Raw genomic sequence first — 144179 nt, forward strand, 5'->3', positions numbered from 1 at the left:
ATAGTCCAATCTAGGTTGGTGAATTATGTGGGATTAACAATTGGGAATGTCAAATGCAGGCGAAACGCACCTTTCTATGCAAGCCCACAATAGGAAATAGTTGGCTAAACGGGGCTAGTGGTCAAGACACATCGAGAAAATGGTAGGTGATGCCCAACCCAAAGGAAAATTATTTGGTTGTAGTAATGGAAAAAGAATGTGGGCCAATAAGAAACAACATGCAAAGGATGGCAAAATGTTTAAAATAAATGCATCGAAAATGTATATTGCATTGGCGATTGGACTGATATTTTTAACCAATCATGTGATAACTAATGGGTGACTAACAGGGGCATTGAACCAAAATCTGATAAATATTCAGTGATGCAATTGACCTACATTGCATGCACTATCTGCCAAATGACAATCGACCCATGAGATGGGAACACCAAATGGTGATGATTCACCGCTAAAGTAATCTCTACAAGAGATTTAACAATCAAAAATGGAGCAAAAAGTTTAAGGTGGAAGTATATTTCTTGAGTGTCCATATTCAATGAACATGAACCAAATGAAGATCTAACAATTGTGATTAAGTGGCCAAACTTGGAAGATACTAGAGGAATGACAAAAGTTTTCTATTTAAAGGATGAACACAATGTTTATTATTATTAGAGTAAAGGATTAATTTCATTTCATTTTATTAAATTACCTTTACTCCCTTCTTAACATTTCCCTTTAGCACATGCATTCTCATTTAATAATTAAATATTAATTATTAAATGTCATTTACCTCCTAGGGTTTCCCTTTTAGGTTTTACGATCTCCTTCTATAAGGATTGATTAATTGTAAATTTCAATTCATAATTTCAGTATGATAATATATTCTTCCATATATTTAGAGTCAAACCCTTTCCTTCTCTTGTCTTTTTCTTCTCTATGGCAAGTTCTTGCATGCAGGTGTTCTACTAGATCTGTGGATTTGTTCTCATCAAATCTTTCATGGTATCAGAGTCAAATTTTTTGTAGGTTGTTCTTATTGGAGAAAAAGAGGAAGAGGGTTTGACAGAATAGATCTAGCAATTTTTAGGTATTTTTTGTGAAAATAGGGGGGTCTCTAAAATTTGGAGCACTTTGAGGCCTAGCAGACCTCATGGTTGGATTTAAAGGATGTCAAAACCCCTATTTCCTTATAAAGCATGCCTATTTTGGCCAACACTTCATTCTAAGGAAAAAAAATATTTTCCTACCAGAGTTGTATAGTCCTTAGCATGCAAATTGAGATGCAAATTTGCAAAAAATAAAAGAAATTATAAAATAATTTTTTTAATTTGTTTTACACCTCCTATGTAAAAAAAATTGTCACACCACTGTGTGGCACTGCCAATGATAGTGCTCCTAGGTCGCACTCTACCAGCCATCCTCTCGCGCATCACCATAGCTCTTTCATTGCCCATTGCACCATCCAAGTGTTGCTCCCACTACTCTATCAACCCCCTTTTGGTCATGTGGGGGGATTGGGGTCTTATGTTTAACTCCCAAATTATTATTTTTACATATTTTTTGCAAATTCAAGGTACCTGGTGGTTGTTTGGCTCCAACATGAGCATTTGGAGGCATTTTTGGGCAAACAAGATATCGTCAAAAATTTGATTCTAAGACAAACGTGATGGTGAAGGTATTTTTTGGTTTTTTTTAAGTTTAGTACCTATTTATTCAATCAAAGTCTGATGATTTTTTCTGCATTCTAGGGGGCATAACTTGCTCGATTTAGCTCTATTTTTTTATTTAAAAGAAGCATCGAAAAGGTCTTCTCAAACACTTTCTAGATTCTTTATTATTTTCATCACTATTTTTCAAAGGTACACGTGATTCTCAAACTAAATCTTTTTTCTCTTTTCTTGTATATGCATTCTTTCTAGCATGTGGGGTTCAATTTTTTGCATTGTGGGGGGTGTTTTATATTATATTTATGTCATTCATATTAGTAAACTAGAACTATTAAAAACAAAAACAATTTCTAAAACAATGGTTGAGACATCTTCTTGTCAAAAACTTCTGACTCCTCATAACTATCACACATGGAAGTCCCTAATGACTCGAATTCTCTAGTCAAAAGGGTTGTGGTCTTGTTTAGATGCAGAATAACTAGTATTACAAAGGATTTTTGAGGTCATGCAACATAAGAGCAAGATGGATGAGGAAATGGGGTTGATTTATTTTTAGGTATTTGATAGTCTACATTTTTATCTTGATGGGTGCAATAGCCCTCTAGTTATGTGGACAAGCTTAATGGCTTGTTTGGTACATTGAATGAGTTCAAGGCACTTCAGATTGAGGTAGAGCTTACCTCTCTTGTACTAGATTATTTTCCTTCCATTGGGGACTTCTTGATGAAGTTCAAATAAAAGATATCATTATTGCAGGGTTGTGAGAAGATCAAGACTGGCACTGAGTACATTTACCTGCTTCTTTCTAAGCTTCATGGAAACTTTTAGTTTTTTTCTTCTATCTTCCATTCCACCATGGATGCTTTGGGTACTAGATTTATCATGCCATCCTTTGAGATTTTTTGTGATCATCTGACTCGAGAGCAAAATAAGCTCTCTCGGTTGGATTCTCTCACAAGCTCACAAACTTACACATTGGTAGCTCATACATCTTCTAGAAAGAAGGAGAAGAAACAAACGTCACATCCTACATAATCTTAGATTTATCCTAGCCCTCACATCTCATCAAGACCACCTCCTCCTAAAAGGAATAAATCAAATCTAGATAGGCCAAAGTGTTCTTATTTTAATAAGCCCAATCATGATGAGTCACATTTCTATGAGAAGAAGTTAGATGGCTATGCCAAGCAAGTTTCAAATTTGGTAGCTCTCCTTCAAAAGAGAAACATTTTTATTCCTTCTACTTCTCACAAATCTTCTTCTTCTTCATTTTAGTTAGATGGTAAAGACATAGGAAAGGATCATGCATTATGTGCAACTACTAATGTACATCCTTCTATATGGTTACTAGATTCAAGAGATTCACACCATATGGAATCGTCTCAAGATTTGTTCTCTTCTTTTGAGGCTTCTTCTACTCCACACATTTTGATGGGGAACAACACTTTTATGACTGTATGTTGGAAAGGTTCTATTGGCATTGATGATGGTACATTTCATGATGTACTACGTATTCCATCTTTTTCCTCTAAGCTTCTCTCTATTTTATCATATTACACTTAGTGGGATAGGGAAGATAGTTGAGTTTGCACAAGATTCAATGTACATTAGAGATAGTGCAATAGGAAATATTGTTGCTATAGGGACTGTTGATCATTCTTCCCACTTATACTCTTTCTCTCATTTTGGTCCACCATCTCCACTATCAGTGACTCACTCTCCTTGTTCATGAGAGACTACTAAGGTGAAGTTAGGTCACTTGAACTTATGTATTGTTACTGAGACCCTTGTTGCAACTTCTCACCTCCACCTCCTGCTCAAATTTCATCTATTACATAGGATTAGTCTTCAACATTGCCTAACATTGCAGCTCCAATCATCGAGGCACCTAGTGCATTATTTGAGATATATTAGAGGACATACATCTCCTCTAAGATGACAGATTCATCACACTTGTTATCCCACCTCCATTGGAGATTCCATTTCAAGATTCTCATGCATTCTTGTTTGAGCATTAGTTAGGACTTCCAGCTTCACCTTACATTCATGGGTTTCATCCTCCTTGTCTAGTGCCTTTGTTCCAATCATTGTATTTATGGTTTTGAGAGAGTCTCTTGAGACATGTCATTTGTACTTTCCTTCATATCTCTTTTTGGAGTAGGGTTTTTCCCACTTGGTTTTCTCTATTTCTATGTTTCATAGATATTTGGTTGTGATAGGGTACCTCATCAAGCCTTGTTGTTGGGACCCAAGTTTTCTTTCAGCATTGTAGTTTCCTCTCTTTTTCATGCATTATTTGTAGTTGCATTGTTGCTCATCTTAAGGGGGGTGTTAAAGTAAAGGATTAATTTCATTTCATTTTATTAAATTACCTTTACTGCCTCTTAAGATTTCTCTTTGTGCACATTCATTCCCATTTAATTATTAAATGTCATTTACCTCTTAGGGTTTCCCTTTTAGATTTTACAATCTCCTTCTATAAGGATTGATCAATTGTAAATTTCAATTCATTCTTTCAATCTAATAATATATTCTTTCTATATTTTTAGAGCCAAACCCTTGCCTTCTCTTGTCTTTTTCTTCTATATGATAGGTTCTTGCATGTAGATATGCTACTGTATCTATGGATTTGTTCTCATCAAATCCTTTAATTATTGTTGATTGTTGTTGATTAAGTTGATGCTAAACAAGTTGAAGAAACAAGGAGAACTACGTAGAACTGAATTAGAAGATCAAGCAAGGAAGGTGTTAAGTTGATGTGTGAAGTGTGTGAATCAGCCAGAAAGGGATCATAAAGAGATTGAGTGACACATAGATCTGGACAAGTAAGCTAGTGTTAAACCTGACAAATCTATTCATTGTTACTCTCTAATTATTGTAGCAGAAAAATATCTTAACCGAGTGGACCTAATAGTCTTTTGAAATCCCATATGGTAACATTTTGTTGAGTGCTTTATAAGTCCTTTAGAGAAGGTCATTCTTTATAAGTTTCAAAGAATGAACAAGGTCCAGATGATCTTTAGTAAAAATCCTCTAACAAGGTCACATTAACAATGTGTATGAAACCTTTAATGAGTTTGGCTCCTAACAGAGCTCACTTCAAAGAGTGAAAATTTTCTCATCGGTTCCCAAGTAGTTTTTTTGTTTACAGGATTTCCACATTAAATATTTGTGTCAAATTGTATGGATTCTTATGATGTTGTAGTTTATTTCATGTTCATTGTTTATTGTTGCAACTTGGCATAAGTTGGAACATAACTTTGATATTCAGTATATATTAAGTTGACATTTTAATGTGAATTTTATATGACTTTATTTTGTGATGCTACATCTAGTTACCGAGTTAAAGGTCTAAAAGATTAAAGTGTTTAAGTTGGTGAAAATTTCTTTGTAAGGCTTGTATGATAAATGGTTATATCTAGTTCACCCAAACCCCCCCCCACCATCATTTATCTAACATTGGAACTATCAAGCCTACCACGTTGATCTTTTAGGAATAGTAATAGGACCACAAACACATGGTCATCACACATGTCAAGAAGGCTACACCAATCAAATGCATGACTCAAGGACAATACATGGTTCAAGTATAAACATAGTGTAGGTACATAAAGAAAGTAGGTACGCATCACTACTCAGACTAAATAGAGTATGATGCAAAAACTCTGGAATGGAGTGTCCTCGCATGGCTTCCTTAGGCTTGTGTAACTTTGACTAGCCCTTGTCTCATCAAGGATACTCTATTGAGCCATATGAACATTCATAGATGGCAAGGCTATATTGTACCATTATTAATCTCCTCAAAATATGACAAAGTATTGTGTCATATTAACATTGTAGACAAAAAAGGATAGTACATACCATATCAGCATCCTCAATGATGGGCACAAGGTAGACATATTAATCTTAATTTATGTTTTATCTCTATTATTTGTACAATGTTATAATTTTTATTAGATAATTAAAAAATGTTACTTGGATCCCCTTTGTGATTTGGTCTATCTTGAACAACCACTCTATCCTATAGGAAATAATCAATAAGAAACTAAGAGGGTATGTGAATTAGTTGTTCCCTAACACTTTTAAGTCCTTATATCCTTAAATCTTAAACAATTAATCACGTTAACCATTATTACTAATTTTCAGTATTTAAATCATGTAAACACAAATTAGAAAACATCAACACCACATAACACAAAGATTTTAATAATGAAAAACTAGATTAGGGTGAAACCTATGGTGGAGCTAGAACCCATAATTAAACTAATACCTTGTTATAAAATGTAACTTTATTACAATTGTAAATGAACATGCATTCGGGAACACTGCCTATAGTTCACTACTTAAAAATCCTTATACAAACACCCTAAGGAAGTCTTGTTGACATACAATCACAATTTAGACACCAACATGAGAAATCATATTTTTTTTATAGCATCTACTTATGTGTTGATTAATTCCATTAAAGTACAATTAGCTCCCTTTCTACAATTCTCTCTACCATGGTCAAATGAGAAATTCATCCCTCAAAGATCTATAAAAATATGTTACAAGAAATCCCTAGTGTTTGTAACCAAATCTTCACCTATAAAACCACATATTTACCCTATCTCGATCTCCCTTTATCAAGAATATGTCTACAAACATTCAACTTTTTATGCCAAAATTGAAACATTCAACTCTTTGTGCCAAAATTGACTATCATGATCACTGTGTATTTTTACAAACACTTATTTGATCCATCAAGAATGCCTCGATGTCATTACTAGAACCATAAAAAATCATCAATATCCCATAAACTATTTTATCAAACTTTTCTTGGCATGTCAACATAGCACATAAAAATATCAACTATAAATGGGAAAACACATTTAACTTGATCACCTCAATCAGTGTGAGCTACCAAGTCATTGATAACATAATTCCAAATCATCTTAAGGCATTATGAATCTCAAAAAAAAATCAAATCCAACTCATCCACTTGATCTACTAATTATGCTCTCCAAACCTCAAAAATGTTGTTACTTTCAACTAAGATATGTGTAAATGTCTCATGGATCATCAAAATCACAAACCCTTTGAATTTAAGATACATTACCATGTTCTTATCACATTCCTGGCTATGAAACCATATATATCATCTTGAGCTCATTCATGAAACTAATCTTTACAACTTTGTTTCGCTAGAAACTAATAAAATAACTACACTTCATTTGTGACACCATAACTTGATCAAATCATCGTGTTAGCAACTAAAACTTGGAATAAACCATGTAGACAATCTCTAAATCATCCCATGATGTGTGTAATTCCTCATCTCCAATAACATCCCTTTGTTAAATTCTTATAAATATCTTTTGTTACTAGTAAAATTGCATATCAAAAACCTAAACTATATGAGTAGACATGTTGACATCAATGACAAGATATTCAACTTGTCAGCACATCCCATTTTTCAACACAAATCATCAAAGGCACAAATGCATAAAAGACTCACAACTCCAAAATCCCCAATGTACATCAAATGACTTGATAGGCCTCAATCAGGAGTACACTTCCCATGGGATCCTATCATGACACACTCAATGTGCTCATCATGCAATCTCAAATACCAACATTACTCATTCCAAATGTGATCATAAATCAAGCATGGAGGGAAAATTTTCAAGGTATACAATAAAAAGTGTTTATGACACACTCAACTAGGAAATTTTTGAGGCGTACAAATCATCCATGACTATAAAAATCACAAAGTATAGAGTGCTCACAAACGTGGAAAAAAATTGACTCCAATGATTGAATAATGTCAAACAAGCTAAAAGACAAATCTAGCTGACACACAAAATGTTCAAAATTTGAACATAACATAATTTAACAAAATCAAAACCCATTTTCCCTTAGGCACCCAAAATCACATTTATCAAATTAAATTACACTTCTAGGAACATCACAAAAATCAAATGCTAAAACCTCAAAAACAACATTAGAAAATAATGAAATGCTCACACCCACCCAACAAGGTGATGAATCAAACAAAAATGTGTTTGTATATTATATCTCAACCCACTAATCTAAAGTAACCAATTTTACTCAAAATAATGAAGTGAAATGAGAGATCTGAAAATCCCTACCTCTCACAAAGTGGAGAAACTTGAAATGAAGAGAGATTTGGAAATTTGATGAAATTAATTGAGATTTTTTGGAAAAGAAAATAAGTTTTGATATCAATCCAACAAGACACTCCATGCAAGAATCCAACAATCAGATTTCACCAACAAGAAAAAGTATAATTTCTCCAATGTAAATTTGGAGCTAATCCAAATTTCTCAGAGTCAAATGTGAGAAGTGGGTAAAAATAACTAACCTTTAAAATATAAAGCACTTTTTCCAAAAGTGACTTTTAAATAGAGCATTTAAATAATTAAATAAACTATATGAACTTGACCAAATTGAATTAATTAATTTTATATAATTAGAATCCAACTATGAAGAATTATAGCCTAAATAAAAATATATATATTAAAATCCCTAAAAATATTAAAATTTACATTTAATTAAATCCTTCCATGATAAATATGGGAAATTTAAATGCACAAACACACTCATGGATCTAATTCAATGGCAATGCGTACCAAAGTGAATAACACAATATTTATGAATACGTCATCCATATAGGGGTGACATTTTCTCAGTGTGCAAGGCTAAAGTTATTATCTCTTATGCCACCATCATGGAAATAGAAACACTCAAATAGTACAACTTGGGTAAAATATGTCTAGTACCTATTCACTAAAATAAGAAAACATCAAGTGTAGCTTCTCAAAATATAAAATATGCATGATACCAAACAATGAAAGAGTGTGATATATCCTATAGACCTCATGAATGAGTAACGATGACTTTGTCTCACTTTGTACAAGCATAAAGGGCATAATGAATTGTGATTGTGTGGACATAGAAGCGAACATTATATCAATTAAATTAACATTGCATTTTAATCTAAACATCTCATCTAAATAAAGAGAATTTGAATTAATCACTTTACAATAATATACACATAAATAGTAAAATTAAGAAACTAAAATATCCAACAACATATAAGGAAAAATATATCAATGAGCCCAATAAAATCATCATGGTCATATAATCAATAGTCTTGAATGTAGAATACACAAGATAATGTCATAAGGCATCTTGTCACATCACTAGAACCATCATGCAAATATGATCAAACTATAAGTAGTAACTCAATCTAACCATTTTATCACAACTAAGATGCTACCAACCAAAATAATGAGTTGTCATCAATGCTTCTCGTCATGTAAATAACCACAATAATAAAACAAGAATATTATGGTAAAAATCACCATGAACAAAATGAAAACATGGGAGATACTACACCCTCTCCTTCTAAAGCATAGGCTTACTCCTAGAATCCTACAAAAAGATAAGGGCATAAAAATCTGAATTGCAAATCATCCTCCACGTAGAAAAAGTTTGATCGCATGGATCCCATTGGACCCTTACCTACTCTATTTATATAGCCTTGAGGGTAAACCTTTGGTGTTGAACAATGTGGATGGGATCCAATAAATTTTTCCTTCCCCTATGTGTAAAGTACCCAATCAAGAACATGGTTCACATTGGCAATGTACTATCTCAACATAGAAACACAAAAAACATCATGAATAAGTGATACAATAAATAGAAATGCAAAGCGATAGGGAACATGGCCAATCCTCTCAAGGATCTTAAAAGTTACAACAAAACTTTTTACTATCTTAGAGAATTTCTCATAATGGATGGGGCTCTTCTATGACTAAACTCTAAAAAACATGGTCACCAACTGAAAAGTGACAGTTAAGCCTATCAGCATCAACATATTTCTTTTGTAAATCTGGAGAAGTAACCAAATTTTCTCCAATGTGTACAACCTATGACTCCATATCTAGGATCATCTAAGGACCCAAAAGCACTCAATCCTCTAACCAATCCCAACTCAAAGATATAATTGTTTGATCATGCCTGAAAAGAAGACTTGTGGAGAGAACTATGATACCCATTATTATATACAAACTCAACCAAGTACAAATAGTCCTCCCACATATCTATTGATTCATCACATTCATTAAAATTGTGTCCTTAAGAACCTAATTCACTAGTGCCATCTAATCATTAGTCTCAAGGTGATAAGATGAACTTAAATTGAGTTGTACACCCAAAGAATGTGATGCAGGAACATCAAGCTTGGATTTTGTGGAGCTTATTATTTGTGTGATTGGGGATTTGATTGAGGAATATTTTCAGACCTTGTCCTATGTTCACATAATGATTGGAGTGATCATGTTGGAGTTAGATTCTTTTTGGTGGTAGCTGGTAATGTGTTCCTAATTTACTGGTAGACCTTGGAGATCATTTTTGCAAGCTTCGATCCAAGGGAGTTAGCATGTGCACTCTTGGATTTGGATCATTGGATGAAACATATACCTATGACTAAAGGTGTGTACTCTTATGTTGTCTTATGAGTTAGTCATGCATTGTAAACTTGGGGCTTATCCTAAATATCTAGTTATTTAATGTATGAGAGTGTTTTTTAATGTTATTTTCTAGGCCAATCTATGGATTGGTTTAGTATAATTAGAGGGTCTTTCGATGTCTTGAGTAATTCAATTCAGCATGGAGAAGATGGAGCAATTAAGAGGGGTGAAGTAGTAGAGCTAGTAGCTAAGTATGAGCTTGGAAAACAAGGAGGTTGCTTGGTGGTTTATGAGCACAAGTTTATATTCTTCTTGGGGTTCTAACTAGATTGTGGATATGGGCTAGCTAGAGTTCGGATCTTGTAAGGTCTTGTAGAACTATTATTGTAATTGCTAATGTATTTGACCATAACCAAGAAGGCCTTACAGTCAGTTATGTTGGATATAACTATTATGATTCTATTATAAGGATTGGCATTATTTTGGATCTAAATCTCTATGTTATTTTTTATCTTTCATTGTGTGGTTATTTTTTGTGGGCTAGGACATATATGTTGGGGGTTATCCTACCTTGCACTGCATCAAGTGGTATCAGGGCTAGTTGATCTTGTGGAGTTGGTTGATCTTGTGGATTTGGAACAAAATTTGATATTGTGCTAGTTGTGTGGAGGATTAATTATCTGTAGAGCCCTAGATCTCTTTGTTGTGAGGTGGAAGATCTTGGTTCTGACTTGAAATTAAAGAGGATTTGCAGATGGATCTTTTGGTTGTGAGGAAACCTTGATGTGAGAAGATGGATTTTTCCTTTACTAAATAGTGTTAGAATTGCTTTAGAATAACTGAGAGGGGTGGGGGGGTGTGAATCATTTATTCAAGGTCAAGATGTCCCTTTCAAACTTTTCACTAAGTGTGGTGAATCCATTCAATCATTCATTCATCCAAACTTTAACTTATCTAATTAGCAAGTTACTATAAATCAACATGCAAGTATAAAACACAAGAAATCAACACATGACACAATGATTTACGTGGAAACTCAATTTGGAAAAAACCACTAGTAACATGCTACTCAATTCTCACCCTTCTGAAGTGATTCCCTGTGAAAGGCCTACCCTATTAAAGGCTTACAACACGCACTCTTAAATGTGACCTTGTTAGAGGATTTAACCACCCTATTAGAAGTGGGCTTGGTTAAAGGACTTTAGAGCATTCACTTGGAATGCCACCTTGTTAAAGGATTTACAAATGGTTGTTAGGCCAACATAAGTCCATAGGATTTTCAGATCTAATACAATTGCTAGAGAGTATTAGAAAATCTTGACTTGAGTACAACATACAACTTATCTTGCAGATCTCATATCACTTCTCTGCTCATACCCTTGCCTGATCTTCTATCTCTACAACTCTTAATTGCTTGCCTTATCTTTCAAGCTTTTTCTCCTTGAGTCTCCATACTCAATGTACCAATGCAATCATCTCTTCATGATCACTTGTAGAAGCAGAGCCTCTGTGCTCTTCCTTCTCCTAGATGTCTCCTTCTTGACACCCTTTCAATCACTTTGCAAATTTGACACTTCTGTGGCAATAGTATCAGCAACTCTTTTCTTCTTGGTTTATGACTTCTTAAATAGAAGTCTTGGAGTTCCTTTGCCCGCTCAATTCATTTTTTCTTCAATTTCAATTCGCATGGATTAGGTAGGATTCATTGCATCTAACCCATATTTTGTTTCCTCTAGAAACTTCTTGAATAATCTATTAGAATTTGCCCAAAAAAATGGTTTACATAGGATTTTGTGCCAAAAACTCATCATCCTTATCCTCCAACTTGTTCACAAAATTAAATGTAACCACTAAGTTAGCTTGGATTTGGTAAGTCTTTGTTATTTGAAATAATGTAGCAACTCAGCACTAGTGAAATACTAGTGCTTAGCACATACTATGTTACTCGGCATCAACTATGTTTTTCTTGATGCTCGGCACATGAAGATCACTTGGCACCAATTGAAAATTTTTTTGATGCTCGGCACTTGAAGATCACTCAGCACCAACTGAAAATTTTTGTTACTCAGCTTCTACTAAGAATTTGCTTGACTTCAACTAATTTTCTCGGTTGCTTCTTATTTTGTTGGCACCTTCTGATGATCAAGGTTAAAGCTTTGCAATCAATTTTGTTACAAATTCTTCCTCCAATATGTCTAAGTGTGACCATCCTCTATATCTTTGAGTATGTTATCAATACACTACTTAACCATTGTCTTAGCTGATCCTTACACTTCATTACAACATCATAACTCAACCTTTCCCTTAGGTGCTCTTGTTACATCTTGTTGATCAAATCCTCTTCATCAATCAACTAAGTGATAGTGCTTGAATCTTATAAGAAAATATCATTCCTACAAATAGCAATTTTGACATCAATGGAAAAAACAATGATTGAAAACATTCTTTTACAACAATCTCCCTCTTTGATCTTCAACGACAATGAGCTTTTCAATCAGATTTTCAATAATCTCCCTCTTTGGCATTAATGGAAAACCAAATTGATCAACCATCAAACTAAACTATTCAACCACAAACTAACTAGGTTAGAATAGTAAGTCAAATGCCAAAAGTAAATTTTAACATTACATCTCCTTCTACTATTATGATTGCTTCATTTCAGCTTCTCCCTCTTTGTTGTTATAGCCTTGTTCTTTGTCTTTCTCCCTCTGTATTGTTCATCTTCTATTGTTTTGATCAACCTCTGAAATCTCCATCTATCTTTATTTGTTCAGTTGTCTAGTTCTCCCTTTGTTTGAATCTTTTATCTTCAACAGTTGTTGATTAGTTGTTCACTTCTCCCTCTACTTCTTTGATCCTTTATCTTTAATAGTTGTTGATTAGTTGTTCACTTCTCCCCCTTTGAAAACAATGCCAAAGACATATTAACATCTTAATATATAGATGTTTAGTCAATTTCTCCTTCTATCACCTTGCTTGTGACTGATTTGAATTTTTCAGCACTTCTATTACTTTAGGCATGGATCCCAAAGTAAACATCCTCTGCATCAATATGTAAAATCTTCAACATTTAGCTTATTTGATGTAGGGCATTCTTGATTTTTCTTTAAGTAGCCTTATCTAGGGGTATCACCCCTAACTTACCTCTAAGATAGTCAAAAGCATCTTTAGGTAATGCTTTTGTGAAGATATCAGCAATATGTTCCTTTGAGCTAACATATTCCATCTTCACTTGTTTATCTTCCACTAGCTCTCTTACATAGTGATACTTAATTGCAATATGCTTGGTTTTAGCATGCATTACTGGATTCTTTGATCTATTGATAGCACTTGTATTATCACAATAAAGTGTCATAAACTCAATTACCTCTTCCTTCATACCTTGCAGCAAATGTTTGATCCACACAATATTAGTGCAGTTTATAGCAGCTGCCACATATTCAGCTTCAGCAATAGACTGTGAGGTGCAGTTTTGTTTTTTTCTTGTCCATGTAATCAACCTCTTTCCTAAGAAAAGTGCTCCTCCACTGGTGCTTTTTCTACAATCAATGTTATCTCCCCAATATACATCAGTGTAAGCTCTCAATTCAAATTTTTTATTGCTTTTGTAGTACAAACCAAAGTCATCAATTCCTTTCAGGTATCTCAATATTCTCTTTACTGTCATTAAGTGATTTTCTCTTGGATTGGCAGAAAATCTAGCCACTTTTCCAAAAGCTAATGCAATGTCTGGTCTACTATGTACGACATATTGTAGCTTTCCAATCATTGACCTATAAAATGTCTAATTTATTTCAACAAATTCATCATTCTTGGATAGCTTATGTCCAATTGCCATTGGTGTGCTGACTGGTTTTGAGTCTTCTAGCCCAAATGTTTTGAGTACTTCCTTGATGTATCTGGATTGAGTCACAAATATGTCATGCTTCAACTAATGTACTTGTAATCCAACAAAGAATTTGATTTCTCAAAACATTGACATCTCAAATTCATGCTTCATTTGATTTACAAAATCTTTGCATAAAACATCTTTTCCTCCAAATATTATGTCATCAACAAAGATTTCTAAAATCAAAATGTCTTTACTTTCCTTAGATTTGATATACAAATTATTGTTGTCATTTGTTCTTTCAAATCTTATCTTTACAAGATATTTGTGCAACCTTTCATACCATGCTCTTGGCACTTGCTTCAGTCCATAAAGTTCTTTGTGTAGTTTGCAGACCATGTCCTTGTTCTTCTCATCAAAAAACCCCTCTGGTTGTTCTATGTATACTTCCTCTTCCAGTATACCATTCAAAAAAGCTAACTTCACGTCCATCTGGTAGACTTTGAAACTTTTATATGCATCATATGCAAGTAATGTTCTTACTCCTTCCATTCTTGCAACAGGGGAAAATGTCTCTCCATAATCCAGTCCTTCTTCTTGTGCATAGCCTTTGCAAACTAATCTAGCTTTGTTTCTTGTTATTTCATCATTCTCATCAAGTTTGTTTTTGAAAACCCACTTGGTACCAATCACATTCTTATCAGCTGGTCTGGGAACTAGAGACCAAGTTTTATTCTTCTCAATCTGATCTATCTCTTCTTTCATGGCCTTATACCAATCATCATCTTGCAGTGCATCTTTGACTATTTTGGGTTCAACCTTGCTCAGTAGAAATGATTCATTTTTGAGTCTATTCCTTGTCATTGGTCTAGCATCCTTATCACCAATGATTTGATCTGCAAGGTGATGTCTTGTTACATACTTAGCTAATCTAGGTTCAGTCCTTCTTTCCACATTTGATCCTTCAACTTCAGAGTCATTTCATTCTTCTTCATCTGGTAATTCATCATTACTTTCATGTATACTATTTTTAGAACTAGTATGTTCATTTTCTACATTCTGCAGCTCAGCTTCTAAATGGAACTCGGCATTCATAGGTTAAGACTCGACAGATACTGAAGTTTGTTGTCAATTCCCAACTTGATTTGTAGCATTTTCTTTAGTTGTCATTTCTTCATAGAAGTATATAAAAGATCTATAATCCTCTATTTGTTTTGACTCATCATCCTAAACTTTTGCATGCTCATCAAAATTTACATTTGCACTCTCCATAACTTTGTTAGTGCTAGTATTCAAACAGTTATATGCCTTGCTTTTAGTGGAGTACCCAAGAAATATTCCTTCATCACTTTTTGCATCAAACTTGCCATTTCTAGTGTCTTTTAGAGTATAGCATTTACAACCAAACACTTTGAAATGTTTAACATCAAGTGAATGACCATACCATAATTCAAAGGGTGTTGCATTTGTACCTTTCTTGACCTAAACTCTATTTAGTGTGTAGATTGCAGTACTTACAGCTTCTCTCCAATACTTAAGTGCAACATTTTTCTCCATCATCAAGGTTCTAGCACAGTCAATCACTGACCTATTTCTCCTTTCAAAAATACCATTCTATGGTGGAGTTCTTGGTGCTAACATTTAGCTTTTGATACCTCTATCATTGCAAAATACTTCAAAGTCTCTTGATGTGAACTCACCTCCTCTATTTGACCTTAGGCATTTCAGGTTCTTTCCTATTTCCTTCTCAAATCTAGCCAAATACCACTTGAATATTTGAAATGCATCAGATTTTTTATTTAAGAACATAGTAGTCATCATCTTGGAATAATCATCTACGCATAGCATTATGTATATGTCTCCTACGTAGATTTGCACTTCTATTGAGCCACATAAATCTGTATGAACTAACTCTAGAACTTCATTAGAAATGTATGCTTTTCTTTTGAAACTACATTTAGTCATCTTCCCTAGTTGACATTGTTTACACATTGTGTTTTCAAGTTTCTTCAACTTGGGCAACCCTCTGACTTTTTTCTTCCTACTAATGCTAATCAAATTATCAAAATTAACATGACAACCTTTTATGCCACAACCACACATCATCAAATCTAACAATAAGACATGTTGCTTCTTCCATATCTAGGTAAAATAGATTACACCTAGTTTGTTCACCTTTTCCTATCAGATTTCCATCAATATCATAGATCTTGGCAGTTTTGTTTCTAAATTCCATTTTGCAACCTACATTGCCTAACTGAGATACACTGAACAAGTTGTAGTTCAATCCTTCAACATAGTATGCATGATCACATGAAATTTTCTCTGTAAGTTTGATAGAGCCTTTTCCTTTGATTTGACATGGGGCATCATTACCAAATCTAACACTATTTCCATCATATTGAGTAAAGGTAATGGACTTAATTTTATCTCCTGTCATGTGATGTGAGCATCCATTGTCTATGATCCACTTGTCATTCTTGTTCACACAGGTAACCAATGTTGTTGCTTCATCTTCATCTTTGTCTGATTCATCCTTCATGGCTACATAGACTACTTCATCATCATTTTCATCAGAGTCTTCTTCAACAATGTAGCATCTCTTGTCTTTCTCCTTGTAATCTTTGCTATCATCTTCTCCTTTTTTCCTGAACTTGTTTCCTTCTTTAGAGTTTTTCTTCTGTGGGCATCTTGTAGCTATATGACCTACTTCATTACAATTGAAACATATGATAAGAAGCTTACCTTTGAATTTGACTTTACCTCTATGGAATCTCATGTCCAATAGTGCTTCTAACTATTCCACATCTTCCTCATCTGTGTTGCTATCACTGGATGCATGTTTTCCTTTTCTTCTTCTCTTGCTTGATGTGTCCTCCTTAGTATCTTTTATTTTCATCTTGGCCTTGAAAGTAGATTCAAGGTTCTCAGGTCTATAATTGTCAAAATTGGATAGCTCAAATGCAATCAGTCTTCCAACTATTCCTTCAAAAGTTAGTGTGTTCCCTTGTACACACCTCAGTTCTTGAATGGTTGAAACTCTTATAGCATAGATAGGGAGCAGAGTTCTCAATTATTTGTTAATAGATGTTTCTTCTTCTAGTTGACCACCTAGACTTCTTATTGCACTCACCACTTCTTTTATTCTTACAGCATATTGAGTAGCATTTTCACCTTCCTCCATCTTCATGTTATCAAACTTCCCTCTTAGGCTTTCTCTCTTTTCTCTTTGGACATTCTGATCTCCTCCATAGATTTCTGACAGGGTTTTTCACATCTTGAATGCAGTGTCATATTCTTTGACATCATCATATTTGGCATAGCTAAGTGCAGAGGCAATCTCCAACATTGCTTGATTGTGCTCCTTCTTTTTGTTCAAATCATCTGCAGTAAGAAGTCCTGCTGGAGTTACATGTTATATTCCAATTGAATTTTTTGCATAGTCACCTATTGATCCAAGATGCAATTTCATCAAACGCTGGCATGCAACAAAGTTGTCTTTGTTAAGCTTGGAAACTTCTCTCTTGGACATCTTGATCTTCCTACTTCTAGTACCTTGAAACTAAATCAGCAGAAGGCTCTGATACCAATTGTTAGAATTGCTTTAGAATAACTGAGAGGGGGGGGGTGTGGGGGGTGAATCATTTATTCAAGGTCAAGATGTCCCTTTCAAAATTTTCACATAGTGTGATGAATCCATTCAATCATTCATTCATCCAAACTTTAACTTATCTAATTAGCAAGTTACTATAAATCAACATGCAAGTATAACACACAAGAAATCAACACATGACATAGTGATTTATGTGGAAACCCAATTTGGGAAAAACCACCAGTAACATGCTACTCAATTCTCACCCTTCTAAAGTGATGCCCTGTTAAAGGCTTACAACACACACTATTAAATGTGACCTTGTTAGAGGATTTAACCACCCTGTTAGAAGTGGGCATGGTTAAAAGACTTTAGAGCATTCACTTGGAATGCCACCCTATTAAAGGATTTACAAATGGCTATTAGGCCAAACTAAGTCCATAGAATTTTCAGATCTAATACAATTGCTAGAGAGTATTAGAAAATCTTGACTTGACTACAACATACAACTTATCTTGCAGATCTCAGATCACTTCTCTGCTCATACCCTTGCCTGGCCTTCTATCGCTGTAACTCTTAACTGCTTGCCTTATCTTTCAAGATTTGTCTCCTTAAGTCTCCATACTTAATGTACCAGTGCAATCATCTCTTCATGACCACTTGTAGAAGCAGAGCCTTTGTGCTCTTCCTTCTCCTAGATGTCTCCTTCTTGACACCCTTTCAATCACTTCGTAGATTTGACACTTCTGCAGCAATAGTATCAGCAGCTCTTTTCTTCTTGGTTTATGACTTCTTAAATAGAAGTCTTGGAGTTTCTTTTCTCACTCAATTCATCTTTTCTTCAATTTCAATTCGCATGGATTAGGTAGGATTCATTGCATCTAACCCATATTATGTTTCCTCTAGAAACTTCTTGAATAATCCATTAGAATTTGCCCAAAAAAAAAAGTCTACATATGATTCTATGTCAACAACTCATCATCCTTATCCTCCAAATTGTTCACAAAATTTAATGTAACCACTAAGTTAGCTTGGATTTGGCGAATCTTTTTTATTTGAAATAATGCAGCAGCTCGGCACTATTGAAATACTGGTGCTTGGCACATACTGTGTTACTCGGCATCAACTATGTTTTTCCTGATGCTCGGCACCTAAAGATCACTCAGCACCAAGTGAAAAATTTTCTAATGCTCGGCACCTGATCTTTACTCGGCACTTGAAGATCACTCAGCACCAACTGAAAATGTTTGTTACTCGGCTTCTACTAAGAATTTTCTCGGCTTCAACTAATTTTGTTGGCTTCTTCTAATTTTCTTGGCACCTTTTGATGATCAAGGTTAAAGCTCTATAGTCAACTTTGTCACAACTTCTTCCTCCAATATGTCTAAGTGTGACCATCCTCTATATCTTTGAGTATGTTATTAATACACTACTTAACCATTGTCTTAGTTGATCCTTGCACTTCATTACAACATCATAACTCAACCTTTCCTTTAGGTGCTCTTGTTACATCTTGTTGATCAAATCCTCAACATTCTTTTACAACAATATCCTTATTTGATCTTCAACAACAATGAGCTTTTCAATCAAATTTTCAACAAATAGATCACCAAGTTGATGCAGGTTGTGAAGATGGAAAGTAGAACGTCGAGTGGGAGGCAACTAGAGCCTTGCAATCAGATCATCGATGTGAGGTAGTTGCACTTTGAGAGGAATCCATCTTGGAATGAAATTCTTGAGAGGATATTGAACCTTGGTTTAAGTTGGATTCTACTGATCAAGAAGAAAGTTGCATGGATTGTTAGAAGGATTGTTAAACAAAGACGACACTTTTCTATTGAGGAAGAGGTAAAGTATGACTTTGCTAAAGCTGAAGAGGTATGTGTGGTTGGTTTTATTGATTAGTTTGTATAGTCTAGTATGAAGCCTGCAGAGAAACTTGTGGTTATTGTTGAGATACCTGAGCTATAACGCCTTGCTCAGGAACCCAAGAGAAATAAACCTAACATGTTACAATGTTTATTGAACTAAAAAAATTTAAGTTTAAACAATATCAAAGTAACAATGTGGAAGTAATATACACATACACATCAAACTCACATATGAAAAATCAATACATATTTCATTATTCAAGGGTTCCTTCACATTGGGTCTCCTTTAAGAATTTTATTAATTGGTTTAAGTCTCAAGTACAATTTTCCAAAATCAAAACAAATTAGCAGATACATCATCTCATCTTTGTTATAAAGTTTGAAATTGTTGTCCACTTTTGGAGAGAAAAAAACTATTGTTATGATCAAATTATTTTTGAGAAATTATTAACCTTATTAATCACTTGAAAATTTATTGCATACAAATATTTTAAGTATACTTGTAATACCTTTTATAATCAAAGTGGACTTCAGAACATAACTTGATTTTGGTTGCGGAACTAAACTTATTTTATTATTGTAATTCCTTATGTGTGTCTATCATATTTTCTTTAAGATGGTTTTTTGGGAGTGAAGTTGACCCTTAGGATTTAGGATCTAGAGGCTTTAGGGATTAATCTTATATGTCAAAATTATATACATTCTTATGTCACAATCAATCCATATGTTATTTTTTGATGAAACTAAGTATTGTTAAATGTTTTCGATTATTATATATTTTAACCAAAAGGGTGACAACCATTGTCTATTAAACCTGATTTACCTAGTCACCTTATGTTAACATTTACGTTGTCATATATTCTAGATGGTTGTATTTGTGAATTATGTTTCTTTATGATCGTACTATGATCTGGATGGTTATCTTTATGGATTATGCACTCCATGTTGGAGATGGATGATATTGATGTTGGTTTATCATTTTTCTCATGTTATGAGACTCTATGGATTCTATATGATTGTGAGATATCCATTATGGAATGGATGATCTTTTGAGATGGACAATGGATCCTCGTACAAATGTTCTTTCCTATGCTCCATTATTATACTTTGGTGAATTTCAAGATTATGGTTTTATGAGAATATTTTGTGGAACTAGTTTATCCTTCTATTATGGATTCATTTGATTGGAGCATTAAGATAGGTTATCTAGGTGTATAGGGGGAAGTGGCTTCCAATGGGGTCAGAGCCCTAAGTAGTTGCCAAGTTAACTCATTGTAAGTAACTTAATTAAGTGATAATACTACAAATTAAATTATAGGTTTTAAAATAAATTAACAAGATAATGATGTTCCTCACCCATGCCTTGAACTCTTATAGAGGTTAGGATGAGAGTGGGAGAACATGAGAGATTGTGATCTTGCATAGTTAGTTTTCTTATCTATACTAAAGGATTACTGGTGTCGAATAGAGTCACTAGGAGCTTAGGGTTCACAAAGAATGTCAAGGTAACCTTAGAGTTGACTCATGTCATGACGCTTCCTCATATGAATCTTAGGTTTCCTATATTTTTTTTATTTTTATTTTTTTGTATGGATTGTCTCTAAAATCATATTGTCATATGAGTAGTACCAATTAAGATAGAAAGCTATCAGGATTCATTGCCTAGGAATTATTTTTTTGGTTTTGTGATTGATATCCATGTGTGATCATAAATTATCTCCTCTACAAAGTGGGAGTGGTGCTTTACTAGGTTGTCACAAGGTCGGGAGGCAGTGACTTCTTACCATTTGGTTTCCCCCACAGATTGGCACTGATGTTGGTTGATTCTTTGATGTGGTGGTACCATTCTTATTCTTATCTTGGAGATTTTATATTCTATTGATGTACCTTTGTATTCATGTATCATGTACTTATATCTTGAGATCCTACAAAATGATGTATTGTATTCTATTGTAATTGTATTATTATTACATACCATGTGGCATATATAGTAGATGTATTTTGTTATATGTACTTCATTACATCATATGTACTTATGTATTTATTTCAAGATCATATGTCTTATTTCCTCATGGTTATGGACATTGTACTTAAGATTAAATCTAATTAATTAATAAAACTTTCATACATTTGATTCAACATGAAGGAACCCTTGAGAAATAGAAATTGTGGTTGTATTACTTACTATGTATTTGATGTGTATGATTTATATTGTGTTTACATTGTTATCTTGATGTTGTATGCACTTTTAAATATAAAAAATGGTTCGGTAAGCATTGCAACTTAATAGGTTAGTTTCTCTTGGGGTCTGTAGTGGGGCGTTACAAAAGGAGACATGGATTCTACAAGATATATGAGGAGTCTTGAGGAACAACTTGTAGAGGAAAATCATACAATCAATAGCTTGAAAGAACATGGGATACACTCTAGAGGAAAGAGAAAATATTTTTGTGAAAAATTGGAAGCCTATAGCAATAGTGAATCCAAAGATGTTGAGATGAAGCTAAGAAAATGGAAAAGGGAGCCCTACAAGAAAAGGTGGATGGAATCTTCAAATCTAAACAAGAGGTTGGCACCCTAAATAAGAATATTTATGAAACCAATGGGAAATACACAAACTAAGAGGAGAAATCAACATTGTGAAGAGGAGCAATAAAATCTTGAGAAAATAGAATAAAAGATTGCAAAATGAACTTGATGCTACAAACAAATTGCTAAAGAAATTCAATGAAAGTTCTAAAAATTTGGATGAGCAACTTAGGAACCAAAGGATGCATGGTGAGACTTAAGATCTTGGGTATATCGGTTATGAAGTTGGAGCATCATCTTGGGTCTAAAAAGCCTAAACAAAATGAAAAGTCTCCACCCAAGCTAATCAAGAAAAGACTTAGTAAGAAAACCTACAAACTTGTTTGTTTCAATTGTCATAAGATATGTTGTCCATCAAGGGAGGAGATATACATCTATCTTTATTATGTTTCCTCTCCATTCAATCATATCAAGCATTTGTACATCCATGATCTATGATTTGGCAATTATAGATCGAATACATTTGTAAAGGGATGCTACATTTTACATACACATGCAAGCATTCATACAATCTTTGTGGATATAGAAGACCTAAATCCATCGATGAAACTTTAACAAAAAAGGCGAATACTAATCATTATCTTTGCATGCTTTTCTCATTTCATTTTAAGGTTAACTCCTAAACAGAGCTTTTTTCCAAAAAAAATCCCTTTTCTTGTGTGTAGGTATAGATTCACAGACTTTTAGATTTAAATTTTATATTTTATATCACATATCAGAGATTTCCAATTTTAATCCTCTCATTTTTCGATTGAGGTTGACCTATACCCCATGTAGGCCTATACCCAAGAAGTCAACCTATTCTTGATACCTTCAAATTTTCACAATTCCCAGCTTTGTTTCAAATTTCATAAAGTCTAATAGTCCTTTTTCAAATTTGAACTTGCGTCCTCTACTATACCCCAAGGTGAGTACATTTTTCTCTTTGTCATTTCATAGAATTCACTATGTTATATATATTTCTATCTATTATTGTATTTATATTTACCTTTGTTTTCGTATCATTCTTCACATTTACAACATCACATTCCAAATGGGAAAAAGGAACCATTAAATTAACATCCCTAAAAGTACTTGGATCTTGCATTGGCACCCTTACATCAATTTAACTTGTGTTATTCCAGTTTAGGTCCTCCAAGGGGTCACATTTTAGAGCCTATCCTCTTTTCCTCATTGTACCTATAATTTGTTTGTCTACTACTTTGATCACCATTCTATATATGACAATAACAAAGGTGGCATCTAAGGGTTTATTACCAAGTTCTACTAGTACCATGGGTAACATAAGTGAAATCATTGAAGGTTTTGATCGTTACATTAGATTTGTCATAGGAGTCTTGTTGTAGGTGCCTAGTAAAGAGTTTCTCTACAGCTATAACATTCCCTATACTAAGGACTCTACAAGAGGGAAGACTTAATCTTTGCAATAATGTAAAGAAGACCACCAAGTACCCTAATACTCTCCTTAGTATCAAATGTAATGCAAAGATTAGGTTTAGGTTTAGGTTTAGGTTCATATTGATCAATGTGATTGACAACATTGTTGGGTTCAACACATTAAATGTCATAGTTTACAATAGTAGGAGAGTCGACAACATTGGTGGAAGAAAGTAAATAATGGGTAGACTCAATGGTATTGGTAGAATGGGATGGTAAGGGACTATTATAAATTTGAAAGTTTTGATTGTAAGGGGAAATGATTTAGAATCAATGATTGTAGCGAGGATGATGATAATATTGGAAAAAAGCTTTGGGATCAAAGTTCTTCAAGTTGGTTTTTAAGGATCAATTGGCTTAATAGGAGGAAGTGTAAAGACATTAGACTTAATCAACTTTAACATTGCATTATGGAAAGAATTAGAGAGGTTTAAAATTACAAGGTCTAAAATAAGATGACCTAGGAGTTACTACTTTGGATGCAGTTGCCACTTATACATCAAAATTATTTTATGAATTGTAGATATTGATGATGTCTTTATTTTTTTGAAACTTTTGGAAATATAGGGATGCAGCATCACTCTTAGCAATTCAAGTTATTGGAGTTGTGCTCTCAAATTAACTTACCTAAATAAGTCAAGATTGCACACGCTGAGTAAAAGAGAAGAATTTAGAAAGCTATATCTTATCTCTAATGTATTTTTGTGAATTAGCATTATAAATATGTTGCACGTCAATATTAGGTGAAAGATAAGAAATTTAATCATGCAAATCCTTACATTTACCAATAAAATCAATTGCTCTTTCTTTAACACCTTGTTTAAAATATATTAAACTAGTCAAAGGAATCTAAGGAAAAATATTCTTTTAAATTTTTTGAACGAAAGTGCTAGCAAGTTTTTGGAAAAATTCAATAGAATAAGGGGACTAAGAATAATACCATTGCAAGGTTTTATTTTGATAGATTCCATTAAACATCTTAGCTATGAATCTATGATCATGAGATAAATCACTACTATACAATCTTTGAAAGGTCTATCATTGTTACTATTGTAACCTTCCAATTTAGATACTTCTATGTTTGATGGATGACAACACGGATAGTATCCAATGGAAAAGGACTAGCCATGTCACATGTGAGAACAATGAATTTGGATTGAGTTATGGAGGCAATTTTTTGTTGTAAATTTGAAACAATTTGAGAAAGACTATTGGTGGCAAATTAGATAGAAATGTTGGTATAGTAAATATGTGAAAGGTTTGGACCATTATGAGAAATGGAAGGAATGATAGAATATGAAAATGGAGCATTATTGTAAGTAGGCATAGATGAAGGTTGGGCAATGGATGGAACTTTTAAGAAGGACCAATAGGATTACGAATGCTTCCAATATTAACATGTGTAAGATTGCTAGTTGAAACGGATGTAGTCATGAGAAGTGAAGCATAAGTAGAAACACGAGACAATGAACTAGGAATCGGAATGAAAGTCTAAACACTAGTGGGAGGTGAAGTGAAAGCAAGTTCCTGAGCCGACTCTACAATAGGTTTAATATTACTATCAAGGAAAATAATGTGTATTGAATTAACACCATGTTCATCATTGTAAATCAACTTCCTCAAAACCTCTACTAGAGAAATAACTTCAATATTAGAGGTTTCTTGACCTAACCATTGCTGAAATATTTAAAAATCATGGGAAAAAAATTTCACTTACATAGGATAGACTCTTTATAGTGCCTCCCGTATTTGCATTTTGTACTTTGTTATATTGTGATTCAAGAGATACTTTGATACTCATTGACATTCGAGATGACCTAATGGTCAGACGCTATATTTTGATTGTCAGTTTCATAGATGATAGATGCTATGTTGTTCAATTTGATCGTATATGCATGATGATGCTTATTGATGTGACATGATGCCTTATGATGATATCTAGTTATTTTGTATTCGGACATATACTATGTTTATGATTATATGGTGGACTTATGGATTCTTGATACTATGATTCGATGCTACATATATTTACTTCATTCTTCCTTTGACATGTTATATGATGTAGTGAGTGATGTAAATAGATTATTTTAGTGTAATTAAATAAATGGTTAATTACGTGATTTAATGCATTTATCACTTCGACTATATTATTAAATGCAATTGCACTTGATCGTGTTGTTTAGTGTGCATGATTTATATCCCCAATAGTGGCACATGGAGTTAGTAGTCCAATTGTTTATACCTAGCAAATGTCATCCCTGTATGGACAACGTATCTTGTTTAATTGTTAATTAAACCCTCTAGTGATTTAATAAATCTAGATTCATTTGCATTTGTAATAAGACCAGTATTGTGTATGTGCATTTAGATATCCTCATTTGTCGCAAAAATTATTAAGGAATATTGTGATTTAATGTTTTTAGGGTATTTTGGGTTTTGATCTTGTTATTTTAATTATCGGCAGCTTTGTCGTAGTTGAATTCCATTTAATTGGAATTACCCAATTTGGTTTGGGTTAAAGAGGGATTTATTTCATTAAGCCAATTATTTCCCTATTTTAATATTTCACTTTTAAAGTGAATATATATCCCAAAAAGAGAATTATTCCTCATATCTCACTTTCGAATTAGTAATTTGAGAGCAAAATCATAAATCCTGTTCAAGAGGTATTGTTGTGTTACTCGTTGCGAGAACTATAGGAGTGGGATCGTCATGAGATTGATCTTATTAGATCCGGCTCGGGGAGACTTCAGTTTGTTGAGATTTTTGGTGGCTTTCAAAGAGTGGTTATTTTATCACGGGCATTCTTGTTTTTCCCCTTTTGGCTGCAAGGTAAGGCTCTTCCTTTTTTGTGTTTTTACTATGTTTCTGAGTTTGTTTCTAGTACGTACCAATAAGTTAGGAGGCAGAGAATTAGTGTTCCCCTTCGTTTCTGTATGTTGGCTCTACCCGATTGGGCAAGTATGAGCATTTGTTGTTTTTAGGTGTGAGGTTTTGGACCGTTATGCTAGTCATTTTTCTATATTGACTCTGAACCCCAATTTTATTGGATATTTGGAGTTTTTATACCCAATTGGAACTATGGTTTCAGTTTCATTGATTTTCATCAACGTTGGTTTTTGGGCATTTTTTACTTTGCCTCGATTTGTGTGCCACCCAATTTTCTTGGGTGTTTCTTGGCACTGATGTTAGTCATGGACTCAGGCTATCTGTGAGGAATCCAATCTAACCATTAATGTTCTTTTGCATTGGGATTCCTATTGAATACGTACTCCCGACTATGTGCTCGATTGAGTGATTTGATACTCGGTGTTTTTTATTGTTTCTCATCCAGCCCTTGTTATTTATGATCTTTGTGTAGTTGGTGTGCCCATACATGAGCACTTGTCAGTTTCTTGCAAGACCCGAACTCCTGGTTGTTTTCAGTTCAGTTATGTTTATTGAGGTGTTGGGAAACTGCATTGCATACTCATCATGTGATGAGCATGGGTATGTAGGGTAGACAAGTGGAGGGGCTTCTCTCATTACATAGGTCATGTTCCCAACAAGGTTGACGTGAAGAAGTTTCAAAAAAAGTGATAACTAAATGAATTCATGAGAAATTAAACAAAGATAAGAAAATTTGGCATAGCTATAAGGTTTATCTGAGAACACAATGTGATGGCCTCTCGAGGGAGAGTTTTTGTATGATGCTTAGCCCAAGAGTCCCAATTGATCTACTCTCCACTAGAGTCCCTACATAGTAGACCCATAAAGTGTCTGACTAGGACTTGTTGTATTGCATTGTCTCGTGATCTTGGTTTTTGTCCTCTGTACAGTTTGGTGTGAGTGTTAGCCATAGATGATTGTATTGTGTGTTTGTGGTTGAATCATTATCTCCATCAACACGGTGGGAGTGGGCCTATGGGTTCCATGCGGCTGGGAGGTGTAGCTATCTATACCACTGTTGGGGACCAACGTACAAAGTTGGCCTTCCTCCATGTTCAGTTCTAAAGCTGAATGTTTACATGGTTCTATGTACCATCCAGAGTATGTTCACTTGTGATTATGTTATTTTTGTTTATTGAGATAGTTGATTTATGCTCATGTATGGTTACATTAGATGCTATGGATTATATGCAATGGATTAGATCTTAGAATTATTCGATCTTCTTTATGCTTTTGAGTGTTTACTCATCTACTATAGTGGTTCAGGCACTCCCCGATGTGGAGGCTCTAACTCTATTTCCCTCCTAAATTGTTCATTGGGTTTTTTCTTGAAAACCTGGGTGACATTGGTTCAGCACTGGGTGATACTGGAAAAGTATCGCACTGCTATGGAAAGAAATATTGTTTGATACTAGAAAGCATCACACGACAGTAGTAAAGTGTATCGTGTGATACTGGTAAAGTATTGCACGCAAATAGGAAAGTATATCAGGCAATACTAGAAAGTATCTCACAGTAGTTGTAAGAAGTATCGTGTGATACTGGAAAAGTATCTCGTGACAGTAGTGAACAGTTTCGTACAATACTAGAAAAGTATCGCACAGGTTTGTGCAAAAAATTGCTTAGGCAAATAGAAAGTATTTTTAGACATGTCAAACGTGTTTCGAAGGGTGTTTTGGATACCCTATGGGGTTGTGCCCCTACCCAGTTCTTGTCAGTTCGAAGATTATGTGTTTCTTGTCTATTAAACTTTCATAGTTGGTTATTGAACACGTTGGTAAGTAGTGACACTTGGAGATCATTGGTTGCTTGGGTTGTTTGGTTAAGTCTTTTGTTGCAATATTTTGATCAATTGCATGTTGATTTTGTCCGGATCCATGTAAAAAAAATCTATTGGCTTTTATTTATCTTTGCTCCAAGGATCTCCAGGTGGGGCATTAGACTCTTAAGGAATCATCTTCATCATGAGAAGAGTGGGAAGAGGGATTCTCAATTATAGTAGGAACTTCATTACTAAGCATGTGCGCCTTATCAAGAATTCTAAGAAATAAAGGACTCGCGGCCAAAGGAGGCCTAGAAGTTTGTGGCTTCTCCTATTCTAAATGTTTTAGGTAGGACTTAGCGTTCTAACACTCAATCATAAGAAAAGAAAGAAAAGATAGACCTCACAAACGCAAGTATGAAATTTGAGATAGATGTGCAAACACTTATTCTATTTATGCTACATAAATGGAATTGTACATTAATAAAGAAATAGAGATAATGTGATGTAGTGAGTTGTCATTTTTTTGACAATTTTTATTTGAAAGGAAGATGACCCAATAGGCTCAAATTGGAGTTAAGTATTTATGGGTCAAGCAATATTCCTTTGCAGATAATGAAATTTTGTGGAGAGAAGGTAGATTAAAGGGAAAATAATATGATGATGCAAGATGGAGAGCTAAATGAGCAAAATTGACAAGAATCAAGAAATACAAATTGATTAAGAATAGATAGATAGAAGCAATGACTTGAGACAAAAACTTGACAACTATACTAACCCATAATCCCAAATCTAGACTAAATTTCAAGGGAATGACATTTGGTTCCCAAGAACAATTCAAGAAATTATGTTGTCTTCCCTTGGATTCTACCTAAGATTTTCACAAGGATCCAATATGTCTTGCACTTTTTGGATGAAGTCTTGATAACTTCACTACCTAGTTTTACACACCAAAATGGGGGAAAGTTGATGGAAAAGGGGTTTCCTTGGTCAAACCCATGTTTAGGAATCAACCTTGTAATGAATTGCATAAAGGAAAGTACGTAAATAAAAAGGCAAATGTTAAATGTACCTTGTGAATGAGTATATCTCCATGAACAAATGTTGAAATCACAAATATCCATGAAGAAACTAGTATGTTTGTTGAGTTATAGTAGAATATGAACTTTGAATCAAGGATGTATTTACAAATGCATGGATCTATTTAGGAAGAATTGAGGATGTATTTACAAATAACACTTATGATGAAGGAAGAATGAATGTAGATGGACAAAAGATCTCCTTGCTTGATTGAGAACTCCTCTAGTTGGGTATCATGGGAGAGAAGCTTTTTGCAACAAATAATATTATGTTTGAAACACCTTGGATGCTTGAAAAAATGCTAGATCTTGGATGTTTTCTTTTAAAGATTCAATTCGATTGATCGCTTGAATGTCTTCTTGCTTCGAAATACTTGAAATGAGGAGAGATAGGCCACTTATATACTTCCCACAATATTTTGGGAATCCAATTTCATTTGGGTCAACCATGAGATCTAGTCTCCCACTAGAACACTATAACAAGGCCCCAAGTTGAATTTGGGCCTAATTGCAGGTGCTCAGAAAGCCTAGGATGTTGTGTTCCTGGGAATGTAATACCTTGTGCATTATGTTCCTAGGAGAATTCATGATGGGAAGTTGGGGAGACATAATAAATGTCAAATTAAAATGAGATAGGTAGTTGGATCAACATAACAAACATGAAATCTCAAAATCGCCAAAATTAGGGGCTAACTAAGCATCTAATTAGAAAAGCTAACTTATTAGGATGATATAGGAATTAAAGCACATAATTGCACATAAAATCTAATAAATAGCACATTTAACTATCAACTAAAATATGATGATCCACTACACATAAAGAGGATCTAACACCAAAATCAAAATGGAAATGTCATGCATCGAATTCACCAAAATCCACATTGGAAAAAAGGAAGAAGCAATCTATTGTAGGGAATTGTTATCATTTTCTCAAAATACACAATTGCAAGGAAGGTGGTGCAATAGGTCCAACTTGGACACACACATTGAATAAGTCACATGTTATCTTTCACAAATAATGAATTTGGAAAGTTGGATTTGAGAGAATAGTATTTGATCGTGCAAGATAGGAGGCTAAATAAGCAAAATCTACTTTACTAGGTAATAAATTCTTGAAAATCCTCAATCTCTAAACATTGAACTTTTCCCTTGTACAATGGACTTTTTATTGGTGTATTTTCGTCCTTTGGAGGTCGTGATTTGGTGTTGATCAAGTTGTGGGTTTGGAGGAGTTACTCTCTTTTGACCAAATCCTAACATTCTCTTTCAAACCCCTTATTGATCTACTTAATGGGTGCCTTGCATGGATTCATCTCCCTAATCTTCCACTCTATTTAGGAGATTTATTGCTTTGAGGCCATTGGAAACTCTATTGATCATTTCTTAAAAGTGTAAGAGGCCACAACTTCACTTGGTCACTCTATTTTCACTCACATTTAGAATCACATGGACATCTCCACACCACCATTAAGGGATGTAATGCTTATAGCTGGGGACAAGTCTTGGACTCAATGGATTATGAGACCTTCCATTTCAATGTTTTAGTGATGCTTTTCTATTGGTTATCTGGCTATTGATTATTCTCTTTTGTGTCGTAAAGGTGTTGCCACTCAGTGGAAGGACGCAAATGATGATCATTTGACCATCTGAGCTTCTGATTCTACCTCTTAGTTCTCTCAAGCCAGCAATGGGGATAAAGATCTTGGTGTATATCTAATGGCACTCCTACTTCAAATCTTGGTGAACCCATGTGAGTACTACTCTTAATCCTACTAGAAGCCCCATACCCCCCTCCCCCGGGTCACGAGGCTCGTTCTCTATCTTTTTCTCTTGCTCTCCTCCAAACTTTGGCTAACAATGTACAACTTCCTGAACAAATTGGCCGTAGTACAAGCTATTGCCCAAATAAAGTTTCATTTGTTGTTCCCCCTTTTGGTGAAGATCTTAAGGATCATTTAGATCTTCTACAAAAGTAACGAGTGAGTCATCCCCCTGCTCTTGAGGAGGGCTACTAGCATTTATGCTAGTGTGATGTTTATTTTCTATATTTTTCTTTTAATAACACCTCTCTTGTTCATGTGTTGTTAATAAGTTGTTGATGGCCGCTAGTTGTAAAAGTCAGCACCCCTATTTGTGTGTTATTGTTATCTTGGATACCTTCATCTTGTGGATGTATAAGGGTCGACCCCTTGTTGATTATAGTCAAAAATTGTATCATCCACTTACATAAGATGAGAAGATTAGAAGTTTACTTGCATATTATTAAGTGAATTGTTTTACTATTAGGTTATCAATAACTTTATCAACTTCATAGAAAACTTACTAAATGATAATTAAATAAATTGTTTCATTGTTAAGTTATCCATAACTTTATCAACTTCATAGAGAACTTACCAACTTCATAGAGAATTTACCAAAGTATCATTTAGTGAGAAAGCTTACATGTGCTAAATGCGTTTTGCTATTTTAGACAAACTTTCATTTGGACAGTTCATGGGCTAAACTATATTTTGTTTGTTGTGTACCGCTATACTATGTAAAGGCTTTTAAAGTTATAAAACTAGAATTGTTTTTTTTTCCAACATTCTTTTATGTTTATAAAATCTTTTTTTTTCCCCTATTTTTTTCATAGAAGTCTTATACTTTCAATTTGCTGATTTTTCCCCAAAAGGGTTTTACTGCTATGGTCTATATCCATCCATGGACTGCCTAAGACAACTTAAAGACTGTAGATGCTAGCAATTTAAATTGGAGGTCCAAGGAGAACTACCCATGCTTTATTCACCATTAGTCTATGTGAAAAACAGGGGTGGAATACAAGGAAACACCTTTGAAATTCAAATGAAGTAGTCCACAACACAAATCTGACAGTGCCTATTCTTTTAATCAGGTAGTAATTCAAACTTCTTAATATTAAGATCATTTACATATCGGGTGCTCCTTAAGAGCAACAATTACAACTTATTCAAGCTCCTTTCAAGCAATCACACTAGAAACAACAATTGGAAGACCAAGAGTCGCAACTTAGAATCCACTTCTTACAAATGAGACGAATTCAACCAATTGAAGACTAAGAGTCACAACTTAGAATTCCACAAAGATGTCCCTCTTGGGATTTGAACCAGGGTGTCCGCAATGAGAACTCATTGCTTCAAGAAACTAAGCTAAACCCCTTGGGACATTAATTCAAACTTTTTGAAGAAAAGAGATTTTAAAATTGAATTTCAAGAAAATAGATGACCAGTTTATTTTCACTTGAAAACAAATCAACGATTTGTCTCCACAACATTAAAAATGGTTCTATTTAAAGTTTCTCCCAATACCTCTCTTGAGAATGTCTTCTTAACATGGATCCTTGCTTCCATGCCCATCTTTTTGGCCATGTCTGGGTCATTCAGAAGCATTAACATTGCAGAAGAAAAGTTCTGAGGTGTTGGCTCGCACAGAAAACCAGTAATATTATGTTTAATGCTCTCCAACGGACCACCACTGTTGCAAGCAATAACTGGCTTTTGAGCGGCCATTGCTTCAAGAGGAACAATGCCAAAATGCTCCTCCTGCCAAAAGGTTTATTGTACTAATTAACAGAGCAATTCAAGTTTAAAGCAGGAGAAAAGTGCAAATTATAACAATCAGGGTTCATGAAGGATGGGGTGAGCATAAGACATCAATATCTCAAGAAGGGGAAATTTTTTATTTGGGGCCTGCAGATGAGGGTTAAACACATACAAACCAAATTAAAGTAACTTAAAAAATACAAACTGTATGCAAGCTAGTCAACTTATAGGATATTTGGTCAAAAATTTCACCGTAGGAGTATAAAGAACACAGCAGCATTCTGACAGCAAAGCATCCCTCTGTTCAGTTGAACAAGATGGGATAAAAACTACTTTGTCAGAAACCCCTTCCTTTGCTGCTAAGTCTTCCAACTCTTTTAAATACTCGGCGTTCTCCTTCAGGCGCTTGTCAAAACCTCCTGATTTTGTACAGAGAGAAAATAAAAACTTTTCAGCTTAAAACAATTTAAGCAATGAATAGTAGTCGAGTCTTTGCTCTCCTTTCTCAAGCACTTTGTTTCCTTAGAAAGCAATAAAAATATCAACTAATCTGTGTTTAAATATAAAGAATCCTCTTATAATGCTCAAACTAAAACAATATGTAAAGAGTCTAAGCAAGAACAAAAGCTAAGCACACAAAAACCCATAATCATGAATGGAACATTACATAAAAGAGTCTAAACATAGATAAAACTAAGATACAGTAGTTAAATCTACAAAGCAAGTTCCATCATATGGTTAAGACTGCTACTGCAGCAAGAAGAGAAAAGGTTCTTGTTAATACTTGTAAGTTATGGTTAAGACTGCTACTGCAGCAAGTAAAAAAGGTTCTTGTTATTAATACTTCTAAGTTCTAACCAAAGATGACAGTGTAGGATAACTAACTTCTACATCTTAGTCCTAAAATTGAACTTGGTGAATGGAATGTAATGTGAAGAAAGTGCTTCTTTATTCAGGAACCCATTGAGACTAGAAAGTATTGGTATATAAGCTAGAATATGAATCACCCTTAATTACCACCAAAATATGTTAGGCAGGCCATGGGTTATCCTTGGCTGCAGCAAAGTAAGACATGTTGGTTGTTGGTTGTCACCTAGAATGTCTGCTCAAAGCAATGAGAATGTGAACTGTAATTATGTTGAAGTTCCTAGTTGAGTTAAGAGCAAATACATTATGAGACACCAAAAGACACAAAAAGTCAAAAAAAGTACAAAAGATGACTTAGGTGTGAAAAATGTATAGAAAAATATTCTTGATATATAACATAGAGAAGCAAAAATCTCCAAAAAAAATCCCAATTATATCCAGTTTTTTGCAAATCTTTCCTACAAAAGGTTTTTTCCCCAAAAAAAATGCTTTTTTGTAGAAAACATTGACTGCAGTTTTCAACAATTTTTTTCATTTAAATTGCATCTAAAATCTAGATCAATCTCCCACCAACTTTTGAACCCCAAAATATCTTATGAATAGCACAGTTTTAAGATATTTTTAGAGTACAACTACAAACAGGAGCTCATCCAACATGCATAGAAAGCACAACTACTTGAAATTATGAAGGGAGTCAGGAACGGGTGCATTTGGGTGAAAGGCAGGCACTTTTTATACCTTCTATACCCCTCCACAAATACATTCTATACCTTCAAATTCACATCGCATAAATATTAGTTCCAAAAAATCCAACCACCATAAACAAATAGTTGAATAAATTGTTTAGTTAAATTTCCAATGTGCACATAACAAGGATCATTCACTTTAAAATAACAAGATAAAAATAACATTAAGTCTATCTTTTTTTTTAAACAAGAAATTTTTTATGCTATTAGTATTTTTACCAAGTTACCAGATTCTCTCCAGCAACCCTCAAAATCTGGTTCAATTCTGTACAAAGTCTGGTCCTCGTCAAATTCTCTCCAAATTCTCTTGCAGAGCTGCGAATTTGATGCAAATTCTGTCAGAGGAACCCAGGCAGAATTTGCAATGAATTTTGAAGAATTTATTGTCTAGACCTGGGCTGAATTTGGCCTCGGAACATTTTTTAAGACTTTTTAAAGTGTTTTTTTGACCCCTCAACCCTATTGTGACCACTAAATAGACCAACAAAGATGTTTTTATGTCATTTATGCATTTGTGTATGAAAATGAAAACTTGCTTATAAAGGAAATCCAAATTGTCAATAGGTGACATCAAAATAAAGGATTATTCAGGAATGTCTTTAAAAAGATATGTTTGAATCCGGGACTTCAAACTTGTATCACCTTTTGACATAGCCTGGTTATAAATGCTCTAACCAATACAAAATAAAAATTCAGATAACTGCACTTATCTTTTGACAATTCCTTTCATTCTCAAACTGTCCCCATGATATGGAAATATGTTCCATGCATGTGACCAAGCAATTGTATCAAGTTGTATGTAGTGCTAAATGATGCAATTAATGTCGTATTGAACTGAAACATAGATTTGGTGGTGTATTTTGCTATGTTCCTTTACTATTAGCAGATTCAAGTATGGATTTATTTTTTGTTGCGCACACACACACACACACACACACATTTTAAAAAACATATGTTTTTGTACAGATGAACCCAAAACAAATCCGAACCCAAGCCCAAAAATATTTAAACTAATTTTGAACCCGAATCTCAAACCCGCATCCGTACCGAAATCTAAACCGGCAACTTAGTATTTTTATTCAAAAGCACTTTAATAACATAGAGATATAAAACAAAAATGAGAGTTTAGCACATAAAAAAATAGAATATAGGTAGTTAATGACCCCAACCGATTAGGAGACGTACAATAATTAAAACATCCCAAAACTTGTTCCTTATTTTTTGGTGCAGGTACACATCTAGAACCCGAGTAAACGAATCATGATTTTTTCACATGAGCAAACCACATAGAGACATGCAAATTTTATAGTTACATAATCACTGGTTTTGTGATACAATATTGTTAAGATTAGTTGTTTTCTATTTCTTCAAAGTTTGGACCTGTTAATTCAGCTGTTATAGCTCTCCACACATTAAGTAGAGAACTATAATATAATGGAATCGGATCAAATTATGTATGTCAACTTTAATGGCTTTTACTACCTTGATTTAGATCAGAAAGAACATGCTAAAACATACAAAATATCTGCTGTCTTTACAATGACACAACTCTAAGCTGCGAGTAAATAGCAATAACCTTTTGAAAGTGAGATCATAAACATGAGAGCTTGCATATTGGAAAGTAAAACTCTACTGAAATTGATTAAAGGAATTTCCCCGTCTCTAAATATATAGATTTTTTTCAGCCTGCTTTTATAGAGGTAAAAGGCAAACTCTGGATTCTGTTTCTGCCATGTTACCAATCCACCAGATGAGAAACCGAAATATAAGCCACCCTTGAAAGAAGTAAACACTAGTAAAGAACGAAGCCAAAGGATTAGAGGTAGAAATTCCTCCACAGGAAAAATCAAGGTGGCACCAAAATGATTTGAGTTATACAACAGCCATGAAGTCACTGAATGTATGGGCAAGAGACAACTGAAGTTGCTGCAGTTGCAAGAGCCAAAGAAACGAGAAAATATGGAAAAATAAGGTGTTCAAAAAAGAAAACAAACACATCAAAAACCCTAAGTAGCCAGTTTGCATATGGGTGCAGGCTTGAAGTTCAGGTTTGCAATATAGAAGTATATTCTTTTCCCCCAGTTCAATGTTGTAGGATAGGCTGCGTTGAAAAATATAAAACTGTTCATAATTTGTTTAAAAAATAATATAAATTTAGAATAGAATTTTTTAGATTAATACTGCATATAATTTTTACACTGACATTTCAGATCCCACACAGTGATCCATCATATGGAAGAACAATTTTTGATTGCAGAGACAGCCTTGAATAGGAAAGGATAAAGGCAAATTAAAAAATGAATCCTTATCAATAGAATATAGAAGTCATATGTTATATTATTATAAAGTGAATAAATAAATAAAATTGTGATTTTAATTGCCTGTAAAAATTCAACTTCTATAATTTTATATAATTTTTAAACTAATTATAAAGAAACTATATACAATTTATTTCTTTAAAATTATAACTTAACTTGATCTTTCAAAGTTCCTCTAGGATTCCGTTCTCCTTTTTGAAAGTCAGCTTATGAGAATGTAAAAAACATTGTAGAGAACCAAAAATATTATTTGCACGGTCAAAAATTTGAAGGCAACAGCAATATTATTTGTGCCATCATGTTCAAAACTCTGGTTACAAGAATGGCAGATCCAATGATAAAGGTGACAATAATGGCATACCAGGCCACAAATATGGAGAATTAAGCCAAAACTAGTAACTAAGTTAAAACCCTATCCGAATCAAAACAAAATTGCTCAAGTCCAAACACATCATGCAGTAAAATGTGCAATTATATGCTATTTGTTCAAGATTAATTTAGAGAAAACCATTAAAAAACCATTGTAGGCGATTTTTTAAGAAACCCACGGCTTTTTTAGGGGAAGCGAAAAACCTGGTGATTCACAAGTATTCTTATTAATCACAATTTTTTGCCAGTTTCTGCTTCTATCCAGATAACTTCTAACTTTATCCAACTAAGCACTCAAAAAGAAAATCAAAAATCTATCCCTTGCAAGTGCAATTCATAACAAGATCAAAAAGGTCTTTTGTAAGAAAGATCATAATGAAACTAGTAATAAATCAAAACCCCAAGAATGGAAATTAAACTAATTTTTTTGATGTAACATTTAATTTAAGACAATTCACACTGCATCACACAATGATATGCATAGTCGGAATATTAAAATATTTATCATACCTGAAAACCATCAGTAGTGAGGCAGTTAATTCCCAACAATTAGAAGTTATTCACATATCCACCTTTAAAAGTTTATCTTCGACACTGATGGCAGTCCACATTGCCACAAGGTAATTCTATAAAGATGAGCTTATTGAAAATATTTAGTACAATTGAGATGACGTGGAAAAGAAATAACTTTGCAAAAAAGCACAAATGGTAAATGGGTGTTTCTACTGGCAGCAATTACATAAACCTAAAAAGGTTCCCAAGTCTTGCAATCAATCCAACTCAGGAACTGAGCCTGCTAAAAACTTATCATGTTGAAACAATTTCTTGTACTTTTGGTAAAACAGCCATTTACTACAGCTATCTTTCTTTTGTTTATTCCAAAATCATGTATTCAGTCACATCAACAGCAGAATTGTAATGACTCGGGAATGCATGGCTGACAAGTCACTTCTCATAGTAAGGTACTCTCAGTGATACCTGAACCCACAATTAACAGAGAACTAGTCTGATCATTTTCTGGTAGAAAAGATGACAGATGCAGATTCTTTACATTAGAACCTGCGGAAAATGGAACAGGTAGAATTAGGTCAGGATTATTTGATTTGATATTAGAGGGTTTATGCTTCCATCTCTGGAGTATATTTCCACGGAATTGAAAGTGAGAGTTATGTGGGTAGGCCAAAATCTACTTGTTAAAGTTTTTTCAGCTATGTTCCATGGTAATTGTGGACATCTCATCCATTTGTGAGTTTCTCACTTCACAAAAATTGCTAGTAGCACATCAGAATATCCAATGATTGTTAAAAAAGAAGACTAGGATGCATACAAATCTCTTAAGACGTGACTCCTAGAGATGATCATAAGAAGAGCAATAATTTACTGTTCAGAAGTATCCACCAAGGCATTAAAAAATGCACTAAATAATCAATACTTTTAGTACTTGAGATAATACCTGCAATAACTAGTGGAACATCCATTCCTCCATCAGGAAACTGCTCCAAAATGTCTTTGGAGGCTTTCTTTGACATTACCATTGCAAACGCTTTTATTGCTAACTCAATATTTTTCTTCCTTTCAAAACGATTGATTGACAGAAATTTGGGCCTGGAAACAGAATCCAAGAAGAATATGTATTAGACTTCAAGTAGTATACAAAATATCATTATCTTGCATTAACCTAAAGCTCTCTTTTTATTGTAGCAGAAGACCCAGAGATCATTAGGTACAAAAATAAATAGTAGTTTTTAGTAAAGAGCCATTTAAGTTGGCTCCATAAGTTTATTTTGAAACGTTATAAATCAACAGAAGTGTATAAGGTTCCTGTCAAAAATAAATCAGCAATCTAAGAAATATTATATTAAATCAATTTTAATCATTTTACGTTTTATTTTATTAAATCTCCAATATTAAGGGTGCAATCTCATACAAATGCTTGAGTTGATTGCATTGCCATGTGATTGTTGGATTTATTATCTTCTTCTCTCAAAGCTTTGCTTGTCATTCATTCTAATTTCTAATCATGCAGGCTTAACATTTTAATTTTCCAAAATAAAAGGCCAAATTTTCAAAAATTACAAATCCTGGTGTCAATCAGGAAGATTAACTTGGAACATAAAAAAGCTCCAAAGCTAAGAATTCAAAAAAAAAAAAAGTGAAGGAAAACATGCCTTGCTACTAGATACTAAAATACCTATTGAAAATCTAATAGAGATCCTCAAAATCTGTGAAAAGGACACAGAAATTACTTTAAGGGGGGAGGGGGTGCAGTGGATCAATATTTTGAACTTTTAATCACGAGGAGCAATGAACCAGTATTTTGACCTTTTAATCACATAAAACCACATAAAAGAAATAGAATAGAGAGACCAAACATCAACAAGGAGAACACCAAATTACATGTGGAAAACCTTTTTTGCATAAAAAAACCAAGGCACATCAATAGCTTTCACTAGTGAAATGGACACCAAACCAAATTACATAAGCAAGCACCAACCTTCCTCGAAGCACCAACTTCAGCTATTGTGTATTAACCCCAACCGGTTACATCTCTGACAAACACCAAATTTGCTAATAATCAACTGTTTGACATTTCATCAAACACTTTACCAGCAGACTCTGAATATACATAAATATAGGATGGTCATGATGCAATGCCTGGAAGTAACCTGCAGACATACAACAGCCTCTTGCTTACGCAATTTAGTTTCTTTCTTCACACTCAGAATTTATCCATCAATTTATTAATTTTGCCCAACATGCTACAACATTGAAAACTAGATGTACCTGAAATATGCTCAGTCCCAAACAAACTGCATGCATACCCAAACCACCAATTGCAGCAGTATGGTAATGATGCCAATGGTGGCTTTCAACGGCAGCTCAAATGAAAGACGCCCCGGCAGAGATAAAGCATGTATATCCAGTGCCCAAATTTCAGCTAATCATATCACCAATCAGACTTCCCCCTGGCACCTAGTCATCATGGATGTAATCGAACATTTGCAGATGTAATTTGCAGCAGTGAACAGAGATCTTACTCACCAATTTACCCTCAGTATACAATGCCTAAATGCCAATCAGTTGAATGCCCAGCAGCAAGGTGAATGGGCATCCCTAACTCGGATACAAATGCCCAATAGACAAAGACACAAGACACCAGACCAGGCAGATATAACTGGTGCTCAAAGCTAAATTTCACAATTAACAAATTCTTCAGAAATCAACTGATTCTCCCAGCCACAGGAAACATCGTAAGGGAGATACAACGATTATTCTGAATAACACAAAATCACTATACCTCAGCAGTGATTTCTCCAACCTCCAGGTCTAAACCTTAAATCTCAGCAAGGGTATTGAAAAATCAATAACTCAAAAACTCTCACAAGCAACAAAGCAAAAGAAAATAGACAATTGGATGCTTCATTTGCTTCATGAAGTCACCTTTTATAATTCACTTGGCTTCACCAACACACCATTATAGAAGCTTCCATTAGATTCTTTAAATAAATAACTTTTCTAGCACATGGCTTCATAAAGATATTTTTTCACTTAAGTGGCTTCAACTTTTAAATATAACAAGTCCTTGCACTTTTATATTTAATACTTGACTTAGGCTTATAACTAATTGAATAAATGGCCCCTTCCAATGATGACTCAACCCTCAAGTGAAATTATAAAATTAAATCATAACTTTATAGTTTATAATAAACCATTTAATGATTTAATAATAATTTGGCCACTATAATAATAATAATTCCCAAAATACTTATCCATTAAGTATGCCGTCTAAAACAAGAGTCACGATTATTATTTCCCCATGTGACCAAATACACTTACCTAAAATAGAAAGGGTCCCTCTCAAGCATCACCCGACTAGCCATAAATAGAAAGTACATGAAACTAAGCCCAAACAAAGTCCAATCTAAGTCAAACAAAGACCAAACTGGAACATATTGAATTGTGAAGAAGACAAGACCCTCCCATAGCCAAGCCTCTGCCTTAGAAGACCCTCTATCCATAATAATTAGCCTACAAGGATCACAATAATAGGCTAATCTCTCAAACTCTGATGCTAGCAAAAAAGGGGACATTACAGTTTGCCCTCCCTAAGATTGTTTGTCCCCAAGCAATCCCAGAAACAAATAACACATCAGTCCACCAAGGTCCCGAGGGTAGAATTGTGTATTGTCCTTGTGATCACCAACTAGCTCCTAAAGCATCATAACCAATTGAACTGAGGGAACCTACCAAACTGAAATGAATCCGACTACAAATGTCACTAGAGTGTATATCTCATAGAGAAGCAACTTAGAAAGACTACAAAGCTTGCTTCCCCGAACTATGCCAAGTGAGCCGCCATACACACTATCCAACACATGCGCAATTGAATAGTGCACCTAACAAAGATCATGCACATGAGAATCAAAAGTAAAACCATAGGTACTCAGTACCATGTACACATCCCAAAAATCCTTTACGAGCCCTGTCTGAAATCTCGATGCACTAGGATCCCAAACACTGAACTCAATTCCACCAACAATCCCTACAAAAAATGTAGCTATAGGAGAACCTGGTGCAACATGGGGTTTTGTGTTGTTGTAAACAAATGCACTCATCCCAATAATACCTGTAACTGCAATCGATGTAGCCACATCCTCATCATAATCTGTGGAGGCAGGAAGATCGCCAACTACTGCTATAGGAAACTAAACAGTGTCTGTAGATGGTGTAAATTGTGCCCTGCTCCACTCAGGTGAGTGATCAACATCAACCTCAAAAAGTGGATTGTCATAAGGCAATGCTACATTCATGTCGAACATAGGATTGTCCACAAAATGAGCCTCACCACAATACTAATTTGTACTATAACATGATATCATCTCTACATTGCTCACCTCAAAATCAACATGTGTGCTATCATCAATGCATACATCAACAACCCCATGCATATTGCTAAACACCTAAACGAATGACTCAACTAGCATAGAAGTAGCTATTGATCTGACAATATCATCACACATTCACTTCCACTATCACTACATCGCTATCAATTACACGAGCCTAGAAACTCGTGCCAACAATTGCATCATCTGACTCAACCTAACATGAATTCCAATCACACTCCACATCCAATGTGTCCAACACCTAAGCACTGACATGTGGTAGCTCAAGAGGAATGTCGTGCACATCTGTAGCTACCACTGTATCACTATGATGCAAAATATCCTCATTGTTGTTATGCAAATCAGAACTAATGTGACTATCAATATCCATGTTATCTTCCTTAATATCATCAATAGCATGTGCACTAACATCCATTGCTCTATCCACAACATTTTCGGACTTTGCTATGTTACCAGGTGCAACTATAATCTCGTGTTCACCACTACTGATATAAAAATCAGACATAGAGTTTTGACTGAAAACATTTTCTTACTCTCTACTGGTGTCCATTACAGCATCACATTTCTTCCTTTAAAACAAAATATATCATGTTGTGCTCAAATTTTGGATTTGAGATCAGTTTTGTCATCTGTTTGTGGTTTTCATTCAACTCATTCACTAACAAATTCAACTATTTCACAATACCATCCCATTGTTTCTAATTAGTGGCCATAATTCTGACATATGCGCAACAATTTTTTTTTTCCTACCCCACAGGATGGCAGGAAATCGCTCTAATGCCCTTGTAATAACCCCAACCAGTTATAACTTTGACAAACACCAAATTTGCTAATAATTAACTATTTGACATTTTGTCAAACACTTTGCTGAAGGACTCTGAATATACATATATATAGGATGATTGTGATGCAATGCCTAAAAGTAACTTGCAGATTTACAACAGCCCCTTGCTTATGCAATTTAGTTTGTTTTTTTTTTCACTCAGAATTTATCCAACAATTAATTAATTTTGCCCAACATGCTACAACATTGACAACTTCAAAATAGATGAACCTCAAATATGCTCAGTCCCAAACGAACTGCATGCAGACCCAATCCACTAATTGCAGCAGTATAGTAATGACGCCAATGTTAGCATTCAACAGGCAGCTCAAATGGAAGACGCCCAGGCAGAGATAAAGCATATATATCCAGTGCCCAAATTGCAGCTAATCATGTTGTCGTAGGTAGAAATTGTGTATTGGCAGATGGCGCCCTTCGGGAAGGTTCTTTTTATGTAGCCGACGGGCCCTTCGGTAATTGTCATGTAGCCGACGGACCCCTTCGGGAAGATTCTTCAGAAAGTAGTTATACACCCTTTTGGGTCATTGTAAATCATCTGTATGTAACGTCTTTGGCATATGCGAATAATACAAGGTGTTCTGCTGTTCTTGTCTATTATTTGTATGCATTGATTCATTCATTTACTTCAGTACAGTAAACACATGTCACCAATCAGACTTCCCCTTGGCATCTAGTCCTCATGGATATAATCGAACATTTGCATGTGTAATCTGCAGCAGTGAACAGAGATCTTACTCACCAATTTCCCCTCAGTATGCAATGCCTAAATGTCAATCAGTTAAACAACCAACAGCAAGGTGAATGGGTTTTCCAAACTAAGATACAAAAGCCCAATAAACAGAAACAAAAGACGCCAGACCAGGCAGATATAACTGGCGCTCAAAGCTAAATTCCACAATTACCAAATTCCTCAGAAATCAACCGATTCTCCCAGCCACAGGAAACATAGTAAGGCAGATATAACAATTATTCCGAATAACACAAAATCACTATACCTTAGTAGTGATTTCTCCAACCTCCAGATCTAACCCTTCTACCTCAGCAAGGGTATTGAAAAATCAAAAACACAAAACTCTCACAAACAACAAAGCAAAAGCAAATAGATAAATGGATGCTTCATGAAGCCACCTTTTATAATTCACTTGGCTTCACCAACACACCATTTATTAGAAGTTTCCATTAGATTCTTTAAATAAATAACTTTTGTAGCACATGGGTTCATGAAGACGCTTTTTCACTTAAGTGGCTTCAACTTTTAAATATAACAACTCCTTGCACTTTTATATTTAATACTTGACTTAAGCTTGTAACTAATAAAATAAATGGCCCCTTCCAATGATGACTCAACCCTCAACTTAAGTGAAATTATAAAGTTAAATCATAACTTTGTAATAAGCCATAACTCCCAAAATACTTATCCTTTAAGTATGTTGTCTGAAACAGAAGTCACACCTATTATTTCCCCATGTGACCAAATGCACTTTCCTAAAATAGAAAGGGTCCCTATCAATCATCACCTGACTTGTCATAAACAGCAAGTGCGTGAAACTAAGCCCAAACGTAGTCCAATCTGAGTCAAATGAAGTCCAATCTGAGTCAAACGAAGACCAAAGTGGAACATGTTGAATTATGAAGAAGACAAGACACTCCCATAGCTAAGCTTCTACCTCAAAAGACCCTCTATCCATAATAATTAGCCTATGAGGATCACAATAATAGGCTAACCTCTCAAACTCTGATGATGGCAAAACTGGGGACATAACATATTGCACAAAGTCAAATGCAAAACTTAATAACACTTTTTCAAAACTCAATCACCATGCAAAAATTACACAACACCACTTTCATTACACCAACCAGTCTGAAATGGTTTTTGCAACATTCATGAATACTCATTGATTTCACGATGCAAACATCACTTTAAAAATCTGGTAATAGTGCTCAGAAATTTTTCCAGGTCCAATAATACATAGCGTCAAAATAAAAAGAGGAAAAAAAATTCAAGACTTCCCCCACAGGTCTGGGCTAACCCCTTCCACCAATTGGAAGATGTTGGCTGAAGGGAAAGACCCAGAAAATATCAAGGTTTGCCTCCAGTATTCTTAATCTCCCTCCCACACATACACTAGTAATCAACCCAACCATGTCAAAATCCTCACCAAAGATTGTGAATAGCGTCAACAAGGGCCACATTCAGATGAATGAAGACAAACGGATGACCAAAGGAGATGTCAACTCAGGAAGCAATGTGTGTGCTTGAAGCAAACATAGAATCACTATAAATCTCTTGCAAACGGCTTCAACTAAGGGCTACGACCAACAAAGCTCAAATGTTTCAAAAAAAATGCACTGAACATCAGCCACAACTCCAATGTCAAAGATAAAAGTAGCACAATCCTAATAATCATGCTTAACTCTAAATCCACTAACCATGGAAGAAACGGCTTAACTAAATATATTTCCATCAAAATACAAAATTGAATCCTCAATGCAGAAAATAAAAATGTTACAAAGCTGCCATCGCAAAGCTTAAGTTGTCACACCAAAAAAGGTTGAAAAAATTAATGAAATCGTTCCAAGAAAAAACCACAAGCATTATATTTTAAAGCCATCAAAAAACATTGCATATATATAGAAAATGCTCATTTAATTTAGCCACTATATTTAAAGTTCAATAGAATTTGTCACATTTAAGATTGCATAGACGTCCCCCCATTTAAATTCCATAGAAGTCGACCTTTCAAAATTCAGTGGCAACATGGCAACCTGATCTGGCTGAATAGCCTAGCAAGCAGGTGAAGTAGACAAGCAACCAACTCAAGCATGCAACCAAGTAGCTCAAACAAACAACCAAGCAACTCAAGCATGCAACCAGGTAGCTCAAGCAACCAAGTGGCTCAAGCAAGTGATCAAGTAGCTCATGAAGATTTTTGACATCAATGACAAAATATTTAACAATTTGTGGTTTGACTATTGCTTGTCTAGTTACCAATTTTTCAGCAGCTCAAGAAGAAACTACCATTCTCCACAACAACTACGATCATTGATTTGTTAAAAAGGTAGATATTCCACTCGATCTTATAAATATAAATTGCTAATATCACAATCAATGCTCAACTAACATTCTTGAAGCAAAATTGCATAAACACAATTCTAAGAGTCCCATTTGTTCTCTCACAAAGTTGCAACCACTGATTCTAAGCAATGAACCACAAACAATCAAGATGTTTCAAGAAAGAAATAGACAAAGAATAGAAAGAATCTATTATATAGGATATATACAATATCTAGAGGTGACTATTACAAAAGAAATATTATAACATAGATTATTTTAATACCATCCCTTAATGGTCATACAAAGAATACAAAGAATCTATTATATAGGATATATGCAATATCTAGAGGTGACTATTAGAAAAGAAATATTATAACCTAGATTATTTTAACACCCTCCCTTAATGGTCAACTTATCAATGACACCAAAGTACCCCTTGAATTTGACAAACTTCTTCGGCAGTAGGGACTTGGTGAGAATATTAGCAGTGTAGTTAGCTATAGGAACAAACTGCAAATCCAAAGATCCATCTTCAACCAGCTAACAAATAAAATGAGAATAAATGTCAATATGCTTAGTGCGCTCAAGACTAGAAGTTTGGCAAGTTTGAGGACCAATTCATTGTCGCAAAAGAGGGGTGAAGGGCCTGCCTTGTGGATGTTGGAATGCATCCTACGAAGCCAAACTACCTCACAACCTGCTTTAACCACTCGCCTATATTCAACTTTTGTTGAGGAAAGAGATATGACTAATTGCTTCTTACTGGTCCAAGTAATAGCACTTGTACCCAAACTAAAGACGTACCCGAAAGTAGATTTTTTGTCATCAGCTGAGCCTACCCAATCTGAGCCTGTGTAACCAAAAAGTTGTGCATCATCGGTTCATATATAGAGGAGACCAAAATCAAGGAGTTCCCTTGACATAAGGATGCACTTTGTTACAGCCCAATGATCTGGAGCAAGAGTCGTCATGGATCAAGATATGCAATTCACCGCAAAGCTAAGACCAAGTCTAGTCACAGTGAGATGTATCAAACTCCCCATAGTAGTCTGAATGTGATCCATTCTCGACAGAACCATATTTGACTAATAACTTGGGACCAAACTCCATAGGTGTAGATGCAAGTTTACAATCCTACATTTAGAATTTGTCCATTAGAGCCAATGCATACTTAGACTAAGTGATAAAGATTGCATCTGACTGCAGCCACATCTCAATACCTAGGCAGTAATGAAGAAGTCTAAGGTCATTTACGTCAAAAGACTAACAGAGATTCTATTTAATTCCCTAACTCAAAAATTTGAGACTACCAGTGATAATCAAATCATCAACATATATAACTAGAATGGTGATATCACCACAAACAATCTTGACATACAAATTTCAGTCAAAAGGACTCCTTTGAAAACGCTGATCTATGAGGTACATATTCAATTTTCATGTACCATGCTCGAGGAGCCTATTTGAGGCCATAGAAAGCTTTCACCAATTTGAATACCTAGTGTTCTTTACCAACAACCTTGAATCTAAGAGGTTTTGTCATGTGCACTTCTTGTAAGTTGTAACTCACCATTGAAGGATGCACTCTTCACGTACATTTGATGGACCTTCTAGTCACATTGAGCTCTCATGGAAAGGATTAATTTTATGGTCCTCATCTTTGTAGTGAGAGCAAAGGTCCCTTCATAGTCAATTCCTTCTTGTTGAGAGAAGCCTTCGGCAACAAGACGAACCTTGTACTTATCTAAAGTACCATTAGCTTGGTATTTGTCTGTGTAGACCCATTTGCAACCAATGGGTTTCTTTCCTAAATGAAGATCTAAAAAAACCCTAGTGTTATTTTTCAATAGGCTATGATGCTCAATCTGCATGGCTTCCTCCCATTCAAGTATCCTTTTGCCTCTGTATATGTTTGAGGTTCATACACATTGTGAATGTTGGCCATGTGAGCGAGATTTACAGAGTAAAAGGTTTGCACTTTTTTCGAGTAGTTCTACCGTTGATGAGCTCATCATCATGACGATCACCAATCGTCTTAGCCCACCACTTAAGCTAGACTGTAGAAGTGCTAACATCTAAAGCAAGAGGTGCAAGGAGAACATCATCATGAAACAGGTCAGGTGAATCTTAAGCAAAATCAAGTGGTGTGGTTGCATGCCTAGGTGAGCCTACTAGAGAAGGAATGGGAGAGGCAGGAATAGGAACATGTTGATGTCAGTTTTGTACCACTACATAACATATAGCAATTGAATACTTGATATGGAATATCAAACACTCAATCCCTCTCTTGAAAAGTAATACTCATGAAGACATGAGAAAAATTCCAATGTTCCTTACACCTGCGGATACTAACTCAGTTCTATTAATGTGATTTGTTGGTTAATCACATAGGCAGCCTTACGTTGTTCATTCAAAGATAACTTGGACTTTTTCTATGATGGTGATGATGTCTGGCTTTGCAGTGTATATGAGCGCCAAATGATGCTGATGGTGATGATGATGGAGGGTATGTCTGCCAATAATGCTCTGATTTTCTAACTTTCTTCTAAGAATGAACTCCAACTACTACACTACTTGCTTCTTTACCTCTACTCCTATGAATGGAAAGATTAGCAAATGGACGGGGATCGAATCCAATGAAAGCTTACCAGCGGCTCTACATCCATAAATGCAATGATTCAAGGAAAAAAGACTAGATTACCACGCAAGGCTTCCTAACAAGCTACTAGGATGCTAGTGGCCTAGTTTATAGATGCCTATCATTGACTTCCTTCATGGGAGGGAAAAGCGTGTGCTTCATCTTGAGCTCAGATGAATTCATCATGTTGCTCGTTGCTTGCAGTGTCTTCTCATGTTCTTTCGCATATTTGATAAAGGCATTGAGGGAGGCAAGGGTGCCCAAATGTTTCTTCTTCGTGGCAACATTCCCCAACTCATCCAATCTTGATCCAAATTTTGTCTCATTGACGTTCTCCTCTTTGATATCTTCAAAATCAAGTGCAGCCCCAACATCGCTCATCATGGTTGAAATGGAAGTGTCAACGCCTGGGCTGTGCTGTGCAATCTCGTTCTATATCTCTTCAAGTATCCTCAATCTGATGGTCAACGCAACAAATTAAGACTCCACTGTACTCATTCCTCCATCTACCAACTTGGTTCTCTTCAAATATCTCTCCGGTAGCTCGATAAATGCATGTAGCCTGGGAATGGCTAATTCCTTGATTGGAAGGAAATCCTTCCACTCACCTTCAAATGTTCTAAATTTGTCTCTAATAGCAACCAATGACCTGAATGTCGAGATAAAGGAAGGCAAGAAATTTTGTCCATCTTGTATTATAGCATTGATCCAATCTTTGACTTCGCGCAACTGAGCCGATATCTCTTCTATGTTGCTCCCGCTATCTTGCGGAAGGGCTGCCTGATGCAACTGCTAGATAGGCTGGCAATCTCTCCAATACTTATTTTCGGCCTCCAACTTTACAATCCCCTTGTTTGCCTTCCTCAATCTTCCTCTAATTAAAACCATGCCTTCCTGAATCTCCTCACATTCCATGTCATTCGTGAAACTTCCCAAGTTATGCTCTACTATCTCATACTCCTAGGCTACAATCTCATCCACTGCCTTGCTAACCTTTGGTATAGCAATCTGAACTTTTCGGTGACCCTCATCATCACTCCGAATTACCTTTGCCACCATTTTTGTAATTTGTATTTGTTTCTCACTATCTTCCTTTTCCACTAACCCTTCAATAATTTCAACTGTTCGGACAGTCACCACCTCGCCTCTTGGCATAAGCATTTTCTTTAACCATAGTGGTGCAGTGCATCTCCCCAAATCTGGATTCAGTTCGACTAGCAAAGCATCACCAACAACCTCGAGCGCCTGGCTTATTTGCTCAATATCAATTGGCCTATCCTCTTCTTCACTAGTGACTGTCACATCATCTCCATGTTGGTTCTCCGAGAGAGGAGAGTACTCAATATTGTTATTGTAACCACTTGATTCTGAATCAGAGCTCACCTCTACCGCGGCCCCTTGTCCAATTGTATTATCCTCTTGGCCTCTAGCCTCAATTATGCTCTCCCTTGACAGTGTTGCATTCTGTCTCTTTGCTAGAGGCTCCTGATGTTCTTTACTTTTCTCAACCTCTAGACCTCTTCCCTTGCTCTTAACTGCTCCTTGTTGCTGGCTACTGCCTTCACCTTTCTGTTCGACTAACTCTGTTGGACCTTCTTCCTCCGGTTTCATCTTCTCATAAGTAAGGCGTACCTTCTAACTTTGTAATTGCTTTAACTTCTCATTGTACCACAACTCAGTGTATAGATCAACTGTCCTTGTAACTGCCTCTAAGGAAGGATCCTGATGATCGTCCCAATCCACTAGACCCAATTTTGTTCCATCCACTGTATCATAATCTTCTCTTAGCACATTTTCATCATCTTCCAGTTGATCGGGAATATCAAGGCCTCTCCATCTCATTGCCCTCATCATGCCCACTGACAATCTTGAGAAAGCTAGCTTTCTTACATGAAAGTCATCCTGTGCATTAGCCCAAAAATCTTCTATAGTACAAATATGTTTAAATGTGTTTTCGTGAGATGCCTTGATAAGACCATTAGGATCGAATCCTTGTCCTGCTCTATACCATCCTAGATGATACCATTCTAACTCTTTCTCCGCAGCTGCAAAGGCGACAGGATTGGGGCAAGTATCATTGCCTATTCCAAATGAGAAGGTAATCCATGTCTCACCTTTAAGTTTCATCATCTTGTCATAATGCTCAAGTTGCCTAGCCAACTCCATCAAAACTATCTTGTCGGGTGGGTACCTTGGAAGTCTCTTGGGACAAACTGTACTTCCTGCTACTCTAATATATGTGAATCGAGGAAATTGGATGAACCAACTCCCATACTTCTTTACTTCCGCTTCTGTTGAGAGCCTCTTAGCAGGTGTCCCTTGTAATATCCTTACCATCTTCATGGCAAAGACGTCATAAAACATCTTATAATCTTTGGTGTTGTGCAAATGAAGCTGTGGATAGCACTTATGCACCAAACATTGCCCCAGCCCATTATCAATCACTCCTAAGGCCTTAAGTCCAAGATTCTCATATAGTCTTGCAATCAGATAGAAAAGATAGGACCTCATGTAGAATTGCTTTTGATTTTGCACTGTCCTAAGTTGCAACTCTAAATTTTTACTTATAATTCTAGCCTAATCAAATTTTCTCTTTCCATTTTCAATTTCATCAATAAAGTAGTACATCCAGTTCTTGAATTGCATATCTTGAGCCACGCCCATGATTCTGCTGATAAGCACAATTAGAGTGTCGTACTCTAGTTTGAAATCTGACTTGGTGAGCTTTGACGACTTGGTAATTCCCTTCTTGCCTTCATGTAACCAATTCTGCATTAGATAAATGAAATAGGCCTCCTAGTTACCCTGAAAGAACTTGGTTGTTTGATCCATCATTACCACTGTCATGCCTCTATGCTGGGGAATATTGAATACTTCTTCGACCACTTGTTCGCCAATATTAGCTAACACTCTCTTCCCCGCATCGGAAATGATGGACTTGGTCAAAATATCAAACCGGGATGCACATTCCATTACCAATTTTGGACAAGGCAAGGTAGAAGGGAAAGCCGCCACATGTACAATTCCGCTATTGTAGATCTTCTTCGCCATGGGGGATTGTCCTTCCTTGAATCTATCCTTCAACTGTACCATGTTCACCATGCCGATATTGGTATCACTTATTTGCCTCACTTTCGAGGAGAAGGTGGTCTTAGGCATCATGTCTTCCTTGTCTTTTTTGGTATTCATTCCCTTTGGGTTCTTGCTTGCACTAACATCTACCATCCTAAACCCTTATTTCTGCCCCTTCGTTCTTAATAATATGAACTACACTTATCAATCTCCAACCTTCTTTCTATCGATAGAATCTAGTTTATTTCAACCTCTCCAAATCCTATCTCTACACTTATCAATCTCCAAACTTCAATCCTAGGGGTGGGACTACCACTTATTTCTGCCTCTTTTTTGCCTTAGGATGGACTACACTTATATCTCCCAACTTCAATCCTAGGGTGGTCTAGCTTATTTCTACCTCTCCTAGTGTCCTATCATGAAATATACACTTATATCTCCCAACTTCAGCCTATCAATGGAATGATGAAGTGGTGAATGGATAGTGCGAGAAGAATATAAGGGAAACAAACCAAGCAAAAACAAGGAATAGAATCTGGCTTTAAAACCAATCTTCACTTCTATAAATGAATAGAATTTTACCTTAAATCTGCCTTTACCAATAACCGGGCCCTCTTCAAGTTTGGATCAAATCTCGGAAATTACGATCCTCCTTGCACATAATGATGCCCTAGCAAAAATTAGAATTTCGACTTCCTTGAAATCGCCCACACTTGCCAAAAATCAGACCTTAAATCACAGTCCTTTCACCAACTAAAATTGCCAAATTCTGGAAGGAGATATAGCTGCCAAAGATGGAGAAATCAGACTTCAAAAAAAATCGCCCAAGCTGGAAAAAATCAGATCTGCTCCAAAAATCGTCCTAGGGCAGAAATTCACTCGAGCAAGGAGAAAAATGCCGCCAAGAAATGGAGAATCTGCCCCAAAAAATAGCCCAAGCTGAAATTCGCTTCCCTTTGAAGAAAATCGCACATTCAAGGAGGAGGAAAAAGGAATGAGAAAATAAGAGGGGAAGCCTCTCTTATACCACACTTTTTGCCTCTCCAAGTAGGCCGACCTGGCTAGAGGGAAAACAAAAATAAATTAGTCCCTTAATTAATGGCCCAGATTTAAATGCAACATTAAAATTACTTAGCCCTATAGTGAAATTGGTCCATTTAGTTGCTAGTTTTGATCAGAAATTGCAAAATAGAAACAAGGTAAGCCTACGAGATGTCAAAATTTTCATTTAATAATGTTTTGGCAATTAAAATATCATTAAAATCGAATTTAGCAAGCCAAAATCAATTTTCAATTCCAAATTATCAATTTCTTTTGACATTTCTAAAATCCTCTAGGCAAAATTTCAACCAAATTAATGAGATTTTGCAATTTAATCCAATTTCAATTTTGCAATGCAATTTCAATTTTTTAACAAAATAAATTCTTTTCCTAGCAGTCAAAATTCAAACTCCAATTTCAATTTCACTATCAAAAATTCCTTTTTCACCAAAAAATTCGAGATTTTCCAAAACGACTAAATTTAAAAATTTCATTTTGAAAATGCTCAAGCTCATACAATTATATAAAATTTTCAAAATCCATCTAAGTTCAAAATTTGTAATTTATCCTGCCAGATATCATTCCAACCATCAAAAAAATGTTGTTTTTGAATTTTGTTTGGCCTAAGGATAAAATTACATGTTCTGGAAAATCAAGTTTTGCACCGGGTGAAAAATAAATCAAATCAAATCCCTCTTGGCCCGAAGACGTCCAAAGTGTAAAATTGTCAATTAAAAAAAACACTCTGGACAACTCCAAATCTTGCTAAGGCAACCGAAAAAAAGGGGGTCCCCAAATTTTTTTGGGGCGATGGTGTGAAAACCTCACAACAAAACAGTTGGAGCCTTCTCCATTGAAGCACTCCCCTAAAGTGGACCTAATAGGAGATGATCCACTAAGTTCATAACTAGAGCTTAGAGAGACTAATCCACTAAGTTCATAACTAGAGGAGAGCTGAAATGGCCCTCGTTCCTCACCAAAGACCATATCACGATTGACGATGAGACGATTAGTCTTAATGTCAACCAGGTAGTAGGCTTTGTGGTTATCATTGTAGCCAGTTAGCATGAGTTTCTAGCTCTTGTCATCAAACTTGGAGCATTTAGCATCAGGGATCCCTGCATATGTAGTGGAGCAAAAAACTTTGAGATGACTGATTTTGGGCTTGCAACCTAACCAAGCCTCTTTCGGAATTTTTAGCTTGACAACCACGACAGGGGAGTCGTTCAGAAGATAGATGACAATATGGACAACTTTAGGCCAAAACTTATTTGGAACCTACCTGTGTTCGAGCATAGACCAAGCCATTTCAGTGATCATGAGGTTTCAATGCTCAACACCATTTTGCTAAGAAGTGTAGGGTGTTGTTAATTGACACTTTATGCCTTGTTGATCATAGGAATAGGAGAAGGCGGAGGAACAAAATTCACCCCTTTGAATTTTTGAAGAACAAACACCTCTGATTTTTTATGTAGGAACTACACCCATATTTTACGACTAAAATAATTAACAAAATGTAAAATAAAAAATTCTTGGACCCGGTAGTAGAGGCAGTAGCTATAGGTCCACAAACACTAACATAGACTAGTTGTAAAATCTGAGAAGCTCTTCAAGAGCCACCATTTGAAAGAGGGGTGTGGTGTTGCTTCCCAGCCTAACATGCTCCGCAAACTCCAAGATTTTGGGTTTGAATTGTTGACAAACCAATGAAAAAAAAATCCTAAGAAAGATAGTGCACATTGAAGTGCCCATACCACTAATGTCAAAGAGTACTAATAAAGGAGCGATGGGCTGCCATAGCAAGCTCCTGAGAATCCCCACAGTCAGCAAGTCTAAAAAGACCATGATCTTCAACACCAATGACAATTGTGGACTAAGTTTCTTGGTCAATGGCAATGCATTGATGTGAACTAAAGGTACCGTCAAGCCGAGGAGAATGTCTTAGAATTTTATTGACTAAGAGAAGATTGAGTTCCATGCAAGGAACATAGCACACATCAAGGAAATCTAAAGATCCATCTTCAAAAAGTTGACAGATAAAATGACAATGAATGTTAATATGCATAGTGTGCTCATAGAAGACTAGATGTTTGGCAAGTTTGAGGAACCCTTGATTGTTGCAAAAGACAGGTGAAGAGCCTGCCTAAGGCATATGGATGTTGGAATGCATCCTACGAAGCCAAATTGACTCACAACCTGCTTTGGTTGTTCCTCTATATTCAACTTTTGTCAAGGAAATAGATATGACCCGTTGCTTCTTACTGGTCTAGGTAATAACACTTGTGCCCAAACTAAAGAATTACCCAAAAGTAGACTTTGTCATTAATTGAGCTTACCCAATCCAAGTCTATGTAACCCAAAAGTTGGGCATCCTTGGTTCGTTCGTAGAGGAGACCTAAATCAAGTTCCCTTGACATAGCGCAGGATGCGCTCCACTGCAACCCAATGATATGGAGTGGGAATTCTCGTAAAGCAAGATATGCAATTGATTGCAAAGCTGAGATCAAGTCTAGTAGCGGTGAGATATACCAAACTAGCCACTAGTGGTCTAAATGTGATTCATTCTCAACACGAGAACAATATTTGGTTGATAACTTGAGACCAAATTCCATATGTGTATATGCAAGTTTACAATCCTTCATTTAGAATTTGTCCCATAGAGCTCATGCATACTAAGACTAAGAGATAAGATTGCATCTAACTGCAACCAAATCTCAATACCTAGGCAATAATGAAGAAGTCTAAGGTCATTCATGTCAAAAGACAGACATAGATTCTATTTAATTCCCTGAATCAAAAATTCGAGACTACCAGTGATAATCAAATCATCAACATATATAACTAAAATGACAATAGCACTACCAACAATCTTGACAAACAAATTTGAGTCAAAAGGACTCCTTTAAAAACCCTGATCTATGAGGTACATATCAATTTTCATGTACCATGCTCGAGGAGCCTATTTGAGGCCATAGTATTGTTTCAACAATTTTAGTACATGGCATTCTTTGCCGACAACCTTGAATCTAGGAGGTTTTTCCATGTGCACTTCACCACTCAAGGACGCACTCTTCGCGTCCATTTGATGGACCTTCTAATTACACTGAGGTGCCATGGCAAGGACCAATTTGATGGTCCTCATATTTTCAGTGGGAGCAAATGTCTCTTCATAGACAATTCCTACTCATTGAGAGAAGCCTTCAGCAACAAGACGAGCCTTGTACTTATCAAAAGTACCATTATCTTGGTATTTGACTATGTAGACCCATTTGCAACCGATGGGTTTCTTTCCTAAACAAAGACCTGACAAAACCCCAGTGTTATTTTTCAATAGGCTATGATGCTCAATCTGCATAGCTTCATCCCATTCAAGTATCCTTTTGCCTCTGAGTATATTTGAGGTTCATACAATTTGTGAATGTTGGCCATGTGAGCAATATTTACTAAGTTAGAAGGTTTGCACTATTTATGGGCAGTTCTACCCTTGATTAGCTCATCATCATGAAGATCACCACTCGTCTCAGCGGACCACTTTAGCTAGAGAGTAGAAGTGCTAACATCTAAAGGAGGTACAAGGAGAACATCATCATCAAACCGGTCAAATGAATCCTCAGCAAAATCAAGTGTTGTGGTTGCATGCCTAGGTAAGCCTATTGGAGAAGGCACAGGAGAGGCATGAATAGGAATAGTTGGAGCCTTCTCCGATGAAGCCCTCCCCTCAAGTGGACCTAATGGGAGACAAATATCTCAAGTCTTGATCTTGGAGACACTAATTTGCTAAGTTTATAACTGGAGGAGAGATTTGAAATGGCCCTCAATCCAAACCAAAGACCATATCATGATTGACCATGACACTATTAGTATCGATGTCAACCAAGCAGTAGGCTTTGTGATTATCACTATAGCCTACTTGCATGAGTTTTTGACTCTTGGCATCTATTTTGGTGCATTTAGCATCAAGGATCTAGACAGAAGCAATGGAGCCAAAAACTTTAAGATGACTAATTTTGGGCTTGCGACCTAACCAAGCCTCTTCTGGAATTTGCTTCTTGAAGTACATGATAAAGAGAGTCATTGAGAAGATAGATGACAATATGGACAACTTTAGGCCAAAAGTTATTTGGAACTTACTTGTGTTCAAGCATAGACTGAGCCATTTCGATGATCATGTCGTTTCAACGCCCAACACCATTTTGCTAAGAAGTGTAGGGTGTTGTTAATTAGCACTTTGTGCCTTGTTGATCAAAGAAATGGGAGAAGACATAGGTACAAAACTTGCCCCTTTGAACTTTTGAAGTACAACAAACGACTCTAATTTTTTATGGAGGAAATACACCCACATTTCACAACTAAAATTATCAACAAACAGATAAAAAAATACTTGGACTTGGTATTAGAGAGAGTAGCTAGAAGTTCACAAATATTAGCATGGACTAGTTGTAAAATCTTAGAAGCTCTTCAAGAGTCGCCATTTGAAAAAGGAGTACGATGTTGCTTCCCAACCTAACATGCTCCACAAACTCCAAGATTTTGGGTCTAAATTTTTGACAGTCCAATGACAAGTTCTTCCTAAACAAGCTAAGAAATATAGTGCACATACCACTGATTTCAGATAGTACTAATAGAGGAGGAATGGGCTGCCATAGCTAGCTCCTAAGAATTCCCAAAGTTAGCAACTCTAAAAAGACCATGATCTTCAACACTGATAACAACTATTGACTAAGATTCATGATCAATGTGTAACATCCCGTTTTCTCGGGTCTAAATTAACATCTATCATACTCAAAGAATACAATTAATTACTTCGTTTCATAGGAAGACAGTTATATCATTCATGTTCATGTGAATAAGATTTACCGATAAAATATATTAGACAAAATTTCTTAACTATAAACTTGAAATACCATCAAATGAAATTTACTTCAGAAATTGAAAATCACATACCTTGGAAAACTGAGACCGAAATCAAACTAGGGATGCTTTTGCAACCACTCGGGTCAGTCCACAAATACACTATAACAATTTCACATGATGACTAACATCTAAAAACCGCTACCTCAAAATCAAATGATAATTACAATTAAATACCACTATATTAATAATTAGGACATCACATACCACTATATCAATTAGGGCATCGTTTACCATCAGTTCATTTAGGGCTTTTGATACTGCTATTACAAATAGGGCTTCTAATACCACTGATTCAAATAGGGTTTCCAATAATGTTGATTCAAATAGGGCTTCCGCTACCACATATTCAAATTAGGGCTTCCGCTACCACGGATTCAAATTAGAGCATCCGCTACCACGTATTCAAATTAGGGCATTCGCTACCACGAAATCAATTAGGGCTTCCAATACCACTGTATCATGTAAGGTTCCAGCTGTCACTCAATCAATTAGGGCTTCGGATTCCTTTCTTTCCGATTACTTAACTATGACAAAAACTCAAGATTAGAAAATATACTCATATTTGTTATTCATATATATATGAAAGTAAATGACGGTAACAATGAAATAATTCAATTTAATCTTACCTCCACATAAATAAAAATGATAATACCTGTTTCCAATAAACAATTGAATGCATGGCTTATCTCTGTTTGTCGCATGTCCGACATCTTGAGGAGAGGTGAAACATTGTCAAGGGCTTAACCACCCAACCACGGACCACAACATATCCCCACACGATCTCTAACGAGAAAGGCCCTCCCTACCCGGAATCGACAGGGGACATCTTGCCAACCACTGGGCTTCCTAGTCAACTTGGCAGCAGGAGATCACAATTTAAGCATGAGTTATTAATTAATTCTTATTAAATGATAATTATTGAAATGTAATAACTGATACTAATACTGATTCATATTATTATTGATTCCTTTCTCACACCTCATCACCCATCTTCTTGGCTACACAGCCGGGTGAGTCCCAGGTATTTGGTATTCTCTGAGCTGATAGCTCTGTCAATTATACATGCATCCAGCATTTCACAATCTGTGATTACATAATAATGTTCTTTAAGGTTTTCAAAATTAAATGTTTAATTAATTAATTTTAATCATAACTGAATTCTCTTCCGCGTTCTTGCAGATTAATACCACCTCTTCACCATTTCATGGCTTCTCTCTGCCGGTGAATTCCTCGGTGCTAATAGTATTCTGAATATGCTTGGAAAACTTATAAAAACATGTGCATTGTTGTGTATTCAATCAAGTTTAATACAACTGCCAAATAAATTCACAAATGAACCTTGATAGAAAATCTGAAAATGCATCATTGCTGGTGAATTACTCGATGTTTGGTTTCATGATTTCAATTCCATTTCTATGTGATATAAAAGAATGAATTATATTCTGAGCTGAGATTTTTATCTACACATGATTGATATGTTTTCATGATTAAGTAACCATATTCTAAAATCTATATATAATCTTCCCTGAAATCCGGTCTGAAAATAGTAGATATCAAATGTTATGATTTTGATGCATCATGGCACAAAGATACAGCTCATGCAATTTGGAAATAAATAAAAGATTACAAGTCTCTGTATTATTATCAGTTTCCGGATACTTTATGATTTCCGACAAGCTTATCATTACAAAGAAAAATAAAAAGAAGGCATCCACTGGTTCAACGGCAATCTTACTTGACACATTCAATTGAGTTACTCTGAAATTAGAATTTTGGCTCCACTACTGATTTGGATTCCCACGGCAAGAAACGTGAAGAAGAAATAAAATAAAGGCAATAAACTCAATTGAAATTATTCACAATCGGATTAAATCGCAGACGGAACTACTCTCAGTCTCTTGAGAACCACCCACAGCAATGAGTAAGAATAAAGATGACTTCAGCATTTTAATATAACACAACACATCCAAAATCTTGGAATGAAATTTAAAAGAAATTGCTTCTACTTCAGCCGTATTCCAATGGATTGTCAAACCTTTAGTCAGCAAGGCAGAATGATAAGAATATACAGGTTTCGATGGTGCATTCAAAACATAGCATATGAAAGTATATCAAACGTATTAACATAACCTTACGTGACTTATAACTGTTCCTGGATTCTGCTACGTCAATGGAAATGACCTGAGCCTTGCTTTGAGCCGCAGTTCTCAGAACGTGTGAATGCTGAAAAGAAGAAATAACAATCAGAATGTACTTCGCAGTTTACTCCTTCAAAGACGTGTGTCAAGAGTCATCAAACATCAGAGAGGAAAGAGTGAATGAATTCCATAAACTCATGAGACTCTAATATAAAGTTTTAACTTGACTCGTCAACTTCCTTCAGTTACAAGACTAAATTCAAAAGTCACTCAATCGACTTAAAGAATAAAAAGAAAGGAGGAAAAGAAAGAAAGAAAGAAGATGAAAGGTTTTTAAAGTTATTATATTATTAAAATCTAATATGAACAAGCAACATCACTTTATTAAATTATAATGATGCCACATCATTTTATATTTAAATGTACGTAATTAAATATTTATTAAAGTAATATGATGAAAGAAAAAATCCTTTGAGAGATGTTTTATATTTTAACTTAATTATTTTAATTAAATTAATTATTTAAATAACTCATGCGGTTCCACAAATGTGTCCTGTTTCAAATCGCTAGATCCTCTACCTGTTTGCCCAGTGATAGTGATGCCCTACCTAATTCTTTTTTGACAATGCTTCCACCCCTTCGACATGCTTCCTAAAAGGAATTTCTCCGTAATTAAATTATAAATTATTTAATGATAAATAATCATAACAATTATCTTTTCATCTCAATTCCATGAATTCGCAATTAACGATCAACTAACATGTCATCTTCACTTGACATCATAATGACTAACTATCTTACCATTTCGCCAGATTATTACAAATTAAATTGCCAACTGACTTCATGCGAACCTCAACGGCTATATTTCAAGTTAGGTCAAAAATTGGGATGTAACACAATGATACTACATTAATGTGAATTGAAGATCGTGTCAAGCCAAGGAGAATGTCTTAGAATTTGACTGACTAAGAGAAGATTCAGTTTCATGCTTGGAACATAGCACACATCAAGGAAAATCAGTTAACTTCCGCTAGTCTGAATCTAGATATTGCCTTTTTCCAGTAATGGTGTAATCTACTCCTACAAAAATAACTGAATGTAAGAATGGTTGGAAGTTTGTGAACCAATCCCAGTGATGAGTGAAGTCACAAGAGGCACCTGAATTTATATACCAAGATGAGGATTTTACATTATCCACAGGTCTTTTAACCATGAAGGCATAAAGGGCAAATTCACCTGGCTCAGTGTGCCCTGCAGCATGCGCTTGAGGTTATGAACTAGATTGCTTGGCTTGAGCAGCTAAGCATTTTTGGCACTCCAACTTCATATGACCAAACTTATAGCAGTAGTTGCAATAAACATTTTTCTTCTTTGGGCCTTCTAAGGACTGACTAGAAGGATTCTGCTGAGAAGACTCAGAGAAAGGATAGTGGCCTCTAGATCTAGTTGAGAAGGCTTGATTGTTAGAAGATAAACTAATATTACTGCCAAATTGTTGTTTTCAATGATCTTGTTGTAGAAGAATTATACAAAGATCAAAAAAAGAAATTTTAGAATGAGTGGATGCAATGTTGAGAGTTTCAACTAAGTGTTCATAAGATGGGGGACTCTTCAAGGTAATTACCCCATGTCTTATCCTTCCATTTTGAGGCCAATGGCTTCCAACTGGTCATGAATATCCTTGATTTTTTTGAGATGCTCTTGTAGAGATAACCGACCATCCATCATGATCAAGAAGAGCATGTTCTTTAGAAACGATGCACGGCTTGTCTAAGGTTTCATGCAAACCTTTTAGATGGCTCCAAATTTCTACAATTGTTTGACCTGAAGGAACCTGCAGGAGCTAGTCGTCAATGACAAAAAGTTTTATTAACATGATAGCTTCTCGATTCTTCAAATCAAATTTATCTTGCTTTATACCTACATCCTCAAGACGTTTAGACATGCCCAACATAATTTTGTCAAGACACCTATACTCGAAAATCGTAAGCATACGCTACTTACAAGTATTGTAATTCTTGTTGTTGAGTTTTTTAGTCTTCTAACAAAATCTTAGTCAAAGATGTTATTGCATGCTTTTTGAGGCACAAAAAACGAGGAGTAGATGGATGAATGTACAAATTTGAAGGTTCAATTTACAAAAATAGGTACATGCATATATTTCAATATGAATCTACTGGCACAAAAAATCAGGACACCAAATAATGCTAAAGACAACCTAGTTGAGATCCAAAAAATCCACCAAGAATTTTCAAGAAAATAAAATTTTGACTGGCACAAAATTCGAGATATAGAAAACAAGACCTAGAAAAATGCAAAGACGACCCAATTGAGATCTCAAAAAATCCACGATAAATTTGGGATCAAAGGTCCAAACTGACAAAGATAACAAAGGGTTGGAGAGAAACCCTTGTCAGCTGACTAAAAAAATCAGAAATATTAGCAAAAAACGAGCTGTAGGACACAAAGGAAAGACAAAAGGTTGATTAAACCCTTGGCGGCAGAATGTCAAACATAGAATGCAAAAAAAACTTGGACGTCACTAGAACTGGGCACAAATAGGAGGCAGCAAGAAAAATAAACAACATGCATCAAGATAAACAACCATACATAAGGTTGTCGAGGAAAAAAATGATCAGAGAATGGTGGAGGTATTTTCTTCACCAATAAAAATGACTAGATGAAAGTCATTTGTGTCCCCAATAAAAGACAAAGGAAAAACCTACCAAGGTTGTGTAACATCCCTAACTAGATATTTTCCCCAAATTTTCTCACAAGCAAATTTCATGATACAACAAATAGCTTATGCAATAAAAACTAGTAAAATAACCAGCAATATGCTCATATGGATATCTTCAGAAATGTTATTGCATTATAAACTTCATAATTCAACCTTTAAATACAGTAATAAAATCAAATTGGAAATACAAGAAAGAACTTGTATCTGTGGTGTATATTCTGTCTCCAATCCACCTCAGAACTGAACCCGGTTTGCCTCTGATTCACCAAGAAGAACCTAAGGTTTTCCATCCTCAGTTCCTTAATAGAAGCTAAAGCTTCCTAAATCTCGCCAAGAGATATCAGAAATTAAATCCACAATCCAAGCATGCTCAAAATGAGCTCCCTCTTCCCCTTTTAAGCACATCAGGATGACTCATCATACTCTCTTGCTTGTCTCATCATTTCTTTATTCTCTTTTTCCCTTTTAATTGTCTTTTTTCCACTTAAAAGAATAATATAATTTAATTGCATAAGGTGACTTATTAATTCCCCATTTATAATTTTAAAATCACTTTCTTAAAACAATTTAATCTTCCAGCATTTTAATGAATATCGTAATGTACTCAGAAAGTCATGTATGAAAGCTTGCCGGAACAAGACGCTCGAAGTCCAATGCTGCAAAACTAGAAATGCAGACCTCAGCTAACTTACTATAAAGAGTGAGTATCAGAAACTCCTGCGTCAACTCTAATCTGCTTGAAAGTGTAGATGCCTATGTCAAAACTCACATTGTTCCTCAGCAAAGACCTAGTTAGCCCACAAGACCATGTTGGAAAAGCGTGACGACACATCAAAGGTTAATGGCAAGAAAGGGGACATTACAGGTTATTGAGGCCAGAACAGAAAACGACGCATTTCATAAAGACCCGCCCAGTAGAAGAAAATGACTGGTTTTGCAAACACAGAAAAAATGACATTTTTAGAAGATAAAATCATGTTGCGAAGAACTAGACACTGGTAAATTGTGAGCCTCTCATCTAGGAGGTCTTGGGTTCGAGTCTACTTGGGCTTAAGACAATAATAACTAATCTCAACAAATAATAATAAAATAATAAATAAGCTAGGCATTGGCCAAAGACCGGTCCAAAAAAAAAAAAAAGGAACTAGACACAAATATATCGTGAAAAGTAACTGAAAAACCTTGCACGAGTTTTGGAAAAAATTCAACAAGAAAGATTTCGAAAAAAAAATCTACTTTGCTCTGAAGCCATATTACAAGAAGTAATTGGTATGATAATTGAATGATTATTTAATAAAGAACGAATTGTTCTTAATAGAGTTTACAATCGAGATGATTCTAAATAGAAACATAACAAATAATAGAAAGAATCTATTATATAGGATATTTAAAATATCTAGAAGTGATCATTAAATAATAAATAGAATAACATAGGAGATATTATTTTAATACTAAATCTAGACTTCCTTCTTGTAGTCCCTGGCCAACATCCTTCAAAGTCTACCAATCACAAGCAAATGGTGCGCCTTTAAGTAGTAATGGTGAGAATAAGATAAAGGTGGATTCTTGTGGTTGGGCATTGGACTGTTAGCTGAGGAATTGTTAGTGATGCTATGTTAGATGTTATAGAATTATGTGTGAGGCTAAGTTTGCTAAAGTTGGTTATACATAACTTGTTTTAATCTTGATGGTCCTAATGTACTAGAGCTGATTATTTTTCCAAGGTTTACATTAGTCAACTCTAGATTTGTTTTATATTAACTAGTAGGATTGCTAAAAGTAGCATGTTCTAAGTGAAAAAGGGTTTTGTATCTTCAACATGTTGTTTTCTTCAAGTTTTTAGGATTAAAATTTTAGGCTTGGATCCTATTTTTATGAGTTGCAAGAAAAAAAATTCCTTGTTTAAAAATAAGAGGTAACCTACTTGGGCACAAACACATTTGTTTTAAACAATTTATTGTAGCACTCAGATAAGAAATGTTATCAATATCATCATTATGAAAAGGATTTTCAGTTCAAATTTCGTTAACAAGCTCATCAAAGTTGAATAGATTTTGATTGATTGAGTTTTCCATGTTTTGAATCCCTCCACTTATTATTATTTTTGGTAAATAGATAGCTAGGAGGGCCAGCTCCCATTGTCTTAATATTCACAAGAGTTTAAATAGGATTTACAGTCCGTACTGATATCATCCTATGCTGCTACTGCCCACAACTACCAAAGTGTGAAAAACTGGCAACATACTATATCAATATTACTATAGAAACGTACTATACCCTATAGAACATATAAGAAAGAATTGGAATGGCTAAAGGAATTTGCCTCAGTGGCCAAAAAGAGACATTCCCAGACTACCATCTACTAAAATACTTTTTTACAGTTAACATAATATTACAGTAACCAAAGCAGAGAAAGGAACCATGGTTGTCTTGGAAAGTATATGCAGACCTACCATGCTTCCTTTCATGATTGCCACGCCTCCTACCTCTGTTCCTAGTCCTAGAGGGAACTGTGCCAGAGGGTGAAGCACTAACCTCTACAACCATCCTCATCCACTTTCCATGTGCAGCTTTGGCAATGACAAGACAATCCTTCTCGCAATTCGGGTGCTCCGTTCCCAAAGCCATCTCCTCCATGTCCCGCTTGTCAAATGCAAACCAATACTCCCCAAAATCAGGCAAAACAAGAAAGTAAAGTCGGCAAGGCTCACGTCCTCATCATCCGATACCCAAAAACCTTCACCATCATAGTAATTTTTGAACCATTCCATCGTGGGGGGCTAATGGTCGCTAAAATTAGTAGAAAAGACATATGCTTGTCAATGTCCTCTAGTCGTCCAATCAACTTGTCTAGCTCCACTATGGTGATAAGGGGAAAGTGCTTTGTGCTTTTCTTCAATGGCCCAAAGTAATATTGTTGTGGTATGAGAATGTGGTTATGGGCATTGATGTTGACCAAAACTGCATCAATCTCACCCAAGAACTTATGCTTAGAAGATGCGTTGGCACGAATTCTTAGTCTTTGCCCTTTGAATGCCCCTAGATAAGGCAAAGGCTAGGACATAGTCGAGATATCCGTGTTCACGTGGTACCTATGGTAGGTCCATAGGCATTCCTTGACTAGAACTTCTTTGACAACATTTAAGATGAGTTGGTGCTTGACTGTCAACACCCATAGCAGACACTTATATGTTACCTTACCCAAAAATGATACCTCGCCCTCATGAATTCCAAACAGATGGGTGTATCCATGTTTTACCAAGTAGCGTTGTGAATATCTATAATCTTCACAACACAACAAAAACTCATACAAGTATATATAGGAGGCACCATCACGAATCCACCCACACTCGCCAAATCCTTCACACATGTGCATCATCAATAGCTCAGACTACCAAGAATAATTACCATAAAGTGGAATTGACCCCACATCTTTTCATGAGTGTACTTCTAGTACCACCTATCCATATTACACAATCCTAATGCATTGCGCTTCGAACTATTTTGTTGGAAGTTCTGCAGATCGATGGAATGTGGGCCAACCAAGCCACACGTCGTCATAACCTAGTGTCACAAAGGAATAGACGTACCTACAAGAGGTGTCATTAGTACCTAGACATCAAGAAGAGGGCACCATAGTGAATTGACACTTGTCACATTGAGTTCCATAGGACTCCTAATGTGTGAGTTGTGTTTGATGGGAAAGTGAAGGTAGAATCACATATTCTTGTCTCCGAGAGAAAGCCTTACTAAGGTGGAGGGTAATCCAAGTTGGAGACTACACTCTTGGCTAGCTCATCTACGAGTGTATGGCCTTCCTAGATATGTCAAAGATGTAGAAATCGTCCAGTGGAGTGATGTTGTCCTAGATAATCCTTACCCTTCTGTTAAGTTTCCAATCAGAAGTCGAGCCTTGTCAGATGTCATTCACTACAATCATGGAATGTCTCTTTAGGTGGATCTTTTTGGCCCCTAGTTGAAGGCCCATTTTCAAACCAACATGGGTGGCTCTAAATTTTGCAAGGTTGTTTGTCCCATGGCCAATGATTTTTTTATGGTTGGCAAGGATTCTACAAGTGCAATCGCAGATGACAACACCGATCCCATACAATCCTAGGTTAAAGCCCTTAGTTCCATCAAAATTTACCTTAATCCAACCCAAGTCAGGAGCCATCCATATCATTGAGGCACAGGAAAGGGCCTTGCTTGAGTAGTCATAGGAAAAAGCAATCAATCCCTTGAAAATGTTGGTGACATTATCGTCCCATAATGTTAACGTGTTGTTTTTTACCTTGTTCTTTCTTGCAACAACATTGGCAGGTTTAATTATTGTCTTTTCAATTTTTTTTAGTCAAAACTTCTCTAGGTATCAACTTCTTTCTGAAAATTTGACAATTTTGCTCTTTCCACAGTTGCCAGACGATCATGGATGTAAAGATTTACCAGGTGTAGTAAAAAAAATAGGTTCGGAGTCATGTGAGCCACATGTAGAACCATTCTTCCAAAGAGACAGGCCTTGAGGTTGACCAGTTTAGTTTTTGAAGGAAGTAATTCCAACAAAAGGAGGTGTAGGGGCATATTCTTGGTCCCGTTATGTCAATGCAATTCAGTCTATCATGGGTCAAAATTCAACCTTGGATAGCTAGCCAAGAAAAAGTGCCTACTCTAGGCGAAATGTGCTCACCCCACAAAGGTCTTTTGGCCAAAGAGGGTCGGTACAGTTGTCTCCTGGAAAGTATAACCTAGCTTAACCTTGTATTCCCCATCCTTTAAGCCCCACCACCTTAGTTCATCCTTCCACCTTGTCTATGTAATAGACCTAGAGTGCAAAGGTTTGACGACTTTCTACTTTTGATCATTTGGGGCTTGAATGGCGTCCAATGGCTTCCATTTCAATGTGTCGATGCAATCGACTGAGACAACCCTGCCAAAGTCTAAGATTTTCCTACCACATACTATGGTCGTTTCCAACCTAATCTCCTCCAAATTAGTCAGGGTGCAGAGAACAAGGTGCCCTTCCCATGAATCTTCCCACAAGTTAACAAACCATCCATCATTAACTTCCCATGTGGTGTACTTGTTGATGATGCTTCGGGATTCCAGTATGAAATTCTAGATAGCAGAGCCCCTTGGGGGATCCAATGTGCTCAAAATCCTTTTAGGGTCATCTGAGTCAAGATATTTGTGTCAAATCGTCTTCACCCACTTCCTGTGACCCTCTCAAAAGATGCCCCATACCAATTTGGCACCCATGGAAAGATCCATGCTATGGACCTCACGTACACCTGCTCCTTTAGCAGTGAAAGGTTTGCAGATCATGTCCCAAGAGAGCAATGGGATCTTGTTTTGGTCATTAAAGTCATTTAGAGTCATTTCGAAAGAATTTGGGCCTAATGTTCACGATTTCATCTTCTATTGCCTTTAGGAGCCGAAGACATGCCATAGAGTAGATGGGAATGGTGGAGAGTACTGATTTTACAAAAAAAAGCCTTCTTGCCAATGATAACCACTTCCCTTTTATAATTCCAATTTCCTTTTACAATTAAAGATCAAATTGTTCTAGTATTCTATCTTGTTAACACCACCGAAGAGAGGGATGCCCAAATATTTCCTTGCAAAGGATGAAATTTTGAGGCCAAGGATTCTTGCAATGTCTTGTTGAAGACTGAGTTGAACATTGAGGAAGTAGACTTCGGATTTGCTCCAATTAATAAATCATCCTGAGGCTCTGAAATAACTATCAAGGGTGTTTTTGATCATCTTGGCTTCCATCCTCCAAGCTTTGCCAAAGAGGATGACATCATCAACAAACTGTTGATGCATGTGACCGGCCCCAAGACAAATCTTCATCCCCTTCCAAAGGTTAGTACTTCTTGCATATTGGGTAGCTCTCCCTAGGGCTTTGGCCTTGATTATGAAAAGGAATGGGGAGAAGGGATCTGCCTTTTGGATTTCTCTAGTTGAGGAGAAGAATCCTTGAGCTGCCCCATTGACCAATACCGAGTACTTTGGGTTTGTGATGCAGTTGCTGACCCAATCTATCTAGTCTATATATTGCAGCCAAACCTTTGAAGGATGCTAACTAGGAAATTTTTGCCCATCAAACCATATGCTTTTAGGATGTCCACTTCGATGATCATGCTTGGGGCTCTGGCTTTCCTAGCCAAGTGAACTGCCTCGTGGAAAAAATGATACCTTATACTATTGACCTGCCCGGTGAGTGTGATATCCCCGTCAAAAGATTAGAATATAAATAAAAGAATAAAATATGACTAATAATATAACTATAATAGTATAATATCAGATAATCTAGTACATTATAATAATAATGTTAAAACATATAATTAAATCAAATGATTATTAAATATTATTATAATAAAATAATTTTATATGTAATAAATTAATTAATAATAATAAAATATATAAATTGAAGTATATATAAAATACATATTACATTAATATTAATAATGATAATAAATATTAACATAAGTTTAATATTAGTAATATAATAAAATAATTAAGTGAGAAGACACCTTTTCCTTATCACAATGTATACAAGAGAAATATTTACACTAAAAAAGAATACGGAGAAAATTATAGATCAAAATTCAGCATCAAAAACCTAAATATAAAGCATTGGAATGGGGACATTACAATTGGTATCAGAGCTATGATCCTGCCATCCTGCAAAATGAGGACATTATGAATAAAAGAGATATTCATAACTTCAAGATTACAACCAAGAGATGGGAAACTGCACATACGCAACATACTTTGAATTGCACAAAAACTATTTTATATATGAGTGCAGGCAAGGATTCAAACTCAAAAAAAAATGCTGCTAATGATCAAAACATACTACCGCAGAAAGCATATTTCTGGAAAAAATATTGGTTGAGGAACTAGCTTATGCTTTGTCCACTATTGCATACCGAACCAACAAACATTTGAACTATCATATGCTTTGTCAAAGTGGCGATAGGAAATGTGAAATTTTTGAGCCACGTGTGGATGACTTGGACATAACAAATTGTCCACCATCAAAACAACAACTCGCTTATTAACAAATAAAACAGAGACATCTGTACTACTTTAATTGATACAACTTGTAGTACAGAGCAATCTGACCTGAGTGTATGGAGCTTGTCGGCCATGACGTAAGAAAGAAAGAACATCACCATTCAATATAACTTTAGAGGGAAAAAAGAATAGTAGTGAGGAGAGTTAAGACTCGCACACCAAAAATGTTGAGCAGCGAATCAGAATATTCAGCATACTATACAGTGATAAGGTGTTAAAGAAAATATATTCCTGTTCAAGAATATTATAATGTAAAAGCTAATAATGTCAACAACAGTAGTATAAGGAGGATTTCTAAAGTTTATGATTAGAATATCAATCAATAGAGAACATTATCAAGAGAATAAATCATTGGCAAAGTAGGATATGTTATATACAAACATTGGAAAGAAGAGTTACAAATAGAGACGGGAAAAAAGGGGAAATGGACAAAAAAATACTCTAGTCAACAATAATTAATATGGACCAGACCAAATTGTAGGGGAAAATATGAAATCAGCGATTAAAAAGTACACTCAATAAATAAGATATATACTAATCAATCACTGAGCCTACACTGTTATTGGCAATTAGTTTGTATTTGATCTTATTAACAAAATAGATATTTCACTTATTGAATTAACAAATAATAGGTTGCTTAATTCTAACATCAAACAAGCCAAGATGACTTATTGGGATGAAAAGATGTGTGGACAATGAATTGGGTTAAAGATCCCGCCCTTTCTGGGAAAAGGGGTATAGATGAAGGTAAATCTTCAAGGGTAGAATGTGTATGGAAAATTCCTAAAAAAGGATGGTTCAAGCTAAATTTCAATGGAGCGTTGAGAGGCAACCTGGGTAAAGTTGGCATAGGATGTTGCATTCACAATGACAAAACAGAGCAAATTGCCAATGTAACAAGATACATTGGAGAAGCAACTAATAACTAGGCAAAGATTTCTGCTTTAGTAGAAGGCCTCTTGTTATGCAAACATTTGGGAATAAATAAGTTAGAAATCAAAGAAGACTCAGCCATAATTATAAACACTATTAGGAAAGGAACTCTTTCTAATTGGAGGCTAGATGCAAAGCTCTCGGAAGCTTTAGAACTATGCAAATCCTTCAACAAAATAATAATGAAGCATATTTATTGGGAAGGGAATAAGCGAGCAAACGAGCTAACTAATATGGGGATTGATAAATCCCTTCCAATTGATTAAATAAAGTACCAATCTTCACAACCAAGCCCCCTTTGGTAATTATTATCTATAATAGATTTAATGATAACTTGTCATATTTTCAATTTCCTCAAAAGTGTTTTAAATTATTTTCCTCTTTTCAATAATCGATTCCCTTTGAAAGATCTTGAATCACTCTGTTATGTTTATTTTGTGTTTCTTTCTAATTTTAATTTTATGCTTTGTTGGTTCCTTCTTGTCTATTTTTTTAGGTTCTCAATGTCATCAGCAGATTTATGTCTTTCTAAGGATTCTCTAATCTCCCAACAAGTATTATAGAGTTTTATTGGGTGTGTATCTGTGCTATTTTAGGTCACACAAACAGATGGGCTAAGGAATTAGGAAATCTTTCCCAAAAGTTCTAAACTCTGTCGTCTAATGGTTTTGATTCAAAAAAGGCAATACTCGTGGACTAACGCTCTTCTTTGTCCTCTTGGTGTCCCTTGAGTTGGGTTGTATAACTATTTTTCTCTTGATATATGGCTTCGGCCTCTTGCTTATGAAAAATTAAAAATTAAAAATTATGTCTAATCCTACCAGGGACATTACATAACATCAACTCTTTTCATCCTCGTGAAGTTGCTATGAATATTAAAGATAAACAACTAATTCTATTATAGAACATTATAATCAATATTACTTTTGAGTGGATAGAAAATAAGTGTAATCAGGCAAAGACTACGCTCTTGAGCTTAGTATGGAATTGGATTGGAAAACAACTATCATGATTCCTTTCAAACTTATATATGTACACGTATGTACTCATAATCACTTTGATCACATGATTCTATCAAAGACGTAATTTTTGTAAATCATCTTCTTGCCTATAGTGAACTATAGGGCATTAATCAAGACTACATGTATTATGTGTCTACATCGTGCTTGCTTTGTGTTTTCATGCATTCATGTGTCTACTTTGTGTCTTCATGCATTCATGTGTCTACATCGTGGTTTTATGCATTCATGTGTCTATTTTGTGTCTACCTTGGGTTATCGTGTTTTTATGCATTCATGTGTCTACTTCATGTATGCTTCGTGTTTCTATACATACCTTGTATCTTTCTTGCATCCAAATATATGCTTCATTTGTTGACTCTCTTAGAAAGGTTATGAATAAATTTGAGAGGGGAGGACTATGATATCCCCATCAAAAAGATTAAAATATAAATAAATAATTAATAAATAAAAGAATAAAATATGACTAATGATATAACTATAATATAAATCACATAATCTAGTACATTATAATAATAATGTTAAAACATAAAATTAAATTAAATGATTATTAAATATTATTATAATAAAATATAATTTTATAGAATAAATTAATTAATAATAATAAAATATATAAATTGAAGTATAGATAAAATACATATTACATTAATATTAATAATGATAAATATTAATAAATAATAACATAAGTTTAATATTAGTAATATGATTAAGTAATTAAGTGAGAAGACACACCTTTTCCTTATCACAATGTATATAAGAGAAATATTTACACTAAAAAGAATACAAAGAAAATTTTAGATCAAAATTCAGCATAAAAAACCTAAATATGAAGCAGTCAAAACCTAAATAATAAAATATAAAGCATTGGAATGGGAACATCATAGTGAGAATATGCTTTGTTCTTCCGAAATGAGTTCCTCAAGGAATTTCTTCAACCTATTTGCGATGACCTTGGTGACCACTTTATAAATGGTATTGCATAGAGCAATGGGTCTGAAATCTATCATTGTCTGTGTGTTCCATTTCTTGGGTATCCCATTTCTACATTAGTTTTAGTTTAAACCGGAGCATCTTAGGTTTGTCCTTACACCTGACCTCATTCCACCATTCCTTGATAAGGGGATCCAACGATTTATCCTTAAGCTACATGTTTTCAATATGGAAAGGGAGAGTTACCTTTGAAATGACCTCATTCATGGTGAGTTGAACTAAATAGGACCAGATCCGATATAGGGGAGGATAGCAGCTTCACAAGAATCCTGTGTAGCATCCCAATCTCCATAAAGGAAGAAAAGATCTAACTTCTCTGCAATGCTGGTAAAAGCCTGTTCTTTTGCTGGTCCAAGTGTATCAATCATTCTTGATCTCCACCTCGCATAAATTGCAAGCATGGACCCACTCTTGGAAGTCTTGCTAGACCCGAGAGGTGTGTTGCATACCTCCCTTTTTCTAAGTGTTGTCAAGGATGGAATTGAAATCCCCACCTAGAAGTGTGTGACTAACTAGGTTTTGGAACAACCAACCCTTGACTTCCACAAAATTCTCTTAGCCAAAATAGTGGCAATCCCATAGACGTTGATTACTCGGAATTCCAAGTTCGTGTTGAGATTCTACAACTTGTCACCATCCAAAACTGACTTTTTTTCATCAAGTTACAAGCAAAGGTGTGAGGATTCCAAATTAAACTGATACCACAGAAGGCACCCAACGCTTCCACTAGAAACCCATCCCATTTTGGCCACACTCCTAACTGTCTGAGACCTTCCTTGCAATTCCATTTGGTTTCCTAAAGAAAGATTATGTATGCATTACTCTAATCAAGTTGGCAATTGATCAAGCAACACTTGCTAGGGGGCATTCCATGTGATGAGCTTCATGGCTCTTCGTAAAGGGTATACTCCTTTCCCTTTCTAAGTTTTCTTTAACCCTTTGTACTAGCAGCCAAGACCATATTTTCTTTGTTAGATATTTGTCCTTTCCTTCTGGGAGCTATGATCATAGGTTTGTTCCTTTTTTCTCTGGTTTGTTCAATACCCATCTCTGCTAAGGGCAAGGTTTTCTCAAAGTCAGATTCCTCCTCTTCTTCAAAGTTGTAATCTTCCAAGTCATCTTCTTTCTTTGACCAATCCTTAGTGGAATTGTCCAGTAGGGGTTGAGATTGAATGGCCTCATCCACCTTGGTCACCCCAAGAGTGGGAGTTAGCTGTTGTTTTGGGAGATGGGGGAAGTTTTCTACGAAAGGAAGCACCTCCAAGGGTTTCTCAATTATGGTGGATAAGGGATCCACTAAGCAGACATCCTCTGAGCCAAGATTCATTTGGGCCTGGGGAAACTCTTTGGATATCGGACCAAGGGATTTCTTTGCCTGGGGTCTTATTGCAATCAGAGTATAAGGGATTTCCTTTGCCTAAAGCATATTTGTGAGTGGCAGATCAAGGGGTTCTTCTTCCCCTAAATCAAGGGATTCTTTTATTTGGGGCAGTTCTGTGACCAATGGAGCTAGAGTTTTGTTTGCCCTACTGGGTGGAGAGGTGGTCATGCTAAATTTGGATGTGGCCAATGGGGGAGCTTCTACTGCTTTAACAATTACTCTCTGCTTCAAACAGCCCCAATCTGTGTGCAACTCAATATCCCAAGAAAGGTGATCAAATGGCAATATCTTGATGCAGAATCTGGCATAATTTCCACAATTGTCATCACTTACAATTCCATTTGACTATTGGATTTCACCTAAGCCGCACTAAATGTCTTTGATGACCTCCTTGTCCCAATACTGAACCAGCAATTCATATAGTCTCACCAAAATCACTTTTTTACTCAACTCAAATTCCCACGGATTGATTGGTTCCCATTTGTCCATTAGAACCAACAAACCATTTAACTTTTTCCTACCTTGTCTGATGATGGAATCTCTTGCATCTACTGAAGGAAGTACAACCATGAAGAAGTTGTTTGGAAGTTTTTGTATTTCAAAGACATAATTCCATTTCTCCTGAAGTGACGCAAGTAGATCCTTTTATTTTAGAAAACCCCTAACCATTTCATGATGATACTGGATTTTTTATATTTGGCAATAGACTGCTTGATATGCTCCTATCTAAATTTAATGGAAATGCAACAGTTGTAACCAGGCTTACCAACAGGATTTGGATTGGATGGTTGCAAATCATCCTTCGGGCTGCTCAATTTCCATGGTTGGCTTGTTCAGCTATCCTGCTTTGGGAGAGTTTGTGTTGTGCCAATTATCCAAAGAGTTCGCATATTGCCTGCGTTGCCCATGCAGAGCTACAGAGCTAGTGGGAGTAGGCTTTCTTTGGGTGGTGGTAACAATGTGAAGGTGGTTTCTTCCAAGGGTGTGATAATTTGAAATAGGCGTGTTGACGTGGTGCCTGGTAATGTTTCCAAGTTTTATCTACCCAGCGCCCATTCTCAAAAACTCATTGTACTCTGGGTTCCAAGCCTGTTTTTATGGCAGCATCATAGGTAGACTATTAAAGTGATTAGACTTATGGCAGATTGGAATATGTATATCTTTTGATTTTCTTGAATAATAATCTTCCTAACCATTTGTTTCCTTTGCAGATTATAATCAGAATGAAGGGAATTATTATTTTCAATATTGATATAAATCTAAACCAAGAATGGTGAGTTCTGATTATTTTCATTGACATGCCTCTTCATAACCAATATAATTTGTTACCTTGATACCGATTCAAATCGGTACTAGCACAATGGTAATTAAGGTTGTTGATTATCGCCACTAACATATAAATGGCAATACAAATCGATCAAGTACAGATTGATTAAATCAGAGTTATACTTGGAAATACTATTCAGATTATCATGGGTGATAGATCAATATGATAATTTGATATTTAATGTATATAAACGTACATCAATTGATGTATGTGTATGAATATAATCTACAAATCATTCATTGTATTGATACTATCATCCATCATTATCTGAACAAATATATTATTTCAACACAGACCATCCTTTATTTACCCGATCCCTAAGTTCATTGATCAGTAAAATACTAAAACCCTACCAACCTCACTGCCCCACCGTTCGTGCCTTTGCAACCCACTGACTCTGCAGAACCCTATATTAAACCACTAGTTGGTAACTTTATCCCTATACGTGCCTGCTCCTTGAAGGGGTTCATCGTTCAGATTCTCTCCGTGATGCAAGTCTGCTTCTTGGTGTGAACCTGCTCCTCAGTGCGCCATTTTAATACACAGTTCAGTTATGAGTTGCTCAACCTATTAACTCCTTTAGATGCCATGAATTTTATTTGGGTTTACTTTTAGACTGGTTTCACACAAAGGGTGAAAACAAAAAATGTGATAAAGACCTAAGCTAATCAACTCAATGAACAATTGCATCGTGGCCCACGAATATGTCTTGAAGCTAAAAGCGGAAAATCTGAAGAAACGTTGCTTTCCTGGCACCAGTACACAATTTTGGTTGAATGGTGTGTTCAGTAGAAAATAATTCAACTCAATACACGTGTCTAAGATACATTGTTTCCAATTGGCTGAGAAATTTGTTGCAATACAAGCAACTGAATCTTTTCATTAAAATGATCCCAAATTTCCTTTACAGGAGAATTTGGCTAGAAGAAATCAAATGATTTTCAAATTGGTGAGAAAAGCATGGACTACCTCATTAATTTGATAGCCAATAATGCTATTGCAGAACTGAAAAATGGAAAATCAGTTTTAATCATTGCAAATGCAATAGCAGGTTTTAGAGAACAAAGCATGAGGAGCTAACATAAGAAGTTAAAAATTAATAGTTCGAACTTTGATATTAAATCCACTAAAGGACAGAGCTGCCCATTATAGAGCTCATCAGTCAGGCATTGTCAGCAAGAGAAGGATATAGATCTTGAAGAACATTGAGATGATAAAGGAGTCATCGATGTTATGGATCCTGAATTTGTATTCTGATATGCCTTAACATTTGGAATAGCCGATGCATGAATTGCATCCATTTTGGAAGTCAATAAAGTATACCATTACTAGGTGGGCAATGCACGGAAAACTACATCAGGAGATAGTCAGTCAAAAGTGCTTCTTGGCAATCTAACCCTCTGAAGCATATGACCCGCTTCACAAATATTACACAAAGGTTATATATATCATGACTAGTGTTTGGAGTTGTTCATTGAGACCTTCAAGGGGACAGCATATGTATATGGACATTTTAATTCCTAAACAACAAAGTGGAAAAAATGGTGAAGGTGGTTTTGACATGCAGGTGTTGATTTTTTCTGCAAACAAGCATCAGAAATAACCCTGCCAGTCTTTCTTTTACACTTGACAAAGGTGCTCATGTTCAAAGTCGGTCTATTTGAATATGCAATAAAAAAAATTGTTGAGCTTCTAGATTCTTTGTTCTTCAATTGGAAAGCTGAATCAGCTGGGTAGCTGTTGAAGAAGAGATTAAGACGAACCTCAACTATTCTACAAGAGAAAAATGTCGGATGGAGTAAGGTCAATTCAAAGTTATTAAAAAATCCTCGTAAAAATTCAAGATTTTTTCAAAAAATTATGACTGTTCAGAGAATATGGTACAATATACTAAGGTTGAGTTGAAGCAATAACTAGACAATAGACTTAGAACGGCACATCAGAAAACAATAACATTAAAAGTCTTAAATTCTAGGAGGATATGAATCTGCCTCAAAAACACAAAAGCACATAGATGTGGATTGTAAATCATCCTAACAAAAGATTTCAATCAAAAACAATCAGGATTACAAACCTTTTCAGACAAAAATAAAAATGTTATTCATACAGATGGATGTGGTTTTCTAGAATACTAATCATAATCTCAAAGGTTGTCTATCAAGTTAAGTGAGCTAATAAATTATTTTTGAGGCACAACTTCACAGCAAAGTCTGTGCAACATTTTTTGGCTAAATTAGCAAACATTTTAAGTCCAATATTTTTTCTACATATCAATGATCCACCTGATATTAAATGAGTTCTCAAATCCAAAATTACTATAATATAGATAGTTGATCATTCTGGCTTCATATTAATTCTCAAGTGTTGCAAGGTAGGAAATTTATGGAGTTCACCTCTGTTGTAACTTATACATGGACCAGTTCTTGATTGTTATCATACTCAATATTATTTGCATTATTCTGCACCATATCTTGTCAGTTTTGATTAATAAACAGGTAAAACTGAAAGAAATTATTCAACATTAAGGAGGCATAGTAAGTACAGGTAAGCCCGAGGTGGACCAAACTGATCCACATTGACGGCAGGATAGAGCACACTTGGATTGATTCCTTTTGCATGCAGAGATTTGAATGTCTTAGCAAAAACCGATGCAGTGAACTTACTGTTTACCAAAATAAGATCTGCCATCCCTGCATAGTTTGTAAACCATATCCAAACTGATAAACTATTCACATAAAGTATATGAAGAAGATAGAAGCAGCTACCTGTTATTAAAGGTCAAAGCTATTAAAACATGACATAATAAATTGAATAAAAGGCTAAAAGACAGACCAGTCGAAGCTTCTTCAAGCATATCAATAGGCATACGATACAATCTCCTTAACATAGTTGTGTGTTGTGCCAGCAATAAATCTGGAAAATGACAATAGAATATAACCTGCAATAATTTATGATCAATAAAGTACTGATCCTAGAAAATTTGTTAGACAATCATCCACTGATGGTTAAAGCATTTTTACAAGTAATAAACAGTTCTTGTGACACTTTAAACCTACACTAAGAATACATGGCCTACCTTTGATGATTTGAGCTTGAGAACGGGAATTACAGCAGACACTTGATCAGTTAGCACGACATCAAAAGAAGGCCATAACAGCACCATACAAATTGCAACAAAGATACATCGAATATAAGCACATATCGCATGGAATCTGTAGAAAATGTGCCGTGGTAAGAAGCTGCCATATACTGTGACAGGGAAAGAGTCTGCACATGGTCAAAGCCTCAGTTTAAATTTACAAATAAAAAATGTTAGAACAAGTCGCTGTGAAATAAATTATATTGATGGCCACAAGTGATATCAGTAAAACAATGGGACTGAAAAGCACATCCAATTACAATAGAATGGTATTAAGGTAGAAATCAGTGAAGATTAAAGATGAAAACCAAGAAGGAAAAATTGCATAGTTATATTTCTATATAATAGTCAGCGCAGAAGAAGAAGAGGAAGAAGAAGTATTGGCATCATCATCATCCACCACTATCACAGGACCAATGCAAGATCTGGTAATAATCATAAGAGAATGTCTTAGGCTAAGCACGTTCAGCTGGATAATCCTAGGAGGAAGCATGAAACTTTCCCTAGGGCCTTGCCTTAGATCCTACAGGCCGGTAAGTCTGCTAAGGTGGAGAGAAAATTTGTCATCCTCCACATCCCAGCCTGTCGGCCATGACAAAAAAAATCGCAATAGAGAGGATAACAATAACTTCTGCAAGGCCATTAAAATATTTTACGATTCTAGAAACATGTCTATGTTCGCAAAGCACATGAGCTTGAACTCTGGAAAAATGCTTTACTGATAGGGTTTAAATGCAAACTATTATGCTCTGTTACACTATTGGTGAGCATTGTCTAGGATAATTGAGTTTTTTGCTAAGTTTTTATGTGTCGAGAATACCATTAGGCTGGCTTTCCTTCTGCACAAACTCAAATACTTAGGCTATTCAAAATTTTCAATTTCTTAATTTTACATATACACATTAGGCTGGCTTTCTTTCTTCACAAACTCAAATACTTGACTATTCAAATTTTATAAAATCTAAACTTGACATATACCTCTAATTTTTATTTTGTTCTTGACAGAGGATTGTCTCCTTGAGTTTTGCTAGACTGAGGTGAGTTCTTGTGGATCCATTTCTACTTGGAATCATGAGCGAATTTTTTTTCTCATGGCCGGCAGGCTGGGATGTGGAGGATGGCAAATTTTCTCTCCACCTTTGGAGACTTACTGGCCTGTAGGATCTAAGGCAAGTGTCAAGGCCCTAGAGAAGGTGTCATGCTTCCTCCTAGGATTATCCAGCTGAAAGTGCTTAGCCTAAGACATTCTCATATGAATATTACCAGATCCTGCATTGGTCCTGTGGTAGTAGTGAGGTGTAAAAGCCATATAAGATTTGCAAATCTATTATGAAAATATAATGGATTAGAGTTGGACCATTGTGCACAGAGAAAATTATTGGCACTGAAAGCTTGGCAATCTAGGTGGACCAGGTTTCCCTATTCAAAGGTCTAAGTGTGAGAAGATTTATGGTGATCAGAGAATATCCTTACAAATTCAGCATATCATGATACAAACTCCAATGTACTAGCATATTAACTTGCAGTTTGTGGTGCTTTCAAGGAAAGAACAAGAAAGATATTTCAATATGCGAAGATACTTGGTAGTGCACACAAAGAGCTTTTTAATCCTTATGAAGAACCTAAAGATTATCTATTCATAGAATTGATTATGAGATGTTTATGAGGACAAATGAAGCAAGTGAAGACAGATAAGTAGTTCAACACAATCCTAACTTGAGAGTTATAAGTTTGGCGTTGCCTTTTTGAAAAAGTGACTCGCGTCACTTATTGTAACTAAAAGTTAAAGTTTGGGCTTTATCTTGTAAAAGTTAGGTAAATCCTAACTTGTTTCCAAAAAGGTAGTTATTAGAAGTAATCACTGAAGTAGTTACTAACTTACTAGAACTGGTCACTATTAGCATATTATTATATTACTTTAATGGTTATCTTTTGTATACTATGTAAATTAGGTAGATAAGATTGTTTCTACAATCTGCTTCAATTTCTTTAGAATCTTTCTATTTTGTAACGATTGTAAATGTTTTATAATGATCCCTTTGAACATTTTTTAAAATAACAAAGTTTTTACCAATTACTTGCCTGATATGGTATCAGAGCTAAGTCTTTTCAATAAAAATCACTTCAAAATTATTTGCTCATTAAAAATTGTTGAATTTTTTAAAAATCTTGCTCTCTATTCACTTATTTTTTGTGGCCATTTCTCAACGTCTTTGCAAATCATGAGCTCAATCCATCTAGACTTTGCGTCTGTAAATTTTCCTGGAGGTCATTTTTTTGTTTGAAAGACCCATTTTTGTCTACAAATCGCGTAAGTTTTTATCCCTCTACTATTGACACCTATCCTCTTCGAGTCATTCCTGTACACTATTGTGCGATGTTGTTGTCTTCTCTTCTGGAAACAACTAGCCAGAAATTTCTTTTTTTCTCTGTGCTTTTGACCCCCGCCATTTTTCAGCAACCACTTTTGTTTTGGACGAGATCCAAATCTAAGAATCGACAGCTTATATTTGTTCATTTCTTCTTCTAACAACCTTCTCCCCCACTTTCAACCTCCTACAAGGTCGTCTCTATCAAAAACATTCATTTTTGCAGCATTCTGTCATTTTTGAAGATTTTTACAGACAGACAGCTACAATTTCATTCAAAACTCTCTTTTTCCATGCCAAATTAAAAATCCAATTGCAGATTCTTGGTAGGCTTTTTGACATCTCAACAAAGTCGTCAAAGTTTTATGGATGCCTCGGTTTTTGTGCCTCAAATTCCATACAAGCCGGAATTTTATTCTGATTTCAGATTCCTTCTGGGTTTGTTGGCATCTCTAGGTCTTTTTCGGAATTTCTGGGGTTAGTTGGAAAATTTTCTCAAAAGCTGTGTCGATTATACTTCATAATTTTGAAGTTTGTACCTACATTTGCCTATATTTTTTGCATTGGGATTTGGGTTTTAGAGTCCATGCTATCGCCTCTTCTTTATTTATTGTTTTATGTACATTAGATAACGTACAAGATAATGTTATTGACCAACTTAATGTTGGAGGGTAATTAAAGATTCAACAGCAAAAAATTTAACACCTAGAAGCAGCACATGCTAACAATCTTCAAACATCACTACCTTGATACAATTGTTTTGGGAATAGAGACTCGTCATACCACTGTCCAAGCATATCAGCACAAGATTGATGACCACATCAAGAAGTTATTATCCTTCTCAAGCTCTTTGTGTTAAGTAACATGGATCGTCTTTTGCAAATGTAAATAGCATGGCCATTGTTATTGATGTTTTTCAAATGTAGATTTGAGGAAGAGACATGTCTCTATAGTTAGTCATGATTAGTTAGTATATTAATAATATAAATAATCATATGTATAATATATAAATTATTATATATATATAAAAGAATATTTATCTAATGATGATTTACCATCAATAATGAATCTCGTGGTCATATGAATCTGATTGTAACGACAAAATTAACACTCCCTCTTAGTTAGGAAGGACTGATATAGAACATATTATGTTCTTGAGTATATGAAGAGATATCATCTTAGTATGATATTCCTAGAATGGAATATTTAAGGATATCAACATAAGTTCATCAACACACACATATATATTAACATATATTACATATGGAATTGGCTTCGATTCACAATGAGGCTAAATTTCTCAACACTTCCTTTTTAGCAAAGAGGGAATTGAAGCAATTTCTATAACTTTAATATAAGTTTAAACACCACCTTAAGTATGGCCTATAATAAATTTATGCTATGGTGTCCCACGAGATCCGACCTAAAGAACCATAACAATCTAATTTCATTGTGTCTGGCAAAATCCGGCCTGAAGAACCATGATGAGTTGGTTATCAAGGTGTCCGACAAAATCCGGCCCGAAGAACCATGATACACTTGCTCCAACACATTTTGGTGTTAGGAGATAGGTCTACTATTGAGAAGATCGTCACCTTTCAATAGTTACCTTTTGTTTATTATCATAACTTCTAGCACTCTGGGACAACAACTTAATGTCGTCTATTATGATAACAGGTCTAGCGATTGATAAGATCGTCACCTTTCAATAGCTCCCCTCTAAATATATACATCAATGAAAGATCGTCACCTTTCATGACAATCACAACAGCATCATGTAGTAACTCACATGATATCCACCATGAACCAAGTCAGAGGGTGGATCCACCATAGCTGCTACTAGAGGGTGGAACAAGGGTTTTCACCTCAGACTTCTCTCTCATAGAGAAGAATGCATTACAGAGAATTTATCTCCGAACTTCTCCACATAGAGAAGATATCATCCACAAAAGATTGCAGCTCAGAATTTCTCCCTCTAAACAATGATCCTGGAAAGTCAGGTCCTGTAGTTACTCCCTTTGAGACTCTCTTCACCCAAAGATGCCTCTCTAACTCCCACTAAATCTGATATTAATCTTTCAACTTTCTAGTGTTAAGTCGTTATTTCCTCATTATGTGTACAGGGGTAGGCCTATCAAAATCATGCAGTCACATACATGTATTTTTAGACTTCCTCTAAATATCAATCTTCTGAGCTCCTTATATAAGGTTGTCTTTGATGAAGTATAAGACTCCCTCATGATATAAAAGGATTCTCATAATCTCAATCATCAAAGATATTCGCTTCATGAGCCTTACTTTATCCAGCTGAATCACCAAATGACTAATGAGTTATAGATTTAGACATCTTTTGAAGCTACTGTCATAAGATTGAGCCTACACAATATTTGGTAGCATGTGTAAGGTACCAACCTTCTTTTCCTGCAAGAACATCCCTACACATAAAGGAAAAGATCAAGGCAAATAACTCTTATAGTATGTATAGAATTACAAATAAGAGAGAGACTATAGTGGGTGGATAAACATAATACTCAAAGATAATGAATACTTATCTGTGTATCCTTGATACAAGTTGCTTCAATCAAGGTTTCAACAAATCAAAAAATGCATCCATATAAGCATTTGGCAACCAATAGGAATGGAACATTGTTTCTCCATATAAGCATTTGTCACCAATGGGAATGGAACATTGTTTATTATTCCCCCCACAATGTAAAATTCCTACTTTTGCATCACATCAAATGTGAAAAACTTCTTTCTATTTAATATATCTTAGAGGATTTCATTCATAAGTGTCACATTACTCTCCAAATTCTCATCCATGTAATTGTTCACCAAAGAATCATAATTGTTTTCATCAGGAGTCAAATCATAATGCATCATTCTGAACAAGAGTCAATTTGTTTCCTTGGTCCTAGATTGTTGACGAAGTCTATGAATGAGTGCATTGTAAGAGACCTTTTGTATCACTATAATTTCCCTTCATGTAACAATTTAGGAATTTAAAACACTTTCCCCAATTTTCTTTATTCTTATTGAACATGCAATATTGATCTCAATAGTGTTTATTGATTTAATGGAAGAAGTGTTATGACTTAGTTTTACAATCACTCATAGTGCTTGATTTTCCTACTTGTAATATAGTCTTCCAACTTATGTAACCACAATTATGTTGATCTATTATGTCTTTCCGAAGAAGACGAATGTATGGTATGAATTTGACACTCAATACGGATTGGTTATTGAATCTCAATTATACCATACAATTCTTGAACATTATCCAAGGGGTGTCATCCAATATTGTACGAGTGATCAATATGTTAATTATTAATTATACTAATGGATACAATGAGGCCTTGATAATGGTTAATTATTGATATAATTCTCTGCAATGTATTTTGACATCGTTCTGTAAAGGCATGAAGTATGATCTATTATATTTCCTTGACTGATTTACATAGATGAAGTGAGGGATTATGCCTCCCAATAGCCTCTAATAATCTTTCTTGTGTTGACTCAACAATGAATGATTCTATTCAAAAGTCGTGTAAGCGTGAATTATTGTATTCTTGGCTGGAATGAATAGTTTCTGATTTGATTGGAAGACAAGAAGATTTGCATCTATCTATCTTGATGATTGTCTTAATATAGATCATTGTCCATCATGTCTTGTTCATTGGACTAATCTCCTCTCCCTCCCAATCAATGCTTCTTATTTGTTGACTGACTTGGTAAGTATACTCATGGTATTGAATAGTATAAGACATATGAATGGTTCTAATCTGAGGGTAGTTGTTGTGCGTCTGGCTCTATCCGAGTACATAATATGATTCATGTCATTCATGACATTATCTTTATTGTTTTTTTAGCCCATACAATACTAGATGACACCCCTTGGGCCACCATACGTACATACACTCAAAAGGTAGTAATTGTGGGAAAAATAATCCTGCAAAGATTTATGATCTTTGAGTTTCATTATTTTCTTTCCAAGTTGGGGATCAATTTCAACCATTGCATTTTTTCACACCAATCTTTTGCTTACATCATATATAGTGATTCCTTATCAACCAACCACTAGTGTCCATTCACTGTTATTAACTGAAATAAGGATACTATCTTTAGGCCAGCATATATCCACACGACACCACCTCTTGGAGGTCTACTTTTCTTCTTTGCTCTCTATATTCCACATCAACCCATACTCCCTGTCCTTTTGAGGACAAATCATTCAACCAATAAAATCTTCCTTTGTGGTAAACTCCTTGTCCAGAAAACATAAAATGAGATAAATGCTCCCCCTCTAGAGTTATGCAAGGCATATCCCTAATTGTATGGGTCGACAGATCATATAGGAGTACATGCAATCCTCTTCACTGAACTCTATTACTCTATTTGACCAAACACTATTAGGGAGGCATTTCAAATGTCTGCTCTGTTCGCCACAAATATAATGGCAAGCACTATGATGCAAAATGAACATGTTGTTCGATGCCAAAACTATGCAATAAGAATGTTCGCCGACATTGTAAATATCTTCGCTTCCTTCCATGACCCACATTTCAACAGGTGTCGTGGAATACTTTGACCCAATCTTGCAATGATATTCAATGCTATTTCATCGGGCATGATTCTCCAAATTCCAATTTCCATCTCTTACTTACACAATATAGCTTGATCTTAAACTTTCGTACGATATTTGAACTCAGTACCAGTTTGCATGTGTATTGCGTTCCTCTGTAGTCTTTTGCCTTCTTTGTCTATATATACCTTCAATTGACTTTTGTCATTAATCACATCTTTTCATGGTGATGGTTTCCCATGAGCCATAATGAAGCATTGCACAATCAACTAAGAAAGAGGGTCTGTGGAATACAAAGGTATACACAATGATGTTAAGGATCTGGAAGGAGGCCTCCACACATGCTCGTGAGTTCTGATGAAAGAAGCCATGATATATGCCAATATTTACTGCAATTTATATGATTGCAATATAGTTATTATCATTGGTGTAATTCCAATTACAAATCTAAGGATGCCTCAGGTTAACCTCAATGATGTTTGAAAGATATCCAAACAACCAACATCATATCGATAGAATACATGTGTCAAATACTAAATAAGGGTTGCCTCTATATCATATAGATTGTACTCATAGCCACTAATAATATTAGAAGACTTTCCTGAAGCAACGTCACCAAGCATCAAGGGTAGATAGATTTGAGAGTTTCCACATCTACACTTGATACTGTGAAGCACATGTTTCCAACCGTGGATGAAGCATACATTGTATCCTTGCGTAGACTATATATATGGTGAGATTAATATTACTCTCCACTCATCATCATGTTTGTTTCATCATTCGCACATCATTACTTGCTATTGCAGATGGCTTTTAACCTTATCAAAACCTTATTAATATCAATGACACTTCAGCATATAATTATTCATTCATTCAATGCCCTGTCTTTAGTTTTACTTCTTATTGTTTTATTTCCTTACATTCACAACCTGGCTTTAATACCATGTTAAGCAACATGGTCGTCTTTTGCAAATGTAAATAGCATGGTCATTGTTATTGATGTTTTTCAAATGCAGATTTGAGGACACATAAATATGAGAGGAGACATGTCTCTATAGTTAATCATCATTAGTTAGTATATTAATAATATAAATAGTCATATGAATAATATATAAATTATTATATATATATTATATAACATATGTGTACATATATTATATAATATTATAATATATATAAAAGAATATTTATCTAATGATGATTTACCATCAATAATGAATCTCATGATCATATCAATCTAACTGTAACTACAAACTTAACACTTTGTCACAAATGATCAGTTGCTCCAAATTCCTTCTAGCAAGTCAGCAACTGACATCTAACAACATCTATAGGAGTTGCATGAGACATCTGACAAGAGTAGAACATTCTGTCTAAAGAACCGATTGTTTTCCATCATGATTAATGAATGCATGTCCTTACACGACTCTTACACAAGCATCAACTCAAAGCTATTGGTTGGAAAATGGAGGAAGAAGATATGGTAGTCATCACCTTGAAGAGTCTACCTAAATCTTATGAGCACTTTATAGAGAGTCTCAACATTACTTCCACTAATGTCGATCTGAAATTTCCAGAGTTGTACACCAGACTTCTGTAGTAGGATCATTGAAAACAATAGTTTGGTAGCAATGCCACCTCCTCCTCCTCAGAGCAAGCCTTTGCAACTAAATTCTTTCATAAGGATATGGAAAATCTTAGCAATTGTAGTCATCTAAGCAGAAGGGCCCCTATCAATCTCAGGACGGTTCGAATAAGAAGAATATTGTCACTGTTGTCACAAATATGACCATTTGCTCAAGGATTGTCGCAATCAATTGGCTTCCGAACAACAAAAGCAAGGAGGGTATCATCCTAAAACCAATGTTGTTGAGCACACAAAGGAGAAAGAGTAACACCTTCATGGCTAAAAATCCTACAAACCGTGTGAAATCTTCTAGTTGGCATATAGATTCTAGTGCTTCTCAACATTTCACTCACAGGTGTGATTGGTTTACAAAACTTTCTCCCTTTACTAATTCAATTATATTTGGAGGAGGTGAAGAGTCTATTATTGTTGGAAAGGGTAGCATCTAGATACAGATTGGTGGGAGGAATCTTATTTTCCTCAATATATACTATGTTCTTGGCATGGAGCTTAACCTACTTCCAATGAGTCAAATCATGCAGTATTCTTCTTAGCTTGATGTGTTATTCAATACATGCGAGTGTTCAATTGTTGATCGTGCGACACGTACTACTGTAGTTGTTAGCATTGACGATCACAATCTATACAAACTTGTGGATAGAGGTGATTCTCTTGAGCATGTCTTCACAAAAAAATCATCTTCTATCAGCAGTCTATGGCTACCTGAACATTCACTATCTTGCTCATCTTAATCGAGATGATTTAGTATTGTGGAACTTGACAGGATGGAAAGCAGTACAAGACATCGTTTAAGGATGGTGACTCATGACGAGCCTCCAAGGTACTACAGTTGGTCCACGTTGATGTATGTGGTCCAATGAACACTCCTTTTGTTATTGGGTAAAGGTATTTCTTACTTTCTGTTGATGATTTTAGTAGTAAAATGTGAGTGTACTTTCTTAGACAGAAATCAGATGTGTTTATTGTATTTCAAAAATTTAAGGCCTTAGTAGAAAAATAATTTGATTGTTCTATTATATCTCTTAGGTCTAATAGTAATTGGAGGGGGGGGGGGTTCTGCTACTTTCTCCACTTTCTGTGACATGCACGGCATCAAACGTCAGTTAAACACACCATACAACCCTCAACAAAATGACATAGAACATCACAACTCCACTATTACAGAAATGGCCAAGTCTATGATGGAATACAAAAATGTTCCTAAGTAATATTGGGCAAAAGTGGTGTTTATTGTGGTCTATCTCCTTAATCGATTTCCCACACATGCAATTCCTGAGGATGCCTAGATTGGTCACAAACCTAGCATATGTATGGATTCCAGATGCCCAGCACTCCAAGTTGGATTCCAAGAGTCAAAAGCTTATGTCTAAAGGACACAATGACAACGATAAGGCTTACCAACTAATATAGACACTTATCATCTTATCTTCACTCATAATGTTGTCTTTAATGAATAACGAGGACCATTTCAGCTTTCCTTGTCTGAGTCGAATTCTAAAGATCAACCTTTGAAGGCTTTTAAATTGGGTTTTTGTCTTCCATTGGGTTCACCGAATGGTAGGGATGATGCAAATTCTCTATTTAATAATGCACTACCTTAATTTCCTCTGAATGATGCTAATCTTCCACTTGTTCCTAATCCTCTTCCAACTCCAATTATTCCTCCTCCATCTAATGTTGGTACATCTACTCTCCAACCTAAATAGTAGGTTAAGACCATTAGTGTTCTTCGTCCTAATGAGCTCATTGAGAATAGATCTACTAGAAATAAGGGCAAACAGCCAAATACACTTTACTTTGCTCTCATGGTCAACCATCATAGTATTTATGAGCCCCAAACATTTAAAGAGGCAAAAAGGATCTAGAGTGGGACAATGCTATGGATGCAAAATACCAGTCTTATGAAGAACTACACCGGGGTTCTCTCTATGCTTCCTCCAAGGAAGAAGCCCATTAGCTGCAAATGGGTGCGTAAGATCAAGTATCATACAAATGGTACCTTAGATAAATACAAGGCCAGATTAGTTGCTCAAGAGTTTACACAGCAAGAGGGCATTGACTATATGGAGACTTTTGTCCTACTTCCAAGATGAGTACAATTTGCCTTCCCGCCACTGCAACTCAGTTTGGATGGAAAGTCCATTAGATGGATTTAAGAGTGCATTCCTCAATAACAAGTTGCAGGAAGAAGACTACATGATGCAACCTCCTATTTTTAAGGTTGTCATCGACAAAGACCACCAAGTATGTCTACTCAAGAAAGCACTCCATGGATCCAAATAGGCCCTCGGGCGTGGTACATCAAGATTTATTAGTTCACAGTTTTCAGCATTGCCCTTCTAACAGTAATCTATATATAAAATGCTCTAGTGATGATGTTCTCTTTCTTGTTGTCTATGTGGATGACTTGATCATTACCAACAATTCAACACATTTGATTGCAGAAATCAAACAAAACTGGTCCAAGGATTTTAATATGAAAGATTTGAGGCTTCTCCATTATTGTCTAGGAGTTGAGGCTTGGCAGACTAGTGGTTGCATCTTTATTTCTCAGTCTAAATGTGCCAAGAACTTTCTTTACAGGTTTTGAAAGTTCTGAAACTGCTTCCATGCTTATGGATAAAGGATTGAAGTTGTTAGCCAAGTTTGATTCTCTTGTTGATGAAACCACTTACAGGCAACTATTGGGAAGTCTCATCTATCTCACTACTACAAGACCTGATTTCAGTTTTGCAGTGAGCTACATTTCTTGCTTCATGACAGCACCCGAGGTTGATCATTGGGTAGCAGCGAAGCGTGTACTGCTTTATGTGAGGGGCACCTCTGATTATGCACTTCTTTGCACTAGAAATCACGATTCCAGACTCAATCGGTTCACAAATTCAGACTGGACAAGTTCAGTTGATGATAAGACGTCAACTTTTAGATATGTGTTCAGTTTGGGATATGGTGCAGTCACCTGGACTAGTAAAAAGCAACATGCAGTCTCACTCTCATCTATAGAAGAAGAGTATCGAGGAGTTGTTAAGGCAACTAGTGAGGTAGTTTGGCTTTGTCAGATGCTTATGGATATGCATTTATCTCTAATAATCAAGGAGTTCTCAAACTTGTCAAGAATCTTGTCTTTAAAGAAAGAACCAAACATGTAGACGATCATTGTCATTACACTCGGCAGTTGGTTATAAACAAACAGTTCAGTTGCTGTATATTCCAACTATGAATCAGAATGCAAACATTCTCACCAAGCCTCTTGGTCCAGATAAGTTTGCTAAATTCAGGGTACAACTTGGTGTTGTTGACAAATTAACCATTAAGGTAGGGACTAGTATATTATTATATTACTTTAATGGTCATATTTTGTATATTGTGTAAATTAGGTACATAACATTGTTTCTACAATCTTCTTCAGTTTCTTATTAAAAACTTTCGATGATATACCTATTGTAAATTCTTTATAATGATCTATTTGATCATTTGTTAATATAACAAAGTTTTTACCAATTACTTGTTTACTAGTCACTTGCATAATTATGCTAAGTGCTTACCTGGGTGGTTATCCTAAGTAGTTACCTAAGTAGTTATTCTACATAGTTACAAATTAGTTATTCTGTAAGCCTATGAATACAAGACAATTTGTAATGTAGAGGAGACTCTTACAAAGGAAAAACTCTGAATAAATTTCTAGAGAAACATTTTGATGACTTTTGTGTTTGCACTTTGTACCAAAGGGTTTCTGAGATTGTATAATCTCATGTACATAACAAAAGCATGCATTTAGCTCATATGTTCGAGATGTACTTCCAAGTTATCTGCTAATTTTTCTCATCTCAAATTGGTAATATTTTTTGTCTATATGGAAATCATTTGTCATCTACAGAGCTGCCCCTTTCAAATGCTCAAGAAAGTTGTGGTTTCAACAATCTCTGTAACTGTTAGCAAGATGGTCACTACTCTTCGGGCAAACAGGGTCAGTTTTGGAGATGAATCTGCTGTGACAAATCTGTTTACCAACAAGAGTAAAATTGTTTTTCATGTGTCTTCACTCCTCAGCTAAGTTGGGTTTGAGATTGTCCCACTGATGATTATAATTTCAGCATCAAAGAGATACAGCTTTAAGACAGATGCATACCATAAATTATAGAAACTGAACAGTAAGCTCCAATAGATGCATATGCTTGATCATATTTTATTCATGGTCTATAAAACTAAAAGGCTTAAATTCTTTATTTCAGAAACCGACAAATAAGCTTGAAAAGGAGATTTGCATGCTAGGATTTAATTGCAGGGAATTTTCCAAGGTTGCTTTTGGTAAAAGACGTAGTGGGAAACCACCATTAATGAAGTAACCATTAATAATTAGCATAAGACTGTACCTTAGTCTCTGCATAAAGTTAAATTTTGTAGAGACATTAGGTAATCCAGGGTCAGATAGGTGGAGCAGTTACCATTTATTTCCCTACTGGTCTCTTTATGAGAGGAAGTACTTTCTATTTGGACAATAAGTCAAATAATGAAGAAGACACTTTGACCATTCCTGAAGATCTTAGGAAGGCAATTCCTTTAGCCTAAAAGAAATTGGAGGTGGGAGGGGAATCCATGCTGATTGCTAGTCACACAAAATGCAAAAAAGGAATCTGGTTTACTGGCAATTGAGAACTTCTATGGAGGAATATAGTTTGATTTCTCAGACATTTGACGAAATCTCCTTCAGACACTATTATGAAGGAATGGCAATGTGGACTCTGCCAACACCAGTACTGAGAAGTTCCTGTTCTCAGCGAAGTTCAGCGATATTCCAGAGGAGAGGAACATTTGATGCTTAAGGATGAATGCTTCACTCATGAATTAATCACAATGCTATCTTTTATAACACCTTTGTAAAAGTGCTTTTGGCAGAAAATGCCTATAATTTAAGTTCATTTGATTGCGAGGAGCCAAGGGCAATACTGATCCCTCACTTGGAAGCTGCACACGTGCCATTATTATGCCATTTAGTGCCCTTCCTTGATCATTCATGAGGCCACATGATTAATCCACTCTCATATTGCCTATTCACAAGACTTTTCTCTGATGCATTGATTCTTGTTTTGTTGTTATGTCTGCAGGTTTTAGAGGTTTGATGGATAAAAGTGATTAAATTTCCACAATCCATTAGATTATTGCATGCTGCATGTGGATGAACTGTGTAAATATTTTGGTATCAACATTTCAGATCACACTCTGTGATGCATCATTAGGATGAATGAAAGAGAGACAGGATAAAATGACTCTAAACACTGTGACTAGCTTCAAGGCAACTCCTCCCAGGATTCCCCTTATGGCAGGGACGTCTCAGACCATTGCTTCCATAAGGCATTCTGTACTCTATATGAGTCTATCCTCAATTTTATAAAAATTGTGCTGGGGAGGAGGGTATCATTGATATAGACAAGCTTCATACTCATGTCTCCATTGTAGCAGACTTCAAAACCAAGCTTTGTGCATGCCTACCAGATGCTAAAAACTACAACTGGATCCTCATCCACATTATTGCAATGAGAAGGTTGTATTTCTAGGCACCAATTCAGATTTGGTCATATCTAAAAGGTAACAAGTCCTTGTTCTTCTGCAAAAGGAAGGAGAAGAGCTCAGTCATGTTATCGGCTCCTTTTCTAAGAGGCATGCAGACTTCGCAATGTACTGCCAGGATCTGGCTTTTTTATATTGACTATTTCCATAGTTACACTGTCCTGGGGGACAGGGGGATGACAGAATGGGGGGACAAGTTTCCGGGACAGGGGGACAGAGGGGCCTTAATTTGCAGACAGCAGGGGGACAGTGGCAGGGGACCAAGGGGGGTTGTATATACTACACATATGGTACTTAAAATGCTAGTTATAAAAGTTGTATTGCACTATAAGATATAAAGATGTAAAAGAGTAAATACTTGAACATTGCATTGAAATAGAACATCAAACATTGAACATAAATAGTCAAATCAGTAAATAGTCATCACCGGGACGGCCCCCATCCTCGGCGGAGGTGGCAGAATCTGTGCCTCCGCTAAACAGGAGAATGGTGTCCCCAAGTCCCTAATGCATCCCCATCTCTGGGACGTGGGGCAAAAAGGCGGGGCACACGTCCCCATGTTACCATGACTATTTCCAATTTATTATGAGAAATGTATGTCTGGAAATTTCTTGTGCTTTCACCCTTCAGTCAATTTACATTTGTGGGTTACAAGGGATAAACACCACTGTTTCCCCAGGGCCCAAGCTATGTGTCAAAGTAAACGGCTCCTGTTCTTCTGCAACAGGTGGAAGAAGAGATCAGTCGTGTTATCCAATCCTTTTCTAAGAAGCACGTAGTCTTAGCAAAGTGTCGCCACAATCTGGCTTTGTATATTGACTGGTCTGCAACAGGTGGAAGAAGAGATCAGTCATGTTATCCGATGCTTTTATAAGAAGCATGTAGTCTTAGCAGAGTATTGCCACAATCTGGCTTTGTATATTGACTATCTCCATATTATTCTCAGAGATGGACATTTTGGAAATCTCTAGTGCCTTAACCCTTCAGTCCAATTCCATTACCACAGTTACAAGAGCTAGACACCATTCGTTCCTCAAATGGAGTATCCTAGATTCAGGAAAGTTTCTGAGTCTAGACCTTCAAAAGGTTGAACAGTTTCCATCGGTAATGTATTTCATTTTCAGGCTTTCTTAGCATTTTCTGGTGATGATTTGGTAGAATAACTATATTGTTGTGGCCTTTTTTGTATAGGCATGTATTTTTCCTTTTTAGTTTTTCCTGATTCTTCTGGATCATACTGTAAACATTTTTCTCTTATGGACAAGAGCCCCTATAGAATACTCCCTTATCAAAAAGAAAACAGACAAGCATAAGAAAACCTATGAACTGGAAACACGGTACTTGCCATCAACAGTTTCCTCAAAACATCGACCACGGTCATGATGTGCAGTAAACACATGAACTTCATGTCCACGTGATGCAAGTTCAACAGCTGCATCAACAATTAATCTCTCTGCTCCTCCTGGTGACAAGACAAGAATAAAACAGATCACAATCATACACCAAACATGTAGGAAGAATAGTTTTGCATCTGCAAGAAGAAAACTTCATGATAATAAGATCATTACTGACACCAGTGTTTGAAATACATGAACTGCCTGTTTACTGATGTAGAAACCATGAAATCAAGTACAAAATTAAAAAAAATCTTTATCCTTCAAACTGAACCACTGTTACTGTTACCATAGTTTTCTATTACACTGTTATATTAGATTGAAATTATGCAATGATGCTGAGTGGTTGTGCGGTTCTGTTGGTTACACCAACCAACTCTCCCTGTTCAAAGTTGCTCGTGCTTTACAAACCAATGAAAAATTGAGCTTTTTATTCAATGTAATTCTAACAGATCCACCAAGTGAGCGTGAATTTGAAGGTTTTCCAATTGCCAGGTGGTCTGTAGACTGGCAGACTGTGGGAAGGATCAATCTGCTAGGGAAACATGTAGCAACATCTTTTTCAAGGTAATTGAAGTTGATATTAGAGCTTCAATTATCATAGACTATTAATTGTTTCTTCTGTCTATATCCTTGAATATGGTAGATGCTTGCGCTGGTTGTAAAGGAATCTACACACTTGCCTTGCCAAGATTCTGTCATTCTAAGCACTGGACTCAAAGCCATTCAAGTTCCTACCCTGCAATACATAGCACAACTTCAAAAATTGTGTTAAAAGGATTTGCCTCTAATTTGCTACCAGTAAGTATGAAAATGATGCTGCAAATTTATTTTGGTTTGCTGCTCTAAAGATTGAAAGAAGCACTATTATTGGGGAATAAATAATTGAAGAAAAAATATTTCCATTGAGTTTGGTAGAAGCATAGACATAGTGTTAGGCAAGTTTTGTCGTGCTAAAAGGATTTGCCTCTAATTTGCTACCAGTAAGTATGAGAATGTTGCTGCGAGTTTATTTTGGTTTGCTGCTCTGAAGATTGAAAGAAGCACTATTATTGGGGAATAAATAATTGACGAAAAAATATTTCCTTTGAGTTTGGTAGAAGCATAAACATGGTGTTTGGCAAGTTTTGTTGAGCTAAATGGATTTGCCTCTAATTTGCTACCAGTTGAGTATGAAAATGATGCTGCAAGTCTATTTTGGTTTGCTGCCCTGAAGACTGAAAGAAGCACTATTATTGGGGAATAAATAATTGAATTAAAAATATTTCCATTGAATTTGGTAGAAGCATAGACATAGTGTTTGTCAAGTTTTGTGTTTTTTGTGTGACATTTGAATTTGCAAAGGAGGTATTTAAACTGGAGATGAAAGAAATGAGGTCTTTGAGCCAGCAAATATTCTGTTTGGATGTCATTGAAGTTTGTTACAGATAATCACTAAGAATGTGAAGATTACAACCAAGGATATCTGAATGTTACCAAAAGATCTAAATGTTTCCTGCAGTATTACAGAGACGTGATTAATTATTTGTTGTTCATATGAAAACTCTGGCCTGGTTGAAGTATGCAATACAGAAACCAAATCACTTTATATAAAAAAATTAAGAAAGGTGAGAGAGTATAATTAAATCAACATTGTGTGGATTAAATAATATAAAGTTCTCTAAATGTTTGCATTGTTTATTCAGAGAACTGGTAATTGAACTTTATTTTAGACAATGAAGTGAAATGTAATATACTATAACATATCTTTTAAAGCAGTCTGAATATTTTGAGACGTAAGACATTTTTGTAAAGTTTTATGAGTGGAAATATCGTTCACTAGGCTATGGAAATCGGTGTTCATATAGCAAGACAAAGAATGATCGTCCCAGAATTCAAATGCATTGTTGGTGCATTCTTTAACATAGTTACTTTAATCATGGCCACACATTATCAAACAATGCTAGTGCTTTCAGGGGCATTTCTGCTACAATTGACAAGGCTTCAAAAGGTTTGCATGTAACAACAAGCAGATAAAGTGTAAGCCTTCACAATTGGAGGCTGGTGGCACCAAAGGACAGAGGATTTTCCATCATCTCCAGTTAGCTTCTTGCTTGGAGATTGTGCTTTGCATAAGAAGCAATTCTGCTTTTTTTGCTTTCCTATTAGCTTTCCTTGTTAATGCTGATGGATTTTTAGAGTACAAATTGTAAAGTTTGATTTTTGGAGACGAGAAAGGAATTTGGTGTTAAACTCAATATGGATTGTTGCCCAAAGATTTCACGTGACTGTGATTGAGAATTATACTGTTATGAGGATCAAGAGACAATTTGATGGGGTCCTCGGTTTACAGACCCTAGTAGGGATTGTCGTCCAATAATTCAGCATCTATGATTCAGGAATTCGAGGAGATGGAAGTCTGAACTCAAGAATTCAGCTTGGAACTACACTCTTTTGACGATTATAAGGCAGCTTGCTGAAAGTTCCACTTGATTCAGGATTTGTTTCTTCAAAAAAACTTCTCCAAGATTTATATTTGATATACTATATCTAATCAGCAAGCTTTGTTGTGTGAGCCTTAAGGGGGGTTACATTGGCAAGTTGAAACTTTAAGCATTATTGGTACTTTTGCAAGACAATGTAATAAGGGGGGTATGTTAGCGCAATTTTCTATTACATGTTTATCTTAGATAGTGGTTATGTTATGATGCTGAGCGGTTACGAGAGACTCTGCAAAAACTACTGAGTTTTTTCACTGCCAAGTATTTGAGCCAACACCGAATATTTTGGCAAGCTTTCCCCAAAAAACTGGCGAATCCAAGGGAAAAACTCTGTCACAGAGAAATGAAAGGCCTGCAGCCAGAATAAGTGATTTTTTATTTCATTTTTGTTGCACTTTCTCTTGCTCCTCCAAGCCAAAAAAACCTCACAACCTTTTGCCAATCCATTCGCAGGGATTTTACACCAATAAGTGAAGATATGAAGCAATTTTCTTGAAGATTGTATAGCTGGGATAGAGATCTTTATCTCTAATTTTATGAAATAGAAATATGTTTGTTATGACCGGTATGGTCATCTTAAGCTGAAAGAGACATTTGTGATAATATTTTAGATAATATTGTGTAATACGTCATGCGAAGAGACGTGCATGTAGAAATATGAAGTGTTGAATATTTGGAAATATGAAAGGTCTTGAATTTGGAAATTGAAGAGACCTTCATGTGAAAGATGAAGAGTCTAATGCAATCTATTTATGTGATTGCTTGATGTATTGTAAAATCAATCAAGCGAAAGCCTTGTACTTGAATACTTTAATTACCAATAAAAGATATATTTTCTTGGTGTGGCTGGCTTTTTCCCTTCAACTCGAAGGGCTTTTCTAAGATAATCTCTTGTTCCTTTTGTCCTATTTTTTTCTTCCTTATTGTTGTTTATCCTAATTTCTGGGCCAAAACTTAACATGTAGCATGGTATCAAAGCCAGGTTGGATGACAACAAATAAGGAGAAGAGGGTTAAATTGATCTTAGAAAATGTCATGTCTATGAGGAAGATATCTATGATATGTGTCTTCATCATTCTTTTCGATGCAGATCAGTACTTGTTTCCAGCCATTACATGTCTTCATTTTTCTTCATGTATGTTGAGCATCTATGCAACATTGTCTCTTTTGTTTAGCTGTCATTATAAAGCCACCAGGAGTCGTCCACTGATGGAAAAGATTGTGGGAATATCAATCTTACTGGTAATACTCCTACGCATGTGAGCTAGTATACAAAAATCATTCTCCAAGGTCATTTTGTGGCTTATTGAATAAAATGATGATTATGCTTGTGGTTGTTTAACATCAAGACGACTATGATCTATATATGTTGGGCTCCTTTGTTGTTGTGGGAGGTTGTGAGTAATATCTTTTCAATAATAGTTAATAAGGGATTTTTTTATCCGGACCCCTTTATTGCATCATAGAGCTTCTATGTGTAATTGGGGTATATTAATCTTATTCAAGTAGTCTGCTGCAAGTGGCTCTTCTATCTTATTTTGTCGGTTCATAACGTTGGATCTTTTCCTATTCCTCCATCAGTTCTTAATCATCTTTGCTTGCTAGTGTCCGTTATTTTCATGTTGTTTGACTTCTTGTAGTTCGTCAACTTGTTTTTATGATCAGGCAAAGTGTTGAGTGCTCTTTTATATTTCTTCTTGAGGAAGTGTGCGAGGGAAATGAGTGTTCTGATGAATGTAAAGTGGCATGGGATGAAGTGGAGGAGATTGGTCAAGCAAATGCCCACTCTTTCGACAATGTGCGCAAAATAAGGATCCCTTGGAGACATATTGTAAGGACAATCCTGAGTGTCGTTCACATGATGACTAAACTCTGCGGATTCAATATATGTCAGCGAAAGGATGAAGGCATGCCACTTCTTAATAGGGAATTTCTACATTCATGAACATGTGGAGAGGAGAGTTATGTTGCAAGTGACAAAAATTCTCAATTCTTTTATTAATCTGGAGGCCCCTGTATGGATGTCAGTTTCAATACTTTTGAGTTTGTCAGTTCGATCACTTTGAAAAAGGAGTTGTCGATAGTTATGATTCGTGATATTGTGTTGTTTCTATATTAAAAGATTTTTACATTATTTTTGTTTGTCGATCTTGTTGTTTTACTTCTTTAGTAATGGTTTCTACTGTCAACGGCTCTCTTTACCTTCAAGCATTACAAATGGTTATTGTAATTTGATCGTTTCAGAGTTTGATGTTCTAACCACTAGTAAAGTTCTTGCTCAGGCTCGACTATATCTTCTGCGGGTAGTGTTTTATGGTACTGTATTCCTCCTTGCATTCTTCTACAATTAAAAGTATGAATTGTGTCTCTAATTTCTTACATCCTTTCAATGATAAAGGCAATCTCTTACATCTTCCAAAAGAATAGTATCATTTTTATTACGATAATAGATAGTTTCTATTATCTTTGTTTAGTATCTAATGATTATCTATTGTTTTCTCCTGTATATATTAGAAAGTTTCTAATATTTAGTTTCATGTTTCTAAAATAGAATGTTTCTTTTCTTTATGATTGTTTCTTAAGGAAACCTCGTTCAGTCTCTTGTATAAATTGATCTCTTGATCACTATTAATATCAAGCAAATATTTTCCAATTACTTCGTACTATGGTATCAAAGCCAATACTCTAAAAAAAATTCGAAAATAGTTATAATTTCTCGGTTGAAATTATCTGTCTTTTATTTTCGAAATTATTTACATGCATATTTGCTTCCAACTCTCTCTATAATCCGACTAGGGTTTCTGTTCTGAGAGATTTGAATCAGCCAACTTCTGGTTAGATTTTGCAACCCATTTCAGTCCAAATCCGTCTATTTTTTCTGCACATTTCTACCATTTTTTGTGGTTTTTTTGCAGCAGGGCCGTTTTTGTTCAAAACCGTAATTTTTTGTACCAGATCAAAAAAAATTATAGATTCTTGGTGGGTTTTTTGTAGTGTAACCCGGAGACTCGCACCCCCCTCCCAAACCTTGAAGTACCCGTCCCCAAGACTTCCCCGCACCGGTTACTTGAGTACCCAAGCACCCCCACCTCTGTCATTCTACAACCATGTCACTACTAGGATGTGTACTTGAATTTCTATTTGAATTTTGATTTTTGAATGTTACTATTGGGTATCTAATACATTACTATGTTGAATGTCAATGGTTCTAATTCATGTTGCAATTTTGCTATGTTCAAGTATTTTAATTTGGTATGTTCTAGTGAACTACTAAAACATCATTTCATAACTAGCATTTCAAATTCTATATGTATACTATACAACATGAGAAACTGGCCTGTCCTCCCCTTGTTGTCGTCCCCTAGCCATCCAGAAAATGAGCCCCATTTTTCCCACATCCTGGAAACTTGCCCCAACGTCCCGCCATCCCGAAGTACCCTCATACTAGTGTAACACTAGTTTTTTGAGATTTCAATTGAGTCGTCATATGTTTTTTTTGTGCCTCAATTTTCGAGCCAGTCGATCCAGAAACTGACAACATATTCTTTCTAGATTTTTCGAGCTCTCTTCTGGGTCACACTTCAAATTTTCTGGGTCTCTACTTTTGGAGGGTTGCTTGTACTTGCATGTTTGTTGCATGCACTTGCATGTTGTTTGAATGTGTTGTTTTAATACTTGCATGTTTGTTGCATGCACTTGCATGTTGTTTGAATGTGTTGTTTTACCATGCAAAGTCTCGTGTTTTGTTACAAATACTGGTGGGTTTTCATAATTTTTTCCTCCAAAAAAAAAAATTTGATGGGTTTTCATTTTTTTCCCTAAAAAAATTCTTATGGGTTTCTATAAAATTTCCCTTAAAATTTTCTGATTTTGCAATTTGCAAAGTTGTGTGTGATTCCTTTGAGGGTTTGTAATTTTTTCCTCAAATTATTTGTTGGGTTTTACGATTTTTTCTAGAAAAAAACAAAGCTTTGTAATGTTGGGTTTTGATTGATTTTTCACCCCAAAAAATTGTGTTTGGTTTTTTTGATTTTCTCCTAAAAACCATGGCTTTTTACGGTTTGTTTTGGAGCATTATGCTCATCTGCAAAGTTTTGGTGCATTACCCAAAGTACCATCAGCAATATGCTCAGCAGACATCCTCTGCTCTAGATTTAGAAGGCTCCTGAAAGAAGAACATTCAATGCAACTATTGCCACAAGTTTGGTCACATGAAGGTTGAATGTTGAAAGCGCTTAGCTACCCTATCTAAGCAATCTGGCTCGCAGCCCACAGCAAATAGTGTGGAGCACCTTGAGCAGACAAAATTTGTCTTCTACGCCTTTTGACAGCTTCGTGCTCTGAATAGATTAACCATTAAGGGAGGGTATTACGATAATAGATAGTTTCTATTATCTCTATTTAGTATCTAATGATTATCTATTGTATTCTCCTTTATATATTAGAAAGTTTTTAATATTTAATTTCATGTTTCTAGAATAGAATGTTTCTTTTCTTTACGATGGTTTCTTAAGGAAACATCGTTCAGTCTCTTGTATAAATTGATCTCTTGATCACTGTTAATATCAAGCAAATATTTTCCAATTACTTTGTAATAATTATTATGTTTGGGTACTTATTTTCCTTTTGTTGCCATTATTTGAAAGAATTGTTAAATTGATCCTGCCATGATAATGTTACCATTGTGTTTTAACTCTTCATATGCATTAAAGTGATATGACTTACTTCATGGATCAAACTGTTCTTCTCACGCTAATTTCTTCTATCATTCTCAAATTATAGATTTACAGAGCAAGGGTATGACCTTTGCAGTCTGTAGGTATCTTAATCGTGCAGATATATCAATGAATTGTCTATTGAAGATCATGCAGTTTTATTCATGAGACAGAAGACTGATTATATATTTCCAAGTTTTTGTTCAGTTTCAGCAAAATACTTTTATCAACTTTTTATTTTTGACATAAGCAGAGTTTATATTCTTTAGTATTTGGTGAATTACATTATGCATATTTGGCCCTCTTTCATCATCAACTATGGTTGCTAAATAATAGTACATGTGTTATTATTGTGCTAAAGAGAAGAGTAATTATATTTTCAGTATTACTCTTCTAATATATTTCTGTTTTTTTTGGATTTCACATAAATAATTTGGTTTCATTTCTATTGGACTTACATGGAAGTCTATGTATAAGGCAGCAGGATCTTTTGTGCTTGTTAGTGACTTTTATATCTAATTCATCCGTGCATTTTCTTGAGGCTTCAGGCATGAGGGTAGAAATCTTCAGTTTATTACTTCTTCATTATCGAAGACTGTAGTTTTTCTTTTTATTCCTTCTCTAGATATTGTTAAATTTCAATCAAGTTTTTAGTGATGCTAATCGAAACTCTGAGCAGGGTGGAAGACTAGGATCCAGGATCATCCATATTGTCTACATTTGCTTTCATCAGAAAGTAAAGAGGGAAAGTGATTATTGTTTGATAATGATTGTTCGTTGTTGCAGGTCATATTAATCTACAATGCTTGCAGGATGTGTTCTACTATGTCAATTCTTCATCTATTACAAGGTAGAAGTCATGTGTGTGACTCCATGACTTTAACTTTATATGCTTATGAACTGATTATGGTAAATTATGTTATGCTGAGATAACATGTGTTCTGTGATGTGAATCTATCATCTTTGGTTGCAGCTATGTGGGCCTGCCTTACTAAGGATCTCTCTCTTGCTAAAAAGGAGTGTTGAAGATTGTAGCTGTGATAGAGATCTTTATCTCTAATTTTATGAAATAGAAATATGTTTGTTATGACCGTTATGGTCATCTTAAGACGAAAGAGACATTTGTGATAATATCTTAGATAATATTATGTGTCATACGTCATGCAAAGAGGCATACATATATAAATATGAAGTGTTGAATATTGGAAATATGAAGGGTCTTGTATTTGGAATTTGAAGAGACCTTCATGTGAAAGATGAAGAGTCTACTACAATCTATTTATGTGATTGCTTGGTGTATTGGAAAATTAATAAAATGAAAGCCTTGTACTTGAATGCTTTTATTATCAATAATAGATATATTTTCTTGGTGTGGCTTGGTTTTTCCCTTCAACTGAAAGGGTTTTCCCAGGATAATCTCTTGTTCCCTTTGTCCTGTTTTGTTCTTCCTTATTGCTGTTTATCCTAATTTCTAGGCCAAAACTTAACAAATTTTAAGTGAATTTGAAAGGCAAAATAGACTCCCAGGTTTGAAGTATTTTACTTCTTTTTTGGCTACACTTGGGTTTAAAAACTCATCAGTGCTAATATACTAAGTACTCAAAATAGATTTATATTCAACAAAGCTAAATTCATTACACATTTTTGACAATTTTTAAAAATAATTAATTGTTTTCACAATTTTTTCATAGCCTACCTTTTTTTTTGAATCCTTTCCTTTCAAAAAAAATGTTTTGAACCTTAGATTAGATTATATTTTTACTGATTTCAACTAATCCACATTGATCAAAACTCATTTGGGTTGACTATTATTTTTTTATTAAAATATTAATAACTTGTTCTTTCACTTTGTATGTGAAGGTTAATTTATAATAGCAGAGAAGGTTTTATAACTAGTTGAGCGTTAGACTCTGCCCCATCACTGTCACTACCATCATTTGTAGGCACTCCTCATGCACGACCTAGAGATGCTGCTTAGAAAAAATGCCTATCAATAACTGGAACCTAAGCCAATTTTTTGCATAAAATGAAAAAATATTTTGAAGCATGGAGTGCCTCAAGTACCATACATTACCCATCATGATGCTAGGGTTGTCCTCCGATCACCAAAGAAATAAAAAGAGAAATGAATGCCATACTTACAGCCATAAAAGAGAAAAAATTGTGACTTGAGAGGGAAAAGGAAACATCCATAGCTGCTTTTCATGGTGTCCCTCTCAACCCTGAATCAACTAAAGATGCAGTTTAGAGCATGGTGGGCTCTCTTTGTGGCCCACATATCCAAACCAAATCCACCACCACCACCACAGGCACCACTTCATCTACTTCTGGTAGAATCTCCGTGTGGTTTTTTTGAGCCCTGAAACACACCTAGAGCACAACCATCATTGGAGGCAACTAGGTGGAACAGGGAGGTGCATGAGCATCTTGACATTGCATGTGTTGATTTTTGGTACTTCAACAACATCCCTCAATGTCGCAAATAATCCTTATTGGGATATTTTGTTTAGTGCACTGGCACTTGGGGGAAAAAGCTACAAGGCACCTTCTAGCAAATACTTGAGTGGGAGGGAGGTCCATCGATTTAAATGTTTTGATAATTTATATTGAGTTTTAGACTAAATTTACATTTTTAATTTATAGTGATTTCTGTTGATATTAGGCTATTCCTTGTTTAAAAATTATACTTAATTTCACTTTGTACTCGTAGGTTGCTCGTGAATGTAACTGATAGGACAAGGACAATGGTGGAAGATTGTCAGGCCCCCTGTCTGAGAACCTAGTTGCAGCAATCAATGAACCCAGCACAACATTATTAAACACCTAGGCCTGGGTGATGCAACGCAAAGGCCGAGTAGGGAAAAAGAAAGTATGACTTGATTAAGGTAATGCCAACCCCATTAAGAAAGAGCTAGATTTGGCAAAATATTATCACTTCAACAAAGCCAACCCCTGTCAGTGTTGCTGCCAACTTGAGGAAATTAAAAACTGAATTTATATGTTAATAGAACAAATTTACCTTGCTGCCTGACAAAAACAAAAGAAAGTTGTTGTGTATTTAATGGGCTGACCTCCATTATAAATCTACCCTTCTTAGGAATTATAAGTATGTAAATCAATTGTATTCCAAGATATGGTCAACCTCCTCGGAAGAGCCACACCTCTCGGATGAAAGGGTGCATGTGTGGGAAGCAAAAGAAGGTAAGTTTGTAGTGAAAGATGTAATGCAGAGTGGATCTAGTAATTTTAGTGCAGGTCTAAGAGCAGTTTAGGAGCAGAATTGTAGCAGACCTTCGAGGTGATCTATAAAAGAGTTATGGCGGACCTTCAAGGTGATCTATAGCAGATTTATGGCGGACCTTCAAGGTGATTAATCATCAGCAGCAGGAGAAGATATATATATTCGGCAAATAGCATCCGACAGGAAAAAAATAATCATTGAACAGAAGTATGTCTACAGAAGATGAAGTTGTAATTATACCTTCAGTAATCACGGTATGAAGGAATAATTGTACTCCGTGTCCATAACTGAATGGATGTAAAAGTCAGATGTATTTTGCAAACTTTATCTCTAACAATATCTCTATGCTTATGATAAACATATGCAAATGAATGTATATTTATATTTATACAATTGACGATATCATACACTTTCAAGAATCAACCACCTTAGGGAAGGAAAGGAGGTGCAAAGCGTCGGAATAACGAGGCCCCACTAGGCATGCTGCCTCATGAGAATGGTTAAGGTCCACATGAGACCAAGCGGACAGCAATTCCACTCTTGGGCCTAAGATCAATTTAAGGGCACCCTGTTGAAATGACTAAGAAAGGAATCCTAGATCATAAGAGGACCAGAAGGAAGGCATAATGAAGGGGAACAGCGTATAGGCTCTGCTAGGTAGGCCACGTCATGAGCATGGTTGAGACCACATGACGCCAAGGGAGGCAGATTTTCCGATCTTGGGCCTAGGACCAAGGATAATTAGGGCACCTCATCAACTCTTTCCTATCTCAGCCCTTATTATCATTGACCCCATGAGAACTATGTGCTATATGAGTATTTCTCTCATTATTCTAAAAATGGATGCATTATAACATTATCTAATTTGGTTGCAAGTTCCAATATAGGCTTCATTGACTCTTATCTCATCCCATTCCTAGGTTACGGTTATATCTCTAACTATATTGTGTTCATCGTTTCATTTGGATTTTGTGATTCTAGGAAATAGACATCACAAAAATTAAAAGTAATATTGTATTATTTATATTGTAATGGTCATTTAAGTCATTTATTTAGTTTTTAGTAACTTTCTATTTTGTAATTTAGTTAATTAGTATTTAGTATCTTTTTGTTTTGTCTTTAGATTTCTCGATCATTTCCGTTATTGAAAGATCTTTGATTCTTTTGCAATTGCTTATATAAGGAGTATCCCTCTCCTTTGTTTATAACTATCATTTCATGGTATCAAAGCATAGGTTCTATTTTGGTGGATTTTTTAAAATAGAAGTTTGTGGTCCTTTTACCTAGAAATTTCAAGGAAATTACTAGAAGCAGTTTTTGATCAGTTATTTTTAAAACAAAAAATCATGGGGTTTAACTAGAAAATTCTTTGAAATTTATAAAATTCCTTGCTGATTTTTTTAATAAAATTGAAGAATCTTTTCCTAATATAATTCTGGCTTTTTTTTTTGGGGGGTGGGGGGAGAGGAAGAAGGGGATGGTGGTGAATTTTCAAACGGATTATCATCTGAAAATCGCACCTTCCATCTGTAGAATCATTACACCAATCTTTGTTGTATATCGCAATGTTTTTTCTAAGAAAATCGTGCCTGATCAAGGGTTTTTTATTAGCCTGTTTCTCTAGAGATTTCTACTACATGCGAGGGTTTATCAGAATTGAGACTTTTTCTAAAGAATTGAGGCAACATCATTGGCAAAGAAGTCATTTTTTTGCATTTGCAAGGTGTGTTTTGTTTTAGGTCACACCAAGGGTTTCTAGGGTGAATGATGTTCTTCTACAAAAGTTTTTGACAAATTTCTTTAAAAATTGTATTGTTTTCTAGACGACTAGGGTTTTGATGATTTTTCCTAGAAAATTTTGGTGTTTTTTCTAAGAATTTGCTGGTTTTTAACAATTTTTCAAATTACAGTGTTGCATCTAGGGTTTGACAATTTTCCACAAAATCATGGTGTTGTTTTGCAGCTGAAATGGTAATTGATTGTTGTACTTGCAATGAATATGAAAGCTCCATTTAAAGGAATTACAAAGATGATGTTTCTATATACGATTGTAAATTGAATGCAGAAATAGAAACTATAAAAGTAACTAAAGTATATTAAGTGACCATTAAATAAGAAATATACCAATATTACTTTAATACACTTCCTTAATGGTCCATTCTATCAAGTACACCAAGTTGCCCCCTATATTTTACAAACTTGTCGCGGATCAAAGGCTTAGTGAGGATATGCACAATCTGGTCCTCAGTTGAAACATACTGCAACAACACAATTTCATCCTCAACAAGCTTTTTGATGAAATGACAATGAAGATCTACATGTTTGGTTCACTCATGGAAGACTGGATTCTTGGCAAGGGCCTTCTTGAGACGTTTTCATGTCAGCAAGCATCCTTCACAGCTATATTGCCTCACATGCTGCTTTAACAGTTCTCTGATACTCGTGTAACATCACTAAACTATTGAACCAAATGAATGCATTACTAACATATAAACCTTATGAAGGAAATCGCTAACACATTTCGTTCTTTTTTTTTACTTGAAATAAAACTTATCAAACAATTTGCATCTTTTAAACAAATAGGAAACTGCTATAAAAGAAAAATATCACTACATTTATCGTTTCTACGTAAATAACTAAATCAATAATGTACAAGATAAGTTTAGAGATTATAGTGGATGAAAAGTCATTTGAAATACATTCTGGTTTCTTTGTGCTTCCAAGTGTAACAATGGGGAAAAATATCATCAAGACGTTTTTACCACCCAACCACGAAACTATTGACCCCCCCCGCACAACTTCCTACTCGAAGTGGGCTGGCCCTTCGCAAGGGTGTAAACATGATGATAGGTTAAGCCATCTGAGCTTGAGGTTTTCTTCCTATATGAATCTTGCTGGCCACACACTATAACTACTCCTAACTAGTATGACCTCTGACTAATTAATGTATATGGACCAAATGAAATCACAAACACTAGCATGATATAGTATCATCTTGGACAAGGTTTCTAGTTGCAAGCATAATTTTGACATGCAATCAAGTTCTTCACCTTACTCAACTTGGGTTACACAGCACATGTAGGTCTCATTTGACATCTCTAGTTATAAGAATCAACAGTTAAGAACACGCATTATTTGCTCTAGTTCTTGTCAATTGATAGAATGCTGGCATTGTTCGAGTTAAGAAGTTCTTACTCAAATAAGGTCCATGACTTAATAAGTTCTAATCTTTTCATCACTTGATGTACAGAATAGATATGAAGTTTATATTTATTTTCACACTTATGTTCGATATGCTTACCATTAATGTTCAATAATATTGACCAATCGCTCTTGGTTGTTTAATCATTAATGTACCGAGTTGCAGATTATGGTTTCTACAATAAGTTATCTTGTGGTTTAGGCTTGCTAGCCATTAAGAATTACCTAGGATGGTAATAATCTTGGTATATTTTAAATGTTCTAAATGTAGTATATTTACTTTTAGTTTTCCAAAAAATAATTTGCTATTTTCATTTTGTTTCAGACTATCAGCCATCAACATTACAGATGAAGATGTCATTTTGCATGCAAATGAACAAATATAACAAGATTCAGCTTGAATCTTTAAATATAGTCATTTACTGACTCATTGGATACATCTCCTCATTGAAATTTGCCAAAAGCTTCTAAACAAATTTAAGCATTTTTTGAGGCTGCCAAGATTTTTGCTGAGTTTTTGCCAAATTTTTGCCAAGTCATATTTTTAAGGCTTGCCAAGTTTTGGCCGAGTCTGAGTTTTCCAACTATTGTTTGAACCAACCAACTCTCCCTGTTTAAAGTCACTTGCAAGTGCTTGGTTAAGAAATCAATGAATAATCAAGCTATAAAAGTTACCAGAAGAGATACAGGCTGAAGTCAGCTGTCTTTCCCAAATACAAAGGGTGAAATTACAAGGTTTCCCAGAAGATTTGTCATTGCACATAACTGAGCCACTTCAAAATTAAAGAACATAAAACATGCCAGGAATTATCACAAATGAAAGACGCCTCAGAATAGAAAGGATTTGCAGACCATGAAAAATGGGCCAAAAAATTACAAAAATGGAACACACTTCAATCTTTAGATCAATTGCAGTTGGCCGTAATACCAAGACTAGCTCTCATTCTTCAATGAAAAACTGAGTTCTATTAAATTTCCATCCTCGATTTAGACTGCCTGCTATAAACCATAACTCTACGCACTGTCAAGTCGTGACATTGTGCAACAGAAACTTAACTCCTCCTTTTATATATCTTTAATAGATGGCAAGATTTCTAAGAACTACCAGCAAACGTAACATACGTACTTATCAAATCACGGTGAATGCAAACATCTCTCAGAGATTACCCTAGCAATTGAACAGTCACGCGGGGTGTTTGTGCTAGCCAAATTATTGGAATAAAGATACATTTACTCGTTGTGGTGCTTAGTAATTGTGGAGCTAAACCTCAATGGCATACGCGTATAACTAGGGTTTATATAGTTTTGCTTCCAAACTCCCGGGGCATAGAATACGGTTATAAATTGTTCAAAACATGCATGATAGGTAATAATAATGACAGTATCGTTCGAATTTCACATTAATCTTGTTGAGTGAACAACGTCACTTCTTTGTATCTGCAAATTAATATGATTTTGACAGAGTGAAAAATTAACAAATACCTATTCCCAAGTCTGGATGGCAGATAGCGATTTTGAGCTTGCGATTGACTGGTACAGAGTCCGCCATTATTTATTCGAGAAAACTTGTTTAACTGACTAATCGAAAGCTCCCATTATCGATTCGATTAAATGAAGTAAGCACCTTCAGAGTCTTAGAGTTGAAGAAATCGCACGAAATGTCCAATTAAGAATTTATGAACATATATATAGAAAAGAAGATTTGAACTGAACATTTTCTAGGTGTTTACAGACTACACTTACAAGGGTTAAGCTCATAGTTATACCTATGAATGATGCTTTAAAGTGCTTGGAAACTTAATGCATAGCAATGAATAAGTTTTAAAATTGAGGTTATAGACATTTTACCTCTCAATTACATTACCTACAAATTATTTAGAGTTGTTAATTTTAGAATTCATTAACATAAACAAATAATAATATCAAATTATAGATAAATCAACATACTACATCATTCAATAACTATTGTTTTAATAAAAGTTGCAACATAAATGCTATTAAAAACATGGAAATCAACTTAATAAATAAATAAATAAAATAAGTTCCGGAGCCCACGTAAATTTTAAGATATGAACAAATAGTTTTCACCTTTTCAAGTCGGCATAGGAATAATACTAATAAATAAAATTTGGACCGCTTCTATATTGTTCGCATGACCTTCATGTTTCCAGAAAATGCTTCACATTAAAATCTAGAACTTGCATATAGACATGTGGCTAGCAAATGAGGAATATTGACAAAGATAATAAATGCAATGTTTTTTCTTATTTTTGAAATTGAAAAAATAGTTTAAACCCAAGCAAAATTAGAAAAGGCCAATTGAAAAACAGAAATTAATGCACATAAATTGTTTTTAAAATAAAAACTTATCAAACATTAAAAATTAAGATTTTTTAATTGCACAAACTAATAGGTGGGAGGTCTAATGAAAACATTAGTTCCCTGCCTATAAATAGGCAAGGACTAGTAATTTGGTGTAAATGTATGACTCAACTTTTTGTATGCTTCAACTATTTATGATTATAGACATTTGGGATACTTAAATATTTAATTTCTGAATCTCTTTCTTTGATCATCAACTTTACACCTAACTCTTAAGGTCATGGTGCAACTACGAACTTTTTTGTCCAAAATTTACTTCTCATGTTTGTTTCATAAAACATGACAATGGGTGGGCAAAAGCCTACAATGCAACGGTAACTTGTGAACCTCTCATGTGGGAGGTCCTGGGTTCGAATCTACTTCGCTTAACATATAATATAATTAATTCTAACAAATAATAATAATTAATCTAGGCTTCATTCGTTTACCGATCCAAAAAAGAAAAATTTTAAATGACAATGGGCTCCATAGTAACCTTTAGTGTTGTGGTAACTTACATGAATAGGCAACATAATGTGTCCACTTTATTCATTGTGGATGTGAAGTATATGATAACAAGTGTACCTGTAAAAAAACTCATTTGGTAGTTCTCGATGGACAGTGGAATGAGCAAAGGAAGGATCAGTGTGAGGGTTTCCTACGCGAATGGACCAGAGGATAGGGATGGGACTCAAAGAGTGAAGACCCTAATGGACAATGTTTGACGCTTCTTTTCAATGCTTCTCCACTCCATCTCACTAGTTCATGTTGCTACATCTTGTTCCTATGCATATGGGTGCTCATCTCAAAGGGAGGAAGAGGAGTTTTGCCTTCGGTTGTTTTAGGCCATAGGGTGTGGATTTGTGGACGTTGTGCAACAACATCTATTAGTTTTGGGGTGTGTGTCTAGCCCAATTTTGGATTAGGCGCCTCCTAGCTGACATTGATGGTGTGTCTCAAGGGCAGAAGAGGGTTTCTTCTTATGATAGCGACATGACTTTTGTTCTTGGCATTGTGACTACGAGTGGGGGTTTTTTGGTTTAGCTCCAGATCTTCAATCCTTTGGAGTACTCCTCTAATGTTTGGGGGAGAGGATTTATTTTTGGGTTTTCCATTATTGATGCTATTGGTATGTGGAAGCCCATCTTGGCTTAGGGTCTTTCCCCTGATAGCCTTATTGAGGCAACTCTCTGGCTTGTTGACTATGTTGTTCTTTTAGAAGCCAAGTTTTTGCTTCACAGGGTTACTCTTGGCAGCTCCTTTGGTGTTGTGGGACTAAGTATAGGTTGTGGTCTTTCTATTTGTGAGTTTGGGACACTCATTTTATGCCCTCCTTTTTGTGTCTAGGGGTGTTATGTTGCTAGGTTATCCAGATCTGGGGGCCCTGTGCAATGCATATTGCCCAGTCTCTTAAGTGGGCTCTATTATTTTTGACAGCTTGGTGGTTGTTATTTCTATAGTGATGAACAATCACCTTCGGCTTCAAAGACATATTGAACTAGCTTTTTGGTTTGAGGATTGGTTCATGTTGTTGCTTATTATGTGCACAACTCTTATTAGGGTGGAGATATCATCTATTGAGGTGGTGATATGTTGTGTTGTCGTTGTAGATAGTGGGTTGAATATTCCTCCTCATGTGGTTGATGCTTGGAAGGTGGAGTGGTTTCAAAATAGGTTTTTTTGTTGGGTTTCTCTTCCTTCTAATTATCCCTATTGAGGTGAGATTTCTTGTTCTTAAGGTGGAAGGAAGCTATGCTCAGAGGTCTATTTCTGTTATTCTTCTTTTGTGGGTTTGGGGTGTTCCTCCAAAATGAACATGGAGTTTGTTGGTTGTTACCTCCATGATCTTGATTGGGAGATTGACATCTATAGAGGTGGAATTCATTCTCTCTTTTTTTGGTGGTAGAGGTTAGTTTTATTAAAAGGGAATGTATATAGGTTGCCATTAGTGACAATGCTAATATTTGGGAGTTTCTCTCCCCTAGCATTAATTTTGGGATCTTTCCTCCCCTTGCTACTATTGAGGAGGAGGACTCCATTAAGGTGGGAAGCAAGTTTGCGAGGAGCAAAAGATTTTTGGGGAAGCTAAGTTGAACTAGTGGTTCTATTGGTTATGGACCTCTAGCTCTATGGATGAAAGAAAAAAGGCTACTCGTTGTTTGAGGTTGGTTTATGGGCCTTCTGAGGATGAGTTTGTCTCCCTCTCTTTATTTGTTTCCTCTCGTAACCGAGTGGTTATTGTTAGTTTTAAAGGGCTCACCTATGTCCTTTGTTCTTAATTTTTTGTTTAAGAATGCAGCTAATATAGGGGCTTGTCCCATGATGATCCTTAGCAATGTGGACTACAGTTTGTGGGTTTGTCACATTCAAACCTTTTTTTTTTTGTATAGGGGCAGACCGTAGTTGATGTCTCTAAGTGATGCTGATATGTTTTTCAATACTATCTAGTGTATGTTGTTTGTATCACAGGTCAGCACCCTCTTGTTGCTTTTTATAATAAAAAACAAGTGTGCCTATAAAAAGATTATTCAACTTAAGTTTGATAATTATACTATAATTCATGAAATAATTTTGTAAATATTTTATGGGTCTAATTTTTGTTAAAAAAATTAATACATAAATCTTATGTTTAGTGAAAGTAGATGTTTAAGGAATGTGTTAATATTTAATATTTTCTAATTTTTAAGAAGATAATAAATTATCATAAAATTATTTGAATCTATGAAATAATTTATATTTTATTTAATTTCTAGTTTAATTAATTTATATATTAGATTTGTTGTTCATTGTTTTTAATAATATCAAGTTAAGTGAAAAATAAATTAACATTTGATTCTAAATTATAATTTATTATAATATCAATAGAAATTTAGAGGATAAATCTATTTAAATTTATATTTAACTTATATTATTTAATATGTTATAATAAATTTAAAATGGAGTCAACAACTATTTACAATATTTTAAAAAATTTAAAATACTAATCTATATTGAATAATTAAAAGTGCTCTATTATTAATTTATAGATTAATTTATTTATTTATATGTATCTTATAATTATTAATACCTACCAATATTATAATAAAAGTTTAAAATTTGAAATAGATAACCTTGGTACTATAAAAGATAAATATAAAAAAATTTAATCATGAAAATGAATAACGTTTTCACCCTCTATGAATTTTGTTTGGAGATGCAAAATGTCTTCTTCAATGTGTCTCACACTAGTCAATCTAACCCAATAATAAACAAGTGCCACATAGTGGCTAATACTTGTTGTTTAATTATAATAATTAATTATAATTGTATATTAGTCAAAATTATATATTATTAAATTCACAAAATAATATAGTTTATTAAAATAAAATAATAATCAATATACTAAAATACAATAAAATGAAATACAAATCTTTTTTATAATCTAAAATCAAATTTTTATCTTAAAATATCATAATCTTATTTGTTCAATTATTTAAAGATATATCAATAGTAGCAATTACATTATGAATGGAAATGTTTAATATTATAAAAAAATCTATAATTACAAATTGAATGTCTCATTTTAATAAATATGTAAAATAAAATGAAAAAAAAAAAAATGTAAGAAAAGCTCATTCTTGTTTTACTTTTGAATTTGAGTTTTAATTTTAATTTTAATTTAGTTATAATTTTTTTTTAAAATGTAAATATTACAAATGTGTTGTGAATTCAATTATTACAAAAAATAATAATAATAATAACAAAAAAAAATTCAAAAAATTGTATAACAATCAAATCTAAATTGATATCAATATGTTAATAATATAATACTTTGTTTCATATAATTATCACTAGATAAATTTAAAAAATTATATAACAATCGAATTGATATAGTTACATTGTGTTGGAAATATAAGAGGAGTAATTGAGAGGGGAGGGGTGAATCGGTTACTACAAAAAAAAAAAAAAAAAAAAAATCCCAAATCCCTTAGATGTCAAAACAAAATAAACTCTGAAAACTAAACTTTGTTGATGCTTGGTAAACACATAGAAAATGCTTAGCAAATACTTGACATGAACATTTTAAGATGTTATTTGAGATTACTATTACTTTAACTTAGTTGCAAACACATAAGAGAAATAGCATGAACACATTTTACACCAAGATTTAATGTGGAAACCCAATTTGGGAAAAACCACCAATTACAACTAGTTACTGATTTTCACTCTTCTGAAGTGAGCCCTATTAGGAGTTGACCCTATTAAAGGTTACAAAACATGTTGTTAGGTGTAACCCTGTTAGAGGTCTTTGGACAATTCAATAGAAATGCCACCTTGTTAGAGGATTTACAAATAGTTGTTAAGCCAACTCTATTAAGAGATTTTGATCACTACTACAATGGTTAGAGAGTAAAAATGAGATGGCTTGATTTTGGATGCAACAAAATTGTTGATTACAAATCTCAATTCTGACTTGTATACTTGATCCTTCTTGATCGAATATATCTTTTCAGCTTCACAAGGATATTTTGCTTTATCCTTCTAATTCGCTTCCTCTTAGCATCATTAAATATTCAATTATCTTCCATGCATTCACACTTTCTAATTCTCAACTTGACCTTATATTTATATCTTTCATATTGTCAAGTTGGCTACAATATAACTTAGAATAATTAATATTCATCTCCTCAGTTGGCTAGAACCTACAAACAATTCAATTGAACTTAATAAGCCAAAACAAGAAAATTCTTTGTCTGTCGATCCTGCTCGGTAGAAACTAACTCAGAAACAAATTTTTAGTGTTAACCAAGTGTACTCGGTTAACACTGCATGTTTACAAAGTTCCTTTGGTAACTGAGTGAGCTCAGTTAACACTGGTTCCATCCAACATTTTCTTCATTAACAGAGTGAGCTCGGTTAACACTCAACTTTCACAAGCATTTCCTTTGATGCCTGAGTGAACTTGGTAGATACTGTCTTTTGAACTAGGCAAACTTTGGAATGCTTGGCAGACGCAAAAAATTGTCTTCAATGCCTGAGTGAGCTTAGCATACACTAACTGGTAATGACATGACATTTTGTGTAACATCAAAGACAATACACAATTAATCAATTGTTCCAACAATATCCCTCTTTGGCATTGATGACAACACAACATGTCGTGATGCAATGAAATTTTGAGAGCAAGAATTCTGATTTTTATCCATGAGAACTCCCTCTATCAGTGTGAACTCTTTCTATCTACAATTTCTCCCTCTATCAAAGAACTTTTGTCTGCTACAACTTCTTCTGATAGCAAACTCTGCCTTTGATATCAGACCAAGTTCATTCTCCCTCTTTGACATCTCTTTCTCTTTCTATTTACAAAATTTCTATGAGATATGACAGCAAACTTCTCCCTCTTTGACATCTCATGCCAAAGACAATGTTTAATGAATATCAATGCACCTCAAGTACTGATTCATTTGTAATATGCCCTTATTAATGTCGCACCAATTGAATGATCTTCAACATGCATTAGTTGATGCATCACTAAACTTCATTTAGTGAGCTTCAGATAGGGGAATGTCCCCTATCTTACCTCTTAGATACAAAAATGCATCCTTAAGTAATGGTTTGGTGAATATGTTTACAATCTGTTTTTTAGTATTTAGATATTTCAATCTGACTTCTTTATCTTGTACCAATTCTCTCAAGAAATGATATTTTATAGCAATGTAATTTGTTTTGGTATGCATCACTAGATTCTTTGATATATTGATTGCACTAGTGTTATCATAGTATATGACTACTGGATCTTTGATCTCTATCTTCATACTTGCCAATAGTTGTTTGAACCAAACAATATTAGAACAATTGACTGTTTCTGCCACATATTCTACCTTTGTTGTGGACTAAGAGATACAATTATGTTTCTTGCTTGTCCAAGACACTAGTCTTTTACCAAGAAAGAATGCTCCACCATTGGTGTTTTTTCTGTCATTGATATTTCCTACCCAATCAGCATCTATGAATAATTTTAAGTCCAAATTACCTCCTATTTTGTACGATAAACCATAATCTTCAGTACCTTTCAGATATCTCATGTTTCTTTTAATTACCATCATTTGATTTTCTTTGGGATTTGCTGAGAATCTTGCCACCATACCGACTGCTAATGGAATATCAGGCCTTATGTGTACTACTGCAATTTTCCAATCATTGATTTGTATGTGGTTTGATCTACCTCTTTGGAATCATCATTTTTGAAAAGCTTATGTACAATAGACATAGGGGTTCCAACCAGTCTTGAATCTTCCATTCCAAATTTTTCTAGTATTTCCTTGATATAATTAGATTGAGTAATGTATATACCATCTTTCTTTTGTTGTATTTGCAATCCAACAAAAAATTTTATCTCTCCAAACATAGACATCTCAATTTCTTTACTCATTTCTTCTGAAAATGCCTTGCACAAGTCATCATTTCCTGGGAATAAAGTATCATCAACAAATAATCCTGCCAACACAATCTTCTTGTCTGGTCCTTCTTTGATATACAGACTATTGTTATCATTTGTTCTTTGAAAACCAATTTGTACCAAGTAGTTATGGATTCTTTCATATGAAGCTCTAGGAATTTGCTTGGGTCCATATAATGCATTGTGTAATTTGTAGACCGTGTCTCTTTTGCTAGGATCTACAAAACCTTTAGGTTGATCAATGTAGACTTCCTCATCAAAAATTCCATTTAAGAATGTAGATTTTACATCCATTTGATAAACTTTAAATCCTCTATGAGTTGCATATGCTAGTAAAGTACTAACACCTTCTAATCTTGCAACAGGAGCAAAAGTTTCACCATAATCAATACCTTCTTCTTAAGAATAGCCTTTACATACCAACTTTGCTTTGTTTCTGGAAACTTTTCCATTTTCATCTAGCTTATTTCTGAATACCCATTTAGTGCCACTTACATTTTTGTCCTTGGGTCTAGGAACAAGAGTCTAGGATTTATTCTTCTCTATTTGTTCTATTTCCTCATTCATTGCTTCAATCCAACTTTCATTATCCAAAGCATCTTTAACATTTCTAAGTTTAAATTCAGCAAGTAACATGTACCTTTCAATTTGTTTCTTCTCATTGTTCCATCTGATTTGTCTCCAATGATTTGGTCAAGTGCACGATGCCTTCTGACATATTTTGCTAGCATAGGTTCTTTGGATTTGGAGTTTTTTTTACTGATTTCTTCATGAACTTCAATATTAAGCTTGGGTCCCACAGTCTATGACTTGGGTTCACCAAACTTGATTTGCTCTAATAATAGCTTGGTAGCCTCTAATTGTGACTCGGGTCCTTCAGACTATGACTCAGGTTGTATTGTTTGCAACTTGGTAACTATTGGAGATTTTGGGGACTCAGGAGGTGAAGCCTCCTATCTACCAGATAGATTTGGCAGGGTATCAAGTTCATAGTAAACAAATATTCTATAATCCTTAGGCTCTTTTTTACTTTCTTCTTCGCTCCTTTCTGCAAACTCATCAATTCTCACATGTGCACTTTCTATGATTTTATGAGTAGACGAATTCAAATATTTTTATGCTTTACTTCTACAAGAGTACCCCAGGAATATGCCTTCATCACCTTTGACATCAAATTTACCTTTCCTAGATTCTTTCAAGTTGTTGCCAAATACTTTCAAGTAACTTACATTAGGTTTGTAGCCATACCATAGTTCATACAGAGTTTGATTTGAGTCTTTCTTTAGCTATGCTCTGATACCAATTGTTGGAAATATAAGAGTAACTGAGAGGGGAGGGGTGAATCAGTTTCTACAAAAATAAATGTCACATCCCTTAGATGTTAGTACAAAATAAACTCTGAAAATTGAACTTTGTTGATGCTTGATAATCACACAAAAAATGTTGTAACTCGGTAAACGCTGAAAATGCTTGGCAAATACTTAAGATGAAAATCTTAAGATGTTATCTAAGATTACTATTACTTTAACTTAGTTGCAAACACATAAGAGAAATAGCATGAACATATTTGACACCAAGATTTAACATGGAAACCCAATTTGAGAAAAACCAACAATTGCAACTAGTTACTAATTTTTACTCTTCTAAAGTGAGCCCTGTTAAGAGCCAACCCAGTTAAAGGTTACAAAACACACTATTAGGTGTGACCCTATTAGAGGATTTAATCACCCTGTTGGGAGTGGCCTTGTTAGAGGTCTTTAGATAATTCAATAGAAATGTCACCTTGTTAGAGGATTTACAAATAACTGTTAAGCCAGATCTGTTAAAAGATTTTGATCACTATTATAATGGTTAGAAAGTAACAATGAGATGACCTGATTTTGGATGCAACTAAATTGCTAATTTCAGATCTCAATTCTAACTTGTATACTTGATCCTTCTTGATCAAATATATCTTTTTAGCTTCACAAGGATATTCTGCTTTATCCTTCTAATTTTCTTCCTCTTAGCATCATTAAATCTTCAATTATCTTCCATGCATTCACACTTTCTAATTCTCAACTTGACCTTATATTTATATCTTTCATATTGTCAAGTCGGCTAGAATATAACTTAGAATAATTAATATTCATCTCCTTGATCAGCTAGAACCAACAAATAATTCAATTGAACTTAATATGCCAAAACAAGAAAATCCTTTGTCAGCCAACCCTACTCGGTAGAAACTAACTCAAAAATGTTTTTTCTGTGTTAACCAAGTGTACTTGGTTAACACTACATATTTGCAAAGTTCCTTTGGTAACTGAGTGAGCTCAATTAACACTCAACTTTCGCAAGCCTTTCCTTTGATGTCCAAGTGAACACAATAGATATTGTCTTCTGAACTAGACAAACTCTGCAATGCTAGGTAGACACAAAAAACTATCTTCAATACCCGAGTGAGCTCGGTATACACTGACTAGTAATGACATGACATTTTGCATAACATCAAAGAAAATACACAATTAATCAATTATTCCAACAACATTGTTCTTTATAATTGAAAATAATTTCTAAACTATGTTAATAATAACATTTCCGTCAAAAGTAAAGGTGAGAAGTATGTTGGTACACTAGGGGCTATTAAAGGGTTGTATGGTAACCCTGGTGCTATTCTAAAAGAAATTGAGGTTATGAAAAATCAAATGTAGATGCTTGGTAGGGATATGCAAGCTTTAAGGAAGGAAGTTGGGCATGCCAACAAAATTGCTCGTGGTGAACGCACTCTTGGGAAACACATTGATAGATTAATGGAGGTGGTCGGGAGTGCTGAAGATGTTAAAAATCTAATGTAGAAGATCTCGCAGCTGGAGGCAAAGAATAGGGCAATGGACAAAGATTTTACTACAAACTAGGGAAAGATTACAAAGATGGAAGCCAAGATGAGCAACCTGGAAAAATTGATTAAACAAATGGCTAAGAATGTGAGCACTCTACTAAAGAAACTAGAGATGGAGAAAGGCCAAGACTCCCCTCAGGCTGCTGACAGTCAGGGTCCCAACAAGCACTCTAGGGCTCACTCAAAGAAGATTGAGGAAACGGGCAAAAAGGACGAGGTGAAGGCAATGGCTGAAAACATGCAGATTCTAGCAAACCAAGCATTGGACCTAATTAAGGCTACTTAGTTGGTTCTTTGCTATCTCGTTTGCTATCTTTTTGCTGTCTTTTTCAGTAGAACCCGTTGTGACCTCTTCTTTATTCTTCTTGGAGGTCTATTTCGTGTTTGCTCTTAATTGCTCTCTGTGTTTCTAGCTAGAATTTTTGTAACAAGGTTTTGGATCCTTTAAAACCTACTTTTACTTAATCAAAACATTTCCATCAAAAAATTGAATAAAATGAAATATGGAGGAGGACCGAGAAAAGGGGTCCTATAATACAAATTGTTTTGAATGAATGAGATTTCAAATAAATAGTATTTTTATTAAAAAAAATTTAAAAATAGGAATTTTAACTTTACAAAAATAATGATTATTTTATAACAAAAAAATAAAGCAGTGTGATTGGTAGTAATTAATAAGCTAGTTGGTGGAAGTGAATGCAGTAGTATCTGCCTAGAGCAAGTACAACAAGTGTCACATAGTGGCTAGTACTTGTCGTTTAATTCTAATAATTAATTATAAATTAGTCAAAATTATATATTATTAATTTCACAAAATAATATAGTTTATTAAAATAAAATAATATTCAAAATACCAAAATGCAATAAAATGAAATACAAATCTTTTTTATAATCTAATATCAAATTTTTATCTTAAAATATCATAATCGTATTTGTTCAATTGTTTAAAAAGATATATCAATAGTAGCAATTAAATTATAAATGAAAATGTTTAAAATTATAAAAATGTCTATAATTACAAACTGAAACAAATTGAATGTCTCATTTTAATAAATATGTAAAATGAAACAAAAAAATTGTAACAAAAGCTCATTCTTGTTTTACTTTTGAATTTTAGTTTTAATTTTAATTTTAATTTAGTTATAATTAAAAAAAGAAATTTTGTCAAAAAAATTGTATAACAATCAAATCTCTATTGATATCAATATGTTAATAATATAATACCTTGTTTCATATAATTATCAATAGATAAATTGAAAAAAATTATATAACAATCAAATTAATGTAGTTACATTGTTCTTTATAATTGAAAATAATTTCTAAACTATGTTAATAATATCATTTCCATCAAAAAACCAAATAAAATGGAATATGGAGGAGGACCGAAAAAAAAGGGTCCTATAATTTGAAAAAATGAGATTTTAAATAAATAATATTTTTATTAAAAATAAATAAAAATAGAAATTTTAACTTCACAAAAACTATGATTATTTGTATAACAAAAAAATAAAGCAATGTAAATTGGCAGTAATTAATAGGCTAGTTGGTGGAAGTGAATGCAATAGTATTTGCCTACAATAAGATCACTTTTCAATTTTCATTTTGTTTGATCAAATCAATCTTCTACATTGTTTATGCATTTTTTGACTAGTTCAATAGATTTCCTTCTTTGTGAATAACAACAATGTTGTCTTTATCCAACTCTTGGTTGATTAAACAAATTTCAAATTAAAACCATCTTTTTTTTTCTCAATTTGATTTACAATTTTTAAATACCAATTTCTCTTTTAAACCTCAAAGTAATCATTGAATACTTGTAATATATTGTTTTAATATTTTAATGCAATTTGCAATATATAAGATGCATTATGAAGTTATTCATGGTCTCCTCCATTTGGCGGTATTATAATATTCCTCAGAATTTTGCAAAACCAATGAAGAACCATGCCATGTCAATAGATCAATGATGATGATAGTGTTGAAATGGACGTGAGTGCAACTCAATAGAAGGTGTGATGTGAAGAGAAAGAAGGAGTGAAAGGGGCCATCATTGAGAAAAAAAAAACATATTTTGGTTGAGAGATAACGAGTGTTTTTGTAGGTAGAATAAGTATCAGACTAAAAACTCATATATAGAAAATAAAAAATATTTAAATATTAATGTGGGTGAGAATATCAAATTCAAATGTATAATTTTTCATTTTTATGTAATAAATTGATATCTTATATTTTAGTGATTTATTTTTAAATTTTAGGCAAAAGTGGACAAGCCATTGAATATATTTATAAAATAAAATTGACTCAAGAGCTCAACCTAGAAATAATTAGTAAGAAAACCCATAATCTTCACTAAATACAAAAGATTAAAGCATCAATATATACAAAATTACCATATCGATGGAATAAAAGTGCTCTTTTTACAAGTTGGAGCCAATACTTCCTCCGAGACCAAAATAAGGCAAAGATGAAGAAGTTATCGAAATTCCAAAAAAACTGATAAGCTATAAGGAACCAAATCCCACTCCTCCACTACTGCATATTTAGACTTAGCACATGAGGCCAAAGCATCCGCATCACGAACATCACATCCCCAACCAGATTCGAGTAAGGGCAGAGGAGAAGATTCCTAACCCGACCCATGAATCACATCCTAAGTGGAAGAAGATACAATAGTGTTTATCACATTTTACCTAAAATCCAGAGCATCATGGGTAGATTGCAGTTGATTCGAACATAGAAGATCATTGGAGGAACAACCCCCCAACACACCTGAGACCAACTGCTAACCTTGCAACCCAAAAGTATTCACATTCTAAGACCCATCGAACCAATCCTAAGAGTCAAGGGTCGATCGAGACGGAAGCCAGAGACTGGGTGATGGTGAGAGAAATTTATTTGGAAGCTACAACAGGTCCAAAATAGCATGCCTTGTTTGCTTAACATGCTCTTCCAGTTGGAAGCCCAATGCCCTCACAATTACTTGCAAAGTGTTCTTTATAAACCAGGGACTCTATTTTTCAAAATATTTTTAAAGGGCCTTGTAAGTTGCCATGAAATCATGCTTCTGCATGAGCTGGGACTACAAAAACAAACCACCCACCAAAGCATGACCCGCCCAGAAGTTGTAATGTTGCATTGAAACTTTCAGTTTGTGATTTCCCCAAAATTTGTGGTGAACAACCTTAGTAGTAAGGATCTCCAAAAGAGAGATAGAATATAATAAGTCCATTGCATTTGACAAGAAGATCAACACCATGTTGGACGAGAAGAGGAAATGCCTAGAGGAAGGGGAAAGAATATTTTGAGGAAGTTGAAGAAAAATGTCCCAAGAACTTAAAATGCACATCTTTATTGTCAAAACTTGCAAGATAATGTAAATTTGCTAAACTGAAATGTCCCAAACTCTGCACTAAAGATTTTTTATTATACCAAGTGCCAACCAATGCAGAGTATAGAGAAATTTCTGGAAAAATATGAAAGAGAAGCAATGTATTGAAGGTAAAAAGGTAAAAGACACCAATTCATCAATAAAAATGAAAAATATATTATTACTAAAATTGAGGTACTTTCTAAATAAATAAAATTGTGCTCAAAATAATTTTGATACAAAATACATTAAAAAAAACTCTAACAAATCATTATGTTTGAAGGGTTCAAACATTGACCATTTTCACTAGTTCGCAGTTTACACATGGATAAGTTTTGCTCCCAAAATTTAATCAACTGTATAAAAATATTCTATACCCGAAAAAAAGCTTCTCAAGTCTTTAATGTCCAAATCTTATGCTTCAAATACCTCAAAATATGGTGCCAATTTATAGAAAATATGAGTGCAACATAAACTTGTATTGTTTAAGTTGTTTTCCATTTGTTTAAAGAAATAACTCAAGCTATATGGTTGTTGGTGAACTGCAATGGCCTACAATATTTTCCATTAGGGTCTGTTTGGTTGCTGGAATAGGAATAGAAAAGTTGGAATACGTTTTCTATTTTCTATTTGGTTTGTTACTTGGAATAGGGAATAGGAATACGTATTCCCATTTTGCCTCTAAAATGAATTTATACCCATTCCGAAAAAATAGCTGTTATTGGAAAAGCCATTCCTATTCCCAATATTACATGCCTATTCTCCATTCCTATGCCCATGACCAAACGGACCCTTAGATCTTTTCTTTCCTAACCCTAACCCTTTTGTAGACTCATTTTTTGGCAACCTTTTTTATGCCTTGGTGTAAGAAAACCTAGTCATACCATGTAATATGACTAATTGAACACACCAGCAACATGTGAGCAAAAGGAATAAACCCAACCAAACATTCTAGAAGAAGAACACAAAGGTGCATAGATCATAAAGCTCATACATTGTGTTGAAATCAGGGACCTCAGGGAAATAACAACAAAATTCTTGGCAACACTTGCCAAAACTTTGTCCATTTGCATACATGTGTCGTCCCAGTCATGACTAAATTGGATCACAATTAGTTACTCCTCCTTTGCCAAAATTGTGTGGTCCACAACCCATACTATGTGTGGATAAGTAAGAACATACAACATTTTCTCCAATTCTCCATATCTTTTTGTTGTCAGAGTTTAGTATGGTTTTGCTTGTGCAGAGAACAAGTCCACTAGACATGGTGACTGAACCAAATACCAATGACTTTTTATAGTCCTCATACCCTAACAATATGGACATAGCATACCAAAAGATAAAAATCACTTGTATACTAAATAGATATGACTTCAATATTTTTGGCACCACTTTTCTATATTTAACGTCATAAGATTGCCAGATTGTTTGAATAATCCAACTAGTCTTTATAGGAGAGAAGCTTATCTGCTTATATAGACTATATGGTTAAACTAAATGTCCTTCCAAAGCTTTAATAGACGTAAATGCTTTTTGTTTACATTTTTTTTTTAAGTAGAAGGTTTATGTATAACTAGGTTGAATGATATAGGTTAAAGTTGTTAAACAGAAAATGAGGTTTGTCTAACAATCATTTATTTTTCATCTCTATTTATTTATTTATATCTATTTTCCTCTACCTCACTTATATCTCTATCTTTTTGTCCCTTTTTTTCTCTATCTGTATTTCTATCGCTACCTTTCTTGCTCCTTTATGTTTAGATATGTCTCCCTCTCATTCCTCCTATTCCTAGACATCTTGATAGATATTGTAACAATATGTAATGGTCATTTTAAATCAGTATGTATGATGTTGTCTATTGTAGTTTTAGACTAATAGTTTTTATGTGCACTAAAATTGATTATATTATATTTAGTTTATATGTTAAGATCCATTAAAATGAATATAACTCCTCATTGTATTATAATTAATTATAATTTATTTAATTGATATGCTAGATCTTTTGACTTTGATTTGTCTTGGTTGTTTGTGGATAATGTGTAAACTAAGTAACTAATGCAAGAACATCTTGGGTTTTCTCAGTGGCTACTTTGGAGTTCATGAGAGGAGACTTGGTAGTTGCTTTGAAGAGGTGCTTGGTAGAGGCTACTCAGTCATCTCTTGGAAGTTCTTAGTTGAGAGCTCGGGGGATGGATGGACTTGGTGATCCTGGAGGTGCTCGGTTGTCGAAGGAGCTCGACATAGCTTGGGGGCACTCAGTCATTGAAGGAACTCGACATTGCCTGCAAGAACTTGGCACACACTGGGAGCTCGGTGAAGCCTGGATCCCGTGTTTCCCAAGTTGCTTTGTCAAAGGAAGAGATGTGGCTCGGTTGATACTAAGTTGTTCATGGTTGCTTCTGGAGGACTCAAAACATATTGATGCTTGGTCAATGAAGGAGCTCAGTTATGTTTGGTGGAATGCTAACACTCAATGAGGTTTTCTTTGATGCTCAATTTGGTCTTATTTTCATGTTGACCGAGTTGTCTGTGGTTAGCCGACCTTTTGGCATTTAATGTGGGTTGTAGGTATTTAATGAGTGTTGCAGTCAACTTGTGGCTTATGCATGTATTTAATGTAAGGGTTTATTTTAATTTGTAAGGGGCTAGGCCAACCTGTGGCTTAGTTGGGTATAAGTAGGGGTGTCTTGTGGAGTCTTAAGTCAAATTTATCTAGCATGGAGAAGAGGATGTGGCAGAAGAGAAAATTTTGAGAAGGGCTAGTAGCTGAGGCTTGGGAAACAAGGAGATTGCTTGGTGTGCTTGCGAGCACAAGTTGAGATCTTCCTTGGAGGTTTCTAGTAGAGTGTGGATTTGGACTAGTTAGTGTTGGGATTGGATCTTGAAGGATCTTGCAGAACCATTTTGTAATTGCTATTGTATTTGGCCCTAACTTGGAAGGCCTTACAATCAAGCATATTGCATGTAAAAAGTTATTTTATGAATAAAAAGTTGAATTGGTATCAGATTGTGTATCTTTTTGTTGTGTTTCCATTGTCATGTGGTTATTTGCAGGGATCCATATTACCTGCAGTAGGGGTACCCTTAGATTCTCATTGCATTAGCAACCCTTATAAGTGAGAAATTGATGAGAATCACTTATGAATAAATTTTAAAAATAGCAATGTATACACATTATCATGACCCTTGTTAAATAACTATTATATTATATATATATATATATAATAATAATAAGCTTTTAAATTATTTAAATATAATTAAATAATGATACACTTTATACTTTATATTATAGTTAATGTTAAATTTAATTTAACTTATATAAATACATAACTATAGTTTTTATTTATTTTTAAATAAAACAGACAAGCCAATACACTTTATTAATAAAATATAACTGGTTCAAGAGCTCGAGGAAGAAAGAACCAACAAGAAAACTTCATATCCCTGCTCGATTACAATAAGGAACAACCATAACAAGTAGAAAAGAGACATCCAAAAGGAACTACCATTTAGCCAACCAAAGAGAGACAAAAACTCCCAATTTATAAAGGACTCCAAAAAAACCAAAAGGATATGAGCTCTAGGGAAATCAAAGTTTAAGGATCGAATAAAAAGACAAAAGAAGCTAATATTTAATTCCAGACCAGCAACCCAAGAAGAGTGAGTCATCTTCACATTATACCAAAATTGGTTTTACCCTTATCCTAAATTGTTGACATCTTCGACCAGTTGATAAGAGAGCAAAGTCAAAGAGGGAAACTCTCATTTATTTAGTTGTATTGACAAACTAAAAATGTCTAGGTCATACTTCAAAGCTATCCACATACTTGGAAGTGCCTACAAAGATATGAAACAATCCTACCAACTAAATCAACATTCAATTAATAGAGGAAACCATCACAACAAAGTGAAATAAAATAAATGATTTAGAAAAAGAATAAACCAGTTCTGTGATTCAACCCAAAAATCATTCCTTCCAATTTATTAGCATGTCATTTACTACTACCCCAACAAGAGAATGTAATTTGGGTGTGACAATCAAAACTAGAAGAGAGGTTAGCAAGTGATATCAAACATGTAGATTGGAGTCCCCTTCAGTCTCCCATCAAAAGCAGTAACATGAATAAGTGATTTGATTAAGCCTCGTAACTAATTTACTAAACCAAACCAAGTTAATCTAACATGGCCAATGATAAGTTCTGCTTTGAGCTCAACTTATTATGGTCCAATATATCCATGACACAAGAACCCTAATCTAAGAATACACCTCTATTCACTAACCAATCAACAAGAAAACTGGCTTCCCAATAGCAATGAGTAATTTTGAATTTTGAAAATATGAGGAGAAGTTTATACACTTCACCTATGATGTATTATAACCACACTTCACTTAATACATATTGTAACTCTCAATTTACAATCTTCTTAGAAATGAGAGAAAATGTTATAATTATGTGAATTACCCTTGATGTGAATCTTAGATATACCCATCGAAAGAGCCAATTTGACCCCTTGCAAGATTTTTGAAGCCTTTTCCATATTATTTGACCTACCAGGCATCATGTCATACATTTCCTTCAAAATATGACATTTTTCATCTCTTAACATAGCTCCAATACCTAATCTCCCCAAATTTCCTTTAAAAGTCCCACTAAAATTTAGTTTTACAGAAGACCTAGAAGTCTTTTCCCACTTGACATTCCTTCTAATATCATATTTAGTTGATTTATCCACCAAGACCCCTTGCATGGGATTTTTACCCTCTTCCAATTAATGAGATTTCATTATCAACTGGTGTATACAAAGATGAAACTTGGGTATTGGATTGCATAAGAAACACATTGAGAAATTTTGAGATTGACAATTTAATCCAATTACATAACTTAATCAAATAGGTAGATTTCTTCCTAAATATTTTTAAATTCCATTCCCATCAAATAGCCCACACCATTTTTGGGGGGAATAACTCTCCAAATCTCGAAAAAGAAAGAACCCTCATTCTATAATGGTTAACCCAATAGAAGCAAAGAAAGAGACTGGGAGGAAGGAAGAGGACCATAGCAACCAAGTTTATCCAAATCCCACTTCCAACAATATTGAGTGAAGTCATAATTGTGTAGCAAATTAAAGATTTGATGAAAAACAAATCTTCTAAGTCCAAGAAACCTACATTAAAAAACCTGTCACAAAGAAGCAAAGAGAGGATGAGTACAAGGGTTTTGCTCTAACAATATCCAAGCTTATATTATCAGCCAAAAATAAATGATTCATTACCATACAAAACACAATTAAAACTATTTGATAAATCAAAGGTCTTTTTATCTTGTCACTAGTTAGGATTCACAGTTGAAGAGCTAACCATTAAAATGCACCAACCTTAGCAAGTACAACATCATGTTAGCAAAAATTGTGTTTCCTCTTACCTCTTTGATTCACCCTGTAAACCAAAGATCTACAACCCACTTTAATTATGAATTTGTTGCTTGAACTTAATTTACCCAAATAAGTTTTTCCTCATTAGAAGTGGTATTAATTATTCTTTGTTGCAAAATGTTAACCAACTAAAGCTTCTCATTCTCTAGAAAGGGAAGATTTGAAAAATCCTTCTAAATTTCCATAGGGAAGTTGTCCTACATTTTTATAGTCACATAATTTGTAACTTTTACACCCATCCTTTTTGTTATTATTGCATAAACTTTGGGTCTATACATTAGAAAATTTGCTAAGGATGGTAAGATAAAGGGTCTTTAACCCTATTTTGATATTGTCTCTTGCTCTCGTGAGAAATTTGTTGATGACACTATCCTGATGAGCTCATCTACTATTAAAGAGGCAAAAACATTTAAGGCAACTCTTTCTACTTATACTAATGCCACAAGGCAACTTATTAAGTAGAATAAAATTTATATGTTCTTTGTCAACACTCTAGAAGAGAGACAAAGAATAATTTTGAATATTATTGATTGTAAGACTGACTCTCTTCCTTCATCATATTTGGGTCTTTCCTTAGGAAATAACTTATCATAATCTTTTTGGAACTCTATTATAGACAAAATCAATAGCAAACTAGAAAGTTGGAAAGGAGCCCTTTTAATTCAAGTAGGAAAAATTCAAATTATAAAATCAACTCTTCAAAATATATCAGTGTATGCCTTGAGCCTTTCCTCTATCCCTTCCAAGTTTCTTTAAATGATTGAAAAAATTTAGAGGAAGTTTCTTTGATCAAGAGTTGAGGAAAAGGGTCACTTTCCTCTAGTGTCTTGGGAAAATGTATATAAACCTTAAAAAAATGGAGGTCTCAACACTAAAACTATCAAAATGATTAATAAAACTTTGCTTGATAGACAAATTTGGAGAATTTTTAATGAGGAAAAAGAATGGAATTTTATATTCAAGAAAAGGTATCTCTTTATTGCCCCTACTCTTAAGGACTATCTCTCTTTAGACCTCTTGATAAATGGTTCCCAGATATGGAATAGTATCCAAAACACTAAGAATATTGTTAAGCAAGGTAAAACGGAAAAATTTGGAAATGGAAGGAGGATTAAGTTCTAGAATGATACTTGGATTTTAGATAAGTTGATTTATGATTATCCTATCTTTATCCAACTTGCTAAAAATTATAAAGATTCTTTAGGAACTTTTAATGTCCCCACTACTAGAGTTAGTTTGGGACCATAATGACTACAAAAAAATTGGTAAGTTCATAATAAATCTAATTGAATATTTCATATCTTTAATAAGTTGTCTAATTTTAAATAATTAACATTCGTAATGAATGTTCTCCACCAAGTTATTGGATCATACTTATGACATTCAAAATGAATGCCCTCCACCAAGTTATACTTGGATCATATCATGACACTTTTAATGAATGTCCTCCACCAAGCTGTTCTTGGATCGTAAGAAATATATTAATATCTTACAATATACCAATTGATTCTTTATATTTAAAATAATATCAAATTATTAAATATCATTTTAAATAGATATATATTTCATATACAAATAAAAATGAAAATGTATGCATTACTTATGATATCATAATCATACTAATATCTACCTACCATGTAAATAGATTAAAAATAAAACATACTTATTTATAGACTTACCTTTAAAGGCTATTTTTCTGTGTAGATTTGGTTGATTTTATTGTCTTTATCCTTTCAATATTTCTCAAATAAGAGGGAGTAATTCTTAATACTTTTCTTGCTACCAAGTGAGTTTGGGCTGCATGTATTGTTGTTTGTTTATATTTTCTTGTTGTATTATTATGTAGCATTCCTCTTAATTTGTTCCTTGTCTTTCCCATATCTCCCCTTTTTCTTTGATGGTTTCTTGGACCCCAATTAATATATGATAATGGGTCATGCCTTTTCCAAAAGCCGACAATTTGGTTTATAAAAAAAAAATTATTTAATGATAATAGATTTCTACAATCTATGATATGTTCGTGTTTCTCAATATTAGCATCAATGTTTCAGATCATACACAATGATCCATCATCAGGATGAGAGAGCTAAGAATGTAAAGAGATCATTGTGTATGATTTGAAACATTGATGCTAAAAAAATGCACACATCATCTTATCCAGAAGTATGAACATAAATATTATTTAGTTATTTATTAATAATTTAATTATATTATTTGGTAATTGTTTTGTTTTAAATTATTTATTTAATTATGTTAGATAGGTATTGCTTGATGGTAGTATTATTCATTTTATTTTATCAATTAGTTAATATTTTTTCATTTTAATTATTTTAATACTTGATAATTTATATTCTTGAATATATAAAATATTCATTCTTATTCATCGAATATGTGAAATATCATTAATATTATTTAATAGCCAACTTTATTCTATTGATTAAATATTATTATTAACATGTTTATATAAGAAAATGCTATATTTTGAATACATTTATAACAATCATATGTCAATAGCGGGTTATGATAGAACTGAAGTGAGCAACTACTAGAGAAACAACGAATGGATCAAATTAAAGGAAGTGAATCCCACTCTGGCTCCTTTGACTTATCTTTGAACTCTTGGTTTATGAGGTTAGGTCTTATTGATAGCGTCATATGGAATCACAATACTAATGGAAGATACTTTGTGTCTTCTATTTTTTCTATGATTTTCAAAGATTTTACAGGTCCTTTCTAGGCCATGGTATGGCTTGAATCTTTAATTCCTAAAATCAAAAAAAAATTATTGGTTGTTTTTGCAAAATAATGTTATAACAACTAATAATCTAAGTAAGAAAGGTTGTATTCTTCCCAATCATTTTTATCTATGTTGTAATGAAGTTGAACTATTGTCCATCTCCTTCTTCATCATCATTACTCTTTAGAATTTTGGGTTGTCTCCTTAAGAGATGGAATGTTTGTTGTATCTTTCCTAATTTCTACAAAAATTCTTTAATCAATGGAGTTGTCTGGTTACCAATAAAGGAGCAAAGATGTTATGAAATCTTGTTTTCCTTCACATGATATGAGATATATGAAAATAATGCTATACCCACATATTTAGAAATTAGAGTACCCTTCCCAAGATTAAGGAGAGAGAATAGTAAAAAATGTTAATGAAATATCTTATTTCTATCCCCATGACCCCCTCAATGAAGATAGCTTTCTCTTAAGAATTGGGATATTGTGAGTAAATACAGAAAAATAAGAAAAGCAACAACGAGAATTTGGTGTGGTCTTCTCCTCTGTAGGATTGGATTAATCTTAACTTCAACTGAGCTACTAAAGGGAATATTGGCAAAGAAGGATGTGGTGGTATTATCAACAACGAAGTAGGTAGCTGCACAGGATTGGTGGCAATGCCTCTAGGTATTCAAACTTACTAGGTAGCGAAAGCTATGGAAGCCTTATACTTGGTTCTATTGACTATAAATATGGGTTGTGAAAATGTGTGTTTGAAAGCTGGTTCTAACAATATTGTTAGAAGTATAAAAGGTGAAAATGAAGCTTTTATATCGATCTACCACATCATTGATAAAATTAAACTAATAGTTCAAAGTTTAAAAATTTCTACATTTCCCATGACTACCACGAAACAAATAAGGTGGTAGATTATTGCTATCTTAGGCACTAAATGTGATCAAATTTCTAAATGGAAGGGTATTAATAATATGAATGAGGAAATAATCAACCTCAATAACTTTGATAAGAGTAACAATAAAGTGGGGGTGATTGTGAGAAATGATGAAAATGACACATAGTTTACTTTGTAATAATTATGGTACTACCTGTTAGCATGTATGTTGATGATACTACATTGGGGGAGTATCCCAAGCTTTGGAGAGTATTGACATGTTGCATTCATGATTGTGTTTGTCATTGATGTCAACATAATAGTAAATTTGTGAAGACTGGCAGAGTAGCAGTGAGAGATCTTAGTTGTATGAACAAGGTTTTGCTTGTTTGGTGATGCTCAACCATGAACATGTTCAGTCCAGTGTCCTAATGATGTGGTTCAACGCGCATCACATAATTTAAAGACATACAGAAGTTGTACCTGATTTACAGAGAGTAGTTTATAGATAGAGTTATTTGAAAGTAGTTTTTGATGTTTGTATTATATCTTTCATCTGAGATGTAATAAAGAGGTGCATGATTAGATAGTGACAAAGGACAGTTGGATGCATCTAACATCAGTGGATGTTCAATCCCTAGTATCACACATGTGAATTTTTGTATAGACTATGAGCCGATAATGCTATTTTAATTGTAATTAATTAATTATCTTATTATAATGAATTGGGAAAGCCTTAAGGCTGACTCAAGGAATTATTTTGAAGATATGGTATATAGGAAAGATGTTTTCCTTGTTTGTAAATTATGGTGATCATTGTATGAAGTGTGAAGTACGAAGTGTGAAGTGCAACAAGGAGTAGAGCATTTATTGAATGTGAGTAAGTGATCCAAAGGATTATTGGATGTGAGTTTTCTGATCTGGTTACAAGATTAGAAGGAGCAGAGGTCCATTTGACAAGACAGAGGAAGGAAGTACTATTCATTTATATTATTCTGCAAGGAATAATATAGAGATCATTTGGACAATGGGGTTTATTGGTCTTAACCTTGAAGCCATTTGGGTAGTTGGTCCATCTATCTTCCACAACTCCTAACAGGGTTGGAATCTCCTAACAATGATTCAAAGTCTCCTAACAAGGACTAATATGTATTGAATATTGTTATAGACTCTTAATAGGATCCATCCTCTAACAAGGAATATTTATATTAGTACATCATCTTGTGGGTACCATCCCCACCATAGTTTTCCCTCTAATCAAGGGTTTCCCTAGTTAACATATATGGTGTTATTATGTATGAGTATCATGTTGTGGTTTCTAATTATATTACTCATATGGTTAAGTTTGTTTAAAGTTGATAATTATGATATTAGTTGGATAGTTGATTCACCCCCACACCCCCCCCGGTGGACTATATATTCTAACAATTGGTATCAGAGCATCAGGTCCTTGAAGATAAATCTTAACAACTTTGGGAGATCAATGTTGAGTCATTTCAGAAAAAATAGCTCTGAGTTTGATGGAGGAAATTTTGACACCCAGAAGATGGAGCTTCTTGGTGAAACATCAAAAATATGTAAAGAACTGAGCACATTGAATTTCTTGATCCAGATTCATTTTGTTGTATACAAAAGAATAGAAGCATAAGCAAAGATAGATTCAAATTTGAAGAAGACAAGAAGATCAAGGAAGGTATTGATCTACTTATGAAAAGAAAGCTAGAAGGTATGGAAATTTTTGTTTGTTGGACATGTAAATAGTTTGGTCATTTTTCATCAAGATGTCCTAAGAGAGTAAGAAAATCTAGAAAGAGTTTTCTTTTTGATGAAGATGAAGAATTTAAATCAAGTATGGAAAGATTCTTGAATGATTGTGATGTTAAAAATAATGAACCTGAATTGGTTAAGGAAGAGGAAGTAATAGAAGAGATGGCTTTGGTAACTATTATTGATCAAAAGGCTAACCATGAAAATATGGAAGTTATCATTGAGACTAACAATGATTTGCAAAATGGGAATTAGATTGAAGAGTAGAGATTTGAGCCTCGAGTAGAAGAAGGATTTGTGTTGACAACTCCTAGTAGAAGTATATCAAAGAATCAATCTCATGGATAGAACATTGGGAGTAGAAACAATAATCATGTAAATGAAGAAGGATGTGAATTATGTTTATTTTCTCAAGTTGAACATTAGAGTGCAAATGAAGCATGTAAATATGATCATTGGAGTCAAGCAATGAAGGAAGAAGTGTATTAGATGGATTTTAAATCAACCTTCTTGAATGGAGAACTTGAAGAAGAGGTATATATTGAGCAGCCTAAAGGTTTTCCTTTGACACAAAACATAGACATGGTATGCAGACTAAAGAAAGCTCTATATGGTCTCAAGCAAGCACCTAGAACCTAGTATGCAAGGTTGGACAACTATTTGGTAAAGATTGGATTTGATAAAGGTATGACATATAGTAACTTGCATTTGAAAGAAATTGAGAATGGTTTGTTGATAATAGTAATATTTGTTGATGACATCATATTTGGAGGAAATGATGAAGAAAGTGATAAGTTTGCTGAAGAAATGAAGAATGAGTTTGAAATGAGCATGAAAGGAGAAATGAAGTTTTCCCTGGGATTGCAGATTATGCAGAATAGTGACGATATTTTCATTTCACAAGCTAAGTACTTGAAAGACTTTTTAAAGAGAATTGGATTGGAAAGTTGTATGCCTGTTGGTACACCAAAGATAACTAGTCACAAGTTATCTAGCAAAGATGAGACACCTATAGTTGATTAGTAGAAGTACAAATCCATGATTGGAGGTTTGAAATATATGACTCACACCAAACTAGATATAGAAAATGTAGTTGGGATTGTACCTAGATTCTAAGCTAATTCCAAGCTGATACTATGGAATTTGGTATGCTAGATCAAGTGATTTCACTCTATGTGCATATGTTGATGTGGATAGGTCAGGCAATATGGATGATAGAAAGAGCACTAGTGGTGGAGCATTTTTTATTGGAGCAAGATTGATTTCTTCCCCGAGCAAGAAGCAAGATTGTATTTCTCAAACTATAGCTGAGGCAGAGTATGTTGGTGCAACAGATAATTGCAATCAAGTGATGTGGATGAAACAGATGTTGAAGGATATCAGAATTGAGTTTGTAGAACCTGTTATCATTTATTGTGATAACACAAGTGTAGTAAGTATGTCTAAGAATCATGTATTGCATTCTAAGACTAAGCATATATCTATTAAGTATCACGTGTTGAGAGAAAAAGCAACAAAAGAGGAGATCATATTAGAGTATGTGAGTACTAAAGATCAGATTGCAAATATCTTTATGAAGCCTTTACCTAAAGATATATTTGAGTACTTAAGAGGTATTCTTGGGGTTATGCCCCTGCCTACTTCTAAGTAGGTGATGTATTAAATGAATTAGTCCAGTGGTACAGAGCACTATTGTTAGACTATACTGAATATTGATGCTTCTTGTATGGGGTAGTATCTGAGATGAGCGGAGTCATTGATGACTCTTGGTATTTGGTCTTGAATAGTGTCTTTGGACACTTGAGTTAGTTGAAGACTTGGAGCAGTAAATTGACATAATGAGGACTTTATCATTGATGTTTAATGGGGGCGAATATGCATGAAAAACATCTCCTAAGTATGTATGGGGAGAGTGCATGGAAATCTCTACTTTATTAGGGAGATTTAGAAACATTCATGTAAAGGAGGAGGAATATCTTTATGGGGAGATATGTATTTTGTTTACTATGAACAACTGTTTGTCGATCCTAAAGAAGAAGAAGAAGAAGAATGCAGTGTTCCAAAGGATCTCAGATTTGATTAATGAAGAGGATTTGAGAAGATGAGAACAACAACAATAGAGTATTATTTTGGTATTCTTGGAGCTTAGATATTTTTCATCTATGTTGCCATCAATGACAAAGGGTGAGATTATTAGCATGAATTTTGATGATACTACATTGGGGGTGTATCCTAAGCTATGGAGAGTATTGACATGTTGCATTCATGAATGTGTTTGTCATTGATGTCAACATAGCAGTAAGTCTATGAAGACTAGCAGAGTATTAGAGAGAGATCTTAGTTGTACAAACAAGGTTTTTCTTGTCTAGTGATGCGTGGCCATGGACATATTCAATCTAGTATCTTGATGACATGGTTCAATGCATAGTATGTAATTCGAAGATGTACAAAAGTTGTACTTGATTTACATAGAATAGTTCAGAGACATTATACTAGGAAAACATTTTCTGATGCTTGCATTATATCTTTCATCTAAGATGTAATAAAGAGATGTGCGCTCAAATAGTGAATAGTTAGATGATGACATCAGCAGATGTGTAAGCCCCAGTATCACACGTGTGAAGTTTTGTATAGATTGTGAGCCGACAGTGCTATTGTAATTGTAATGAATTAATTATCTTATTATAATTAATTGGGAAAAAAACCTCAAGGCCAACTCAAGGAATTATTTTGAAGATATGGTATAAAGGAAAGATGTTTTCCTTGTTTGTAAAGTGTGATGATCATTGTATGAAGTGTGAAGTGAGAAAAGAAGCAGATTGTTTACTGAATGAGAGTAAGCAATCCAAAGGATTATTGGATGTGAGTTTTGTGACCTAGTTACAAGATCAGAAGGAGCAAAGGTCTGATTGATAGAACAAAGGAAGGAACTACTATCTATTCCTATTATTCTACAAAGAATAATACAGAGATCATTTGGATAGTGGGTTCATTGGTCTTAACTTTGAAGTTGTTTAGGTAGTGGATCCAATTGTCTTTAACAAATCATAATAGGGTTAGCACAACTCCTAAAAGGGATTCAAAGTCTCCTAATAGGGACTGATATATAATAAATGTTGTTATAGACTCTTAACAGGGTCCATCCTCTAACAAGGAATATTTATATTAGTACATCATCTTGTGGGTACCATCCCCACCGGGGTTTTCCTTTTGATAAAGGGTTTCCCTAGTTAACATATCTTGTATTATTCTGTATGAGTATCTTATTGTGGTTTTTGATTATATTACTTATATGGTTAAGTATGTTTAAAGTTGATAATTGTGATATTAGTTGGATAACTGATTCACCCCCCACCCCCCCAACTCTTAGTTATATTAGTGGACTATATATTCTAACAATACCCTCTATAATGTGGCTCATATTTTAATTATTGTTGCATTTTTTCCCATGCTTTCTAGGTCTTTAAAACTAAGACGATCTATTTATTTCTTAAGAGATCTTGCAGAAATCAAAATATCTCTATTAAAATGGGAGGAAAATTGAATCGTGAAGAGCTAAGTGTTTGTGAATGGAAAAAAGAAAAGAAGATGTGGAAAAATCTTAAGAGAGGTGGTGTGACTCTATATTTGAAGAAGTTTCATGGGTCTAATAAAGATATTACTAGGATTTCTACAGACAATTGGAAAAATTACTCGATTACTCTTCATGGAAAGACTATTGCACTCACAATGGACTTAATTATGGAGGTTTTTTTATTCTTCCCAACATAGGTATGAATTTATTCAAAGATGTTAAAATATCCAAGAATGTTGTGAAGAAATTTCCAAAGAAGGATAAGGAGAGAGCTATTCTTGTGAAAGATAAGGCTAATTTTTATGAGATAAATTAGATTGAATCCATATTGGATAAGGTCTTAAAGGTGGTTATGAAATATTTTACTATTGAGGGAGGATTTAGTGGGATTCAAAACTTCAATTTTGTGTTCCTTAATAATTTTAGGCACAAAATTAGGGTTTATTTTCTATTTTACCTCCATAGCTCCTTGATCAATAGCTTGAAGGAGAACCATAAAGACCCTTCTAAATAGGTTTTGCAAAAAGGCCTCATTTTATTGATTCATGAATATGTAAAGACAACAATGGGAAATAGGTAGGCCCTTATAGAACATAAAATGTAAAATTTGAATAGGAAGAAGGATGACCCCTAAGAAGGTAGCTCCAAAAAGATGACTTTGTAGCTCTTGAAAAAAAAGAGTGAAATTTGTGTCTAGCACCCCTATTGTTTTTATTAAGTTGAAGACATGGAAATTTATGACAATGAGGAAGAGGACTCAATTAAGGATTCCTCTTCAAAGTGTGAGAACAAGTATAAAAATAATGATACCTCAAAAAAAGGCAAAATGCCTGATATTGAGAAGCCTATAAAGAAGGAGAAAAGCATGGATTCAAAGGAATCTAAGGAAGATGCTAATGAAAGCATATTTTCAAAGGGATATGAGGAAGAATAAGAGAGTATCACTCCTAAAGAAGAGGTTTTGATAATTCTATAATATATTGGGGAAGAGAAGAGTAGAGAGGAAAAAACAAGAAAAACAAGAAAATGAGGTCATGAAATAAAATATTAAGATGAATGATTAGCCTTATATGACTATTGGAATTTAGTAGAGTGATGACGAGACTTCCTATATGGACCAGGATAAAGTCTCTCCCATGGTTAACTATGAGGACTCTACATATCCTCCTAATGAGGGTAATTAAGCTAAAGGTTTGGATGACATCATCTCAGAGTAAGGGAATGTTGTCAAAAAGGAGTCCTCTATGCAGTTGGGCTCAAAGTATTTCAACATGAATAGGAATAGTACCAAGAGTATTCTTGAAAGGGCCAAATCTAGGTATATCTACTCTTACAAGATTGATAAGTGGATGGTTAGTGAAATCAAGAATCTCAATGATTTTTTTTGCCACATTTCTAATAATGTAGATAATATCATCAAGAGTAGGGGAGAAGAAAAACATTTTAAATAACAAGGGTGAAAAAGTGTTTTTACTAAGGGAGCTATTTCTACGGGTAGGAGTATGCCGACATGGACCAAACAATCAAGGATGTTATTGATTCTAGCATGAAGAGTCTCATTGATAGAATTGAAAGGAACAAGAACATGCTTAGAACTATTCTCCTACACAACCATGAAGGCCTCAAAGCATCTTTTGCTAATCTAGATAGTCTATATGTGATGTTAGAAAGTTAGAAAGATAGGACTATGATAAATTTGGATAATGAGTTGGGTCCCTAGACTAGCAATGTTGTTGGTATAGACATGCGTACTAGAGCCATCTTGAAGAAGAAAAACACCATGGAGCCCAAGCAACATACTAAGTTAAAGGATTATTTACTGAAACTCAAGGACATCATTGAATTTTTGAAGGAGCTTATCTAATTATTTATGTGTTTTTTTGTTTGTCAGTTTGTATGTTGGTTTTGTTTGGTTTGGTAGTTTGTTTCCTTGGTAGTTTTATAATTTTTTGGGTTTTTTTGTCCACTCAAGTGTTGTTGCATTTTCTCTTTGTAGTTATTATGTTTTTGTGAGATAAGTTGAAAATCTATCTATTTTGAGATTGTAAAGGGTTTTAGGGTCCTTTTAGAGCATGTTTTTGCCTTAATTAAAAACACCAAGTCATTGTTCCAAAAACAATGAAGATAATGACAAGGAATGTAATGCCACACTAGGGAACCCAAGAAAAATTAACCTATTAAGTTGCAATGTTTACATGACATTTAAAAAAAAATTATGCAACATCAAGATAGCAATGTGGAAGCAATATCACACATAAACATTAATCAATACAATAACAATTTACATTTCTTAAGGGATCATAACATTGAGTCACATTTGTATTAATATCATTAATAAGATTTAAACATAAGTACAATGTCCATATCCAAAAGGAAATAGCATATGCTTAATCTCATAATGAATACACAAGTACAACTAATATAATGAAGTAAATGTTGGCATAACTGAATTGAACCTTGAAGACTGACCAATAGGCTTAGTTATTAATAATGTTGTCATTGGTGTCAAGACACAAGAAGGAAATAAGACTAGTGGGGATCAACGATCGACAAGGGACATTGATCTAGGACATGTATGACTCTAGTTCACAAGGGTGATCAGAGAAAGATAAAGTGCAGGCCTAATAGAGGCAATGACAAAGAAGGTCCACTTAGATGAAAGTATGCTAAGTGAAGATAGAATGTGTTGAAGGATGCCAAAAAAAAAGGAAATCGGATCGATCCGTGATCATGTAGGATGGTTTGGTTGAGTTAGCAAGGAAAGCATGAAGTAGGATACCCATGATTGCCACATCATGAAGTGGGTAGAAGCATACTCATCATTGCACTTAATGGTGATGGGTTAACATATTGAGAAACAATTAAAAGAATTCAAATTTGAATTATTTCCAACTAAAGAAAGTCATTGAGGACACATGACACTCACGACTCCCATATGAACATGCTATATTTGACAAGAGTGACACACTACTATAATGGGAAGTTGAGATAGAAGTAGAGATGACAATTCAAATTTTGAATTCATAGATTAGGGTATCAAAGACAAGAAAGAAGTGGGTATAGAAGAAGATAGAGTCAAAAGAGAAAAGGTTAGATTGTTGATTGATTAACTTGAGAGCTAAGAGGGCTAAGGTAAGTGTAATCTTGAAGTGTGAAGAAAAGTGACTGAGAGAAGTCACAACTAAGGAGTTAGAAAATGTGCTGAGGAGAAGCCAGTGAGCCATAACAACACAAGTGTGGTCATATGCAAGAGAAAGAAGATCAAAGCACACAAGTGATCATGTATAAATTTATAGAGCCAAGAGAAGGCATATCATAGCTCCAAATAGGCCAAAAGAGTTGAAGAAGGATCTATTTCCAAGCTAAGTGTAGTAGCTACTTTGTTAGATCATTCTTGTTGTTTTATAATTTTTACAATAGTATATCCTATTGAGGGTGGACCCTAATAGGTTATTTTTATTAAATCCCCTAATAGGGAGACACATTAACTTGTGTTCAGATATCCTTTAACTTGGTTGCTCCTAATAGGGGAAGACTTTAATAGGTCTTATCAAAATACCTTAATCAAGTGACACCTAACATTGTTTTTGTAATCTTTTAAAAAAGATAATATTTTGATGGGGCACAATTCAGGAGAGTGAATTTTTTTTGAGGATTGATTCACACACTATGGTTTTCACCCTAGTTGGGTTTCCATGAGATACATACTATGCTATGTATTTATATGTTCATGTTCTTCATTTATGTGAAGTGTGATAGAAGGTGAAAAGTTGGAACTACTGAGTATATTGATTCACCCCATGTGTTTGGACCAACAATAAATCCAATACACCACATCCATTGAACATGAAATAGGTTATGTGATGATAAATCAAATACAACACATTATAATATATCATCCCATTGGCAACTCAAGATACAAATGCATAATACATGAATACATATATATACATCAGTTGAATTTAGAAAATTTCTCTAAGAGATAATAGTAAAGCTACAATAATGTAACATCAAATATTGGAGCAAGTCTATGGGGACCCCAATGGTAAGAGCCTCACTACCTTCTGGCTTCATGGTAACCTAATTAGATCCACTCCCATTGTGTTAGGGGAATAATGTATGATCCACACGTGGATATCAAACCACAAAATAACTCCTAGGCAATAAATCCAGAAATCCCTCTACCTTAAGGGTGCCACAAATAATTCATAAGAAAAGATAACAAATATTGAAACAATAATTGACCAATACCAACATTGCATACCAAAATCAACAACGAGATACCACTCTTCAAAACAAGTAATAATACCATTGATGAACAATCATTAAATAAATACCAACTTCCAAATCAAGTATCAATCACCAAATGAATATTGACAACCAATAAATAATCACCAACAATAAATAATAACCACTAAGCGAAAAATGACCACTAGGTAAATCACAACCACTAATAAATAAATAGAACCCATCATAGGAAAATGCAAAATATATGAAAGAGACATAGGCTACATGTTAGGAAGTGTCATCACATAGTCAAATTGCTTGAGTTACCCTAGACTACTCTCTCACTAGACCTCAGAACCTCAAGCATTGAGTTACTCTAAACTAGTCATTGTAGACCCCAGACCCTCAAAATGACTCATGCAAATCAATAACATTTCATATAGATAAGGTTTACTAAATATTTAAGACCTTGATCAAACATCTTCTCTCACTCTCATCCTAGCCTATACTAGTGCTCAAGGCAAGGGTGAGACAATATCACTAATGTTAGGATTGATTAGACAAAAAAAAAAGTTACATACAAATATAACAAATATCACAAAGGAATAAAGAAAACATAAATGGAATAGAAGACACAAATATTTAACGTGATTCACCTAATCCAATGTTACGTTCACCAAACAGAAAGTCCAAAATTATTATCAACTACTTCAACCTAATTACAATCTAGAACCACTTGCAACTCAATATCACTACCTAGAGCTACAAAATGATCAAACCAAAAAATCCCTAACCCTGAGCCATTTTATACAAGACTCATGTTGGTTATAAAATTAGGGCTAGAATATGTCATCTGATAGAAAAATAACTCCCAACATCTTTTATAATAATAAAGTCATTTTTGGCTTCGCAAGGCGCTGCCCCTCAACCCCACCATGTATCACAATAGGGAGCATGACTGAGGCTCCTCCCTAGGACCTCATCATGGGGATGCTTCCCCCAAATGTGTGTAGAAAATTCTTGGGGGAACCACATCGAAGAAAGTGGGGAAAAATTAACCTTCGAGTTTGGTTAGGTTCCACATAACAACATTTAATTATATTTTTTATGCATGCTATGATTTTTAATTACTATTTTATTACTTATTATAAAAATTATGATAGGTTACCTTGGAACTGACCACTTTAGGCTCTAGACCCATATTGTATGCCACTCCCTTAGGATATACCAAGACAAGCTCCTCAAATTTCACTTATCACAAATATGTCTCATATACCATAAAAGAATGATAGTCAATTTTGGTTCCATAACAAGTAACCAAAACTCACATTGGCCCTCAAAATAAAACATCATAAATACTTTCAAAAGCATACATAGTAAACATGAGCTTTAGATAAGGCAAGATCCTACAACACAATGGTAAATTGTGAAACTCATATCTGGTAGGTCTTGGGTTCGATTCTACTCAAGATTAATAAACAATAATAACTAATCACAACATATAATAATAATTAATCTTGGCTTTGGCCTCTTACCGATAAAAAAAAAATTCACTTCAGATTGAACATTTAATAAATCATAACATCCAGTAACATTAGCAAATCACCATAAAATGCACTTCAAAAGCATCTGGTGCACATTCCTAAATGGTCAACTAAGTATCCCACAAGTCATACTAAAGTAAAACACCACATTGCACAAGCAATAACTCATAACAATGAGTTCATAACCATATTAAATAATATAGTCGTTCCCTAAAGTCCAATTCGGTCATAAGAATGTGCATGTAAAAAAATGATGCATACAACATAAACTTGTCATTATAAAAGTCTTGTTCTGAGATTACCAAACTAAAACATCATAATGATTGAATTAAACTCTTAAATTATTCACTTATCAAATATTAATTATAAGCTATTAATATTCAATTATTAATTATTATAACCATAATTAATAAAAAAATTTAAATATAAATACAACTAAAAATATTATTTATTTTTGATCGATAAAGACTATTACCAATGTATTTTATTACTTTAAAAAAAAATACAATTATATTTTTTGCCCTATTCAAAGTGCACATCGAGGGAAAAAGAACAAGGAAGAAAACCCTCGGTTTAGCTAGGGACTTTTGTCCTATTTAAGAGATTACATATGCCCCTATATAAACTTAGGGACTTAAGCAGGCATACCTTCTTTAATATATGGATTATTTCATCATCTCTTGTCATTAGGAATCAGAAGACATTCCATCTATTACATAAGCATTAATAAATTAAAATGAAATGATCTTTTGCTTAAAATTTTGAATTATTTTTAAGTCATCAACTTGCATATTGTTTGAAGATTGGGTTCTGGAAATTCTTATAACAAAGGGATAAGATCATTTTTAGAGAGTTTTTATAGAAAGAAAATCATATTCAATTTTTTTATTATGCGATGACTTATCATATAAGAATAAAAACTAAAACTTTTTAACCTTTTAACTGATCAAAACATTCTCCTTGATATACTTGTAGATTTGCAACTTCCTTCGATGAAGATCATTTTAACTTCTCAAAATTTAAAGAAAGTTTAGATCTTTGGTAAATAAACATAAAGATGAAAGATCAGATAATTCAAATAATCATAATAGTATATTTAAGTCTTTATATGCATGATCTTATTTTAAAATTTCATTGATTTTAATTGTAACAATCATATTCAAGCTAAAGATGTTAAAAATCTTATGCAAGATAACCAAGAAAAAATAAGTACAATTAAGACATATATAGATATTCATATTGGGTTATTGTAACCTTATAATCTATTCTAAATGAAGAAAATGTTATCAAGGCTACAATATCCTAAGAGGAAGAGTTGATCTAAAATTAGAGTTATGAAATAAATATATACATAAATCAAAATAACTTGTAAATCCTACAAAGCTTGAAAGATGCCAACAAAATATAAGAAAACAATATGATAAATCAATTGTAGACTAAAATTTAATAGAAATGAGAGTAGGAAATAAGATGAAAGGAGAAACCCAAATAA

The 144179-nt window shown here is 34.6% G+C and overlaps 1 protein-coding gene across 2 annotated transcripts; it reads right to left on the bottom strand.

Moving 5' to 3' along the window:
- Positions 1-32090: 32090 nt before the first annotated feature.
- LOC149533714 (UDP-Glycosyltransferase superfamily protein) lies at positions 32091-109142 on the bottom strand. Of its 2 annotated transcripts, XM_089807887.1 has the most exons (8): positions 108966-109142; positions 93798-93914; positions 78223-78413; positions 77979-78084; positions 77689-77836; positions 38524-38675; positions 33023-33189; positions 32091-32770 (listed from the first exon to the last, which is right to left on the bottom strand). In XM_089807887.1, exons 1-8 carry the CDS (start codon positions 109030-109032, stop codon positions 32480-32482), a joined length of 1239 nt encoding a protein of 412 aa, XP_089664013.1. In that variant the 5' UTR covers positions 109033-109142; the 3' UTR covers positions 32091-32479. The 2 variants fall into 2 exon arrangements, with proteins under 2 accessions (XP_089664013.1, XP_089664014.1); XM_089807888.1 differs by lacking the exon at positions 93798-93914.
- Between the last annotated feature and the right edge of the window lie 35037 nt (positions 109143-144179).

Source organism: Cupressus sempervirens, chromosome 10 (assembly GCF_028749045.1).
Source record: "Cupressus sempervirens isolate cs-2001-9-10 chromosome 10, ASM2874904v1, whole genome shotgun sequence".
NCBI classification, from domain to species: domain Eukaryota; kingdom Viridiplantae; phylum Streptophyta; class Pinopsida; order Cupressales; family Cupressaceae; genus Cupressus; species Cupressus sempervirens.

Coding starts and splice junctions, on each gene's coding strand:
- LOC149533714 (XM_089807887.1), bottom strand. CDS start 109,032: ATGGCGGACTCTGTACCAGTCAATCGCAAGCTCAAAATCGCTATCTGC. Junction 93,915..108,965: donor CCATCCAGACTTGGGAATAG/GTATTTGTTAAT, acceptor TCTTGTCACCAG/GAGGAGCAGAGAGATTAATT. Junction 33,190..38,523: donor TGTTCCACTAGTTATTGCAG/GTATTATCTCAA, acceptor GTACAAAATCAG/GAGGTTTTGACAAGCGCCTG.